This window comes from Haemorhous mexicanus, chromosome 24, assembly GCF_027477595.1.
Source record: "Haemorhous mexicanus isolate bHaeMex1 chromosome 24, bHaeMex1.pri, whole genome shotgun sequence".
NCBI classification, from domain to species: domain Eukaryota; kingdom Metazoa; phylum Chordata; class Aves; order Passeriformes; family Fringillidae; genus Haemorhous; species Haemorhous mexicanus.
Genome location: NC_082364.1, coordinates 6,648,017 through 6,764,388, shown reverse-complemented (window position 1 = coordinate 6,764,388; position 116,372 = coordinate 6,648,017). Strand labels below are relative to the sequence as shown.

The following is a 116,372-nucleotide window of genomic DNA, read 5'->3' as shown; positions in this document are numbered from 1 at the left end:
CCCGCATCCCCCTTGCCCGGGCACACCCCACCTCCCGCATCCCCCGGCCCGGGCACACCCCACCTCCCGCATCCCCCCGGCCCGGGCGCACCCCACCTCCCGCATTCCCCGGGCCCGGGCACACCCCACCTCCCGCATCCCCCTGTCCCGGGCACACCCCACCTCCCGCATCCCCCCGGCCCGGGCACACCCCACCTCCCGCATCCCCCCTACCCGGGCACATCCCACCTCCCGCATCCCCCGGCCCGGGCGGACCCCACCTCCCGCCGGGCCCAGCTCCGTGCCCTCGGCCGCCCTCGCAGACAAATCCCCGGAGGAAGCGGTCATTAAAACAACAGGGCTACTTATCTGTCTGGAGCCGATTGGCACAAAGCACTTCCCACGCGTCCCAACTTAGCCTCGCAGCGCCTCTCGGAGCAGGGCCAGCCCGCTGTGACCCCTCAGTGGACACCCCGGCCCTCAGGGACAAAGAGCTGCGTCCTGCACAGCCCCTGTGCCAGTCCAGTCCCAGCAGTGACGGGTGGGCAGCGTGTGGGGTAATTGCAGGATGGGTTTCAGCTGGGCTCACCTGGTTTACTGGGTACACTTGTGTGGAAGAGCATGCCTGGGTAGGATTCCTTCCAGCCAAACCTGTCCTGGAACCCCGTGCCCCTCCTACCCTGCTGCCTCCAGCCCCAAGGCTGGCCCTATGTGGATGCTGAGGGGGGAAGGGTCCCACATGGCCTGTGGCTGCAGCCCCCAGTGCCTCTGTTTCCCCAGGGGCAGAGGGGAGCAGGCGGCTGCCACGTGGAGTGGCAGGAGGACAAACGCCCTGAAGGTGGCCAGGGGCTGGGCCTCAGTAAAAGGCTGCAAACCCCTGGACAAACAGGTGCCAGCAGGTCAGTGTACCCAAAAACGACATCCTGCTTGAGCCCTTTGGGAGTGCACTGCAGCAGCGGCTGCGTTTCCATAAGGAGCCCTGGCACTGGTGACTGTGAACAGACTGTCACACCAAAACGGGAAACAGTTTAAAACTTCCAGCCCAAGCCATCCTGCGGCTGTGTTCTCTGCGAAGGGCTCCGCGTTCCCCGTGCCCCGAATCCTGGCCGGGCAGCCGGGATGCTCGGCTTCCCTAGGAAAAGCTCTTTCCCGGCAAGAAGCTGGGATTTGGTTCCCTCTAGTGTCGCCGCGCTCCGCGGCTGAGCGGGGACCGGGGCAGCGGGGACAGGGCCAGGGGGCTTCGAGGGGAGCCCGTGCGGGGAGGAGAGCGGGGTCCCTGTCCTCGCCAGCCCCAGGGGCTTTGCACAGTTTTAGCAAGCTCCAGGGACTAAACAGGCTGCCCAGAACAGCCGTGGAGGGATTTAAAGCAGGGATTTAAAAGACAGATGTGTACAGATGTGACCTCTGGGGACCACTAAACCCCTGGCTTAGTGCTGGCCTTGGCAGCGTTGGTTAATGGACTTGGATGGTCTTAGAGGGGTTTTCCAACCTCTGTGATTCCAAAGCACTGTCCTGAGGCATGGGCTGGGTTCATGGGGACCCTCCTTTGCTTCCAGCCACGTCCTGCTGTGCATCCCCCTGTAATTCCCACCAGGAACAGCCAGCCTGGCCATCCTGGGCTGCACTCCCACAGCACCGCTGCCTTGAGCAGTTACTCCCAATCATCTCCTCTTTGGGACCCGTGTGACAGGGAAATGGGGGCTGCAGTGCCATTGCCTGGGGCTGCAGTGCCATTTCCTGGGGCTGCAGTGCCATTGCCTGGGGCTGCAGTGTAATTCCAGCCCGTGCAGCGCTGCTGTTCCTGCAGATGTGCTGCTGCTGGATGCGCTGCCTTTTCGGGAGCAGAGCAGAGCAGAGGGAGGCTGAGGCACGTGGCTGGCTCCCTGCCAGCCCGGCCCATCTCTCCTCTCTCCAGTGCTCCTCTCTGGCTCCCTGAGTCACCATTTGCTGCTCTCCTCTTTAAACTAACGAGGAGACATTTTGCATTCGCGTTTCCTCATGGGCGAAATGCGTCCCTGGCACCACGGGCAGGGCTGGCAGCTCCTCCCTGGCTGCTGCTGCTGCTCCAGGTCTGGCCCTGCTGCCTCATCTCCTCGCTTCCAGCCAGGGATGAGCACAGGCACAGGCCAAGCCACAGCCAGCCAGAGCCCCTGTCCCTCCTTCCTGTCCACCCAGAGCCCAGCGAAGCAAACAGGGAATAACCAGCTCCAAGGGGAAGCTGTCTGGCTCTGGAAGCCTTCCCAGAGGAAAAGGGCACTCCAGTTGTCCGCTGTATTATTTACCCAATCCCCTTTGTGCCGCAGAAAAGATTTACTCTGAGAAGATTAATGGCTCAAGGGGCTGTGAGAGAAATCCCCTGAGATTGCCTGGTTCAGGGGAGAAGGCCAACACCTCCTCGCCGAGGCCAGGGAGCACAGGGAAAGGCTGAGGGGCTGGCCTTGCCCGTGGGACACCCTCTGATGGGGACAATGGCTCGCCCTGGGGAGAGCAGGACCCTCTCACTGGGCCAGTGGCAGGAGGAAGGAGACACAGTTTCCTTTTCCTGGTGTGCCCCCAGCTTCCCTCTGCCAAAGCTCCAGGGCTCAGCACCCCAATTAACATCTGTGGAGGCTCAGAGGGCTGCTGGCAGCCCCTCTACCCCAGCTCAGAGTGGGCTCATCTCCTGGGCATCCTGCCACTGGTTTGTGCCTGTCCCCTGCTCCTGGCTCCTGCCTGGAGGAGCACCGGGCTGGGCTGAGCTCTGAGGAGACCCTGCCCGCCAAAAGTCACACCCAGTGCCAGGTTTGGGTGCTGGGCGAGCCCTGCCCTGCCCCTGTCCCCTGTCGGTGTCCCCAGCTGGGCTGTGGGGCCGTGCAGGTGCGGGCACACGTGGCTGTCCCCAAGCCGTGCAGAATTATGCCATTAATGCCATCTGGTGCCGAGACAGAGCTCCAGACACGGCTTTCCCCTCCCCTAATCCCGGCCCCAGAGCCACGGGGGTTCTGTCTGCAGGCTCCCGGGGAGGGAAGGGCACGGCTGCAGCCCTGGCACGCTCGGGAGCCTGGCAGGAGGGGAGCCCTGGGGCTCAGGGCTGTGGGAGCTGCCTGAGGACGGGCTGGCTTCACACCCTGCTGCCTTCCTGCCTGCTGGGACCTTCAGCTGCTGCCTCCGGGGCCTCACACTCAGTGAGGCATGGGCAGGGCAGTTCTGGTGTGGCCAAAGCCTTCTGTGCTGTTAAACAGGCACTTTGCATAGACTCTCAGGATCCTTTAGTTGGACAAACACCTCTAAGACCGATCGAGCTTAACCATTAACCATTTCCTTCCTTGGTCGAAGGACTCCTGCTCAGCTTGAGCTGTACAAAGCTGCAATGAGTCTTTATTAGTGGGTCACTGTCAAGTCAAAATTATATTCCAAAATAATCTCCTTACTGTGTTAAATAAGCACCTCAGATTAGACAAATTGCACGGATTTTGCCTGATAACCTTCCCCCAGCTAATCCTATTTTTCTGTCAATGTCTGACCTCCATTGAAGCCCACACCAACCTGGGGAGTTGGTTTCACCATCCTGGTGGTGCTGGGATGGCCGGGGTCACTGGAGGCAGCCCTTTGCACACCTGAAAGACCACAGTGGCTTCAGGTGAGGGGAGGAAACCCCTGAGCTGGGTTTTCTTATCCAAACCATTCCCCGGCCAAGCAACCCCCAGACTGACGAGGCTGGGAGTGAGCTCCCTGCTGCATCCCCCCTGAACCCCTCCTTCTCTGCTCGTTCGGGGTGCCCGAGGTGCCCCTTGGCGCCAGGCCCGCAGGGGTGGGGGACACGCAGCCCTGTGCCCTCCCGTCACTAGGTGTCTGTGTCGGGCCAGCTCTCGGCACTCACAGCGAACCTCCCTCCTCCTCACTCGCAGCCCAATTGCAGGAGAGTTTCGCTCTTTTTTTATTTTTCCCTTTTTTTTTTTTTTTAAAGAGGCGTTTCTGGCCGGATCCGAAGCTGAGAGAGGCTGAGAGCTCCCACAGAGCTCCGTGCTTCATCCGAGCCCCGTTCCTGACCCAGAAGGAAGCCTGGATCCCGCTCTGTGGAGCTGGGCTGGGCTGACCTTGGCTGGACACCAGTCGCCCACTGAGCTGTTCCACCACTCCCCTCCCCAGCAGGGCAGGCAGGGATTAAAAACAGGGAAAATCCCCCAAACGCGTGGGTCAAGATAAAGGCAGTTTATAAAGTGAAAGCAGAGGGAGTGTGAGTGCAAGAAAAGGGAAAAAGAGGGAACGCAGAAGGCTGAAATTGTCTGCTTGCCATCTGCAGGTGACGCCCAGCCCTTCCCGGGAAGTGGGATTGTTCTGTAAGGCAAATGTTGTAACTCACGAGCACCCCTCTTTCTCCTCCTTTCCCTTTTCTTCTCTACCTGAGCAGGTGTCACCGGCTCTGCAATGTCCCTTTGGTCACTTTGGGGCTGTCCTGGCCACATCCCCTGCCAGGATCCTGCCCACCCCAGGGACAGCGCTGCTGCTGTGGGAGCAGCAGGAACCAGAGCTGGAGAGCTCCCAGCCCCTTCCCAGCTCCCTACACACAGCCCAGCACCGCCAGGGCTGCCAGGGAGAGAATTAACCCCATCCCAGCCAGACACGAGCACACAAAGAGCCCCGCGGCGCTGCCAGCTGCTGCCTGGGCATCCCGAGGGGAAGGCAAGTGCCGCAGGATCCAGAACCCGCAGCTGGGAGAAGAAACATCCGGAGCAAAGCCAGGGCGGAGGCGGCTGCCCCGTGCCTCGGGCTGCGGGAACCTTTCCTGGGTCTGCGGGGCAGAAAAGTGATTGGCGCCGGGCCAGGAGAGTGGGCGATTCGAACGCCTCGGGCAAGCAGTTTAACCTCTCGGAGCTTGAACTTTATTAGCCACGAAACTCTCGCTGGGTCTGAGAGAGGGGGAAGCACGAGGGTAATTTGCCTTCTGGCCTTGCGGGGTAATGGATCCACTGGAGCGGGGTGAGGGGTGGCCGCTGGCCAGGACTCCGGGGCTTCGGCTGGAGCTCTGCTTCCATGGGGGCATGGCAGCTCTGGAACTGGAGAGAGGGAAGGTGACATGGCCAGCGTGCCCCAGCCCCTCTCCTCCGGGACAGACCCTCCAGGAGTACTTCCCTGAAGCACGAGTACCCCAGAGCACCGCTGCCCAGCGCAGGGAGCCTGGCTGCCACTGCAGCCTCCTACCTGCACCTACAGCTCGTCCTCGTTCCCTTGTCTGTGGAGCAAAAAGCAAAGGGAGAAGTGTTACACTGGGCAACGTGGCTGAGAGAGGGGGGAGCAGGAGCTGAACCCCGGCCCTGTCAGCTGGCAGGACTGGGACAGGCAGCAGAGATGAAAAGCAATACCCACCTCCTCTTCTTCCTCCCTCCGCAGTGGAACCGCTGGCCTGGGGGCGAGAGGAGCGACTGAGGCTGAGCCTCCCCCCACCCCACCACAGCCACCCCTGCAGCCCTGGCACTGCCCACAGGCTCCTGCTCAAGCTGCCCCATGACTGCAAGTGCTGCTGGTTTCCATGGTTTTCTCCCTAAAATTAGTGAGCACCATCCTTGCAGCAGCTGTGAGTGCGGCCACCCTGCACAAAGCGGTGCCAGAACACCCTGGCAGGGCCACAGTGCTGACACTTAGTGTGGGGTCAGTCTGGGAGCTGCCGAGGTTGGAGGGCTCTGGGAACGCTGGCTCCCCTCTCTGGAAATGTCAGAGTTTTCTCTGCTATTTTTAATGAGTGACCTTCCCTCTGAAGCCCGGGGCTGGCAGGGAAACACAAAATATTTACGTGGTCTCCCTCCCAACTCGGCCTGTGCTGGGAGCGTGCCTGGATGGAAAGTTCCCGGGCAGCCCCGGGGGCAGGCTGTGCCCACCCCTGCTGCTGTGGGGGCAGCGTTGGTGACCCCCAGCCCCCTCCCGGCCACAGGAGGGGCTGAGTGGAGCAGGAGCAGAGCCGGGGTGTGTCCGGCCCACCCAGGCACTTACTGAGGATGATGAGGAGCCCGATCACAAAAGCCACGACGGCGAAGATCAGCCCCCCGTTGCGGATGGTGTCATAGTCTGGGGAGGAGCACAGCCAGGAGGTGTCAGGCCAGCCCGAGCCTCTCCCAGAGCCCACGGCAGAGGCAGGAGCTGCCTGTCCCCCTGCCTGCAGCCCCAGCCTGCCTGGGCACACACTCACCATAGCTGAATCTGTCCTGGCCCTGCTCAGGCACTTGCTCTGAAAAGAGGAGAAACTCCAGTGAGAGCCACGTCCTCACGGTGTGGAGGTGGGAGAGACCAGGACTGCAAGTGACAGTGCTGTGACCTCCTTGGCACGCAGCTGAGCCAGGAATCTCCTGGGTCTCACCCCAGGAGCTTTAACGTCCTGGGCAAATTCACGGGATGCACCTGCAGGCGGCACTTGCAGGATGCTCCAGGGGCAGCTGCAGGCAGGGACCCAGCCCCACTGCCCTCGGGAAGTGCCACTGCCTGCAGGACTCCAGCAACGGCTCTGTCCCCTCAGAGCTCAGACTAAACAACCCCTGGGGCTCACATCTCGCACCAGAGGCACCCCAACACCCACTCCATGTCACCGAGCTCGTCACCACTCCAGCCACCTTACCTGAGTGCTCAGCCCTCTGCCGGGAGCAGCTTGGAAGGAGAAATCTCCCCCAGGAGAAGCCAAACACCAGCTGGCACCGATGTGCCACGGGGCTGTGGAGCTCTGAGGATCCAACCCCACGTCTGCCCACCCCAAATCCTCATCGAGAGCTTCCCCCGCGGTGGGAGGGACGGGCGCTGCTCCTGCAGGGAGGTGTCCCCGTGGAGGTGGCTGTCCTTACCGTCAGCCATGGCCTCGGCGTGTCGTCGCTCCAGCGGGCGCCTCACTCTGCGAGTGGGCACCCACGGGAAGGCGCATTAATTGGGAGACAAACCTCATTAAACATTAATGGCCTCGGTGTAATGTTTATCGCAGTCACGAGGGGAGGCACAGGGCTCCCGCCCGCCTTTGGGAAAGAGGGAGGGGAGGGAAGGGCAGGGGCAGCACCCACCGTGCCAGCCGCTGGGGAGGGCTGGGCACCCCGAGCTGCGCGTCCTTGTCCCGGCCCTCCCTCCCGTTCCCATTGTCCGCCCTGCTGGGCATCACCTCCTGCCGTGGTGACGAGCCGAGGGATGGGCTCAAATACAGGCTGCGACCGCCTTTTGCTGGAGGGGAGCGGGCAGCATGGCCCGTCCTCCCAGCCTGGCACCGAGAGTGTCCCCCCTCGGCCGGGTCAGCACCTCCGTGCCAGCTCCGAGCCCTCCGGGGGCCCGGCCGCACCGCGATGGCCGTGGCGCATCCCCGCCGGCGGTGGGCACCGGGATGCCGTGCCCCTCCCCGGGCGGTGCCAGCCCCGGGCCCGGCGTGGCCAGCTGCCAGGAGGGCTGTGCAATCCAGTTTGCTCTAATCTCGCCATCAGCGAGCGGGAGTCACGCGCACAAGCCGATTAACGCGGCCGGGGGGGAGCCGGCCCCGAGGGACGCTCCCCTCGGCAGGGCTGGCAGACCCCCGGACCCCCCGCAGCCCGGCCCCAGTGCCACGGGCGCAGCCAAGCCCCAGGAGGGGGCTGCCGCAGGTGGGGCCGTCACAGCGGCTCTGCTGTCACCGCTGTCACCGTGCCCTGGCAGCGCTCAGCATCCGCCGGAGCGGCGCGCCAGCAGCGCGACACGGCCGCTCCCAAAAAGCCGAGGGACAAAAGTGTCCGCGGCCGCGCCCCCGCGCTCCCTTCCCACGGGCTCCGGCTCTTGCTGAGCTGCAGAGGGGAGCAGGAGGGGGCTCGGCCGGCACAAAGCCCGGCTGTGCTGCCCAGGACGCTGCCCCTGCTCCCCTGGCCCAGCCCGGCCACAATGGGATGGCGTGGGAAGCTGCCAGGCTGCCCTGGGAACGCCACGGCCCTCGAGACAAGGCAGGCAGGCACAGATAGAAACGATATTTTATTCCTTTCCCCTTAGGTCACAGCACAGAGCACACCAGCCCTCCAGCACAGCAGCACACTCGCCTATTTAAAAGGAGACACAATAGCTCAGTTTATTTTACAACAGTCAGGGTTTGGCCATTTCACACACCACAGGGAGCTCTTTGTTTCGTGGTAACACCGACGGCACACTAGGGACAGCACCGGGACACACACCGTGACACTGGGGGGCCGGGCCGGGGTCTGCTCTGCCCGGGAGCTCTCTGCAACAGCCAGGACGGAGGGAAGGGACACAACACGAGAGACACGGTCCCTCTGCCTGGCACAGATGGGACAGAGCTTCCCGGAGCCACCAAGTGATGCCAAGCATGCAGGGACACAGAGCACGCTGGAGGCAGGGCCACCACAGTGGGAAGGACACAGCACAAACTCCTCTCAAAACTCTCCTGGGGGACAGGACCCCCTTCCCAGCCTGGGATGGCACCCTGGGGGGTTTCAGTGAAGCCCTGGGGACCCCCCACTGCTGCCCCACCCAAGCTGGCAGTCCCCAGCCCCAGTCGAGGTTTTACCTGCCCATGGACGTGGGAAAGAGCCAAAAATCACAGGTTTGCCTCTGACCCATGAGAGGACAGAGGGTGACAATGACCTCTGGGCTCAGCACGTTGCCACAGTGCAGCCTCAGGTGTGCAAAAGCCCCAAGAATCACTCAGTGCCACTCGCTGCTGCTCCACGGGGAGAGGGGACAGCTGGCACAGGGGGTGACACGGAACCACCACGGGACAACACACAGCACAGACACAGGTGGCACAGGGAGTGACAAGGCACCAGCAGGGGCAGGGAGCACCAGGAGGAGATGCCACCGCCCCTTCTGTGCCAGAGACAAGCACAGACAGGATCTCTGGTTCTCTTTAGCCCTCAGACTGTGCCACCCACCCAGCTCTGGCTCACGGGCAGGAGCTGGTTTGTGCTGGTCAGTGAGGTCACTGCTGTGCTGCTGCCCTCACCCACTGTGTCACCGTGCTGGGGACCTCACGGGCTTCTCTGCCACCACGGCCTTGCCTCACACTTAAAGCAGCGTGCCCCAGGTCTAACCAGGAACAGAAACAACTCCCTGACAGGGAGTGCCCCGCAGGAGAGGCAGGAGAGCCCCCTTCAGCCTTGAATCCAGCACCCCAGTGACCCCAGCGAGGGGGGCTGAGCCATGGGAGGTCCCTGCCTGGCCCACCCCCCACCATGGCTGTTTTTAGGCTGGGGGCATGCAGGGGGTTATTGCTGAAATGGGGACGGGTTGCCCTGAAATGGCTGGGCAGGTCCCCAGGGCACTGCAGGTCCCCAAGCCCTGCCCAAAGCCAGGGGGGCTGTGCTGCTGGCCCTGGGCAGGGAAGGGGGGTCCCTGACCCACAGGCACGCTCCCTGTCCCCAGGCGTGGAGGGCACCCCAAAGGGCAGCCAGTCCTACAGAGCCCGAGCCACACGCACTGCACGAGGAGGGTGAGGAGAAAGTCACGACTACAACACCAGCAACAACTAGCCCTAGAGGTAAGGATCATCTCACAGCAACGTTGCACACCACGGGAGGCAGAGGACGGTGAGCGGAGTTTAGTCGGGTTAGGGACAGAGAACCGGTGCTGGAGCACAGGGGGGGACACGGACACGGCAGCCCCGCGTCTCCTGGGAGGTTCCTGCTGCTGGGATCTCAGTCTCCTCACAGGCCGCGGGCATCTGCGCTCCGGGTGTCCCTCCTGGGGTCTCTGGCTCTGCGTGGGGAGCAGAGCAGGGGTCAGACTTTCCCCACGCTGCTCCCAGCACGGCTCCAGCCTTCCCCCTCTCCACAGCAGGGCACAGCCCAGGAGGTTGGGGAGCTCAGAGTGAGGAGTTCACACCCAGCTTTCTGAACACCCTAAAACCAAAACCACTCGGGGGTGGAGGAGCAGCAGAAAAGGAAGTGTAACACAAGGGAAAATCCGGACAGATGCTTCCTTTTCTTGCCTGTGGACACCCAGGACCTCACCAGCATTGAGTTTCCCTGCTGTGGACCCCACCAGTTCTCACCCCCACCCCATCCCAGGGAGGCAGAGCTGCCCAGTCCCACTGGTCTGCTCAGAGCCCTGCAGTCGCCCCCACAGGCAGTCCCAGCTGTCCCTCCCATCCTGATTCCCCCACCCTGGACTCACAGCATTGGCTCCTGCTCAGTTCTCTGCCTTCTGTGCCGCCGTTGCTGCAAAGGGAAGAGCAGAGGGGTTTGTGGTGCCTGCCCAGCAGAGAGGGGGCTGTGACAGGGGGAGGTGTCACAGTGACCCCAGGACAGTGACCTTACCATTCGAGGTGATCAGGTTCTCTGCCTGAGCCTCCTCGTCCCCTGGAGCCCTGCAAGGAGAGGAGCACGGTGAGAGCAGCTGGGATCTGAGCCCCATCAGGGGCTGGGGTGGCCAGGAAGGTGCACGGGGAGCTGGCAGAGCTGCTCCCCCAAAGGGACACCCAGAGAGTGCAGGAGGATGGAGCAGAGGGGCTTTCCAAGGGAGGTGTTCCCCACCAGGCTGCCCTCACTCACCTGGGCTTCTGCTTGAAACTGCACCTGCACCTCCTGCCTGCAAGGGGAGAGAAGCAAGGTGAGCATGGCCCAAGGCAGAACGGGATGAGGCCTTTCCCACCCCAGGAACAGCCCCTGCTGCCCCACCTGCCAGCCCAGCACCCAGCACATCCCTGACTTACTGAGGATGAGGAGAATGCCCACGGTGAACAGGACCACGGCGAACACCAGCCCCCCGATCCTCAGGCTCTGGTAGTCTGGGAGAGGGACACACAGGGCTCATTCCTGCTGGCTTCAGGGAGGGGACAGCTCTTTGCTGCCCATGGCACACCCACGGCCACCCCCACGCTCAGCCATGCTCACTCACCATAGTTAAAGGGATCCTCCTCCTCCTTCTCCTGGGTGGCCACTGGAAACGAGCAGACAAGGGGGGGTGAGGTGAGCGAGCCCCTGCCTGAGCCCTGCCAGCTCCCCACAAACCCTGCAGCTCTGGGCTCTCATGGCTGCTGCCCCACGCCCCACTCCAGCCCCCTTGGATCGGTGTGGAGGCTGTTCCTGGCCCTCCCCAGCCTGTTCCTGAGGTGTGTGGGGGCAGCACGGGCACCTACCGTCTGCCAGGGCTGCTGGCACCAGCAGGGAGCACAGGAAGATGAGCGCTGCCTCCATGGCTGCTGGGAGAGAGGGGAGAAGAGGGTGTCAGCACCAGATACCTCAGGAGGCCACTGGGACAAGGCCAGGGAGCATGGGGGAGCTACAGACAGCCCATGGGCCAGCCCATGCCATGGGGAGAGCCAGGCTGGTCCTAGGAAACACCCAGGGTACCTGGTGCCATCGCTGTGCCCAGCCCAGCAGTTCAATGGCAGGAAGGGAAGGGCTTGAGCAGCCAGACAGATTTTTTTTGGATGCATTTTCGACCATCTCCACTTGGCATAAATCTCAGAGCAGTCTCAAGTTTGCTCTGCAGGCAATGGGGCCAACACCCCAACACTCCCACCCCGGGCACCTCTGGCAGTGCTGCCCAAACCCTCCTGGAGCTCTGGCAGCCTCAGGGCTGTGCCCATTCCCTGGGGAGCCTGGGCAGTGCCAGCACCCTCTGGGGGAAGAACCTTTTCCTAATATTCAACCTACACCTCCACAGAGACAAAATTAATAAAAAAAGAGGCTGGATTTACAGTTACCCTAGATTGCTAAAACACTCAAGCCTAAATCCCGCTGTCTTTGGGAGAAGTTGGCATCACTTAACCAGTTTGCTGAATATTTCCAGCCTCTAAACTGGGACAGACTCCATTCGCACTTGGGATTATTTTTTTAATGTGGTTTTCATTTCAATTAAAAACTTTCTCAAGAAGATTTAAGAGACACCGCGGAAGAAGAGGCAAGAAGAACAATTTGAGTTTGCTCTTTCTTCATCTGCTCTTAAAACTTCATTGGTTTTGAGCATCCCAGGGCTCCTCTCAGCACGGCACGGCACGGCACGGCACCCGGCCACCAGCCCCCGACCCGGCCCCTGGTGATGATTTGTCCCAATTAGCACAGCAATTACACTCCCGCAACGAGGCCAGTGGCCCTGGTGGGACTGAGCTCAAAGACACGCTTGCCCTCCGGGCTCCCTGCAGCAGCAAGGAGGCCATAAATAATCTCGGTGTCCCCTCCTGTCCCTGTCCCTTCACTGGGGACACCCGGCCGGAGCTCGGACCTTTCTCCCCGGCTGTGAGGACGCTGTGGCCGGGCTGTGATGCTCCGTGCCAGCTCGGGCAGGGGGACAAGTCCCCAGTTGCCCTTGGGATGGGCACCTTCGCTGCCGGGACCGACCGGGCAGCGCTGCTCTGCCGAGGGAGGACATTGCTACCCAGAGCCTGCTGCCAGCATCCCTCCTGCAGCCCGCAGGGGACAGCCAGGGGACAGCAGGGAGTTGCTCCCCGTCCTGCCCGCTGGCACGGGGCGCTGCAGACCCGCTCGTCTGCGGGCTAGTGCGGGGGACACCTCGCAGGCTGATGCAGCCCCTCGGAGCGGGGTGGTGCCAGGCTGGCCGCTGCCAGCGTCCCCGCAGCTGCCCGGGGCTCCGCCTGCTGCTGTCAGCGGTGCCAGGCGGTCACCCCGTGCCCCGGCGCCGGGCTGGGTGCCCATACATGGTCGGGAGCACGGAGAGGGCTCGCTGCTGGCTCGGCTGCGCAAGGGAGGTTATCGGGAGCCCTGCGCGGCCCCGAGAGCGCCGAGTGCTACGGAGCGGCTGCAGCTGCTGCGCTGGATTAGTGCCGATAAGGAAGGGGCCCTCGACACGGCAGGAATTCAGCTCGCTGACGACGCAGAGCCCGGCGGAGTGCCGCTCTTCAGCCCCTGCGGAGCCTGACCTGATTCCGCTGCAGCCTCCAGCCCAGCCCAGCCCAGCCCAGCCCAGCCCAGCCCAGCCCAGCCCCGCTGCCCCGGGGTCCCCCAGACCCTGCCACGGCCCCTTCTCGCTCCTGGACTGGCACGGAGCAGGCTCAGCAGTGCCACCAGAGCTGGCCCCAGCAGTTCCCAGTGCACCCACTGAGGCAGCCCCGGCCCCACCGACCCTCCCAGAGCCCGCCTTGCTCACCACAGCCAGCGGCATCCCAGGGTGACTGCCGTCCCTCCCTCCCCTCCCACGGCTTGCCATTCCGAAGGGAAGTGTTTACCCGAACACTGGAGGGTTTCATCCCCCTCTGCTGCAGCTGCTGGGCCATTGTGAGCGTGGGGCTGCACCGGAGCACTCCCAGACAAACCCCCTCGCTTGCTGAGATGCAGATTTCGGGGTAATTACCAGCTCTTAGAAACACACACAAAGAACCCACAGCTGGTGACAGTCACCTCGAGCTGCACATGCCCAGTCTCTCACGCTGGAAGCTGCAAAATCAGTCACTTTACCCTGCGAGGGCTCTGTGTGTGCTCAAGGGCCGTGACCCAGCTCTCGCGCTGTGATCAATATTAATTGGCTCCCATCTTTCTCAAACAAATCATTCATCAGTTTTTTACTGCTTTGCTGCTGTTTGCCTGCTACTGGCTCATTTCCTGAAGAACACACTCAGGGAATTTTGTGTTATTTCCTGCCCTGAGCCCCTCCACGTGGCACTGGGCCCTGCCCAGCCACACACACCCCCTCCAACCCTTTGCTCAGCGTTTGGCTCCTCGCACGCAGCGCGGCAGAGTTCACTGCTGGGCCGAGCCAAGCACGCAGCACACATATGCTCTTTGTTTTTCCATCTCAGTTCCTAGAATTCACACACTTGCCTGTGCTCAGCCTTATCTCTGCACGAGTGAGCCGCCAGGATTGGCAGTGTCCCTGCTCCAAAGGCAAACACGGCGCTCCGCAGCGCAAACGAGCCCAGCTCTCCTCCAAGGGAGCATATGCCTTGCAAAAAGCCACAGGTTTTTTGGGTTGCTCCAAGCTGGCCCACCCACCTCTTCCTGAAGCTGAAATAAAGTGAGAAGAGCGAGCACTGCCGAGGGTTTTCCGCTCTCCTCGCTCCTGCCTTGCCTCATGGTGACTCCAGCTGTGCCTTGGCACAGGAAAGGAGAGGAAAACAGCAGCTGCCACGTCCCACAGCCCAAATCTTTCCCTGTTTTCTCCCCATCGGTGACACAAAGTTTGGAGTCACCACGGGCAGTGGCAATGCCTGTGACTCAACCAAAACAAGGGGGTTTCCTGTTAAAGCTGCGAGATCCGGTGAAACACGAGAGAGGCGGAGCAGCACCAGGGCGAGCAGCAGCGTCCAGAGCTCGCCTTCCCTCTCATCCCAGCTCAGCCTGCTGCTTTCTGAGGGACACCAGATATCTTCCCACCATCCCTATCCCCACAGAGGAGCCGGTGGTAGGAGGAGGCATCAGGAACTTGTGAGAGGCTCAGGGGGCAGGAAGCAGCCACACAGAGTGAGGAAGCACACGGAGTTTGCTGTTCTCTGGGAGGATGTGGATGAGAGAGGGTTGGGGGATTAACCCAGTTCTGCCAGAGCTGGACCTGCCCCATGGTGAGGGTCAGTTCTCCCTGCCCAGCACAGCCAGCAGTGACACCAAGGCCGAGTGACAGGGCAGGGTGACACCCTGGCACCAGGAGCCGCCCGCACCCACGCGAGCTGGCCGATGATTCACAGCCCTGCCACGCGCACAGCCACCACTCCCTCCATGCAGAGCACAGCCACGGCTCCTCCTCAGCCTCGTCCTCCTGCATGATCCCTCCTTGCCCGTTCCCACTGGCTTGGTGTGTGTGCGTGCACAGAGCCCGGGCCAGGGAGAGGAGCAGGCAAATCCGGGCAGACAGACCCAGTCTCTCCTGCCTGGCTCAGCTCTCTGCATGCAGCAAATCCTGCCAGAGCGAGGCAGGTGAATTTGTAACGCCGTTGGATCTCCAAGCCCCCTTTTCCTTTTCATTGTTTTGCATAGCTCTGCCCTGTCAAGTCTCAGCCATCACAGCACAGCCTCCGCCTTCCGTCAGGAGTCCTCAGGGCATCTCCCGAAGATCAGAGCTAGTTAAAATCTCTGGTTTCTGTGCAAAGCCCCCAGACCGTGACAGCAGCGCTCCGTTGCCCGGGGCGTTTAAGAGCGTGCATGTGTGAATGGACATTTCCAGCTCTGCATAGATGGGCTCTTCTGCCATTTCACGTCAGCATCAATCTGGCTATTAATGTGCCTGTTGTTGTGCCTCGTGCTTCTAAATGAGAGAGGAGAGGAGATCGCCAGCCCTCGCCATTCTGGTGTGGATGGCCCTTCCCAAATCCGGTGCTGATTCAGAGGCTGCCTGGCTGGGTGACACACTTTACTGCAGTCCAACTGTCTCTTTTGCTGGATTGGGGTGTCTCAGCACAACATCCCTCACCTGCACCCCAGAACTCCACTTGCCTGTTGCAGGGCTTCTTCCAGCCTCATGGAACTGGCCCTAAACCATTGAGGAGCCTCAGCCAAGGCTGCCTGGCCATGTGTGGCTCAGCAGAGTCCCCAGCCCCCCGATGACACCCCAATGAAGCAGCGAGGCCAATCCTTCACTGGGGAAACCTCCATTGCAAACCCTGCTGAGCTTAAGGCTGCCTGGCCAGGGAACCCAGCCTGGGCTCCAGCAGGTACAAAACATCACCTCCCACAGGAGTCTGCTGCTCCCGATCCCTCCTTATTTGATTAACAGATAACCAAGGGCTGTAAACCTGACCGTGCACCTGCCTGGACCCACCACACCCTTGTTTGGCCACACACCAGCTGAATGAGCCCAGCTCTGCAGGGGCATCAGCCACAAGAATCCCACAGGTGAGACAAGGAGGGGCTCCCTGGAGGATCCTGGTGATGAGAGTACCCCAGACCATCAGAACAGCCTGGCAGAGCAGCGTGCAAGGAGCTGTCTGAGGCTCCTGAGTGTGCTGGGTACCACAGCAGGGCCACGCTCTGCAGCACATCAGAGCAGACATTTTCTCCCTTCTCTCCTCTGCTGTCACCATCAGCCACGACCACCGTGAGCACAAGGCAGACAGCAGAGCCCAGCAGCATGGCTGCTGTCCCCAGCAACACTGCGCCAGCACAGAGTGATGGGCAGGTGGCACAGCCCCTGGCTGGGACAGGACAGGACAGGACACCTCCATGCTGCCAGTGCCAATGGTGCTCTCTCCATGCTCGGGGACACAACAGCTGCAGAGCTCAGCAGCCTTGTTACACCTTGCAAACACACAAACAGCCTGAAAGGCAAACACGGGGGAGCAGCTGGACTCAGAGCTGCTGGTTTGCTGTGCCAGGGAGTGCCCTCCACACCCGGCACGGACGTGGCTCCCCACCATGTTTTACCTGAATGGGCATGTTGAGACAAAGCAGATAAAATTTCCAGGTGAGTTTGAGCCATGGGGGTGATGGGGGGAAGGTGCAGGCAGACTCACACCTTGCAGGCACAGGATATCCTCCAGCAGGTTCCACAGGTGGCCTGGCTTGGCAGCCATGGCACTTCATGCTGGCAGCTCTCCACTTCACTCTGCCTTGGAACTGCCGTCCAGTTGTGCACGAGCAGGGATTCTCCAGACTTGTCTCCGTTTCAAACTGGGAGCAGAACCACCCAGAGGGACTGAAAATCCCAGCGGGACCCTGCAGCATCTTGGAGCGCTGCGGGTGTGCCAAAATGGGTGCTCCATTCTAATCCACACACGGCTTTCCCCGAGAGGCTGCTCCTTCACGCTGCTTATTCACATCCACACAAACCACCTGTCACTCTCCCTCCCACAGAAATATCCCTGCAAGATCCAAGTTCCACCACATGGACTCCAAAATCCGTTTCTTTGGAAGCATTAATTACACACCCTGAGAGACACGCTCTTCCCTTCCTCCGTACGCCTTCCCGGGCTGAGGCGCTCGGCTGTTTACGCACGGTGTTACTACAACATGGAACAACAGGAGCCAGGGCGCTGCCAAGGGCTGCGAGAGCGGGATCCCCCGGCTCCCCCGGCTCCCCGGGATCCCCCCGCTCTCCGGGATCTCCCCGCTCCGCGCAGCCCTGCCAGCCTGCGGAGCACCGCCCGCGCTCCGGCTCTCCCCGCGGTGGTCTCGGGTGGGGTCCGCCGGGGCATCCTCCCCAGCACGGGGGGCTGGTAACCAGGCAACGGTGGGATGAGGGAAACCGCGGTACCCGGCGTTGCCATGGCAGCCGCCGGGGCCGGGATGCGGGCGGGCAGGGGCGAGGGGCGATGCCCCGGGGCAGCGGGGCGCGGTCCCGGTCGCCTCCCCCGCTGGGAGCGGGCTGGGGCTCGGTACCGCACCCCGGTACCGGGGCGCGCACCCCGGAGTGGGCACCCCGAGCCGCGCTGCCGGGCGCACCCCGACCCCCCGAGCCCACCGTTCCCTCCCTTCCTCCCCAGCGCCCCCCGAGAGCCCTCGGCGGCCGGACCCACCTGAGCTGGCCGGGCGGAGCCGGGCAGAGCCGGGCTGGCCCCGCGGCTCCGGGCGGTGCCGGGGAGCGGAGCGGAGCGCGGACCGGGGCTGCCGCACAAAGGGGAGCGGGCGGGCGGGGCGGGGGCGGCGCCTGCGGGGCGGGGGGCGCGGGCAGCGGCGGGGGCGCGGCCAGCACGGCCCGGCCCCCGGCGGCTCCCAGATCCCCCCAGAGGAAGGCACGGGGATGCTCAGGGGGATGGAATCCCTCTGCTCCGGACACTGCTGGGAGTGTCCAGCCTGCAGAAGAGAAGCTCCAGGGAGAGCTCGAGCCCCTTCCAGCGCCTAAAGGGGCTCCAGGAGAGCAGGAGAGGGACTGGGGACAAGGATTGGGCAGACAAGAGGGAATGGCTTCCACTGCCAGAGGACGGGGTTAAATGGGATATGGGGAAGAAATTCTTCCCTATGTGGGCGGTGAGGCTTTGGCACAGGGTCCCCAGAGGAGCTGGAGGTGTCCAAGGCCAAGTTGGATGGGGCTTGGAGCAACTTGGGATAGTAGGAGGTGTGTCAGGGATTTGGAACTTGATGGCCTTGAAGATCCCTTCCAACCCAAACCATTCAGTGGTTCTACAGAAGTCAGGGTGCCTGCAGGGTGCAGGTGTGGAGGGAAACGCTCACCTGGCTGTGAAACATCCCTTCCCACAGCCCAGCAGGCCTGGACTCTGCCCTGAGCTGTGCTCCTGGCGTGGGGGGAGCCTGGAACAGCCTGGGAGCTCAGAAAACACACACAGATGAATTGCAAACACGGCACAGAGCCCCCACTGCCCTGCTGCATCCTGAGAGCTGGGAAAGGGGCTGCCAGGCTGCCAGGCTGCCAGGCTGCCAGGCCAGGTGGCCCAGCTCACAGGGCTCCAGTCACATCACTCAGCCAACCTCAGGGCCCACCCAGGTCAGGGTGGGCAGCAGAGCCACTTTTCCAGCCTGGCCTGGCTCAGTTTCAGGCACACCCAGGACCTGGCACCTGCACTGCCTGCCCTGAATCCAGCAGCATCTGGCAGAAAACCAGACCTGGAGCAGCCCAGGGCAGGTCAGGAACCAGGGCATGCTTCAGCCAGCCAGGACAAAACACTGTGGGACAGAAGGGCTGGCCAAAAAGCCCCGTGCAGAGCTCTGAAAGCCCTGCCACAGAGCTTTGTGGCAGGCCCCAGCTCTTCCCATCACACAGCCAGGCCTGTTGGGAGGAGCAAGATGGGCAGGAGATCCTTGTTCCATCAGGTGGGCAGGGTGCTGGGGGCACTGCCAGGCAGAAGCTGAGAGCTGTGGGCACCACCCCGTCCCAGGCCAGACTGGCACATCTCTGTCTGCCTGGAGAGCCATTTCTTCTTGGAAAAACACCTCAGCAATGCTGTCAGCACCGAGCTGGCTCATCCCCTGCTCACTCCAACGCAGCTGAGATAGAGATCAGGCAGTGATGGCACTGCTCCACAGCCATCTCCCTGCTTCCAGTAAAACAGAAAAAGAAAATAAGCCAGCACTGGCATCTCAAGGCAATTATTCAAAGGGTCAAGAGATACAGACCAGCACTGAGGAGCTGGAAAACATCAAGTCCCTCTAATGCATAAGGATAATAGGATAAGGCTGTCAGTTACCCTGCAGAGAGGCAGGCAGGGATCAAACCTCTATAATCAAGTTTTGGCCTTCTCTGACCTTATCTGCCTCTCAGCTGTCATTATCCACAGCACACAGTAAAACATGCAGGTGTGACCATGCCCTGGGGGCTGCAGTGAGCACAGTGGAGCTCTGAGCACAGATGCCCCATGCAGCAGCAGCCAGGACACAGCTGGATGTGGCTGGATGTGCTCTGTGCTCTCCCTCCCTTGGTTCTTTACAAATTCCCAAGGTGAGTACAATCAAAAAAATCAGCAACAATTGTCTTTCTCCTGTACAAACTCAGGTAAAATAGAGATCCCAATGTGAATGTGGGGAGGGAAGAGGAAAAGCAGCTCCAGCAGTTACTTGTGGTGAACGTCTGCTCCCCAGAGCTGGGCTGCTGGAGAGGCTGTACCGAGCTCCAGCTTCTCTTCTGGAGAAACTGGGCCAAAAGTAATGCAGAGGCCAGGCAGGAGATGCTGATTTATGTTAACAAGGGGGCTGGGCTGGCTGCTCAGCTGTCCGAGAGAGCAGGAGCACAGCCACCAGCTCCAGCAGGGCACGATTTCCTCTGAGCCTGTGTCCCTCACCCTGGAGCAGGCGTCTCCTCCCCAGGGGCCTGGGGCAGGGACGGAGCCACCTGCTCTCCAGAACTTTCCAGTCCCATTTTAAGGTCTCTCCCTGTAATGCCAAGCTTGGAAATTGCCTGTTCTGCCCTGGGCCCCATCAGGGAGATGGGAGAGGGGAGCAGTGACAAAGCTGTGTGCAGCCATAAGGCTGTGTTTACCCCAATAACATCATTTTCCATCAGGCCCAGCCATTCCTGGTGCCCTGGATCGCTGCAGGATCAGGGATTGAGCATTCCTGGTGCCCTGGATCCCTTCAGAAGCAGGGATTGAGCATTCCTGGTGCCCTGGATCCCTGCAGGATCAGGGATTGAGCATTCCTGGTGCCCTGGATCCCTGCAGGATCAGGGATTGAGCATTCCTGGTGCCCTGGATCCCTGCAGGATCAGGGATTGAGCATTCCTGGTGCTCTGGATCCCTGCAGGATCAGGGATTGAGCATTCCTGGTGCCCTAGATCCCTGCAGGAGCAGGGATTGAGCATTCCTGCTGCCCTGGATCCCTGCAGGATCAGGGATTGAGCATTCCTGGTGCCCTGGATCCCTGCAGGATCAGGGATTGAGCATTCCTGGTGCCCTGGATCCCTGCAGGAGCATTCCTGCTGCCCTGGATCCCCTCAGGAGCATGGATTGAGCATTCCTGGTGCTCTGGATCCCTGCAGGAGCAGGGATTGAGCATTCCTGGTGCCCTGGATCCCTGCAGGAGCAGGGATTGAGCATTCCTGGTGCTCTGGATCCCTGCAGGAGCAGGGATTGAGCATTCCTGGTGCCCTGGATCCCTGCAGGGTCAGGGATTGAGCCCTGGCTGCTCCTGCACTGCCCCGCCAAGCACAGCTCCCGCTGAACTCCACCCGTGCCAAGTGATGATGTTACTGACCAGGGAAAGGAACCAATCCCCAACTGGAGGAAAAGCATTTTTGCAGGGAAACATCATCGCTGAAACCCTGTAAACAAATGTGTTTTGACACAGCAGAACAAAGAGCTATAAAAGGAGAGATCGGGAAAACCACGGCTAATGGGCAGTGACTCACGTGGTGCCTGCCAGGCTGTATTTTTGTAATTTGTGTCCCTTTGGGATGCTGGCCTACGATTTCCAGAACTGAGAGGAGCTTGGGAACAGATGTGGGGTGATGCTCAGCACCCCTTGTCTCGGAAGATGCTCTGGAGCAGGACATGGAGCAAGCAAAGGGCTTTGCAAGAGCCACAGGTGATGGCCTGTGCAGTCCCAGGAGCTCCTCGGGGCTGGGCTGGCACCCACCACAGCTCTGCTCCCCCAGGAGTGGAGGCAAAGCGGTGTGCAAGGCGTCTGCTCCATCTGCCCAGCGCCTGGGAGCAGCACGACAGCCCTGGCCAGGCTTCGGGGGGAAATAATCACTCCTAATCTGCTTAGAGAGCTTCATGCCTTGGGAAAGCACAGCATACCTGCCTGTGGGCTGGGGAACACACTGCTGGATGGCAGGTTTAGAAGAAATAAGTTAAATTTGTATTAGGGACTGAAAGCATTTCTCTGCTGAGAGACTTTCAGAAGAGCAATAACCCCTGAGAAGGAGAAATCCACAGCAGAGGAGAAGGTCCCACACGAGCTGAAATGTTACGTTACTGATCCCAGGAACACAGCTCCAGCAAGATCAGCTCTTATTTGGCTCCAATTTTTGGGTTATCCCTCCTCAAAAGATCAGTTTCTCCAGTAATGAACCACCAGGAGCTGCTGCTCCACTCTGATTTACCCACAGAAACCCCCAGACCCCCTCTGGACAAACCCAGGCTGGGTCTGTGCCTTGAGGTCTGTGCCAAAGGCCTCCCTTTTCTCCCAGCCATGAGCAGCACCTCGGGGGGTGATGGGCAGGAAGGATCACCCCATCACAAGCCCCACACTCCCCAGGGATCCTTGGCACCTTGGCTCGTTGCTGCTTCCTTTCCAGCCCATCCCAAAGAGCCATCTCCACGTGGGACACTACCAAAACATTTATTAGAAGAGTGCAGGGTGGCCAGGCTCCACAGGACCCCCCCCTGCAGCTGACCACAGGGCTGGGGAGGGGAGCAGGCAGGCTCTGCTCGCCCCGGGCATCTCCTTGTGCTCCCCAGCATCCACCAGGAGATGAAGGCACTGTTTCCCCGAGGGAAATGTCCCTGCTGGGGTACGGGCAGGCAGGACAGGCTGTGCCATCCCTGCAGGCAGGAGCCAGCACTCGGGCACCGCAGAGCTCCCAGCAGGGAGATCCAGGGCTGCTCCCTCTGGGCTCTGCCCACCAGGGTGATTGCTCTGAACCACACTCCAGCGTGGCCTTTGGCTGCCGCTGGTTCTGTCACAGCTGCCACGGCCACCCCCGGGGCTCGGAGCTCCCCAAACCCTGCCCGGAGCAGACTGAGAGCGGCTGCGGGGCTGGGAGGGAGCGCCGGCTCAGACCGGAGCCACGGCATGGAAAAATAAACAAGGCGGCCTTTCTCTGGCAGGCAGGGACATCCCATAAAAGGCACTTCCTAAATCCCTCCTCAAACACCAGGGCAGCGGCCGCCCCTCCCAGAGGGAGGAATATCCGCAGCTCGGGGCTCCCCCGGGAGCAGAGCCGCCAGCGGGGCCCGCAGGTGTGGCAGTGTGGACACAGCTGCCACATCCTGCACCCTGAGGTGGCACAACCTGGCTAAAGGAGAGAGGTCCCTCTCCACGGGCACTGCTGGCAGCCCCTCGCCCGCTGAGTGCGCCAGGGCCCCTCCAGGAAGCACTCGCACAGCCTGTCCAGACAGGTCTATTTACAGGAGAGCCACAGACAGGGGCAGGGAGGTGTCCCCCAGCCAGCACGGCCAGCTGCTGGCATGGGCTGTGTCCCCCAAGTCCTGGCTGGGTGCTGTGCCCAGCCACCACCGTGCCACCCCTGGCACCAGGCGAGGGCAGGGGCACTTTGCAGGTGCTGTTTCCAGGTTTCGGGGGCAGCCACGGGTCCCTGGCTGCAGGGACAGTCCAGAGAGGTGGGGGCTGGCTGGTGGCATCGTGCCCTGGCAGCAGCTTGGGGCAGTGGCCGTGCCAGCCGGAGTGGCACGGGGTCCATCCTGCCCTTAGTCATTTTCACTCTGCAAGGGACAGAGAGGAGAGCGGGCTGAGGTGCCAGGGCTGGGCTGGGGGCACAGCCCCTCTCCAGGGCTGCCCTGCCCAGGCACAGCCCTGCCACCTCACCTCCATTTTGCTGTATATCCAGCTGAGGAGCTTTGTCACACGTGTGTACACTCCGGGCTTGTTCTTCTGGCCACATCCTGTCCCCCAGCTCGTCACCCCGGCCACATACCAGCGACCATCGTCCTCGCACACCAGGGGCCCTCCGCTGTCACCCTGGCTCAGAGGGGCAGAGCAGTGAGGAGGGGAGACAGGAGATGCCCTCTGTGGGTACCCAAACAGGGCAGCTGTGCCCTGGTGCCCCCAGCTCACCTGGCAGGCGTCCTTGCCTCCCTGCAGGTACCCGGCGCACATCATGCGGGGGGTCAGGTAGCCCTCGTACACCTTGTCACTGTTGCAGATCTTGTAGTCGATCAGCTTCACCTCGGCCTCCCGCAACTTCGGGGAGGTGTTATCTGCAAGGCAGGAAGAGCTGTGGGGCAGGGGGGGCCTCGCCATCCCCCACCAACCCCGGCCCCTTGCCAGCGAGGGAGGAAGCGGCTGCTTCTCACAGGTCTCGTTTCTGCAAAGCCTCGCAGCTGGCAGGGCGCTCCCGGGAGTTATCCCTGCGGGAAAGCCCTCCAGGGCCCCGGCCGGGCTGTGCTCGGGGCAGGGGCTGCCTGCGGGGAGCCGCGGTCCTCCCTCACCTTCGTTCTCCCTGGTCTTGCCGAAGCCGGTGATGAAGCAGGACCGGCCGGTCTGGAATCGCTGGCCGTACATGGGCAGGCAGGCGGGGCGCACCTGGGCTGCAGGAGCCGGGATGGGAGCGAGGGATGAGTCACAGGGAGAGAAGCGGGCACGGCCCCGCAGCCAGGGAGGAGCGTGGGGCTCAGGAAAGGCTCCCCTCTGTGCCCATCCCACTGGCCCTGTGTGGGGCTGGGGGCACAGCTGAGCCCACGGCTGCGGGTGCCAGAGCCTTCCTGGCCATGGGAGAGGCAAGGTGGCCACAGCAGAGCTGGATGTGTTTAAGACTGGATGTGGCACTGGGTGCCATGGTTTAGTTGAGGAGTTAGGGCATGGGTTGGACTCGATGACCTTTAAGGTCTCTTCCAACCTGGTGATTCTGTGAATTCTGCGGATGCCCCAGCTGGCAGCAGCCCCACACACCCCATGGCTCCCAGGGCACACCTCTCAGTCCTGTCCATGTCCCTGTCCCCCAAACACCACCCAGCCAAGCCCAGGTAAGCTGGGTGACCTCACCTGAGAGTGTCAGTGGCCTGGAGAGCTTCATGAGGGCGATGTCGTAGTCGTCGTGGTCGTCGCTGTAGTTGGAGTTGATGATGACCTGGGACACAGGGATGCCCTCCATGGGCTGCTTCAGGTCCGACACCCCTCCGTACACCTTCCAGTCGTCCAGGATCTTCATGCTGTTCCTGGCAGGGCGAGAGGGGCAGGAGGGAGTGAGAGCCAGGCCCTGGGGCTGGGCTGGGTGCCCAGGCTGGCAGCAGCACTCACATGAAGAAGCAGTGGGCAGCGGTGAGCACCCACTGCGCGTCGATGATGGTGCCACCGCAGATGTGGATGGGCCCGTACTGCACGCTGACCTGCCAGGGCCATTTGTTCACAGAGGTCTCCTTCCCACCGATGATCCGGCCAGAAATCCTCTGCCCGCAGGCTGGAGGGGACAGCAGGGCTGGGAGAAAGGCTCGGGGGGAAGGGGAGCACAGGGGGGGACACACACACAGCACTCCCACCACCCACAGGTGCCAGACTTACTGCAGGGGATGCAATGTTGGTGCTTTTCTACCACCCAGAAAATTCACTGGAATATGTCCCATTTGCCCACCCCTGTGCTGAGAAGGGGGGAAAGGGCTCCCAAGCCTGTGAAAAGGGCACCCACCCTCGGCTGTGTCCTAGCCAGCTCCTTACTTGTGCATCGCAGGGAGACGTACTTTCCCGTGAGACACTGGGAGCTGCGGGAGAGAGGAGGGACACCAGCCTCAGCCCTGTCCCTCTGGCTCCAGGGCAGGGCCAGGGCAGCAGGTGACCCTGGTACCTGTTGAGGCTCTGCTGGATGGTCTCTCGCTCGTCAGTCACCGTGAGGCTCTTGCCAGGGACACGCAGGGGGATGTACTCGGTCTGGGACGCACTGGGAGGGGAGAGGACAGGCAGTGAGGGTCCCCCCATGCGGGCACTGCCCACCTGCTCCCTGCACTCTGCCTAGAGGGGGAAACAGCAGTGCTGACGCTGCACTCAGTCAGGGCAGCGGCTTGGCAGGGCCCCAGCACCTGAGCAGAACAACCCATCCTCCAGAAATTACTTCTGAAATCCCAGCTGCTGGCAGGTTTTCCTGGAGAGGGACTCGTCCCAGTCACTGCTGCACACCGGCAGCCACTGGCTCTCAGTGCTGGAGTAGACGTGGAGCAAGGACTCCTCAGATGAGAAGCGCACTGTGGGATGGAGCAGGAGGGTCAGGGGTGCTCCCGGGGCTCTCCCCATTCCCACCATCCCATCTCCTGTGCCTCACCACAGCCCAGCTCGTCGCTCCTCTGGGAGCAGTCGACGACGCCGTCGCAGCGCACGGCGCTGTCCTTGCAGCTCTCTGCTGGCTCCTTGTACAGGATGCCTGTCTGTGACCTCCAGAACATGACTGGAAGCAGGAGAACACCACGCTGAGGCCAGGCCTGGCCGTGGGTGAAGGGCTGTGCCCCACCTGGGTGGGCATCTGGAGCGCTCCCCATCACTGGGTGTGAGCATGAGGTGTGTTTGAGCAAGGGTGAGGAGCTCAGGGAGGACTGGCTGCCCTGAGCACCCCCTGTGCTGCCCAGCTGCTGCAAGCCCTGCTCCCTTCACCACAGGAAATGCATTCAGCCTGCGAGTGCTTTGAGCCCAGGGGCTGGAGAGTGGCAGCTGGGTGTCAGCTGGATTGAAGGGATTCCCCCTGTCTGTGCCTGTTCTGCCTACGGACCATGGTTTGCTTGGGGAGAGCAACTCTGGGTGCTGCTTGGTGCCCTGCTGCCCACCAGGGAAAGCCCAGCAGAAGGAAAGGACACTGCAGCCCCAACCCCCAAACACTGGCACCAGCCCAGGCAGAAGATCTCCTTTTCTCCTGCCCCAGCTCCTGTCTCTCCACCAGATGTCAGGAACACTCAGGGAATGGGAGGAGCACATCCCTGTCTCTGGGCCAGGGGTTTCCCTCTGGGAATTCCCAGTGTGGGCATCCCCAGACTCTGTTGACCCCCAGCTCCCCTGAGGACCCCTCCAGGAGCCCGGAGCCCCCCGGGCTGGGCCCCCACCCCACTCACACAGCAGGATGAGGGCGATGAGCAGCACGATGAGCACGGAGACGCAGAAGATGAGCGCGAGCCGCCGCTGGCTCATGCAGGGAGCTCTGAACATGGAGGATCCTGGCAGCAGGGCAGAGGCAGGGTCAGGGGGCAGCTGCCTCCTCGAGGCCGTGCTGCCTACCTCAGGGCTTTGGCAGAGCAGTGCCATGCACACCCCAGCCTGCCCTGTGGTCACTGTGCTCTCCTTGCCCCCCACACCCCTCACACCCCAGGGAAACTCCAGCCCGTGGCTGTCTGTGACCTCCCTGCCTCACTCCATCCCTCCCCAGCCTGGGAGGCACCAGGGCCATGGGTCACCCCTGTCCCCATGCTCACGTGTGCTGTCGCAGGCCGAGCAGGGGCTCGGGGCCGGGCCGGACTCGGGGCTGTAGGGTTTGAAGCTGATGCCCAGGACGTTCTCTCGAGGTGGCGAAGGTCGGGTGCCGAAGATGCTGCTGGCCGTGGAGACATGGAGCAGGCTGGGAGTGACACTGCTGGGCGAGGCAGTGGTCTGTGGGCAGAGGGGACTGTCACCAGCAGTGACTGCTGCCCACCAGAGTCCCCCAGCTGCCGCCCTGCCCGCCGTGAAGGTGAAAGCAACTCAGAGACAGAGCTGAGCCCCCCTGGCACCACAACGAGCTGTGAGCCTCAGGGAGAGTCACCAACCCAGTGCCTCTCTCTGTACCAGAACTTGAGCCACATCCCACCCAGGATGGCCCAAAACCTCCTTGTCACTGGGTTTTTCCCCTTCAGGCAGCTGAGCTTCCCAAAGGCATCGCTGGGAGTCGAGCAATCAGCTGGGTATTTGGCATCGTGACAGTCACGCTGTGGCCCAGTTCCACGGGGCCAGTGCCCCAATTTATGCATCTATCCTTAATTAGCCATTTGAAAAATACAGTGCAATTTCCAGCTGTCATTTAGTAATACTTAATAATCGGTGTTTTCCAAGCCCTGAAACATCCTGCACCCTGGAATGCTGCTCTGCAGTTGTGTCACTCCTGATCCATGAATTCACAAAAGAATATGTATCTGTTTCCTTTCCTCAAAATACACTCTCCCAAATGCTCCCTTGGTGACAGAAGCCAGAGCCTCTCATTTTCCTCCAGAGAGGACCTGAGAACAAATCCAAAAATAAATGCTGCTTCCTCGACCTTTTGTAGGATGGACGGGGCTTGGAGCACCCTGGTGCAGGGGGGGTGCCCCTGCCCGTGGAAGGGGGCTGGAACTGGGTGAGCCTTCAGTCGCCTTCCATCCAAACCATTCTGGGGAATGAGAGCTTCTGAGTCGGAGCCCAGGGAGAAGTGGAGCCACCGCCCTGCAGGGACCACTCACCACCCAGAGATGGGCTCTAACACATCTCTCTGGGAGCCTGTCTCTGGGTTTTGGCTCTGCACTGCTAGAGATCACCCTTGTCCAGGAGCTGAAACCATCCCTTTCCCTGCCAGGCTGGCGAGGAGCGCTCGGTGCTGGAGCTCTGGAGTGGGCAGGGCAGGGACACGGGCACAGGGGACACTGCTGGGAGCCCCCTCGCCCTTCCAGCTGGCTTTTCTCCCCCCTCGTGTTTGCTGCCGGGAGCCGGGAGCCGGGAGCCGTGATGAGCCGGCCGAGAGGCTGCTGGTGCTGTGTGAGCCCCGCGGTGCCCTCCCCGGCCATGCGCTGCTGTCACTTCCTGGGCTTTACCTGTGAGTCACGGCCCGGCGCGCGTCCGAGCCCAGCCACACACCGGGGGCACCTGCCCTGCACACCGGGGACACACCTGTGCCACACACCGGGGGCACACCTGTGCTGTACACCGGGGACACACCTGTGCTGTACACCGGGGACATCTGCCCTGCACACCGGGGACACACCTGTGCTGTACACCGGGGGCACACCTGTGCTGTACACCGGGGACATCTGCCCTGCACACCGGGGACACACCTGTGCCACACACCGGGGGCACCTGCCCTGCACACCGGGGACACACCTGTGCCACACACCGGGCACACACCTGCCCTGCACAGCGGGCACACACCTGCCCTGCTCAGGCCGTGCCTGCCGAGCCCATCCTTGCAGAGCCGGCGGCCACAGCACCCCGGGCTCGGGGCCACCCGCCCTGGCCAGCAGCGGCGTGTGCGGGGCCACCCCCGGCACAAACCTCCTCCCGCCCCCGCGGGCCCTTGGCACGGGCACCAATGATGTCCCCCGGCCATGGGGAGCCACCTCCCCACTCGTGTGGAGCTCCCCGGGCTCCTGTGCACGGGGAGGAGCAAGGGAGGCACTTTCTGTTTCACTGCATCAGCCCCACTCTCAGCCCTTCCCCACCAGCCTGGATCTGCTCCAGGTTTCCCTACACCCCAATTTCCCAGCACTGCTGCAGCCTTGCCGCCTCCCAAGGGTGCCAGGGAGCCCAGGAGAGCCCCTCAGTTTTCTCCTCGAGGCTGGGAGGGCTGGAGGGTGCCCTGCAGTGCCCTAATGAGCCTGAGCAGTCACAGCACTGATAGGATTTCAGTTCTCACGTGCCCACACCGTGGGGCATCCCCGGGTACCCTCAGTGCCCGCTGTGGGTGACAGCCAGAGCTGTGGCAGGTCCTGGGCAGAGCAATGTGGGGATGCCAGGAACCCTTCCTGGGAAAAGGATCTCTCCTGCCTCTGTTGAAATGAGATTTTTGTAAATACCCTTTTCCCCTGGCATTTGTGTGCTGTCTCCACGTCTGATGTGTCACATCTCACCCTGCAGCAGCTGTAACCCTTTGCTCATCAGACCAGCAGCGCTACAATCCTCCAAAGGACAAACCTCTCCACCACACAGGGAAAACACAGCCCAGCTCCCCCAGGGAGCCAGCAGGGCTGGATGGTGCAGCACTCCCACCTGCAGTGTGCAAATAGATCAAATTAACACCCAAACGTGCCACAGGTCACACTGCTCTGAGCGCTCCTCAGCAGGAAGCACATGCCCTTTCTTACACTCAGGTGAACTTCCAGCTGCTTATTTCCTTAAAAATTTGAAGCCTAAATAATTTTGTGGGCTGCCAGAAAGGGTGACAGAGCCCTCACCACGGGTGAGCAGTGTAGGGCCACTGCAGCAGAGAAAGCAGTGGTGGTTTAGAGAGATGTTCCTGCTGGGGAGAGTGCGTGACCCTGGCGAGCGAGCGCCGGCTCCTGCCCACAAAACCTTTACTCATCCTTCGCTGGCTTTGGAGTAAAAGTCAGAGGCAGAGCCCAGCCCGGATCACAGGCGCCGCTGCGGTTTGAGCCCTTTCCCCCACGGCCTCTGCAGGTGCTCCAGCAGCCACAGGAGTGATCCATGCCAAGGCAGCTGTGGAGAGGGGGCATGGGCAGCCCCTGCCTGGCACGGAGGGCTGGCATTCACAGGACAGCCAGGAGGGACTCTGGGGACACTCAGGGACTCCTGGCCAGCATTGCTCACCTTGCAGAGAGTGCATGCTGTCTGTCTGCAGCACGAGCCCTCTGCTAAACCTGTCAGGAGTGCAAACAGCACCTCACACCCCGTCCCAGAGCAGAGCTGGGCAAGGCCCCCAAACCAGAGCAGCAGCCCTGAGGTGCCTGTCCCCTTTGCACCGTGAGCTGTGCACTGACCTGCAGCTCCACACCCTGACGTGGAGGGAAGGCCCCCAAACCCACGGCAGCCAGGACAATCAGCAGGGGAAAGGTGATCCAGGCTGGGCTGGAGGCTCCAGGGAAACCAGCCAGCAGGCAGCCACAGTTTCAGAGTGGGAGGGAAAGCGGAAGCCAGGGAACACCTGGGTGTTGCAACCAGACCCAGGGCTCAGCCACGTCCTGGGGGAGCAGCAGGACACAGAGCTCCCAAAAACCCGGAGCATCAAGAGGGGAGAGAGGGAGGGAGGCAGCCTGGCTTCAATGAGCTGGAAGGAGCTGCCTCAGATCCTCCTCACCAGCTGAGCCCGCCCTCAGCATGGCTCCACTGCCCACAGCCCTGTGCCCAGTCTGGGAACTGCTTCCCCTGGTTGTGAAGCACACATTGTGTGTGCAGAGCAGCTCAGCCAGCACACAACAGAGACATTGTCCTCGCCAGGGACAGAGGTGTCCCCACCCTGTGAGAGCCCCAGTCCCTCTGGGTGACAACGTCCTGCTCAGTGCCACTGCTGAGTGGAGCCTGCCTGGGAGGGGACAGAGCCCAGCACCAGAACAAGGGGAGAGGCCACTGCCAAGATCCTGACATGCACAGCCCAGTGAAATCCCAAAGCCAGGCACTGTCACTCTGCGAGTGCAGGTGAGTGACTGTTTGTTGGGCCAGCCCAATGCGGCCAGGGACAGCTCATCCTGTGCCACTGTGGGCACCCTTTGGGCACAGACCCGAAGTGTTCCAGGGGCTGAGTAACCACTGCTCACCTCACTCCGCAGAGGGGCAAACAGAGGCCTGGAAAGACAAAGAGACACTGCTGCCATTGCAGAGCCAAGGGTGGCTCCTGGCACTCCTGATGGCCCATTTAACCCAGGTGACAATGACAACGTGGCCCAGTGGGGCTGTCCAGTATTGGGCAATTGTCTCTGCGTGTGGCCATGCCAGTTCCTGCCCCACCATCATCGAGATGCAGTGATGCCCCCCTGCTTTGGGGCCACCCAGAGCTGGGACCCTCTGCATCTCCTCAGAGCCAGCCAACACCCAGCACGAGCCCGCTGTGCCCCGCTCCTGGCCGGCCCCGAGCCAAGGGGCAGGAAGGGGACGGTGTCAGAGCTGGCTCTGCCTCCCCTGGAGCCCCACACACGCCGCCTTTGTCCCGGATGTCGCTGGCACCCGGCGCTGCTCAGCACGGTAATTACTTGCTGCCTCGCCCGGTGCCCGGCCGGGATGGATGTTTTCCTCATGACAGGATGCTCAGCAAAGCCCCACATCCAGGGCTGAGCAGGTCCCAGTCAGCCCAGCCCAAAAGGGCGCAGGGAAAACTGCCTGGAGAGCAGGCGAGGGGAGCAGCGGGGCTGTGCTCACCAGTGCAGTGCTGCCAGAAAGTGCCAGAGGGCTCAGGAACGTGCCAAGCAGCACCAGATCCCTCTGGCAGCATCAACGGGTCCCCTCAGCTCACAGCTCCAGTGTGGCAAAGTACCCGAGAGCCTCGACACCTCTGCCAGCACAGGGCAGGCACCAGGGATGCTGCTGGCTGCCCTCCCTCGGGTGCCGAGGGGTGCCGGAGGCAGCGGCTCCTCAGGCAGCTCCGCCGGCTCCTTCTCCCTCCGGCTGCTGTGAGGAACACCCGGAGAGCAGGAGGAGAGACCGGTCCCTCCACCAGGGCCCGAGGGGAGCGCGTCCCCCGAGCCCGGAGCCGCCCGCACTTACCGGGGAGGTTTTGCCGTCCATGGGCCGGGGTCGGGGCTGGGCTGGGCTCAGAGCCGCGGCACGGCCATGCCAGCAGCGCGGTGCCGAGCAGGGCCAGCTCGGCGGGGCCGGGGCAGGAGGTGTTTGGCGAGCGGGCTCGTACGTCAGTGCCAGCAGCAAACCTGTCGGACCTGCCGCCCGGCCCCGGCGCCGCCGGTTTCCCAACAGCTCCAGGCGCAGCCTGCAAAACACCTGCGCTGTGCCGGCCGGCCAGGGATGCGGGGCAGGGGCCCTGCGAGCAGGGGAGACCCGGCCCCAGGGAACAGCAGCACCCCGGGGCTCCCCGCTGCTCTCCTGGCTCACCCGAGCCCCCCTTCCTCCCCTCTGTGCCCCCCGCTCACTCACACACCCGCGGCTCTCCTGCCCGGCCCAGCGCAGGGGAGGGGATGCACAGCCATGCCCAGCCAGAACCTCGCTGCTGTGACCCAGAAGTCAGGAATTCCCGGTCCCAAAGGAAATGAAATGCCGTTTCCCTGCCGTTCCTCTAGAGGACTTTTAATCCCTTTGCTGATGGAGCGGTGCTTCTTCCAGGAGCCAGCACAGCCTCCTGCCTCCCCTGCAGGCACAGCCTGGGGATGCTCTGCTTAACCAAGAATTCAGGTAGAAAGAGGTGAAAATTCCCGGATTAAAGGAGAAAGGCCTAGCTTCATCCTTCATCATGGCAGCCAGACCCACGACCCTCAGTGCCGCAGGTTTCTCCTGGCATTATTCTTAGTGTAAGTCCTTCTTTCATCCAGCTCCCCACCCACACCTGCTCATCAGAAGGGCAGGAGACAAGAGGGGACGTCCAGGCTTGGAGGAGCCCTGTTGCAAAGCCCCTTCCTTTGGAGGCTGGAAAGTTTGGGCTGGATCCCTCTGACCCCTCCTGCTCCCAAGATCCCAGCTCACAGAGGGGCTCTGAGCCAGCCCTCACTCCACAGCCCACTCCTCTCGAGTTTTCACAGCCAGGAGTGGTTTTTGGGGTTTTTGTTTGCTTTTTGTGCCTCTGCAGGCTGTGCCTGCTGAGTGCTGGCGGGGGCCAAGCACTGAGCTGCACCCCCAGGCAGCCCTGAGCCAGCTGTGCCCTCCTGAGCTGCTGCATCCACTCCAGAAAGGGATTCTCAGAAAACAGCTCCAGGAATCGTTCATTGCCTGCTGCAAAGCCACCTACAGAGAGCAAGTTCCAGAGAACAGCGTGTGTGCCTTGACCCCAGCAGCCTGATGGTAAATGTCAGCATGCACACAGCTCCCGGCTGAAATCCTCACCTTTGCTGCTGCTGTGAGCCCTCCCTGCACCCTCCTGCCCTCCCAGCCATTGAAGAGGAGCTAAAACACACAGCCAGAGCTGGTTCCACTAGCCCAGGAGAGCTGCTCCAGCCTCTGGGCTCCAGGGAATTGGGATGAGGATCCCTCTGCCCCGCTCTGTCCTGCGGCAGGGCTGTGCAGAACCAGCCCTCTGGGCCCATCCCTGCCCTGCTTCGTGCAGCACCACCTGCCTGACCCTGCTGTCAGCCTGGGGAAGCTTCCTGAGGGACAGCAGGGAGGGAAATGCACAGCCCCAGGTGCTGCTGGGCTGGGTTTCTCCGTGGTGTGTCCACAGGGAGGCATTTCAGGGTCAGCCACATCAGCCCAGCTCCCAGTGTCCCCTCAGCAGCCTCTCCTGTGGCACCTGGATAGCTGTGCCCTCCCTGCAGAGCTCAGGCTCCAGCCCGAGTCCCCCTCTGCAGCCACATTTCTCAGAGGAAAGCAAGGCACAATTCTTCCCAAGAATATTTCTGGGTTTCACATTCTCTGAACCTCAGAGAAAGAAACCACAGCTCTTGTCTCATTTGCTCTGCCTGTGTTGTGCCAAAGCAGGATGCAATGTGGAGGTTGTTCACCCACAGTGATGGGGTTTGGTTTCCTTGGCCTGGCAGGGCAGGTGTGTGTGTGTGTGTGTGTCAGGACTGTCAGGACAGTCACGAGATTGTGTGCAGAGTTGGGTGCTTGGCAGGTTCAGTTTAGATGTAATATAGTGTAATATAGTATAAAATAATATAGTACAATAAAGTAATGAATTACCCTTCTGTTAAGATGGAGTAAGATGCATTTTCTCTCCCCTGCATCGGGAGTGAAAACATCATCCACACCCCAGCCAAGCATTCTGCAGAACTCTCGTTCCTCCTCAGCCTCTTTCACTTTCCTCTAAATTGCCAACCACTTCTCCCAGTTCTCTGAACTGCCTCACCCACAGGGCCAGCCCCAGTGGCTTTCCCACAGAACTCCCAATTTCCTGCCTTTTGGTCCCGTTGTTTTTCATTCCATGGCTTACACAAAGCACAGTCTGTGGCTCTGTGTGGCACTGGCTGTGCCTCATCTCAGGGCTCCTCAGTGGCCACCAGCTGTGACTCGGGGGCCAGGGCTGGAGTGGCAGGACATCAGTGGTCTGCCCTGGAAGGGGATAAACCAGGGCAGGGAGGGGATCTGCTGCTGGTGCTCCTGCCAGGCTGCGAGTTTGTGGCAGCTCTTGGCCTTTGTCAGGAAGGATAGGTCAGGGAAAACAGGAGACATCTCCCACTTCAGGTCTTTAGGATGGTTCTTCCAAGAGGAGCCTGCATGTCTGTGTCCACCATGATGCTCTCTGACTCTGTCCACAGCACTTTTGGTTTCTCTTGCTCTTTCTGTCTCCCCTCGAATTCCCCAGTGGGAAGTTCCTCTTGCTGAGGAAAATCACTCTCCATCACATGAGGGCCCCAGGAAAGCCCTCAAGCAAGCTCTGAGGCAAAGCAGAGCACTCACACTCAGTCTGCTGGGTGGTGATTCAGGTCCCAGCACCAGCAGACAGGCAGGACACCACTGTGGGCAGACCCCACAGCCATGGGATCACAGACGTACCTGGGGGACTACCAGAGCCCTGGGGACAGTGGCAGCCCCTGTGTCACCGGATTTCCAATGTCACCCCTGAGTGAGGGTGGTTGCAGGACACAGGAGAGCCCAGAGGGTCTCACTTGGCCCCAGAAATGGAGAAAGGGGAATTGCAGGGTGAGCCCAAAGGAAGGAAAATCCAGAACCCCCTCCTGGGGCTCCAGGGCTGCTGGAACCTGGCTGGATTCAGGACAGGGCACGGTGCTGTGCTCAGGAAAACCCCTGTGCCAGGTCACCCTCGGTGCTAACACTCACCTGGGCTGTGCTTTTAACATCTCATTTCACAACAAAGCAGCAAAGGCAGGGACATCCCTTACTCGTACTCTCCTTTCTCAGCACAGCCCAGCTTTGCCCAGAAAAGCCCCAGAACTGTTCCTCTCCAGCTCTGTCGGAAAGCCCAGCCCAGGCTGAGGCTTTGGCTGGGGGTGAGTGGGTGGACAGCGAAGAGAAGTGGAAGTGGCTGCTCAGTGACTTTCCTGACGCCTCGGAGACGTCACTGAGCCGGCCCCTGGGGGAAAAACGAGCGCTCGGCTCCCGCCGGGGCACAGCCCGGCCCCGCGCTCACCCTGCTGCCACGGAGGATGCTGAGCAGCCATGGTCCCCTCTGCCACCGCCCTGGCGCTCAGCCTGGCGCTGCTCCTTGCCTGCCCCGCGCACGGTGAGTCTCTCCTGCCGGTTTTCATCGCCCTGCTGGCCGGGGCTGAGCCTCACAGCTCCGGGTGGGATCTGTGGGATGGGGGATGAGATTGGAGGCACAGCCCGGACACCTTTGCTGGGTGCTCAGCCCTCAGATCAGCGCTGGGGAGCAGGGCATGGCCAGGACTCCCTGTTCACTGCTTGCCTTTCGCTGCTGGTTGGGAGCCCCAGGGCTCAGCGAGGGGCACCAGCCTGGCTTGTCCCCACTGGTGCCACCGTGAGGGGCCACAGTCACTGGGGACACAGCGCTGGGCTGGGGGTTTGCCAGCAGGCAGCAGCTGCCAGGGACGCCTGCAAGGGAAAAGTGGCAGATGTCATCAGCGGGGCTTTTCTGCCAGGTGACAACAAGGAGATCAGGGAGGAGGTGTGAAAAATCTGGTTTCACCCAGGCAGCAGATGAGCAAAACAGGAAAGCCGAGTCCAAACAGAGCTGGTGGCGAAGGGCAGGGGATGGGGGATGCAAATACAGATCCTTTCCTGGGGCTGAAAAGCACCAAGAAACCCCAGCTGGGCTGTCCCAAAAAAAGAAAGAGGAAGGAGAAGAGGGGGCTGAGCAAATCCTGGAGGCTGGAAAGAGAAATCTTTTGGCTGGTCAGCGCTGTCACGTCACCCGTCACGGGGGATGCTGCAGGAGGCTGACCCAAGGCTCCTGGGGGCTGAGGTGGGGCAGGGCTGTGCAGCCCCACCTGAGCCCAGGTGTGCCCCACAGGTGAGGAGCTGGCCAGGCCCCGCTCCGTGCGCATCACCACAGAGAAGGGCTGGCCCCTGCTGAGGTGGGAGCCGGGGCTCGGCTGCCCCAGCGACGCCCGCTACGACGTGGAGTACATAGTGTGAGTAACAGCGACGGGGAGCACGGGGTCCTGCCCTGCCCAGCGCCTGCTCCAGCTCTCTGCTCACCTCTGGTGCTGCTCCCCACAGCTACGGCACCGGCATCCCCTGGAGAGCCATCCCAGAGTGCAGCAACACCTCGGAGCGCTCCTGTGACCTCACCCGCTACACCCCGGAGCCGGAGCAGCGCTACCACGCGCGGGTCAGGGCCGTGACCAAAAACCTCACATCCTCCTGGGAAAGGACCGGCGGCTTCTCCCCACAGCAAGGTGCCTTGGGCTCTGTCTCCAGCCTGTGCTGGAGCTTGGGGGGGGTCAGGGTGCTGAGGGATGAATGGGAGCTGGGATATTTCCCTCCACACCTTCCTGGAGGGCAGGCAGGCCGAGCAGGGGGATGGGGCAGCCCGAGGGCGGGTGGGACGGTCACAGCTCGGTGTGGTGCTGCAGGGGCTGAGCTGTGAACAGGAAACAGCCCTGACCTGCTGTTGTGACTGCTCTGCTTCCAGCTGGCCCGCGCCTGGTGGGCCAGAGCCTCTCCGTGATGGGCAACTCCATCCAGGTGCGGCTGCAGCTGCTGCTCCAGCCCGGGAACGTCAGCCTGGAGTACAGCGACTTCCAGAGGGCAATGACCCGCTACCACGTGCACCTCAGGAGGACACGGGACAACCACACGGTGAGAGGAGTGGCTGTTCCCATGCTGTCCCCATCTGTCCCGCACGGTGCTGCTCAAGTGGAAAAACAGATTGTTAAAGCAGGGTTGTCTGTAGGAGTAAATGCTGAGCTTTCTCACAGCCTCAGCAGCACGGAGAGGCTTCTCTGCATGTTTTATGGCAGAGTTTTCCAGCTCTTGGGGGAATTTTGGATCTAGCTGCAGTCATCATTATCACAACACCCTGGGGACTTCCCCGGGGGACAGAGGAGGAGGAGGGAGGGAAGCAGGAGCTGGGGGCTCCCGGGTTCCAGCCTGTGCTGTTTGTTGCAGATCACGGTGGTGAAGAACAGCAGCGAGTTCACCATCAGGGAGCTGTTCTGGCTCACAGAGTACTGCCTGAGCGTGGAGCCCAGCCTGGCCAACAGGGCCGTGCCCACCACGCGCTCTGCTGAGCAGTGTGTCACCACCGGCCACAGGGACAGTAAGTGACACCCAGGGAGGGGGGGAACCACGGGATGCTGACCCCCCCCAGCCTGCTGGCCCTGGGAGTGTGGGGGTCCACGCCAGGGCAGCCTCTGGGTGCTGTGTGCACTGAGGAATCCCCTCTCCCCCCTCACCTGGTCGTGTCCTCTCTTGCAGGGAGTGCAGAGATCCTCCCGACCATCCTCAGCTCTTCCTTCATCATCCTCTCCTTGCTGGGCCTCCTGGGGGCTCTGCTGCTGGCACGGACCTACATCAGGAAACCTGTGAGGACACCGTCCGCCCTGGTAAGGCAGGGACAGTGCCCTTGGGGCCAGAGCAGGGCTGCAGGCTCAGGGAGGGCTGGGAGAGGCAGGCACCAACCAGGGATGAAGCACAGCTCACTCTTCTCTTCCTCTCCCTCCCAGAAGTCCTTCATGAAGCAGAGCTCGCTCTGGGTGGAGCACGAGCCCCCATCCTCGGGCAGCCTGGATGCAGACCCCATCCAGCAGCTCTTCCTGGGCCAGAAGGAGCCCCAGCCGGACAGCAGCCCTGGCAGCAGCCCCAGCGCAGCCCAGCTGCCCCTGGAGCAGGGCTGGAAGCTCCCAGCATGGCCCAAGGACCAGCTGGGCCCACTGGGGCCCACGGGGAGCAGAGACAGCAGCGGCACCAGCACCGACAGCGGCATCTGCCTGCACATCCCCTCCTCCTCCTCCTCCTCCCTGAGCTGCTCCACGGGCCCCGAGCCCCAGGGCTACAGACAGCAGCTGCCCAAGGCTGAGGACAGCGGGGTGGGCTTGGAGAGCCCCTGCCCTGCTGCTGGCTGCTCCTCTGGCAGTGGGAGCACCAGCCCAGGGCTGTGCCCTGCCCCTGGCCAGGCAGAAGTGGAGTTCCGGGGGTACCTGCAGCAGTCCAAGGGCACCGTGGAGCCAGAGCGGGCCCCGGAGCAGGGAGAGCCCCTCCCGGGCTGTGCAGGGTCCATGCAGGGCCGGGGCAGCACCGAGGTCGTGCTGGACATGGAGTGCTCCGAGCTGGCTGTGGCCAAGGGGTATTTGAAGCAGTCCTCCCCCGAGCATCCCCTCACACAGCACCTCGCTCCCTGGGGAGACCCTGCCTGCCACTTCTCCAGCCAGGTGGGGCCCCAAGCGCCCACCCTGCTGAGCTGGGCAGCCCCAGGTGCTCCACTGACCTCCAAAGCCAGCCCTGATCTGAAAACTCCCTTCGACCTGAACATCTTCAGCAACACTGCCTTCCCAGGGCCACTGGACCTCATGTCCAGCCTCGGCTCCAGCTGGATCCCACTGCCCACCCAGCCCCTGGGCCAGCTCGGGGGGGACAGCAAGGACAGCCGCCTGTGACCCGTCCCCTGGGGCCACCAGCCCTGCGCTCTGACCCAACTACCTCATCTGCCACTGGATAAGCTACTCCTGACCCCTGAATGTCCACGGTGCCAGCCCAGCCATGGCCCAGCAGCACCAGCTCAGCCACTGGTGGGGCTGCTTTGTCCCAGTCCTGCTGTGGGCAGCCCCCAGGGCACCCCTCCAGCCCCCCCAGCTAACGGGACACAGGGATGGGCTGTGCTGGAGGGGCTCACACCGACCTGCTTGGGCCACCAAGGATACACTCCAGGGCACTTCTGCCTTGCCCAGCACGGGCTGCAGGGCCACCCTCGGGGCCTGGGCTAGTCCTGTGCTTCCACTTCCCCCTCTCCTGGGCCAGCTGGGCTCCTCCTGCTGACGTCCCCACTCCTGGTGCCATCCCAGCCTTTCGCAACACAGAGACTGAGGGCAGAGGTCAGGCTGGCATCAGTGCCCTGCTGCTGGCAGCATGGGCTCCTGCCCTGCCTGACCCCACCTGGATGGACCAGGAGCCTTTCCTGACCCTACAGAGACCCTTCAGCCTCCAGCCCCTCTGGGGGAGCCCCAGGGCAGGATCTGGGGTGCACCTACAGGCCCAGGGTGAGCCAGGGCAGTCCTACCCACACTATGGTCTGTGTTCTGCCACTCTCAGATACAGACGTTATTTATTGCATTTCATTTGTAAATACAGAAAGGATGTGTTATTTATTTGGTCCATTTGTCTGTTTGTCCTCTCCTAAGGCCAAGCTGAGCTTTCTGTTCCCAGATCTGGACATTCCCCATCAGCAAGAGGCAATGTGCCTTTGCCTCACGTGGGGAGGAGCATTTCCACATCACAGCTGGGACAAAGGAGAACCAAGCCAGCTCTCCAGGAGCTCCTCACACACCTCGGCTCCTGGGGAATTTGTGGGAGCAATCACCTGAGGAGCAGCAGGGAAGAGGAGCTGGGCTGCTCAGAGTGATCCCACAGGGATGGACACCCCATGGGACACCCCCAGGGAAGGACAGGAGGACAATCAAACCCAGGGGTGGAGGAAAGACAAGAGTCAGGGCTCTGCTCAGCAACGTGCTGCTTGGTCATAGGTTGGGCTCCATGACCTCAGAGATCTTTTCCAAACAAATTGATTCTGTGATGCTGTGAACACTCATCAGAATGGAAACAGGATGAGCCCCAGCAGCTCCCCCTGGGCCACCCTCCAGGTCTCAGGGAAGTTTTTCCAAGAGTCACTCCATTTCCAGGAACCTTCAGGGTGGGAGGTAAAACTGCTGGTGGAAACCCTCCTTGGGGAATGTGGTTTTCAGGTGAAGGGTTTTTGGGTTTCTTTTCAGCTTTTGCAGTGCAGGCAGGAGGAGGGGGCTGATCCTTGCTGTGTTTCCTTCTCTTACATCTCACAGGGCACCGCTCACACGTGAGATCCACCCCTGCATCCCACAGGGATGTGGAGGGCACTGGGAGCCTCCTCCTGCCCCTCCACTGGCCCCATCTCTTCTGCCTCTGTGTAGTTTGGGCGTTAGAGCTTTTTGCTTTCTTTTTATTTTTTTTTTCAGCTTCCTCTGGAAAACACACTCATCAAAAGCGTGGCTTTTTTTTGTTTTTCTTCTGAACGCTGCTGACGTCGGGCCCCACGGCCGGATCCTGCGTCATGCAGGGCTCTGCTGGGTCCTGCTCACCACGGAGAGCTCCCAGCCCCCAGGAGGTGGCATTTCCCCCTCCCCTGAGCTGTCAGAGGTCTCCTTTCAGCCAGGAGAAAGCCGCAGACCACAGGGTTTAGTTTCAATAGCTGAGAGCACAGCCGGTCCCTCTGACTCCCTGGAAATCCCACTCTGTCCTCACTGGTTTCCCTACACACACCCACATGGCTCTCATGAGTTTTTCTTTGTTTTTCTTCTGAGAGAACCTTGCAAAGAAATGGTCCCAAGGCCCCTCTCTGTGGCCACAGAATCTCCCCAGGGCTGTTCCTGTGCTCCAGGCATTTCCACAGCCGCTTGTTCTGCTGACACCGAAAGCAAATGGCACAAAAAATCCAGGAGGAACTTCCACAGGGGCTTTCTGAGGTGTTTCCTTGCACTGGGAGTGTGAAGAACCAGCTTCCATCTTGGTGCAGGTACTGGATGGAGGAGGAGGAGGAGGTCGGAGACAGATTTCCCATTTCCTCACGGTGTTTTCTGCAGTTGCACCAATGCCATCACCCAGTTCTGGGGCTCCTCCTCAGCTGGTTCTCTAGGGACAGCCTGGTGCCAGGTCCCTGGGTGTGCAGGAGCCTGGGAGGTCTCTGAGCCATGGGGAACGTGGCTCTTTTCTCCAGCATGTTGAGGAATCCTGGATAAAGCTGCATCCTTTCCTCCTTCCCAAGCACCAGCGCTGGCCCAGGCACCTCCTGTGGCTGCAGAGGCCCTGGGAGAGAACTGCAGGTGGAAGAGATGCCCAGGGAATTCGTGGAGTTTCCTTCTCTGGAGAAGTTCCAAACCCACCTGGGTGTGTTCCCGTGTCACCTGCTCCAGGTGACCTTGGCACAGGGGGTTGGACCCGGTGGTCTCCAGAGGTCCCTTCCAGCCCCAAGGATTCTGTGATCTTGGGAAGTTTTTTATCAACAGAAACTGCACCACTGCCATTTCAGTTGAAATCCAACAAAGTCAGGAGCTGTTTTTTACAGAAGTGAAAATGGAGGAATTCCCCTGGGCAGTTTTGGTTGCTCTTTCTGTTGGTGCTGGGCTGTGAGTAAGAGGCAGTGAGAGGAAGCTCTGCAGGAGCACCTGGGCTCCAGCCCCATCCCTCTGTGCCTGGCCACACATCCCATGCCAGGGACAGCAGGAAAGGAAACAAACCAAAGCCTGTGTGGGGAGAAACCAAACCCCGAGCTCAGGGAAAGCCTCTGAACCCCAGAGCCAGAGGCAGGAGTTTTGCTGGGAAAACCTGGGGACTGTCCTGAGGAAAGCCGTGATGGGAGCAAGGCAGCACAGAGGCTTTGGGGCACAGCACTGGGGGGCAGGGGGGGACAAGGGGATGTCCTTCCTACCTGCTCAGCAGCCCAGCTCTCACCTCACAGCCTCTGGTTGTGGAAGGGCTCGTAGCCACTGCCCGAGGTGCCCAGCGAGCCGCTGATGCTGAAGGGTGGCACCAGCTCCAGTGCCACCGACCCCAACCCGCTGCAGGGAGAGCAGCAGGGTCACCGAGCTGCCCGTCCTCCTGCAGCCCCTGCCAGCAGCAGAACTGGCTGGGGAGGGGGTGTGACACCTTGGCACTGACAAGGGGAGCTGCCAGCCTGCCCCTGGTCCCCCCACGGTGTCACTCACCGCGAGTGGTAGAGGTTGAAGACAAAGTCAGGCCCTGGGGAGGCACGAGGAAGAGGAGGGAGAGGTGTCAGAGCCATGTGTTGCTATGAACCCACCTTTGCTTTGCCGTGAGTGGCAGGGTGGGGACAGGCAGGACAAGCAGCAGGACAGCACCAGGACATCACTGTGCATCCCCCTCCTCACCTCAGAGTGCCCCCAGCTTGGCCCTGAGCCCACTGCACCAGGGGTTCCCATCTCCCGTGGTCCCCACACCCCAGGCCCTGCAGCCCCGTGCTCTGAGCACCCCTGCCCTGTCCCCTGCCCTGTCCCCCTGCCCTGTCCCCCTGTCCTGTCCCCCTGCCCCCTGCCCTGTCTCCCCATCCCCCTGTCCCCTGTCCTGTCCCCCTGCCCCCTGCCCTGTCCCCCCATCCCCCTGTCCCCTGCCCTGTCCCCCTGTCCTGTCCCCCTGTCCCCTGCCCTGTCCCCCCATCCCCCTGTCCCCTGCCCTGTCCCCCTGTCCCCTGCCCTGTCCCCTGTCCCCTGCCGTACTCACGGCGCTGGCGGTGGCCCTGCCGGTACCAGCGGATGAAGGTGTAGCCAAAACTGGCCAGGATCAGCAGGGCCAGCCCGATGCCCAAGACAACCCCAATCACCTTGATGGGCTCTTGTCCTGGAGAGCAGAGGGAGGAGGGGCTCTGCAGACAGAGCTCTGGGAGGCTGGGGGTCCCGATTGTCCCCTGCAGGGCACGGGACAGCCGGGAGTGGGGGTACAACTCTCCAGCATGTGCTGTCCCCACGGCGGGGAGGGACTGCAGGGCTGCCAGGACCGTGGCACAGCGATTTCTGCTGTCCCCAAAGCCCCATGACCGAGACCAGCCCTGTCCCCAGGTGAGCTGGCAGGTGGGACGGTCACTGGGAGGGGAGGCGGCCACCCTGAGCAAGCTGTATCCCCACTGCTGGTCCCGCTCACGCCCTCGTGGGGTGATGCTCCTTTCCAGGTGGCGCTGGAGCCATTCCTGGGCTGGCAGTTCCCTCTAGAGGATGCTTTTGTCAGGACGAGCAGAGTCTGCCGCCAGCGCCAGGCGGGGACGGGACACGGCCGGGGCTGTGCGGGACCTGTGCGGGCTCTGCGCCGCCCCATCCCTGCCCTCCGACAGCGGGGTCCGGCAAAATCCAGCACCGATCAACGCTCCCGGAGCTGTCAGGGCACCGAGGTGCCCGGCACAGCCACTGAGCATCGATTCCTGCGCGGACAGCTCTGCTGGGGCTGTGCCAGGAGGGCACCGGGGGTTTGGGCACTGCCCCGCAGCTCGGCCGGCGGAGGGCACAGGGACGGGATTCCATGCGGCACCGGGAGCGAGGAGACAGCGGAAAGGGATGACCTAAGAGCGGCTAAATTTAGGCAGATGCCAGCGGAGTGAGAACATTTCCCCTGTGGTCGCCGTGTTTACACAGCGAGCGCGGTCCCAGCGCGTCCTGCAGCCCGCAGCACCCGCTCCACCTGGCGGGACGGACAAACAGCCGGGGGCCGCAGAGCGCCGGCCACAGCTGCCAGGGCTCGCGGGGGAGGAGCAGGACCTGCCGTGCCCTTCCTTTGCTTTCCCTTCCAGCCCTCCTGGCAGGGCTCAGGATACGTGCGTGGCCAATGTTTCCGCTGGGGCAGGGGCGAGCGGCAGCCCCGGGACCCCCGGAGAGGGCGAGGTCAGGGAGCCGCGGCAGCCGTGACTCACGGCAGGAGCCGCGGGGCCGGAGGAACGTGGTGCAACAGCCTCCCTGAATCAGCCGGCTGCCGAAACTGCCCCGTCCCCACGCCCACTGCCCGTGGGAGGGTGACGGCGGCGTGCCCGGGCCCTGCCGTGCCCTGTGTGGGAGGCGTCCCTGCCCTGGCACCCTGGGGAGCAGAGGTGCCCACATCCCAGGGGATGGCTCTGAGCAACACAGCCACCCAGCAGTGAGCCCCAGCCCACGGGGAGCAGGGAGGAAGGTCACCAAAGCGCTGCCCGTGCCATGAACACCCCACCTCTGTCCCCTGAGGGGGGCAAAAGCCCCCCACTCACCTGTGCAGGGGTCCATGTCCTGTGCCACAGGAGCTGCTCTCAGTTATCCCGGCCTGGAGCTCCTGCTGAGCCCTGTCTGTGCTGGAGCCTGGCACGTCCTCCTGTCCCTGGTCTCCTCCCTGCAGCGAGGCTGGGCACCAGTCCTGGCCCACTGGTCCAACTGGTTCAGAGGGAGAAAGCAGAGGAGCTGCAGCAGACACGACCGAGGGCACATTGCCGTGCCCAGCCCGCCTGCGTGGGAAGCTCTGCCCTCCCGCTGCTGCAAGAGGCTGAACTGGGAGTACTGGGAGCCCAGGGGGCAGGGACTGCCTGGACGCAGGTGTGCCCAGCTCTGGCAAGGTGCCCGAGTGGCCGTGTCCTCTGATTGCCACTTCCCAGCAGCCAGGAAGGGGCAGAGACCCACGGAGAACCTGGGCTGGGGGACTCAGGCAGCACCCCAGGGGACAGGGAAGGACTGGGGTGACCCTCAGCAGCTGCCCCCAGTCAGACACATCCCAGAATGAGGCACTTACAGCTTTACTTGATCATCTCCTCAAAGTCCCAAACCAGGGCGTCACTTGGGAATCAGCTCCTGTTTGTAGAAAGAGGGAAAACCTGTGGCTGCAGGGGAAAGTGACAAACAGCTGTGACCCTTAACTGGGCAGAACTCCTCCCTGCTTGGTGCTGCTGTGCCTCTGACCCTGCGTGCCCCACATCAGTGGCACTGGGTGGCCAGAGCAGGAGCCAAGCCCTGAGCAGCCCTGCCCAGGTGAGCACTCGGGGATGCCCGGGGGATGCAGATCACGGAGGGGACAGCGGGAACTGCAGCCCCCAGACTGGGATCACTCCTTGCCTTGGAGAGGACAGGGATGGGGTGGGGGTGTGTCCGTGCGGCTCAGGGGCGGTCACTCAGCCCGGCCTGAGCTCTGCCCGGCCCCAGCGGAGCCAGAGGCCCGGGAGCCTGTGCCATGCCCGGCTCCGGGAGCAGGGAAGTGTGACAGTGGCACTCCAGGAAGCAAAGCCCCGAGGCTTTGGGGCTGTGACACAACAGCTGCAAACCTGAGCTGCGTCCTCAGAGCCTGCGGGTCCCCAAGGGAGGACTGGCTGTTCCCGCCGTGCCGCGGCTCCCGGGCTGCTCTCCCTTCCACGGCAGCAGTGCTGGCGCCGGGATGCTCTGGGGAGGCTGCCAGGACCTGCCAGGTGCACCAGGGAGCCAAGGCCTGCCCAGCTCCCACTGCTGCAGCCCGTGAAGCATTTTTCAAGCTGAAATCTGCCACAGCAGCACAGGACCCTGCATCCCACATCCTCTGGGCATCGCAGGGACCACGAGGGCTGAGGTGCCCACAGCCCCAAGGGGGCTGGATCCTCAGTGTGAGTGTGGGGAGGGTGCCCCTTACCTGCAGAGCCAGAGCTGCATCCCTGGCCAGGCTGTGGGAGCAGGCAGGATCCCAGCTGGCAGGGCTGAGCTGGCACAGCTCCCTGAGGAGCTGCAGGTCGTGGGTGCTCTGCAGTGTCCCGCTGGCAGCGGGAGGGCCGTTGGGAAAGCAGCATTTCCACAGGAGAAGGGGATAATTAGCTGCATTTCCACGGGAGAAGGGGGTAATTAGCTGCTCGGTGCATCCTGCACACCTGGCACCTCCAGCATGAGCGTGCAGAGGGCAGCCAGCAGCCTCCCCGACCCCAGCCCGCCCCCTGGGCCACCCTCATCCCCTCGGACACTGCCTCCTGCACTCCTCAACCTCCCTCCCATCCTGCCAGGCTAAGGCAAACGGCTCCATCCCAGAGGGATTGGTTATTCCTGGATAATCGCAGACCCACGACCCTCAGCCATCCGAGATCACCCCATGGGGCCCCCCTTGCAGCCTGGGGTGACCTCCCATGGGCACCCCCCTGCCTTCCCTTTAACTTCCCCCAGCCCTGCCAGCCGTGACCCGGCCCTGGCGGGGACACACAGCCCGGGTGACCCAGAGCACAAACTCTCCTCCTTTCCTCCTCCACCTACTCGAACCTCGCTTTGACAACAACCCAGCGCAACGCGGAAGAGGCTGACAAAGAGCGGGATGGCCGTGCATCCTCTTATCATCAGGAGGAGCAGGAAAAATCAGTCCGTTCCCCTCTGATAAGGTATTTGGTGACAGCAGCCCCGCAGGTGAGTCACCTGCGGTGCAGATGCTCGGGAGATTACCGCAGGTGATGGTGCTGCTGATAGACCGGTGTTGTATTACAATACAAACCAGAATTCCTGTTTCACAACTCCCCTTGTGGGTTTTAAGGAGGGCCGGGGCGGTCCTGCCCCAGTGAGAGCGCGGCGTGGGCACGGAGCGCAGGGCACGGGCTGCGGGAGCATCGCGGGCCGCTCCAGGGCAGCCGCAGCCGCCCCGTGCCCCTCACCAGGGACTTCTGCCGGGTTTCGCGGGCGGCAGGACCCCGCCGGAGCCGGATGGACATGGTGAGTCTCTGGCAGCGCTGCCCCCAGCCCCGGGATGGGCACCAGCCCCCGCACACCCCGCGCCCGGCCGCTCTCCCAGCCCGGAGCGGTGCTGAGAGGACGGGGCAGCCCGGAGCCAAGGAGCTGCTGCTCCCCAGCAGCCAAGGAAGGGTTCCTCCTGCTCCTCACACCCCTCCGTGGCTGGGCACCGTGCTTGTGTGCCCCCCTCCGCTCTCGCTCCCACATTTCTGGGGCTGCCTTTCCCTCTCCGGGCCCGGGCAGTAGACAGGCAAGGCAGTGTCCCCCATGCCGAGGGGAACAGGACTTCCTGAAGGGTCTTATCCCACTCCTGGGCACCACCTGGGGGAGAGCCAGGCCCTCCCAGCCCCCAGCACAGCTGCCGGTGCCTCTGCTCAGCACGGGGGACACACCTGCAGCGCCCTGGGCAGGAAGAGCCACGGCCACCGAACCCCGGGCTGGCACGCCGTCCCTCCCTGGGAGGGAGACACTTCCCCAGGAGGGCACACGCGTGTGACCAGGCTGGCCGGGCACTGCAAAGCCTCCAGCAGCAGCAGCACAGCGGGACATCAGCCCTGCAGGGTGGGGAGCTGGCTCTGCAGTGTCTGCACACACCCACGGGGTAAATCCCCCAGCCAAGGAGTCACCCTCGGAGTTGGATCGCCCTGCAGAGCTCAGTCGGGTGAGGGAACACCCCAGCTGCTCCCGAGGGAGGGACAGAGCCCTCAGCACACCCTGCACCCCCAGCACGGATCCTGGCTCAAAGGGGGGAAGAGGCTCTGCAGAACTCCACAGCTCTTGGGCTGGCACTGGCACAGCTGGAGCCTGGGATGGCCACGGTGCCGTGGAGAGCTCCAGGAGAACGCAGCAAGGGAGCTTAATTGGTCACGGTAGCATGGAGCTCTGCAGGAAATCATGTGCCTCCACTCCTGCCCTGGCTTTGGATTTAACCAGTGCAGCTCCTGCTCGTGGTGGGGCTTGAGAGGAGTCGTGGAGAGGCAGCCCCAAGCTCTGAATCCCTTTGAAACAGAAGAGGTTCATGGACTGAAGAAAATGCAAAAAAACCCCAAAAGCCCAGTAGTCACCCATCTCATCTGCATCCATACCAGACCTGGTGTCTTGGAAAGGATCCCAGCAGTGGATGACGTGATGGGGACAGCTCTGGGCAGTGGGTGACATGATGGAGACAGCTCTGGGCAACGTGGGGACAGAGGGGCAGCCGTGCTGCTGCAGTGGGGCCTGCAGGATCCATCCTGACCCGGGCCCGTTCCCACAGGGAACCGTTAGGATCCCATTATCCAGGAGGTGCCCGGCCCAGGCCCAGGTGACACAGGAGGTCAGCATGAGGCAGGACCAGCCCCACGTGCCCTGGGCTGGCAGATGTTGGGGCAGCATTACAAAACTCCCTGGCCTCCAGGAGCTCTCCCCTTCTCCACAGAGGAGTGGCTCAGGAAGGGCAGCGAGGTGGGAGATGCAGGACCCAGGTTCCTCTTCCCACGCTGCCCTCCTGCTCCCAGCAGCTCCCAGCCACCAGGAAACAGGTTCTGCACCCCAGGAGCTGAGCAGAGCCTGTCCAGGGCTGGGGAATTCGGCATGGGTGCCAGCTGAGCCTGGTTCTGGGAGGAAGGCTGCTGGCATTTCCTCAAGGAGCCAGACTCCAGCGTGCAGGGACACGGCCACACGGCACCAGGCAGGACCCAGTCCTCCCCTGCACAGGTCACTGCTTGTTCCCAAAGCCAGCAGCCCCAGCCACGCTGAGGGACACGACAGGGAGGCAACAGCTCCTGGCTCACAAAGCCAGCCTGCCTTTGTGAGGCAGCCCAGGGATAATGCCTTGGCACTCGCTGTAAAATCCTGCTGGAAGGGTGTGTGTGCACGGCTGAGCATGCCCTGGCACAGTGACCTGGGCAGGGAGGGCTCCTCTCTCCTCTGAACTTGGCACACAGCCCCCCTCAGCTGTGCCACATCCCCAGTGTCCCCACACTGCTCTGCCAAGCCTCTGAGCCCGGGATGGCACAGGGACCTCTGCCCTCCTCTGGTGTGACAAACACCATCATCCCCAGACCGTGCTGCTCTTGGAGCTCAGCACTTGGAGCAAAGGCTCCCAAACCCTGCTGGATCGTGCACCTGGATCTGTGGGTTTATCACGGCGGGTTGAACCCTCCTTACCTCTGCCCATGCAAAACCTTCTCTTACCTGTGGTGGCTGAGTCCAGGAGCAGCAGCAGAAGAGAAGGGCTCACTGGGGCTGGTGGGGAGCAGGCTCAGTGCAGCAGGAACACCTTTCCAGACGGCTGCTCTGTGGCACGGCACAACCACGGCTGGAAAACACGGAACAGACAGCGACAATGTCCCCCTGAACCTCCCGAGGGGGCTCTGGGCTCCAGCCCGCCCACCCCCACCGGGCACGGGCTCACAGCACCTGCCCGCCCATGGTCCGGGGTTTCTTGTACAAGGAGCTGTTACAGGAGGACAATTCTGAGATAACTCTGAGCAGCTCAAGCGGATCGATGCCTGAGTCATCCCCACTCCAGCCCCGGCTGTGTTTACCCCGTCTCTTAGCAGCGGCACAGCCCTGGCTCCCTCCCCGCCCTGGGAGCGCAGGTTCCCCGGGCTCGGGCTGGTTCCTCCGGTGCTCCTGCAGCCCGGCAGGGGGCACCGGGCTGTGCCACCCCGCTGCTGACCCTGCTGGAGCCACAATCCCCCGTCGTGACATGCCCAGTGCCACAGCCCCGCAGGCGTGTTTATTTTGACTCAGGGTGTCTCTGCACACCACAAAGAGCCTCTTGCGCAACAACTGTGACTTTTTAAGCCCCAGGTGTGTTAATGACAGTAACTCTATGCCACTGAGAGCCAGTTACTGGAACTGCACTGGTGGGAACAAGGCAGCAGGTGACCCTGGGTGACCCAGAGCTGGGCGTTGTCACCACAGCACAAGCCACCCCATTCCCAGCAGCTCTAAAGTCACCTCAGGTGAAGGTTGGGGCAGTGTCCCTGCTCATCCCTGCTGCCTTCCCTGGGCTGTGAGCTCACCACAGGGCCAACCACCCTGGCTCCAGCTGCCCCTCCTACCTTCCAGCTGCTTTCTGGTTTCAGCTCATGGCTGGTTTCCTCTCTGGTTTGCAGGACTCGGCCTCGGAGCGGCTCAATGGCAGAGGTAACACCGCTGGGAGCTGGGGGAGATGAGAGGTGCCAGGCTGAGCCCGGCCATGCAGGGCCACGCTCCTCTGTGTTGCAGGTCCCTACACGAGACCCAAATCCTCCAGGTCATCAGAGTCCTTCAAGCGGGTTGGGATCCTCGTCCTGGCCGTGGTGCTCACCCTGGCCTGCCTGGTCGCCATCGGGTTCCTGGGTACAGCTCCTGATCTCTGCCCCTCCTTCCCCATGGCCACGGCTCAGCCAGCACAGATCCAGCTCCCTGCTGGGCCCCCCGAGCCTGCCCAGGAGCTGGAGCTCGGCACTGAGCCCCCCTCTCATTCCAGTGAAGATTTACCTGGACCACCACTACCTGTTCTGCAAGCAGCCCCTGAAGCTGGTGCTGCTGAAGCAGGTGTGTGACGGGCATGTGGACTGTCTGCAGGGCGAGGACGAGGCCAACTGTCCCCAGTGGGTCCCCGAGGGGCCACCAGCCGGGGGTGAGTGCAGGACACCCTGCCACAACTCGGGGGGCTGGGCTGCTGCAGCCACCCCGTGCCAAAGCTGGCTTTGTGTCTGCCTCCAGCCCGCGTTTCCAAAGACAGATCCATCCTGCAGGTGCTCCAGAGCCACACGGGGACCTGGTCCTGTGTGTGCCACGACCGCTTCACCCCGGCGCTGGCCAGAGCTGCCTGTGAGCAGATGGGCTACAGCAGGTACCTGGCTGCTTGCCCTGCTTCACCTCCCTTCTTCCTTAAAAGCTCCTCTGGAGTGGGGCTCTGCTGGTCTGTGAAGCACTCAGAGCTCTGCACTAATGGTTTCAGTCCATCCCCAGCACGCAGAGCACTCTGTGGGTACCCAGGAGCTGGCTGGGAGCCCTGGCAGCCTCCCGGGAGAGCAGAGTGCTGTGCCCAGCTCTGCCACAGCCCACGGGCACCCTGCCTTGTGCCTGCTTTGCCTCCATGCCCCCTACCTGCAGCCCTGCCCTCCCCACAACAGCCCAGGCTGCCAACACAGCTCACCTGGGGAGAGAGGCTCAGGGCCCTGCACTTCCCTTTTAAGATGGGTTCTGGTGTTTGAGCCACTGTAGGAGCCCGGACTGAGTCAAATCTCAGGTCCCAAATGCAACAGCAAGGAGCCCCCAGAGTTCTCCCACAGCCACCTGCTCACTCCTCTGCATAGCAGGGAATTCTCTCCCCTCCCTGTTCCTGGGCCCTCCAGGGCTGTGACATCCCCACTCTGGCACCCCTGTCCCACAGAAGCCCCTTTTTCCTATGGGATCCAGTGCCTGTGCTCCCCCACAGCTGAAGCCCTGTCCCCCCCTGTCTTCCAGCACCCCAACTTTCCAGGGCGTGGAGGTGAGCGCGGGGCAGCCTCTGCCTCCCCGCGAGGTCGTGCTGAGCAACGGGAGCCTCCAGGTGCTTGAGCCAGGCAGGTGAGTGGGGACGGTGTGGACCCCGAGCAGGAGCCTCTGGTGCCTGGCAGAGGAGCCAAATGCAGCTCTCTTCCTTCCTGCTGCAGGAAATGCCTCTCGGGGTTGGTTGTGTCACTCTTTTGTTCCAGTAAGTACCACGGTGGTGTCTGGGCCTTGTGGGCACTGGGGCCTCTCTCCTGGCATGGCCCCGTGGGAGCGTGGCTCCATCCCAAGCCCATTCCACAAAGTTTGCACGAGGAAAGATGGATTTAATTACTGCTCACCTCCTTAAGCCAGCACAAACCTCCCAGCAATGAAACACCTAAGGGAGGCTTACCCAGCTGCCTGCATGAGCTTACCTTTACCGGCAAATTACCCCGATTAAACTAATTATCCTGGGGGGGCTGGAGCAGGCAGGGGGTGGCTGGACCCCTTCCAGCAAGCCTGGGGATGAGGGGTGGCAGCAGCACTGCGGGGATGAGGCACCCTGGCCACGCTGCCGTCCCTGGGAACCTCGGCTTGCCGTGTCCCCGTGTCCCCCGACAGACTGCGGGCAGAGCGTGCGGACCCCGCGGGTGCTGGGGGGCAGCCCGGCCGCCATCGAGGCGTGGCCCTGGCAGGTCAGCCTGCAGTACAGGAAGGAGCACATCTGCGGGGGCAGCATCATCGGGCCCGGCTGGGTGCTGACGGCCGCGCACTGCTTCAAGTGAGTGGGCACCGCCCGCCGGCTCTGAGCGGCTCTGCGGAACCTCCTGTCATTAACAGCTCCGGGGCTGTCCCCGCGGGGGGACAGGCTGTGACAGCGCTGTCTGTGCGCAGGAACAACCCCATCATCCAGAGCTGGCGTGTGAAGGCCGGCTCCGACCTGCTGTCGGGCGCTGCCACCATCGCCGTGGAGAAAGTGTTCCTGGCGGAGGTGACACCCGCGTCCCCCAAGGACAATGACATCGCCCTGGTGAAGCTGAGCTCCCCCGTGCACTTCTCAGGTGGGCCTGGCAAAGCCCTGCCTGGGGCAGGGGTCACAAGTGTCCCCTGCTGGCACTGAGCATGGGGCTGGGGTGGGGATGCCCGGCGTGGCAGCGTTCCATGGCACCGAGCGCTGGAGCAGGGAGTGGGGTGACCAGCTGGTGGCTGTCCCCAGGCAGTCTGGGCCCCTTCCCTGTGAGCCCCCCTCACATCTCCTTTCCAGACAGCACCAAGCCCATCTGCCTGCCCTACTTCGATGAGGAGCTGGTGCCGGGCACCCCCCTGTGGGTGATCGGCTGGGGCTACACGGAGGAGCACGGTGAGTGGCACAGCCTGGGGGTGGCAGGGACAAGGCAGAGCCTCCAGCACTGCCGGCAGCAGCAGAAGGGCCGGAGGGTCCCTCTGAGAGGCCGTGTGTCACCCAGGGAAGCTGTCGGAGCGCCTGCAGCAGGCCGAGGTGGAGCTCATCGACGGGCGGAGCTGTAACCTGGCCGCCTACCACGGCGATGTCACCGACAGGATGCTGTGTGCCGGCCTGCCCCAGGGCGGCGTGGACACCTGCCAGGTGTGGGGCTGGGCTGGGCACGGGGCTGGGCAGCTCTGTACCCATCCGTGCCGCGGCTCCTGAGAGGGAAGAGCTGCTCTGGGCACGGCTGCCGCTCTATGGGGCCATCCTGAGGGTCTGTCCTTGCCAGGGGGACAGCGGCGGGCCCCTCCTGTACTCGGGAGGGCACTGGCAGGTCGTGGGCATCGTCAGCTGGGGCCAGGGCTGCGGCACCCCCAGCACACCCGGCGTCTACACCAGCGTCCGCGCCTACCTGGACTGGATCTACGCCGTGCGCAGGGTCAGTGCCGTCCTGCAGCTCCCTTCGGCCGAGCTGCCCCCCGAAGGACACTTTCTGCTGCTTTCCTCTTGCTTCTGGCCGCCCTTTCAGAGCTTTCAATGCCTTCTGTGCCTCTCTCTCCTCGCAGTCAGAGCTCTGAGACCTGCCGGAACAGGTCGCTCCTCGCCCCGAGCCTCCCTTCCCATCCCTCTGCCCTTGCTCTGGCAGCAACAGGGCCGTGGATCCCCAGCCACGGAAGGTGAGCAGAGGCTCCCAAAGCCTCGCTGGCAGCTGTGATTTAGGGTGCCAGAGCCCAGCCAAGGAGGCAAAGGGTGACTCGGAGTGGCAGCCCCTGATCCCGTGGAAGGAATCTCGCTGGCCCAAGCTCCCTTCCGGAGGAAGATTAATTTATTGCCCTGTGCTGACCCCGCTGTGGCAGGATGGCTCCTGGGGGGCCAAGCTGCTGTCAGCTCACTCCTGTTGTACAGAGAGAAATGACGTTTGTGCTCTACAGCCTCCCCCTATTCCCATTAAAGGAAAGAATTTGTTTTTTCACTCAGCCTCCCGAGCCTTCGTCCTGCTTCCTCACAGGGTTATTTTCACTCAGCCACCTCCCAGACCTAAACAAACACCCACAGCAACCCCAAACACCGGCGAGTTTCTCTAGTAAACGTAAACTTTATTTCATTCAAGGCAAAGCTAACTAAACCTCTACAGTGCAAAGATGTGCTGTAAGTCATCACACAGCCCGGCGCACACCCCCCTGTGCTTACCCGCAGCTTCCTCCCACGCAGCTTTACCTGTGCTTGGACACACACCTGTCTGTGGCAGCACACACCCCCGGGGTGCCTCTGCAGCCCCCCCAGGGCCCCGGTGACAGCAGAGACCCCGCTGGTGCTGGCACAACCCCCCGGGGCAGCCCGCTCCCCCGGAGCACCCGTGGCTTGGGTTACACGGGGTTACATTCCCAAAAGTGCTTTTGTGGCCGTTTCCCACCGAGCCAGAGGAGATATCCATGCATAGTGCAGCATTGCATATCCGGCGGGGAGTGGAGCTGCGTCCACGCGCCGGCTATAAAAGGCCAACAGGTTAGGACAGCTAAAAATAGTCTTTAAAAAACTCCCTTCCTCGCCTCGCTGTTCTCCCCCGCGGGAGGGCTCCTCCAAGGGCGGGCCGGGGTCTCTCGGGGTGACTGGGAGGTCTCGGGCTCCTCCCGGGCTCGCACAGGTGGCGCTGGCGTGTCACAACACCTGGCACAGGGCACCTCCCACCGCGGGCTGTGGCAGAGCCGGGCAGGGCGCCCCACCCCTCCTCAGAGGTGGCTCAGACTGTCCCCAGCGTACAGGTGGGGACACCGAAGCACAGATTGGCCTCTCTGAGGGTGCCACAGACCCTCAGAGAGAAGATCAGGACCCTGACTCCCACTTGCCTGTCTTATCAACAGCCAAGGGACCTGCCTGGGGCCAGGTGCCAGTACCTGTCCCCTGTCCCGAGCACACGGTCCTGCTCCAGTGGCTGCCCCGAGGCCCAGCCTGGGGTGACCAGCCCCCTGTGAACCAGCATCTCCAGAGAAAGTAGCACCCAGCCTTTCCTTGTCACCTTGGCCACCAAATCCTCACCTACTCCCACTCCAGCACCTCTGCCAGAGCACAAGCCCCCACAGCAAGCCATGGCTCAGCTGTGAATCCCAATTTACTGTGGGGACAGGGGAGCTGCCTGTCCTGCAGTGTCACTGTCAGACACCCACAAATTGGAGAGACAGGGAAAAAATCACTTTTTAAAGGAAATGGTCAACCTCAGATGTAGCTCTCTCTCTTTGTGTCTCACATCCTGTGAGTCCACTCACCCCTCACCCCAGAGCACTTCACCATCATAGCCAAGGAAACCTCACACCCACCCCGTGAGGTAGAGCAGTATTTTTGTCCCCATTTTACAGATGGGGAAACTGAGGCATGGAGAGGCAGAGCAACTTGCCCAGGGTTGCCCAGTGGGCCAGTGGCACAGCCCTGGCCCGGCTCCCCTGGCCCGGGCTCGGCTGTGCTCCCTCCCCGCCCTGGCGAAAGGGAAAGGCAATTGGCTGCTTTCCCCTGGAATCTCACACAAAAACATCCACGTAACGAGCTCAGCCTTGGCACCAGCATCAAAAGCGTCGCTGCTCCGAGTGCCGAGCTCCAGAGAGAGGGGAGGGGGCAGCACCAAGCCGGGGAGCTCTCCCCGGATGGCTGCCTGGGGAGAAGCCCCCCTGTCCCCAGGGATGGCCCTGGGACACGGCCACCTCCCCAGCCCTGCTGTGGGAGGCACCGAGGCACAGCCAGGGCCTGTGGCTGATTTGGTTCCCCAGTGTGCTTATCACAGTCCTGCTTCCTGCCGTCCTGCCGCGCCACGCCACCTGCACGGCCAGCTCTGAGCATCCTTGCCCTGCTCCAGAAACCTCCTGGATGCAGCAGCAGCTCCCAGCCACCTCAGCTCAGCACCGCCAGCACCCAGCGGATCCCCAGTGCCCAGCACCGGGCCCCGGGCACGGCACCCACCCGGCCCCTGCCCCTGCCCTGCCCGGCACCCTCTTGCCTGTGCTCAGAGCGGAGCCGGCGGCTCCCTCCGCCCCAGCAGCCTCCCAGTCCGAGTCCGCGAGAAGCTCCCAGTCCCCCCGGCAGCCGCAGCCTTGTCGGAGAAGCAGTGCAGGTTGCAGGCACGTGTGTAATAGAAACATGTCTCAAGCGCTGGCAGTTCGGAAAGAAAACAAAAGGGGGAGGCTCGTCCCGTGCCGGGGCTCCCGCGGCGGGGCGAGGCGGGCGCGGGGCGCCGCTGCTTCGTTCATGCCTTTGGTGGGGCTTTTTGTTCCGCCTTGGAGCCGGCCAGGCCGTTCTCGGTGTTGTCGTTCCCTGACGAGCTCACCAGACACTCCTTCCTGCACGGGGAGAGGGCACGGGCAGCTGAGAGCCCCCCGAGCCCGGCCCCGAGAGCCCCCCGAGCCCAGCCCCGAAAGCCCCCCGAGCCCGGCCCCGAGAGCCCCCCGAGCCCGGCCCCGAGAGCCCCCCGAGCCCGGCCCCGAGAGCCCCCCGAGCCCGGCCCCAGAGCCCCAACCCCACGCAGAGCCCCCGCACTCACTTCCCGTCCTGCGTCTTCTTGATGATGAACAGCACCACCCTCTTGATGAGCATGAAGAGGATGAGGAGGCCGATGAGCCCCCCCACCACGCCCACGATGATGAGAGTCACAGTGTTGTCTGTCTCCACCACTGTGGGAGAGAAGGTGCTGAGGGGTCTTGGGAGGGGAGCGGGGAGCTCCCAGCTGCACACCCCATGCCAAAAACCCACAACCTCCTCCCCACAAGGCTTCCAGGGGTGCCACCCACCTCTGTGCACCACCTCAACAGCAAACCAAGGGGCCTGTCACCATGTGTGGGCATTTCCACCTGCCCAGGGCCACCCCCGGCCAGCACTCACTCTTATGGACCACGGAGAGGAAGATGGTGGCGTTGTGCTGGGCGTTCCTCTCCTTGGGGTTCTTGACGTGGCAGGTGTACTTGCCAGCATCGCTGAACTCCACGCCGTTCAGCACGATGGAGATGTTGTTCTCCTTCTTGGTGGTGGAGCCAACGAACTCCACCCGCGGGTTGTGCCAGACCAGGGTGGGCTCCGTGGCCTTGGTCTTTATCTTGCCGTGGTAGATCTGCAGGGGCAGGGGGGCAGGATCAGCTGCGTGAGGGAAAGGCTCACGCTCTCCTGATGGTGCCCAGACTCAGCTCTGCCCACACACACCCCCACCAAATGTCCCATTACACCCCGTTAAAGCAGCAATGGCTGTGGAGAGGAACCTGATGCACATCCTGCTGGGGAGCAGCAGATCCCACCTGCCCTGAAGAAATGGAACAGACCATGCAAAAAATGGGAGATCCCCAGAGAAAGTGAGCTCCTTTGCTGGCCAGAGCTGCTCCAAACCAGTCCTTCTGCTGAGGAATTGAGGAGCCAAATATTCCCAGCAGAAAGCAAATCTATACAGAACCTCTCATATTTCAAAGCAAGCGAAGGAGGAGGAAATGAACCATATTTTGCCCTAAGTGCAGATTTGCACCTGAACAGCCAGTTTATGAAAACAAATGAGCCTGTGGGCAGCAGCGAATCTAGAACAGCTTTGTGCCAAAAGCACAATGTTCTGGGGTATTTCAGTCACCCCTTGGCACAGCCTTGTCCCCCCCAGAGCTGGTGACACGGAGAGAAGGACATCCTGCAGGAGGAGAAAGGGAACTGTGAGAGCTGCGGTGCCGAGCTGCGCTGGGGAAGCACAACAGGAGCTGCCAGGAAAGCAGAGGCAGAGCCCAGAGAGCCACCCACCAGCTCTGTCGTGTTGAAATACCATTTGAAGACCAGGTCCTGGAAGCCTATGCAGGTGGTGAAGGTGCAGGGCAGCAGGACATTGGAGTTATTCAGAGCCGTCACCGTGTTGGCCTTCCCCACCGACACCTCCAGGGCGAAGGCGATGGCCAAGATGTGCAAACCTGGCAGGGAGAGGGGAGCAGAGAGTGAGGCCAAGGCTTTGTCACCCCTTGCCCCCTTTGGCACCCCAGGCTGCCGTGGCAGGAGCACAGCACCTGTCCCCAGCCCTAGAAGGGCTCGGTGACAGAGGGGACCCGCAGGGACTGGGGCTGGGTCACCCGCAGAGACAGCGCGGGTTCAAAGGGAGCCAGAATATCCCCACGAAGAAAGCGTGCAAATGACAGCCCTGATTTGCATGTTATCCACAGGCCTCCAGCTGGACCTTAAAGGGGGAGAAAAAAGCCAAGGCGAAGCAGAGCTCTGTTCTTCAGGCGGGAGCTGGAGCAGCAATTAGCGTGGCTGTCCTGGCCGCCTGCCACCCGCTGCCCTCCCGCTGCCCTGCCCTGCCCTCGGGAGCAGCCCCCTCACGCCCAGCAGAGAGAGCCCCGGCTCCCTCCGGAGCGGCCAGATGACCTTCAAACTGCAGGAGGCAGCTCTCCTGCTCCTCCTCAGCTCCCCCGAGCAGGGAGAGAGGAGCAGGGAGAGAGGAGTAGGTAGGAGCCCAGCTGCAGCTGAGCGCTCCTGGGGTGCAGGGACTGGCAGTGCACTGGGCTGGGCCACCACTGTCCTCACAGATTCTTTCTGGGAGCACAGGGATGCTCTGGTCCTGATCAGAGGAGCAGCCCTGCTCCCCATCCCCATCCCAGCACTGCCCCGTTCTGTTTGTGTGGCACAGCTAAGGTGTCACACGGCCCTGCAAAGCACTGTCCTCCCCTTCCCCAGACCTCAGCCAGCCCTGCAGAGTCTTCCTGGGCACAACATCCAGGGGACACAGCTTTTCCCAGGGCTGCAAGGCGATCCCCAGCTGCCCCAACACCTTAACTCGGACACGCTGCCCTCTGTCAGGATTCGCCTCTCTCTGCAGCCGCCTCAGCTGCTGATTTATTCTCCCACACAAGCCGGTGCTAACAACTCCCCAGGCACGTCGCAGCCAGAGCCAAGCCCGAGAGCCCTGCATCCTGGGCTCCGGGCCCTGCTGCAGTGCTGCATTGCAAGCACTGCAGGCAGGAGTTATTTAACTTTACACAGAAGCACTCCTCATTCTGCTCGAGAGGCCGGAGCTACCGGCAGGGAGTGGTTCCCAGCAGATGGAATCTCCTGCAGCTGTCAGGCTCCTAGAGCAGCTCTGGGGTGCTACAGAGGGGACTTCACAGGCAGGAGTATCCCAGGGGACAGGAGTTGTCCCGCTGGAGCAGGAGTTGGCAGAGGGATGCCTGGCTCTGCAGGTCCCTCTGAGCCTGCAGCGTGCTGCAAGCGGACACTAGCAGGAAAGATGATTCCTTGCAGCTTGCAACACTTTAAAACCTGTCTGCCACCCTTAGAATGTAATCTGAATTGAATGTGTGGGGTAAATCGAGGCTGACCTTGTTCCTGTCATCCTGTGCTCTCAGGAAGACAAAACCGATATGTTACCACTAAATAAAGCACCGAGGAAAACATGCTGGGGGAGCACTGACCGACCCTGCCACGCACCAGCTCTCAGTGCTGCTTTTCCAAACCTTCCCAAAGCTGCTGCACCACCAGATCCCCAACCTTCAGGGCCACTCCCCTGGGGGCTCCAGGCTTCCTCCCATGCCTGCAGGCACCAGCGTTTCCCAGGGAAGCAGGGAGCAGCCATTCCTGCTGCCGCCAGAGCCTTGGCTGCCTGCGCTTTGCTCCTGCAGAGGGAGAGCCCCCCACAGCGAGGGGGCTCTGTGCCCATCCCGGACTGCCATCTGTGGGGAAGCTGCTCGAGAAAAACTTTCACTGCCCATAAAAGTCAGCGTGACATCCTGGCGCAGGCAGCAAGCCATGCCTGGCAGGCTGGCCGGGCTCCTCTCCAGCGGGCTTCAAAGAGAGGAGCTCCCTGCCCAGCCCGAGCCAGGTGCGGTGTGCTCGGGGACAGGACACACGGCCCTCACCTCTCCACCGGGAGGGGCTGTGCCCTGGCTCCGTGCTGCAGCCAGGAGCCCGCTGCCACTCCCTGCGGAGCACGGCAGCCCCGAAACCTGCAGGAGACCCGCCCTGCACTCCCCTGCCCACCGCCCTCTCCAGCTCCCAGCCCACCTGAGCGACTCGTGGGACCCTGTTCCCACCTCCACGCCCTGTACCCCAGACCCCTGAGTTGTCTCATCTCCGAGTCTCTCCTACCACCCCAGTGCCAGCTCAGGTGCTGGCACCCAAAGCTTGCAGGGGGTCAGGTACTTACATGCTTTTTTGCGTCTCCAGCATCCTTTAACTTAAGAACTTTGCCCTCTAAAACGCCTCCCACGGGAGTGCCCCAGCAGCAAACGCTGCACAGCCAGCCCTCGGTTCCAGGCTGACGCGAGGATGACCCGCGGGAGCAGGAGTGCAGCGGGGGCGTGAGGCTGATGCAGGTGGCTGGAGCCTGCCCCAGGTGTGCAGCGGGGAGGGAACGGCTGCCAGCCCCTCCCTGCACCCTGTGGCGGGGGATCTCTGGCATCCCCGGCCACAGGGCCGGCATCATGCTCCAAGCAGCGGCCCTGCAGCGCGGGTCGGTCCCCGCGCCGGGGACAAGCACATGCGGATGGTCGTTGTACCGAACGAACCGTAAGACCATGACCTGTCGGCGGGCGTGCTGGCGCTGAAGCAGTGCACGGCCTCCCCACGGCCATCCCCCGGTCCCGGGCAGGCAGGCAGCGCGGTCCCCGCTGGCTGGGGGGTCAGGAGCGGGGCAAAGCGGGGTGCAGCCGCAGTGCTCGCAGGAGAAGCGCTGGCCGCGGGAGCGCCGGTGCGGGCAGGGCAGGGGCTGGAGCCGGGACTTCGGAGCTGGGGCTCGGCTGCGAAGTCACCTTGGCCAAGTGACTTATCCCCGGCGCTCCGGACCGTCCGTCTGCAGAGCGGAGAGCGGCGTTAGCGCCCGCGGGCGGCATCCCCGGGAGCGGCGGGCGGGGCGCAGGGCATGGGTGCGGAGCGGGGACCCCCGCCTCGGGCTGCCGCGGCTCCCCGGGGCAGGGTCCCCGCCGGGGAGCCGGGGTGGGGGGACACAGGACGCGGGCGGTACCCGGAGGGGTCCCCGCAGCCCTCGGCGCCCCTTACCCAGGAGCGCGGCCAGCAGGCGCGGCGCGGCGCGGTGGCGAGCGGCGGGGGAGCCCGGGGCCATGGCTGCGGCGCGGAGGGGAGCGGAGCGGTCCCTGCTGCCCGCAGCGCCCGGCTCTGGCCGCCCCCGCCGAGGGCGAGCGGCGCCGGGCGGGGCCGCGCCGGGCGGGGCGGGGCTGCGCTGAGCCCTCCTCCGCGCTCCTCCGCGCTCCTCCGCATCCCCCAGCATCCCCCCGCATCCCCCAGCATCCCCCCGCATCCCCCCGCGTATCCCCGCGCATCCCCCCGCGCACCCGCCCGCCCGGGAGTCGGGGAGCGCTCCCTGGACCCGGGCAGTGACGGTCCCCCTGGGCTCGGCACTGATGAAGCCGCATCCCGAATCCTGGGAGCCGTTTTGGGCCCCTCGAAAGAAGGACATTGAGGGGCTGGAGTGTGTCCAGAGAAGGGGCTGGAGAACCAGCGGGATGAGGAGAGGCCGGGGGAGCTGGAGAGTTTAAACTGGAGATAAGGAGGCTCGAGGGGACCTTCTCGCTCTCGTCAACTCCCCGACAGGAGGGTGGAGCCAGGTGGGGGTCGGGCTTTTCTCCCAGGTAACAAATGACAGGACAAAAGGAAACGGCCTCAAGCTGTGCCAGGGGAGGTTTAGGTTGGATTTTAGGGAAGATTTCTCCACTGAAACGGTTGTCCAGCCCTGGCACAGGCTGCCAAGGGCAGTGGTGGAGTCACCAACCCTGGAAGAGTTCAAAAACCATCCGGCTGTGCCACCTGGGGACATGGTTTAGTGATGGCCTTGGCAGTTCTGGGTTAATAGTTGGGCTTGATCTTAGAGGTTTTTTTCCAGTCTCAGTGATTCTGTGGTAGCCCGGAAACACTGGGCTGGTGTTGCCCTGGGCCACCTTGGGAAGAGGCTGAAGTGCCACTAAGGCCGGTGGCTTCCCAGGACAACAAAACAGGACAAGGCTGGGGTTCAGCTGTCCTTCGGGGCACCTCGGCAGGGTGGCACCAGGTGTCCCTGCCCTGCATCCCCGAGACAGACAGCAGACACAGGTGGGATGCAAAGCCAGAGCCCGATGGCTGCAGAGGGACCCGCCCGGCGCCAAAGGGAACACTCAGAACTCATTTTTCTCACAGTAATCTTGTTCCGGGATAATTGGCTGCACAAAAGTTCCCGTCTCAGCCACCTTTTCTCGCATCCTTTAGGCCGCGGGGCTCTCCTAATGGAAGCCCCGGGGCGTGGTGCGGGCAGGCAGAGCCTCACCTCCGTGCCCTGGTCCATTAGCCAGCGAGCCCCACGGCGAGAGCAGCGTTTGCGGGAGGTGGCGCGTCCCAAAACAGCCACGGCGGGAAGGGGAGGAGGCGCTGCCGCCCTCCTGGAGCAGGAACGGCGCTGAATTTTCCCTGGGCTGCGGTGACACAGGGCACGCGTCCTGGCAAAGCTCACCCCAGGGACCAGGCAAGGCCTCCCCGACCTGGACTGATTGGGTTTTGGGTGTGAGAGCAGCTCACCCGCAGGGATGCTGCCTGCACGTCTCAGGTGCCACAGCCTGTCACCTTCAGGGCACCTTAAGGCTCCCCGTCCCCATCCAGCCCCCTCTGCAGCAGGAAGCGGCAGAGAGGAGGGAAAGCAGGAGGCTTTGCAGGGCACGGGGACATCCCAGGGGAGCCTGAGAGGATGCCAGCAGTGCCTGTGGGTTGAGGCGTTAGGGCTGCAGAGCTGGCAAGAGAGGCAGGAAAAATACCGGCGGAGCGGGCAGGGCAGCGCTGGCAGCCGGCGCTGCAGGAGCGGCGAGCACGGCTCTGCTGATGCAGCAGAAGGTGCCTCGGCGGGCGCGGGGATGGATTCAGGGAGGGGAGGGATTCAGGGAGGGGAGGGATTCAGGGAAAGGATGGATTCAGGGAGGGGAGGGATTCAGGGAAAGGATGGATTCAGGGAGGGGATGCACTCAGCGAGGGGATGGATTCAGGAAGGGGATGCACTCAGGGAGCTAATGGAAACAGGGAGGTGATGGATACAGCGAGGTGATGGACACAGCGAGGTGATGGATATAGGGAGGTGATGGATATAGGGAGGTGATGGATACAGCGAGGGGAGCGGAGCTGCAGGCGCGGTGTGGGGACGGGAGGAGGAGTGCAGCGTTTGCTGGAGAATCACTAATTGTGAGAGGGCAGGCAGAGAGGTCCTCGGGGTGCAGGGACGCCTGTCACCCCGGCAGGGTGCCTGGTGGCTGCTGGGGCCAGAGGCACAGGTGAGTTTGAGGCCAGCATGCAGCAAACAGGACCTGCAGCAGCGGGGACCTGGAAGAGCAGCCCTACACCGGTGCAGGGGCAGGTGTGGAGGAGCCCCTCCCGGGATGCTCAGGTGCCTGCCGAGTTTGCTTGCTTTTGGGATGCAAGTTGGGGTGCATTTGCCTAAACTGCCACTGAGAGCCGTGCCAGCAGAGTCCCGAATCCTTCTGGAGGCAGGAAGATTGGGAAACCTGGCTGCAAGGGTTGGCCAGTAAATACCACAGAGCTGCTGTGGGCGCTGGCACAAACGGGGTGCAGCGGGCAGGTGGGCACCCAGCTAATTCCGTGCTGACAAGGTCCTGCAGCCACGTCTCCCTGCTGAGCAGGGTCTCAGCCCGGCACCCCCTGCCCGCTCCCCCGCACGCCCGGGGCAGCTGTGCCCACGCAGCCCCGGGGCTGGCAGCGGGACGCTGGCTGTCACCAGCGCCTGATGGAGCTGTCACACTCGGCAGCTCCGGCCGGTCTCCTCGGCCGATTGATCCCGTGAGACAGCTGCCACCGCCGCGGGCCGGGGCAGGGCTCTGCTGTCCCCAGCCCGGCCGTGCCCGGGAAGGGCGCTGGCAGCAGCTGGCCCTGGCATTTCGGCAGGACACAGATGTCCAGCCTGAGACCCGCGGCTCCTGCGGCTCAGCGGAAACTTGTTCTGCTGAGCCCAGCACCAGGCTGCCGCGTCTGGTTTCAGGGAAGGCGAGCACGCTGTGCTCGGACACTGTCACCTCCCCGGGGACAGGAAGGAGGGCTCAGGGTGCTGCCACCTGGCTCACGGCCTGCCGGGGGCACAGCGGCCGCCTGTGTACCCTCAGTCCTTCTCGCCTTGCACTGGTGGAGCTGGGAGGGTTAACATGCCAGGCTGCTGCTCTCCGAGGAGGGCTCCTGCCTCCCTCCACGTGGCTACCGACCAGGTAGGGCTGAGCAGAGCGCTTGGGCTGCAGCTCCAGCGCAGCAGGCACAGCGCCGGCCCCGGCTGCCCTGGAGCATCCTGCCAGGGGCTGCTCCCCGAGGACAGCCCCAGCCTCCTCCCAGAGCTGCCCGAGCCAGACGATGCTGTGCTCCCGGACCCGGAGCACGCAGAGCCCTCCTGCCGATGGAGGGGGAGGAGGAGGTGGCAGCGCTGGAACAGAGCTTCCCATCAGCACCTTATGTTTACTGCAAGGTCCTCTGGCTGTGACCTTTAAAAGACAAGGTGGCCTGGCATCCCGGCAGCTGGCAGTGGGCAGGAGGCACCGCAGGGATCAGGCTCTGCAGGACTGTCCTGGCTGGGCTGGAAGCTGAGCGAGAGCTCCCGGGCACAGACTGCGGGTGAGTACCTGGCTGCTTTTGTCACCCCAGCTCTCGGCTGCCTGCTGCTCTGCCTCGGAGCGGTGCTTTCCCCTCTCCCTGCGCTGCCGCTGCCTGCTCGCCCCCGCAGCGGGGCTGCCTGCCCTCTGGAGCACACAGGTTCCTCACCCCTTCCCTTCCACCGGCCCTTTAAACACGCAGGGGAAGAGCGGCCGTGTCCCCCGGCAGCCACTGCAGAGCATCCGCAAGAATCGCTGAGGCAGCCCTGCCGTATCCCAGGAGAAACTTTGATCCTGACCCGGCACAGCCCGAGGCCACCCCCACCGGGGCCTCCCTGTTGTGTCCCCCCAGAGCTGCCCTTCACACCCCTCACTGGCCCGGACCGCTCTGCCCCAGGCTGTTCCCTTCCCAGGAGCCCCTCTTTGCTCACCAGCCCCGGGAGCAGGGCAGCATTGCTGGGACTGTGGCTCTGGACTCTCCCCGAGACACCCCAGCATCCCCTGTGACTGCACAGGAACAGGCTGAGGTCCCTGCCACCTCTCAGCCCCTCTCTTGCTCTTTAACACTTGCAATCCCACCTGCCCCAGGAAATTCCAGTGTTCTGTTACAAGGAATGCCCACGGTTCTGGAGAACCCGTGAAGCCCCAGTGCTGGGGGGGTTCTGTCACTGCCCTCAGTCCCTGCAGTGAGGAGAACTCACCCTTGTTGTGTCCCACGGGGTCTCCTCTCTGATCCCGCTGCTCTCCTCAAGTTTTCTGCCAGCAACATTCTAACGAGCATCCTAAAGGTGCCGAGGGTCTCCCACCCCCTTTGCCCATGGCTGTATTGACCCCTGAAGCTGGGTGGGGATAACCCCACGTCCTCCTCCGGGGAGCTGCTCCTCCCTGCACAGCAAAGTTGTTCCAGGGATCGATTTGCTGCACTCCCCAGAGCTGCAGGACTGTGTCAGCAGGACAGTGGAGGTGATTTGGGTGCCCTTCCTCGGGGAGGGAGAGGTGCCACGGGAAGCTGGAAGTTTCCCGCAGCGCTGACCCCACGCTGAGGTGCCCAGGGCACAGTGCCCAGCAGGGACAGGGACACCCAGAGAGCTCATCCCACTGGCACTGCTGCTGGGAATGCTGGGGGGCTGAGGAGGGGGCCAGGCAGGGCTGGAGGGTGGAAAGAGGGGTGGCAGTGCCTCGGGGCAGACTCTGCCCGTGTGAGGAGTTGGGATGCACTGGCGCTTGGCAGCCCGAGTGAAGGGCACAGGGAGAGGCAGGGTGGAGGGTGCTGTCAGAGCTTCCCTCGTGTCTCCACGGTGGCTGAGCTGATGGATGTGCCCATCACCTGTGCCCCAGTTGTGTCGTGCTGCTCTGGAGCATCCCCACGGCGTTGCTGGACCGGGAGAACAGCCGGTTGCGGGTGTCCATCACCCAGTGTGTGCCCTGGGCTCTGCTGGAGCCTGCTGAGCCTTACCTGCCACGAGCAGCCATCAATCCCAGCTCTCTGAGGAGCACCGTGGAGAGGCTGACAGGGCACAGGTCCAGGAGGCCCCACAGTGGGTGTGGAGCCCCCCTGGAATTTCCCCGTGGGGAGGCTGGGGCAGCGCTGGCCACGCTCCCACCCCCAGCTCTGCCCTGGCTCTGTGCCACCTCCCAGGACAGAGCTGTGGACACACAGGGTGCCCTGGGCTCCCTCAGCACCCAGAGCCCCTCAGCAGGACCAAGGAACGGCCTCATCCCCCCAGGCAGAGCAGGCGAGGGGCCCGTCCCGCCCCTCCGGGCTGCGGCACAAAAGCATCGAGGGCAAAGTCGGTGTTTTGTTGTTCTTTTGTTTGTTTGACTGTACAAAGAGCAATAAAAACATCCCACACTCGGCAGAGCGCTTGGCAAGGGAAGCCCAGGGGAGGCGCAGGCCCGAGGCAGAGCAGCCCCTCCCGTGTGTACGGATCTGTCTTTGTCACTCTGCTGGGCACGGCCAGGTACAGACAGGTGCATCGGCGAGTAGCAATCCAAGGGTAGTGCACGAGCAGAAATGAAAGGCAGAGGCAAGACTGGTCGTGTGCAACACTCGGAGGCCTCAGCGCCCCCGAGGAGCCGGCTCAGTCCCGCCAGGAGCCGGGGACAGCCCGGCTCTGGCAGAAAGCGGTGCGGGAGCCCTGCGGCACCGCTGGCACTGTGCGGGGCGGGGACTGCCCGGCCCTCCCGGGCAGCAGGGCCCGGGGAAGGGGGCCAGGCGTGGGACACGGCACATTCCTGCTGCGGAGGGGAGGGGAGCAGCGTGGAGCCCAGCGGGGTCGAGTGGGATGGACGGTGCACGTGGGGCCGGGGTGGGAAGCGATGGGGCAGAGCGGGGAGGGCACAGCTGTCCCCCATCCCTGGGGCCTGATGGCATTGCCGGGATGGCACCTACACAGGGACGTGGCAAAGGTGCCCCTTCTCTGCATGGGGATGCTGCAAAGATGTCCCTTCTCCCCTGGCAGTGCTGCTCATGGGTGACAGGACCTCCATCCCCTACCCCTGGCCAGTGTCCCCTGTGGCTCCGGGCACTGTCCCCCTCCTGGCAGCCACGGGAGGAGAAAAGCTCAGGTCTGGTGCCACAGGGGACACTGCCCTGGGTCACTCCCTGCCTGAACCCCCAGTGCTGAGGCCAGCACAGCTCACCTGCCAGGTGAGGCAGGTGGCACACGGGGCTGGGCATGCTGGCAGTGCATTGCCATGGCAGTTACAGTGTGCAGTGCTCTGCAGGGAGGCTGGAGGAGGCAGTCTCAGCATCGCAGGGCTGCTCCAGGGTGACAGAGCTGTCCTAACTCTGGGCCTGCTGTTGTGCCCAGTCCTTCCCAGCAAGTGCCCAAAAGCTCCTCTCCCTTTCAGCAGCTCCTTGTCCTGAGCAGCCTCACCCCAGCACTCCCCACCACCCCAGTCTGACACATCAGCAGGACATTTTCCACCACAACCACCCTCCCCAAGAAGGAAACAAGCACAAGAAAGGCAGCCCAGCACCTCGGGCTGAGATGCTCAGACCCAAAACCAGCCCGAGAGGCAGAAGGGTCCATCCCTCGCTCACCAAGAGCTGTTAATGGTTCCAAAACACTGCAAAGCTCCAGGACACTGGGTGGGCTCACGGCCTTGGCCTCTGATTTCTGAGCAGCCTGGGACAGTCCCTGAGGAGCATGAGCTTGCAAGGAGGAGACTGGCAGCTATCGGCATCCCTCGGGATGGAAACACCAGTGCCAGTGGCCCAGGCTCAGCAGGAGCACCTGGGGATGAGCCCTGACCCCAAAGGCTCTGCTGGCCCCCGTTCACATTTTCTACTGGGACAGAGAGCAGACACTGGGGCACGGGGCTGCCCAGACCCCTCTGTCCCTCTTGGCATCCCCTGCTCCAGCCCCTCCGTGTGTGGGGGCTGCACAGATCCCCCCTCACCCACCCCAGCCTCTCCCCAGCACCTCCTCACTACACTGGCACAACTCAGAGCAGGGGACAGGCTGGTCCCAGCTCAGCCTCAGGGGCCTCAGCCCCTCTCCCCAGCCCTGCCCAGCGCAGCCAGGCTCCAGGGACCTCCTCTCTGCGCCCTGCTCCAGGCTGGGTTGGGTGTTTGCATGGAAGGAGGGATGCTCTGGGGAGACAGAAATCCTTGCTCTGGGAAGCACATCAAGAGGGTCACACTGTACAGGGGGCAGGAGGGAGGGGCGGGCAGGGGGCCTTTACTTGGTGCCCTCATCCGGGTTGCCTTCGCCGTCCGTCTTCCCTTCCTCCTCCGTCTTCTGGTCGTCCGTGTTGAGCCTCTGCTGCTTTTTCCGGCGCACGCATTTCACCACCATCAGCACCAGGATCACCACGGCCAGGAAGCCGCCCACGGAGGCGCCCACGATCACGGCCACCGTCGAGTCGTGCTTCGGGGGCTCTGGGGACACAGGGCACGGGCTCAGTGGCCGCGGGGACAGGCAGGGCTCTGCGAGAGAACCCTGCCCCCGTGGGCGCCCCCGGCGCGGGGCACCACTGACCTTTGGTGAGCACCTTCAGGCTGATCTTGCCGTGGCCCCGGTGCCGGTCCGGGGGGTTCAGCACGTAGCAGTTGTAGGTGCCCTCGTCCTCCAGCTGCACGTTTTTGAGGGTGAAGGACACGTCGTACTTGGCGGGGTTGCCGGTGAACTCCACGCGGTTCCCGAAGCGATCCAGCTGCTTGTTCATGATCTTGGTGCGGAACTGCAGGAACTGGGCAGCCGTGGGGACAGCAGGTGAGGCAGCGTGTGGCACCCCACAGGTCATTTCCCAGCCAGGCTCCCCCTCCCTGCATGTGCTGCCCTGTAAGAAGCCCCCAGGAACACCCTTCGAGCCAGTCCCAGGCCCCCAGATATCCCCAGAGAGACTCACCAGCTCCTCCGAGCAGTTACTGCACTCCTGGTACGTCCAGTTGAGGGAAAACTGCTTGTTCTCCACCTTGTAGCAGGAGTTGAAGGTGCAGGAGAGCTTCACAGAGGAGCCATTCAAGGCATTGATGATGGCAGGGGCCATGACCTCCATGCCCAGTGTCGGGGGCGCTGCCAATGCAGATGGATTTGGGGGGTGTCACAGGCAGCCACCCTGGCAGCTGAGCCCATGTCCCCATGCTGCCCTGCCTGCACAGAGCTCTTCCTGGGGCCTGGCATTGCCTTCCAGGCACATCCACACACTCTGCATCCAGCCAGGACTGGAATTTCCCTGCCCAGCAGGAACGAGGGGAGCAGCCCTGGCGCCGTCCCTGGGCTGGACAGGCCGAGCATGGTCCCTGCTCTGCCAGGGCTGCTGACCCTCCTGTGCCATCCCGGGGCTCCCTGCAGGCCAGCCCTGCTCCCGGCCGTCCCCCGGGGCTGTGCTGCTGCGGGATCGATGGCGCTGGGCGAGGCTGCAGCGTCAGCACGCGGGGCCGGCGCCACAGCCACACGCAAATTACGGCTGAGCTCATCCCATCGCATTCCCAGCGGGACACGGCTCCGGCAGCAGGGCTGGCATCTGCCAGGGCCGGCCCCGGGGCTCCCGGGGAATGCAGATGCTTTCCCCTGCCAGCAGAGCCCACGGGAGGATTCTCCAGCTGGGAATGACCAGAGCAGGACCCAGGTCTCTGCTGGGGGAACAAGGCCAGTCCCTGATCCCTGGCCTTGCTGAGAAAGAGGGGCAGTACCTGGTGCAGCTCGCAGGGCAGGACGCACCTGGGGAGGGGCAGGGATGGGGTGTCTGTGCCCTGCTCCCTCCTCCAGTCCTTCCCTGCAGCTCCCCTGAGCAGCACCCAAACCCAGCACCTGCATCTGTGCCCAGGCTGGGCAGGGGGAGCAGGCTCCTGTGCAGCCAAGCTGGCTGCCAACACCAGGCCAGGCCCTGAGAAGCACAGGGACACGGGGACAGTGAGCCCTGCGAGGGACCAGAGTGTCCTGGGGGGCCGTGACACCCTGCAGGGCAGGCACGGGGACACTGCCACCAGGTGCTTTAATGATCACCTCACCTCTCCCCTCGGGCTGCTGCTCTTTGCTCTCAAACCTTCTTGCCGAGGCCAAGCTGGGCGCATGTCAGGGCTGCTCCGTGCTGCGCTCCGCCTGCAAGCAGGGCAGGAAAGGGCCAGGCTCTGCAGCCAGGGACAGGAGCCGTGCCCGAGCTGCAGGCACAGCTGTGCTGAGCAGCTCCCACTGCCAGCTGGGCACCAGCTGCACCCCGCAGCTCCTGGGGGCAGAGCGGCGCCCTCGGGTATGGCCAAGCCCTGGGACAGCTCCTGGCTGTGCTGGCAGCCATGGGGAACACCCCATGGGGAGACAACCTCCATCGACCCCCAGAGCAGGGAGGGCTCCCACAGGGCTTGGGGACACAGGGATGGGCACAGCTGGTGCATGGGGATGGGTCACAGAACCCAAGGCAGGACGAAGTGTCCCAGTGTCACCGCCTTGCTGCCCCGTGGCAGCCACCACCTTTGATGCCTCCAAGAAAACCTTGCAGGGATCGGAGAGAAGAGCCAGGAGCTGGCCTGTCCCAGCAGGAGTGGTTGGAGGGGATCCCTGCATGGAATCATTCCCTGGGTGCCCCTCACAGGGTGCCCCGTGTGCCTGCAGGTGGGTGACCTGGCCTTGTCCCTTGTCCTCAGGGCTCCCCAGGGCTCTACAGAGATATGAGGTTCCACCACCAGCAAACCTGTCATCACCCAAGCAGGGACACCACGGCCTGGCAGGACCTAGAGGCACCCAAGTGGGTCCAAACTTTGCCACTGGCCTGGCACTCAGCCCTGGGGGACAACAGAGGTGGGGGAAGAAACCCCCAAAACCCCCGGGACCCTCCAGGCCGTGTCCTGCGGCGCTGTGCTGGCTCCCAGTGCGCCGTCATGCTGCACCCGGGCTGGGGGGACGAACAGCAGCCTCTGCAGCAGCCCTGACCGGCTGTTGTACCCTCCTTTCCCAGGCTCTCTCCTCGGGGACAAGCAGCCCGCCGGGAGCTCCGGGACAGCGCTTTGGAGGAGCGGAGCGTTCCCGGCCGCCCGCGATCGATGCGGCCGCGGGGCTGCTGACACAGCGCCGCTGCTGCTGCTGCTGCTGCTGCTGCTGCTGCTGCCGCGGGGCATGCACGGAGCCGGCCCCAGCACGGCCACCGGGCCGGGGACAGCCACAGCCACCGCCACAGCATCCTTGGCAGTGCCCGCAGGACAGCCACAAGGCAGCACAGCCCACCTGGCAGCACCCGAAGGACAGCACAGCCCACCGGGCAGCACCCAAAGGACAGCACAGCCCACCTGGCAGCACCCAAAGGACAGCACAGCCCACCTGGCAGCACCCAAAGGACAGCACAGCCCACCTGGCAGCACCCAAAGGACAGCACAAGGCAGCACAGCCCACCTGGCAGCACCCAAAGGACAGCACAAGGCAGCACAGCCCACCTGGCAGCACCCAAAGGACAGCACAGCCCACCTGGCAGCGCAGCCCTGTCCCCACGGCAGCCCGCTCCCCTGCCCGCCATGCCAAGGGCTCTGTTCTCCACAGCCGGGATGCAGGGCGTTTTTAGGAGATGCAGTGGCACCATAGCCCCCACCCCGCCCAAAAGCAGGTCACCCAGGCTGGTGGCTCTCTGCAGGGCGCACGCCAGACCACCTCTGTGCCAGCCCCTGCGACACGGCGCTGCCCGGGCTGGCACACGGGCAGGGGCTCCTGGCCAGGGGCACGGGTGTCTCCCCCCTGGGCACATGCAAGGGGGCTCAAGCCGACACTTACCCAGCGAGAGGAGCAAGGTGAGGCCAGTGAGGAGCAAGGTGGGCTGCGGGAGCCAGCCTTCCGGGCTCATTTTGACGGACTTTTGTGTGTGGAGAGGACGTGGTGTTGGTGTGGATTGTGGAGGTGGTGGAGGTGCTTTTTCGAACGCCCGGGTTATTTGCAGGTGACATAGAACATTAGAGCCGCTTTCTCCCCACAGCCCAATATGGCTGGAGCGGTGCTGGGGCGAAAAAAAGCAGTAAATGCTGTGGTTGGTGGATTGCAGCCGCCGGAGTGGGAGGGCGGAAAAATTTTCCCCTGAACTGCAGGCGACAGCTCCTGGCACTGCCGGCTCCGTGCTCTGTGCAAGGGCTGTGGCACACGGTGGGTTCCTGAGCCCCCGGGGGCGGTGGGGACACGCAGGTGTATCCCCTGTGCCCCGCTGGAGGCTGGCGGCCAGCCATGCTCACACCACCCACGGCAGCAGTTCCTGTTCTGGAGAGCCCAGCGGGGCCCAGGAGGGTCGGAACTGCCCTCCTGGAGGCAGGCAGAGAGCAGAGGGGCTGCTCCGGGCTGGCAGCAGCAGAGGGGCCCGAGCAGCCCAGCCAGGATGCCCCAGGTGGGCTGCGGCAGGTAGAGGTGCTCCTGCTCACCTGCCTGCTCCTGGACAGCTCCATCACTTCCCAGGGCTGCCAAACTGCTGGGGCTCCTTCCCCTTCTCCAGCAGCAGCTTCTCCCAGGATAACAGCTCTGCTCTCCCAGCCCCGGGACAGGGAGGCTCTGCCCAGCAGCAACAGGGCAGCAGAAACTCTTTGGTCCCCTTTGCACCTCCAAGGGAGCCTTGGGGCCCTGCGCCCACACCTGGGCTCCAGCTGCAGGGATGGGGGCAGGAAGACAAGGAGTGACCTCCTGCAGCCCGGAGGGGCAGTGACAGCGCTGCTCGGGCCCCGGGACACGGGGGTGCTGGGACAGCATCCCTGGGGACAGAGGGGAGGGATGCCCCAGAGCCAGGGCACGCCGCAGTGCCTGTGCAGCAGGGCCGGGGAGGCAGGAGGGATGCAGAGGGGAGGGATGCAGAGGGGAGGGATGCAGAGGGGAGGGATGGAGAGGGGAGGGATGCAGAGGGGAGGGATGCAGAGGGGCTTTGCTGCCTGACCACACCCAGGAGGGGAAGCAGGACAGCCAGGAGGGGAGGCACAGCAGCGTCCCAGCAGCTCTGCTCAGCAGACACTGCACACACAGCACTTTGCCACCCGTCCTGGGCAGGCAAAGCCAGCTGTGCTCTGCTGCTACTGCTGACACGACCCTACAAGGGCGCTGTGCCATCCCCCGACCCCCCAGACCCAGCTCCGGGGCTGGTCGCTCCCAAATCCCGTCCCGAGGCCGCCTGCAGGAAAAGAGAGCCGGGTGTCAACGAGAACCAAGGAGCGCAGCGCGGCGCTGCAGTGAGCCGGCAGCGGTGGGAGGTGGAGGGTCCCGGCTCCCTCCGCACCTGGAGGTGTCAAACATCTATAGATAGCGCCCGGCACCAGAGATAGCGCCCAGCACCCAGAGATAGAGCGGGAGCAGCGCCAGCGCCCGCCCAGGCGCTGCCCCGGGGCCCCGGGAGGGGCGGCCGGGCTCCCCCCGGCCAGCGCTGCCCATCACCGGCTGCTCGCCCGTGGCCAGGGGACACGCGGGGGTACCCCACTGCCCGCGGGCTCTGTCCTGCTCCCCTCAGTCCCCATCCTGCTGCCACGGACCCCTTTTCTGCCCCGTTTGGCTTTGCTCCCCCAGGAGCCAGCGGGGCTGGCGGGTGCCCCGTGCCAGGCTGCACATGGGTTCAGGGGCTGCCAGGCCCTGGGCCAGGCAGATTTTGGCACACTTGGACATCACATGCTTAGGCTGGAGGTAAAACGAAGACAGCATCAGGGAAGATTCCCTGAGTTTTATTATCTGCAGAAAAATACTGTGACAGCTCCTGCTGCATCTCCCCCCTTGGGGATCCTCATCCTGGGCCAGGATCAGAGCTGGAGCGTGAGGCTGTGCCCACTCTCTCGAGTCCAGGGGGCAAGAGCTGCAGGGACAGGTGTCCCCTGGTCCCCTGCAGACAGCTGGGGTGGGCTGTGCCCCAGCACTGCCCTGGCATGGGGCACACAGCGACGTGTCACCAGTTCTCAGTCCTCAGAGGGACAAAGGTATCTCGGACACACCTGGGAAGGGGCTGCCACCCCCAGCACAGCTACTTCTGCCGCTCTGTGGGATGGGGAGGTGCCTCCTCTGGCCTGCTGAGGGGCTCCTGGCTCTGTCCATGCCCCTGGGTCCCCTCTGCCATCCACTCTGACGGGATGGCCCTCTTGGCCAGCTCCACGTAGACGCCGTTGTCCCGGCAGTGAGATGGGTGCTGCAGGGAGCAAGGGACAAGGTGTGAGCCTCACCACGGGTACCAGGGTGGGTTTGGGGCCATGGGATGCTGGGGTATGGCACAGGGAGTGAGGCCCTGGGTGCCATGGCCCTGGCAAGGGGGGCAGTGGTGTGGGGGTCCCACCACGCCTGCTGAGCTCCTCACCATGGTTATGTATGTGTCCTCAGCTCTCCTCTTCTTCTTTGCTTCCTGCTCAGCCTTGGGCACCTCGGCTCCAGGGATTGAGGAGTAAATTGCTTCCTGCGAGGGGCAGATCAGGCTGTTCAGGACTGAGCAGCCCCCCCACACACAGGGGCTGCCTGAGCCCAGCCACGGCTGGAGCTGGCCAGCAAAGGGCCCCTGGTGCCCGGGCAGGGTGGGAGCCCCTCCCTGGCCTCCCCAGCCCCGAGCCCACACACCGAGCCCCTGTGACCCCCCCAGCCTCACTCACCTCTGCTTTGCCCTTGCTGCTGCTCTTCCCCATCCTCTCCAGGGCCGTGACGGTTGCAAACCTCGAGGGAAGGCAGCAGCAGTGTCACCTCCGGCCAGAAGCATCACCCGCTCCTCCCGTCCCTCCCTCCCTCTCCCGGGACACTGACATCCCTCCTCACACGCTCTGGCCAGGCTATCCGTGCTGCTGGCACAGCCCAGGAGGTTTGGGAGCCGAGGGGACGCACACGGTGACACTAGATGGCAGCAGGAGGCTGGCACCCCACACCTGGGCAGCTGAACCCTCGCACCTGCGAGCACCAGGGCGAAGCCCGGCCAGGGAGAGCAGCGCGGGAGGGCTGCAGGGAGCTGCCTTCTCACCCCCTAAACCCAGAGCAGCGGTTTTACCTCTTCCTCACGCAGAGCCCGGCCAGGAACGCCACCACCACGGCCACGCAGCCACAGCCCACCACGGCCGGCCAGAACCCGGAGTCTCTCGGGGGCGCCGCATCCTCGGCACCTGCGGGGAGACACCGAGGCGGGGGTGGCACCGCGGGGACCCCCCGAGCGGGGGCAGCCCCGGGAGGCGGCGGGCGGGGAGCATCGCGCACCTCTGGGCACCGCGGGGCTGACGAGCAGCACCGTGCGGCTCCTGAAGACGCTGCTGGTCTCCAGCAGCCGCAGCTCGCACTCGTAGGTGCCGCTGTCGTTGAGACTCAGGTCCCGCAGCAGGATGGAGCCGTCCCAGCGGGAGATGTTCCCCCGCCACTGCACCCGGTTCTTGAAGCGGCCCGCGGGGACGCCGTGGTTGCTGTAGTAAAAAAACACCATCTCCTCCTGCCAGGGCAGGTGCAGGATGTCAGGTGCCCGTCCCTCCTCAAGAGCTCTCAGTTCACACTTTCTCCCTGTCCCCTGGGCTGTTCTGCTCGCACAGAGCCCGGCGCTCCCAGGGAAAGCCCCAGGATGCTGCTCCCCCTCTGCTGTGGGAACTGCCCCCACCGGGGACCCTTCTTCCTCTCATGGAAACTTCCTCTCCTCATGGCCTGGTGGCAGGATGATGGGCTTCCCCACAGCCTGTCCAGGGCTGCTTCCCCATGGCTGAATCCTCACGGCTGCATCCCCACAGCCTCCCCAGGGCTGCCTCACCCTCCCTCCCCTGTCACCACCCCCGTGTCCCCTGTCCTGCCAGCCCTGTCCCGACCCACCTGCGTGCCAGCTCCTGCCTTGTGCAGCCAGTCCACTTTGTGCAGGGTCCACCCCTTGCTGTCGGGGTCCAGGAAGAGGCACTGCAGCAGCACGGAGTCGCCAGCCCTAGCTCGGAGCTGAGGCTCCGTGAACGCCTCGGCAGCCCCCGTGCATGGCCCTGCCGGGGACAAGGACAGCAGCATGAGCCCAGAGAGGAGGGCCAGCTGCAGCCTGCCTGTCCCCATCGCTGTCTCCTCCGCAGGGAAGCCTGGGGCTCGCGGCCCTGAGCAGCCCAGAGGCCCAGCCCGTGCCTGAGCCCTGCTCCTGGGATGTGGGGCAGCGCATCCTCCCGCCGCCACACCACGGGCTGCTGCCGCTGATGCAGCCGAAGGGGAGCTGGGAGCACAGCCCCTGCCCTCCTCGCCTCGGAGCCAAAGCCTGCAGCTCCTGCAGGGCTGTGCCTGTGACTCACTGCCTGGGAGAACCTGTGCTGCTCTCATCTCTACCAGGCCAGGGGCGATTCCAGCGCTTCACACGAATTTCAGTTCCTCCCTCACTGCCCATTTGGCTTCCTTCCCCTTTGCTCACAGGCTCCAGACCTGGGCTTGTGCTTGTCTGGCCACGTAACCACAGCTTGGGGTTTCTAGAGCGACTGGACAGTGGGAAAAAAGCAAAGCAGGGGAACATCAAAGAGCACAGAGCTGACAGCCCGCACGAGGCAGCTGCGGCTGCAGAGCGGCAGCAGGAAGGGGATTAAAGGTCTCCTCTGAGCCAAAAGATTCTGTGAAACGTGTGGGGCAGAAAACGTCACTGGAGCTCGTCAACCCCTCCTGCCCCAGCCTGCAGTGGCCCTGCAAGGGGAGGCTGAGGCTCTGCTGCTGTTTGCTGAGAGCTGATTCAGCCCAGGGGAGCTGCTCAGACAGGTAGGCTCGTCCTCGTGGCTGAGCCACTGCACCCAGCCTGTCCACAACCGCCGAGGGCTGGGCCCTGGCCAAGCACCAAGTGTCTGTCTGAAAGCCTGTAAATAATGAATGCAAAGTGCTGCAGCTTCCCAAACAAGTTCTGTTGGTCTTGACCAGCTGAGGAGCTGAAAATGACAAATATTTGCCAGCGGAGAAGACCAAGGGAGCTGCCTGCCTCGAGCAGAGCCAAAATCAATACCTTGGAAACCTCCCCCTGTATTTAGAGTTGGTGAAGCAGTTCTGCTTCTTTCAAAGCCTTGGAGCCTCAGTGGAGGGCAGATCCGGGGATGGCAGCGCAGTTTGCAGCCTGTTTACAGGGGAGGTCGGCAGGAGGGGCAGATGCAGGGCCAGAGAGGGACTGGCACCCAGGAGAGGAGCAGCTCCACGGGGCTCCCACCACAGGAAGAGCGACACTGATGGGTCGGAGAGCAAAGGCAGAGGGGAAAGCAGAGGGGAATAAAACTTAGAGCTTACCCAGCCATGTCAGCAGCAGGGCCAGGCTCAGCAACACCTTCATCTCCCTCTGAAAAGAACAGCACAGGTGACACATGCTCCAGGGTCCCCTGGGGCATGACACCAAGGACTGGCAGCCAGCTCAAGGTCAGAGGAAGACTCTGGTGTGCAGCCTCTGAGGCTGGGAGGCTGGAAATCAGCACAGCACAGAGGGCAGAGGCAGGGCTCTGGTTTGTGAGACCACACTGAGCCTGGAAAGGAGGAGCAAGCGTGGGGAGAGGGCTCAGCCCCCTCATCTTTTCTCCTGTCACGATTCTTTCCGGTGGTTTGGGGGTCGAGCCTCTGACATCTGAGCTGAGATGTTCACAGGTGTTGACTCTGCTCGTCAGAGAAGTTGGGTCCTAAACCAAGACCTCCTGCTCCAGATCTAACCCTTGCCCCTGCGTGCTGCACGCCGTGAGAGGCTCTGCTGGAGCAGTGCCACATCTCATCTCTGCCTTCAGCTCCACCTGCTCCACATCTCAGGACAAAGCTGACTTCTCCTTTCTGTAGATTTATCCTGCAGCCCAGGGAAGGACTGGCTGCCACCCCCAGAAGGTGCCAGGCAGTGTCCCAAGGGAGGCAGGGGTCAGCCCCCTGCTGCCCTGCCCCTGCTCCAGTCCCACCTGGGGCCCTTCCTTTGGGGGTGAGTGGTTCCTGAGAGCAGCTCTCCTGCCCGAGAGCCCTCACGTGAAGCTGCAGTTGAGGCTGCCATTACCAGCAGGTATTTTCCAATACTGCAGAAATGAAATGGAACTAAAAAGACAAGAGCTGAATCATCTCTGGCATTTTGGTGGCTTCTCTCATTTTGCTCCACTGTGCAAGGGAGAGGCTCTCCAGGGCAGCCTCAGGCAGGGATTCCAGACCCAGAATCAGCTGCTGGGGACCCTTGGATCAGTTCTAGGCTGAGAAAATCACTACAGCTTTGTACCTTCACCACCCTGCCCCTTTCACAAACAAAAACTCCTGAGAAGTGGCAGCAAGCCTTCTGGAATTCTCTGCCATCTGCCTCTCCAAACACAGGACCCCTCTGGGGCTGGTTTTTGCGTGGTTTGCTGTGCTCTGTGCAGCTCTGCCGTGACACACTTGGCTGCACAGCCGACCTACAAACACAGCTCCTGCTCAGCCCCAGGCCCTCAGCACAGCTCAGGGCAGCAGGCACAGACACGGTGCCCAAACCTGCAGAGCTGCACCTCCCAGGACCACCCCCCTTTGGCAGCCAGCTCAACCCCAGTCCTGTCTGACTGCAGAAAACTGAGATTTCTGTACCCAGAACCCCCCAAAGCTCCAGGGGCTCGGGGCTGTGTTTGCCACCAGGTCCTTGCTGGGTTCATTGCCCTGGTTTCAGGGAGGATTTCTGGTCCTGGCTGGGAACACATTTTTGCAGGGTCTCCCCTGTGACACACAGCAGAGAGAGGGTGCTGGGAGGCACCAGCTGGAGCCAGCACCCACTCACCAGGCTGCTCCGTGGGTGCCAGTGCTGACACATCCAAACTGCCTCTCCCAAACAGACTGGGGGAAAGGGGCACAGCCACCACATGGCCTTCACTCCCCCTGCCTTTGCTCATGGCAACTGAGCCAACAGCACTTCTGCTCCCCTGGTTCTCTTCTCGGGAAAAACAAACGAAAAAAACCCATCCAGAAATAAATATTACAGCAAAAATTACTCACCTAGAGTGGCCTGGAAAGGTCAGCTTGTCTTGCACGTTCTTCAGCTGCTGATTCAGTGTCTGAACCTGGAGTATCTGAATCAGTTGCTAAATCATCGAGGTTGCACATGCAAGGTCTTTCTTGGCTGGTTGGGTCTGATGGTCACTTTTACACAACAGAAAGCAGAACATGAAATCAGGATGTGCAACAGAGAGGGGAAACCAACTGCAGATGCATCTGCCTGAGAGGGGCGATGGGGCAGCTCCAGGAGGCACCTGACAGGAGAGCTGGGGCTCAGGCCGAGGTGAGGGACCGGCCTGACCAGTCCCAATGACCAGTCCAGCACACAGAGGCTCCTGGCACACCCCCTGTGCTCCCTCCTGTGTTGTTTTGGGGACCAGAGCTGCCCAGAGAACTGTCCCTGCTGCACTGATCCTGTCCCAGTGAGGCAGCAGCAGCAGCACTGGGTGACGTGGCTGTGCCTTCCTCCTGGGGCTGCCAGGGCCCTGAACCTGCCTGGCACAGCTCGGGCAGCTGCCTCCTTCTGAAACACACACCAGGCACTGGTTTGCTTCTGCTACAACCCCCCTGGCCACTTTGAAAGAGAATTCTCACCCTTCCTCTTTCCTTGAAACACCAGAGCAGCTCCTGTTCCCCATTCCAGCATCCCTGTTCTCCATTCCAGCATCCCCTCTCCCCATTCCAGCATCCCCTCTCCCCATCCCAGTGTCCCCTCTCCCCATCCCAGTATCCCCTCTCCCCATCCCAGTATCCCACTGCTCCCCATCCCAGTATCCCCTCTCCCCATCCCAGTATCCCACTGCTCCCCATTCCAGTGTCCCCTTTCCCCATCCCAGTATCCCACTGCTCCCCATCCCAGTGTCCCCTCTCCCCATCCCAGTATCCCACTGCTCCCCATCCCAGTATCCCCTCTCCCCATCCCAGTGTCCCACTGCTCCCCATCCCAGTGTCCCCTCCCCCCATCCCAGTGTCCCCTCTCCCCATCCCAGTATCCCCTCTCCCCATCCCAGTGTCCCACTGCTCCCCATCCCAGTGTCCCCTCTCCCCATCCCAGTGTCCCCTCTCCCCATCCCAGTGTCCCCTCTCCCCATCCCAGTATCCCCTCTCCCCATCCCAGTGTCCCCTCTCCCCATCCCAGTGTCAGTGCCTTCCCTGGCACACTGTTGCAGTAAAGCAGACAGCACTCTGTTTTTCATGCAGAAAAGCTCCTCCTTTACTCACAGAAGTTATTTCTCACAGACCCTGTGCTCAGCTCCACTTGCCCAGCAGTTTCCTTGCTGCTCTCATTGGTTAGTAAGTGGCATTTTACCTTTCCATCAAATCTCCCTATTCTTGGATTGTTTACACATTTTGTTCACTGATTCCCATAGGACAAATTTCTTGTTATTACAAGTGCAGCCTGTTTTCCTTACTGGAATAGATTTTTTTTGTTAACTTCTAAAATTTACCAGCTAGCTGCACTGAGGAGTCCCAGGCCAGCTGGTAATTTAGCCTGATTTTAGGTAATTTAGCTGGTAATTTAGGCTTGATTTTCTAAGGCCTTTCTTTTATAATATCTCCACTTGTCTGCACCACCACACCAAGAAATTCCCATATGGGGCAGAGGAAGGGAAAGCTCAGCACCATCCACAGCTCCAGGGTGGCAGCTCAGTTTTGCAGCAGGAACATTGGCCCAGGATCAGCACAGTCCTGGCCAAGGAGGCACAGCTGAAATGCAGCATTTTGCAGCAAAAAAGAGCTTTGGTTCCCCAGGGGAAGTCGTGAGTGCTGAGAAGGGAACAGCAAAGCCACTTCCCCAGGGCTCTGGGATCCCAGCAGCCTTTCCCAGGAAGGTTTTGGCTGACTGAGATGTTGTGTCACCAGGGAGCACAAACACTTGAAATATTGCTTTATAGTAGAGAGGGGAAAATGTTTTTATCTGGAGGCAGAGATCTAGAGCTGACCTACTTCTCAGGGAGAGCCTCACCACACCTGAAAGCTGCAGCCACAGAGATGCTGAAGCTGAAGGGGGTCTGGTACTTGTCCTCTTTAGGGTTAAATCTGCTCCCTAAAAACCTTTACCCATCATCAAATGCCAATTTTTACACCTCAGGATGGCAGTTTTATGAGTTCAGCTCTATTTAGCCAAATAAACAGACCCACAGCCCAGAATGGAATAATGCAATTTATTGGTAATTGCACAGCAAAATCAGCAGTAAACCTGGAGCACGCCTGTAAAAGGAGAATATTGGACAGATACAGAAAGAAAGCAGCTTTTTAGGGATTGAGTGAATGAATTCCACTGCTGTCTGCTGTTCATTGGTGGGTAAGGCTGGTGAAAGAGGAAATGCCCTTCACCGAGGGGAAGTAATGCTTCACAATTAACCATTTCCCTAAAACAGGTCCTAGGAGGGAGGAAGAAAACAACTACTGCAAACAGAACATTCCTTTGGCAGTGCTTGAGTCCATGGCTGAGGTAGATGGGGTTGTGTGTCCCCAGAAACAGAGTCCCCATTGGCATTTCTGATTTCAAAAAAGAAAAAAAAAAATTGGTTTTTTATGAATTGTGCTTCGCTTCTACAAGCAGAAGGAGCAGTACCCAGTGGTGCAGCTGAATAAAAAATACTTCAAAAGCAGTAGGTTCTCTTCACTCCAGCACAGAGGATGCCAGATATCACTTCATCAAACTGGTGTGAGTCTGTACGTTCCAAAACACCTGAGAATAAACCTTGGCAGTGCCCAGAGCAGCCTTTTCTTCAAAAGTTGGATTTCCAGGGCTCAGGAAAAGAGGGATGTCACCAAAAATCAAACCAACGAACCAAAGCACCTTGCAGGAAAACCAAGGCTCATTGGCACTGCAGGCACTGAGGCTTCTCTGGGCCCCACAGATCTGAGGGCAAGAGGTTTTCTTTTCCCCAGTAAATGAGAAGGATTTTTAGAAAATCATTCTTTTGTGTTTAAATAGAAGAGAATTGTCCCATCAGCATTATTCTTCCAATCCACTGAGAGCAGAGCACGTCCTTCAATCTGCTCTGGTTACCCAGCAGCCTCTGGAAGGGTCTAACCATGATTTTCAGGGCTGTAATTCTGGTCTTTTTCCACAGCTTCAGTCAGTAGGGATCTTCCTCATCCGTGTCCTGAATGGGGAACAAGGAGGGAAACTGAGGTTATGTGTGAAGAAATGAACCAAGCCACGAGTTCAGCCAAAGGCTGAGCCTGGCTGGGCTTCTGGCAAGAGCCTAAATGCTTCCCAAAAATCCTGCTGTGCTTCAGCAGGCCAGAGGACTTGCAAAACCACTGCTAGAAATCAAAATCGAAATCTAAATCTAAATATTTAGAAATATAAATATAGATAAGTATAAATATAAGTATAAATATAAGTAAGTATAAATATAAGTATAAGTATAAGCATAAATATAAGTATAAGTATAAGCATAAATATAAATATAAGTATAAGCATAAATATAAATATAAGTATAAGCATAAATATAAATATAAATATAAATATAAATATAAATATAAATATAAATATAAATAAAAATAAATATAAATATGCAGCACAGCCCTGCAGAGACAGCCCTGAGCAGCACCAATTATTGGTTTTCAGCCACTTTTAGGAGCCCCTGGTTGCTGCAACCACAGCAGGATTTGATGATGTCCCCACAGGCAGCTCTGCAGCTCTGAGCTGGGAGCTCACCAAACACCTCAGCTCTGCAAGGCCAATCTCACTGACACCCAGACAGTGCAGTCTAAAGAGATTTTCCATTGGCTTTGCAATTTTAATTGCTTGGTCACAGAGGAAGCATGAAAAAGCACATTAGAGAAACCTCAAACACGCAGAATTGTCAAAGTGGGAGGGCAGCATTCTCAGAGGCCTGATCAGATAAATATTTCAGCATCAGACAGCAAAGGGTCAGGCCTGGCAAAGCTCTGCCATAAAAGCAGCAGGATTTTATCATTCCAGTTGGACTCCTCCCAAGGGATGAGAGCACAGTTTTCAACTTCCAAGATCTCACATGTCCTGACAGCATTTCCTCACCGAGCCGGGGCTCCATCCTTCCCCATCTCTGCTCCTGGCACCTCCCTGACTGCAGAACATCACCGGGAACAGCCCTCCCGCCTCCCAGGGCAGCCCAGCCTCTGGCAGAAGGCGTTTCCTGCTTCCCCCGCCTCTCCAAACCCTCGTTCCCACCGCCGCAGCTCCCTGCCTGCCGTGTCTAATGCAGAACTGTAAATATTTTATGTACAACTTACATAATTGCCTGTTTTTCATCCTGGGTCTAATAGAAACCCTCAGCACACGCCTGTCTGAAGGCTTGGGCATTTAGGGCCTTTAAAATCACTGGCATTAGGAGAGTGGATCAAACAACACATATTTAAACCCTGCCTAACTCGCATCCTGAGCGTGTGCAGGAGAGGCACAGGTGCCCCAGAGGGAAATGTGCTCTGCAGGACACAGAAAGAATGAAAGCCCTCTCGAATCGGGCATTACTCTGGAATGTGGCTGCCATTCCAGCCAGCAGGACTCACACAGAACAAGGGCAGCAGGTGGCAAAACCACTCCGGGGCGGGAGCACAGGCTCCTGATTAGCAGGAGCTGCTGCCGCAGAATTAGAAGGGAGCCGCCGCTTGAGAGAGCACGACGAACAAAAAGCAGAAACAAACAAACAAACCGCGAGGGTTTGGCAATGTTTTGCTGGAGTGAAAATGAGGTAAAAGGAGGAAGATCTCCAGCAGCCCTGCAGAAACCCAGCGGGCTGAGGGGTCACTGCCTGCCTCCCCCAGCACAGCACTGCCAACCCCAAACTGCTGGTGCAGAGCCCCCAAAGAACCCCCACAGCAGCTGGCACTTCAGCCCTGATTTGTCATCTCCAAACCACAGCTTTGATTCTATCAAGTCCAGAAAAATCAGTTTGATGGAACCCAGCTCAGCTTCCCCAGCAGCACAACCAGCAGCTCTCACTCCCTGAGCTGGGAAGCTCCGAGGAGCCTTTGGGACAGCCTGGGACACCCAGAGGTGCTGGGACACTCTACCTGCTGCTCTCAGCACCTCCTTGGAGCACCCAAGTTGGCAAAACCGCTGTGAAAACAGCGACTTTCACTTACCACGCAGTTCAGGCACCACTCCTTGAGCTTCCCCCCGCAGCCAGCTGTGTCTGAGTGCTCAGGCCTGCAGGAAAAGCACAGCATCAGGCTGGACTTTCCCCCCAGACAGCCCAGGGCCTCCCCTGGACTGTGAATTCTGGTGGTACCACGTGGAACTGAAGGTTTTTCACGGTGAGGAAAAGCCTTCAAGCCAGCACAGCAAAGCCAAAAGGACTGCAAGCTGCCAGATGCCTCATTTTGAAGGTGGCACTTCAGTGCCTCAAAAATGAAAACAAAAGTTGCTTTTTGACTGGCAAATCTTATACCCCCCCAATCAAAACACTAAAGGACTGCAGTAAAAAAATAATTTTGAAGGAGTTGAGCAGAAAGGAGTTCGGTCTCCAAGGCTCATTCAGCACCTGGCATCCTGCTCAGCCCACCACAGGGAGCATTATTTGCTTTTTTTTGCTGTTATGGGGACTTCACCTCAAAATGCAGCACACAAAGCTCACACATGCAAAGCACCCTGATGAGTCAGGCTCCAATAAACCTCATTACAGAAGTGAAATATGTCTGAGCCCAAAGTGCCTCAGCTCCATGGCACTCCTCACACGAATGGCAGCACAAAAGGGGGTGTGCAGCACTTGGTCTGTGCTCCAGCTCGGGGATTTCCCAAGGCTTTCTGCCTGTGGGTGAGCAGCAGAGCCCAGTGACTGAGCTGCACTGGTTTGTGCTGAAGGACAGTGGGGAAATCATCCCTCGTGCCTGAGCCAACACCCCAAAGTGGAAATACAGGCTCCAGCTTGCAGCCAGCACTTACTCATCAGACACTTCAATGGAAGATTTCTTGTAGCCACATTTTCCTTTCTCCTTCAGCACCCGGAATTTCCTCCCCATCCTCACCAGCAGCAGAACCACCACGAGGGCAGACGGGAGGAACACCAGGATGGAGAGCAGAGCTGCTGAGCTCAGCTGGAATTCCAGGCCTGAAACACAGCGAGGCACGGCTTGGCTGAGCCTGTGGGACAAACTCCAGCCAGGGCACAGCTTGGTGGCCCTTCCATGTGAGACACAGGGCTGGCAGGCTGGAAACAGCCTGTCCCACATCTGCAGGGCTCCTGTCCCCACACCTGTGGTCCCCAAACCTGTGGGTCTCCTGTCTACACACCCGTGGGGCTCCTGACCCCAAACCTGTGGTCCCCAAACCCGTGGGGCTCCTGACCCCAAATCTGTGAGGCTCCTGACCCCAAACTCGCAGGGCTCCTGTCCCCAGACCCACGGGGCTCCTGACCCCAAATCTCTGAGGCTCCTGACCCCAGACCCACGGGGCTCCTGCCCCCAGACCCACGGGGCTCCTGCCCCAAAACTGTGGGGCTCCTGCCCCCAAACCCACGGGGCTCCTGTCCCCAGACCCGTGGGGCTCCTGTCCCCAGACCTGTGGTCCCCAAACCCATGGGGCTCCTGTCCCCAGACCCGTGGGGCTCCTGTCCCCAAGCCCATGGGGCTCCTGTCCCCAGACCCGTGGTCCCCAAACCCACGGGGCTCCTGTCCCCAGACCCGTGGGGCTCCTGTCCCCAAGCCCAGCCCAGGCTCAGGTGGAGGGAGCTGCAGAGGAAGGCACGACACAGTTCTATCAGCATGCTGAGCTGGGAATTTGGGGCAGGGCTGGCACGCAGGGCAGATGAGGAAATTGGTGCTGACAATCAGCGCTTGTGATGTGGGGATTATTTTTAGGCCAGCGTTTCCTCAATGTTTAACTTGTTCTGCCGCAATTTGCGGAGGCTGAAACTTCTGAACAAAGGGACACTTTTGATTTCTGCTGTCACCACGGCTCCCCCCGTCCCTTCCTGCCCCAAATCAGTTCAGCAGCTCTCAAAGTACTGAGCTCAGAGAGCAGGGCTGAGGCAGCCCCTGCTGAAACTCCAGCGTGGAAGTCCAGGGAGCGTTTCCCACGCCATGCTGGGAATTCCAGGATCCCACAAAGCAGCTCTTGTCACAGGGGTGAGGCCAAGCCCAGGGCAGGGAGCCTTACCCCGCTCTGTAACCAGCAGCACGGTCTGGGGAATGTTGTGATAGACATCTGGAGGGTTCTTCACGCTGCAGAAGAATGTCCCGTTGTCACTGAGCACTGGGCTCTGGATGGCGATGGAGGCATCACCGTTAGCAACGTTCCCAACCCAGACTATCCTGTCCTTGAACCTCCCCGCTGGTGTGGGGTGTGGGACAGACTGATAGTGAAAAACCTGCAGGGAGGGAAAGGCAGTGACTGAGGAAATAAAACACTCGTCCAAGAAAGCAGAACAAACTGCTTTTGCATTGCAAAAATAGAGGAATAATGTCACAAATAGAAGTCAGGAAGAATATTCCCTATATAAGAGAAATAAAGGCACCAACTGAGTCTTTACAGTCATTCTGTGCAGTGCACAATGCAGCACTTGTGACAGCCCCCTAAATTTATCTACTTTATCACTATTATGCCATTTTGTATTTACCTGGAATATTTTTTTTCCCCCAGAGAACACCAAAGGGGTTTTACAGGGGGAAGAAGGCAACAGCGAGAGTCCCAAACCACAAAGTGAGGCAGCAGCCCAGCAAAACAAACAGAAAATTCTGATTTTGGCCTGTTCCACCTACTGTCTCCATCTGGCCCCCAGTGAGGGGCCGGTAGGTCCAGTCCACCAGCAGGCTCTCTGTGATGGGGGAGCTGGATCTGAAGGAGCATTTCAGCAGCGCTTGCTCACCCACAAAAGCTCGGACTTTAGGACTGACTTTAATTTCCAGGGAAAGAGCATTGCAGACACCTGATGGAATGGGCACAAAAGGCAGGGATTCATTTCTTGCTACCTGCGAGGTGCTAAATTGTCCCAAAAACACCGACTTGTGTTCAGGTCAGCCAGAATCCAGGGATTAAGCACTGAAATTTGCAGGAAAGCAGAAAACTTCCCTGCCCCATTCTCCGTGGGACAGGAACCGGCTCCAAATGAGGCACCGGGGCAGCACCACCAGGGGTGTTCAGATCTGGGGACAAGGAGCTGAGAAATGGAATCAGCGGGGTCTCTGACGAGTTACCAAGTACCAGCTTTAGGGACTTAAAGCAATTCTGCCCTGCGTTTGTGGCCACGGCGCCTGAATTTCACACGCACCGGGTCAAAAGTCTCCCCACAGCACCAAATGTTTTCAGTTCTCGTTTCCAGGGCGTGCAGCCGCCTCTGCCCCGTTCAACCCCGGCCGTTCCCGAGTCTCCCTCCGCCCCGGGACATCCGCCGCCCCGGGCAGACCTCTGCCCGAGCCTCCCACCGCTCCGGGACGGCTCTTCCCGAGCTTCCCCGCTCCCCCAGAGTACCGGACCACCCTTCCCGAGCCTCCCCCTGCCCCCGGAGCCGCATCCCGAGCGCTCCCGGCCCGGTTCCAGCGCGGGACCCCCCGGGCACCGCCGCTCCCGTCCCGTCCACTCCATCCAGTCCCGTCCGTCCCGTCCCATCCCAGCCCGGAGCCCCCCGGTACCGAGCAGCAGCAGAGCCCCCCGCGGGAGGAGGAGGAGGAGGAGGCGGCCGCCGGGCCCCGCCGCCCCTGGGCGCCGCATCCCGGCCGGGCTCAGCCCCGGAACATGGCGCTCACCTGGCGCAGGTGAGGGCGGGGCAGCCCCGAAATGGCCGCGGCGCCTGGGTAGCTCTGGGTACACCTGGGAGGGAACACCTGGCCACACCTGGGAACACCATAGCACACCTGGGCACACCTGGGAGGGAACACTAGGCACACCTGGGCACATCTGGGTGGCACTGCTGGGAGAGGTCCGGCGGCGCCACCGTGTTTGTCCCCAAGTCCCTGAGCAGCTCCTGTCACCGCCAGCCCGCTCGCTGCTCTTTGGTTTTTTTGGGTGCCGCTAGATGAGAAATGTGTCAGGATTACATTATGAAGTCGGGTTGCTCCTCACTGTGAGATCTTTGTAGATTTTCAGCACAATCAATTGGCAAAACCAGAGACCTAATCAGGGGAACAGAGAGCAGCTGCATCCCTCAGCCAAGGCCACCCTGGAACTGACAAGTTTTAGGGATGTAATAAATCAAGATGTTGATGTGTGTCTATGTGTACATTGCTAACTGAGCCAAGCACCCGAGGTTTATATATCCCAGAGTGAACTATCTTGGTTATAATACCAAAAATCACACCTGCAGGTCAAAAAGAGCCCAGCCAGGTGAAGAGCCTGCCCCTGAGCAGGGGCAGAAGTTGGCTGGGGTGACATAACTTGTATGGGAATTAATAACCCATTGTAAGAGAGGGGCTGGACTTGGAGAGTTACTAACTCTGAATTCTGTGCACAAAGAATGGTGGTAAAAGTCCAGTGGGATGTGCTGGATTTGTGGAACACCACCAAGAACCCCAGCTTGGGCTCCTCTGAAATCAATAATCAAAGTCTCCCTGAAGTATTTCATTATTGGATTGTTGCACACGGGGTAACAAATCCAATTTTGGGGACAAACAGTGCAAATCTGCTCATTTGAGGTGTTGGGGCCCCCAGGTCACAGCCCCACTCCACACCAGCACAGCTCTCAGCAAGGTGCCTTTATTTACAACACAGGTGAGTGCAAATGAAAACAGCCAGGGAAGAGCCAGGGAAGGCTGGCACTTCACAGGTTATAAAGCCATAAAGACACTCTACAAACAAACAGAGCAATGCTGTGATTTGGGGCTGGGTAAATACTGTAACAGGATCCCTTTGGGGCTGGTCAGACACCCTCAGAACTCCGTGGGTTCCAGTTTTGGGGAACGGGGGGGAGCACTGGGATGGTGACAGTGGGAATGGGAACAGAGGGAGCACTGGGATGGTGACAGTGGGACTGGGAACTGGGGGAGCACTGGGATAGTGACAGTGGGACTGGGAACTGGGGGAGCACTGGGATAGTGACAGTGGGGAGCACTGGGATGGTGACAGTGGGAATGGGAACAGAGGGAGCACTGGGATGGTGACAGTGGGAATGGGAACAGAGGGAGCACTGGGATAGTGACAGTGGGAATGGGAACAGGGGGAGCACTGGGATGGTGACAGTGGGACTGGGAACAGGGGGAGCACTGGGATAGTGACAGTGGGAATGGGAACAGGGGGAGCACTGGGATGATGACAGTGGGACTGGGAACTGGGGGAGCACTGGGATGATGACAGTGGGAATGGGAACTGGGGGAGCACTGGGATGGTGACAGTGGGAATGGGAACAGGGGGAGCACTGGAATACTGACAGTGGGAATGGGAACAGGGAGAGCACTGGGATAGTGACAGTGGGACTGGGAACAGGGGGAGCACTGGGATAGTGACAGTGGGAATGGGAACAGGGGGAGCACTGGGATAGTGACAGTGGGACTGGGAACAGGGGGAGCACTGGGATAGTGACAGTGGGACTGGGAACAGGGGGAGCACTGGGATGGTGACAGTGGGAATGGGAACAGGGAGGAGCTGCTGAACCCAGGCAGAAAACTCTCCTCAACTCCCAGATTCTCCCAAAGCTGCCAGAGAAGGATGTGCTAAGCACCCTGGCTGGTGAACGTCCCTGATAACAACCAGCAGACCTTGCCCAGCTCCAACTCTGTCCATCTAATGCAGAAAAGGAATTCCAGGGACCTTTGTTGTACCAGCTGAGACCTCAGTGCTCAGTCTCCCTTCTCAGGATGCCAGGGAGGAGTCCCAGGGAATGAAACCAGGGCAGCACAAAGGCACGGTGTGGTTTCTAAGGGGCAGGAGTGCATCAAACACCTCCCAGCCCTCTGTTCAGTCAGTCTTGGCACTTCCAGAGAAGCTCCCATTCCACAGGTGAAGGGATGAAGAGAAGTTCTTTGTTCATGGGGCAAGATCCTCCTGCTTTTCTTCACTGAAGGGAATTCACAGCTCAGGTAAAGTCACCCTCTTTCCATGCCAGACTTTCAGGTTGAGCAGAGCCCCACACTGGCAGCGTGGGGCGTCTGTAATCCAGCTTTGTTCTAACACCCCAAATTACAAGCTTTCACCAGCTGCTTTGGAAGCACCTGAGAAAAAAGATTGTAAGAAAAACAAACATCCATTACTCAGGGTTACTGTCAAAAGCCAAAATAATAGAGGCAACTGCTGACCTCAGAACCTGTGGGTAAAATTTGTGCTGACACACTTAAGCAAAGACAATGAATATGGAAACAGTGCCAGACTTCCCGTTGCAATTTTAAGACAATAAAGGTTAAAGTAATCAAAAAGCAGATTCCAAACTGACAAAAGGGAGGTAATTCATTCCTCTTCATCTACAAAGCAAGAATGCCATGGAAAGCAGCAACAATGGCTTTCCTACAAATGCTCCTCAGCACCAGGGTGGAGGAATCTCTTGTACATTAAAGAGGCTGTGATTGTTCAGGGATTGTTCAGCTGTCTCTGAAGGATCCTCAACAGCAAAGTCTGGCTGTGGCCTCAGTTCTGACTGTGAACAGCAGGGAAATACCCGAGGGATGTCTTGGAGAGTCCACAGGAGCACTGAGACGTTAATTAGAGAGGGTTTGGATGGGTACCTGCATTGTGCACACCAGCAAAGACCTTTAATCTTCCAGTGGAATGGGTTCCTTTTCTTCCCCCATCTTCAGGCTCTCCTTTTCTTTACTGTTACAAAAATGGGAGGAAAAAAAAAGAGAAAAAAAGCCCAAATCAGAGTCAGGCAGAGCAGCAGGATGTCCTGAGTCACACACAGCACACCTGAGGTGACATGGTGAGTGTGACACACGCGTGGTGACCACAGCTCAGGGGACAGGGTGGTCATCTGCCCTCCACCACCACAGCAGCTGTGTCCTTCTGAGTGAGGAGCCACTGAGAGGGACAAGAGCCAGATGAGGACTCCAGAGCTGCTCCATCCTGGGGCTCTGTTCTGCCTGCACGCAGCCAATTATCACTAATTGCGTTGGCAGTTTTGCATTGGGGGTGCCCCGTGCAGGGTCCAAGCCAAGAATTCAGGAAGGCCATGGAGATAAACTGGCCAAGAATTCGGGAAGGCTGTGGAAATAAAGGCCAAGAATTCAGGAAGGCCATGGAGATAGAGGCCAAGAATTCAGGAAGGCCATGGAGATAAAGGCCAAGAATTCAGGAAGGCCATGGAGATAAAGGCCAAGAATTCAGGAAGGCTGTGGAAATAAAGGCCAAGAATTCAGGGTGGTCATGGAGATAAACTGGCCAAGAATTCGGGAAGGCTGTGGAAATAAAGGCCAAGAATTCAGGAAAGCCATGGAGATAAAGGCCAAGAATTCAAGAAGGCTGTGGAAATAAAGGCCAAGAATTCAGGAAGGCCATGGTGATAAAGTGGCCGAGCTGTCCCAGGAGCTGCCCCAGGAGCCTCCCCCTGCCCTGGCTCACCGCTCGGTGTCCGCCGCCTCCAGCCTCCTGTCTCGCGCCTTCCTGCGGCGCTGCCGGCAGATGATCACGGCTGTCACCACGATGATCATCAGCCCAGAGGCAGAGCCGATGGCCACGGCCAGGAAATGGATTTCTGAGAAGCTCACTGCGTGGGGAGAGACAGAGAGACAGAGGAGTGAAGCAGAGGGATGCACAGGAGGAACGAGGCTGGGATCCTGTGTCTGTGAGTAAAACCTTTCCTCAGGCTCCTCTTTTCCCCTCATGCTTTCTACTTGGGAAAAAGGCCAGTCACTTGTTTTTAAAATTTTAAAAGTTTAAGAGTAATAAAATGGTTATAAAAATAGCAAGATAATTAGAGTAATAAAAATTTGGACAATTAGGACAATATGAGGCAACAAAAACAAAGAGTTACAGACAGTCCAGGTACCTTTTCTGGGCAAAACAAGCCCAAAAAGGCCCCAGGTTAACAGAGGATTAACCCCTAAAAGCCACAGTCTGTTGCACATTCCTACACCTCATCCATGGTGCATCAATTCCATTCCCACACAGGATTCTGTCTGGGCAGGGCCAGCTCCTTCCTCTCAATCCTGACAGCTCTGCAGGGCTGAGGGGCAGGAAGAAGTTCATTTCTTCTGAGAAGGGAGCAATCAATTCTCTTTCTCTGAAAGATTCAGGTGTCCTGTGGCTGCTGTCTCAGTGTGAGTACCTCATTCCTCTCTTTAGAAAAAGTATCTTACACAGCACAGTTTCCATTTTAACATTATAACTAAAACTATTTATAACCTAAAACTTATAACCTAATCATGCCTGATAACCTTCCAACCTTCTAACATTAACTTATAACCTGAAACTACATTTACCACACTGCTTGAGGGAATTAACACAGCATCACTCTCTAACACAACACATATCATGTTCATTTGGATATTTGTGAAAAGCCAATCATAAAATGTGCATTTTTTACAATGTACAAGTCCTTTTCTCCCACGATTTTCCCTGGTCACTCTGCTTAAACCCACACAGCCTCTGGGGGGTTTCTTGGCCTCTCACCTTTCTGCACAACCCGGAGCCGCACCTCCCCGATGGTGCCATACACATCTGGCCAGTTTGTCACCTGGCAGGTGAAGGTCCCGTTGTCACTGGGCTTCAGGTTCCAGACCATGATGGAAACATCCTGGCGCTCGATGTTGCCATCCCAGGTGACTCGGTCCTTAAACCTTCCCGAGGGGGGCTGGTAGGGCTCCTTCAGGAAGTAAAACACCTGCAAAAGTCACAGGCAGTAAAACACCTGCAAAAGTCACAGGAACATCCAATGGCCTGGGCTGGAAGGGACCTGGGACATTCCTGGAGTCTCATCAGGTGCAGGACGTCACCTAAGACAGGGTCAACTGTGGTTGAGCAGGTCCAGCTTTGTAAAGCCACAAATATTTGAACCTGACCACCCAAAACTAAACATGAGAGTGGTTTTTAGGCAGGGTCTATAAACAGGACTCGGATTAATCACTGCAAGTGACGAAGGCCCAGATGTACTTGTGGGTTTGGGGTGTGTCTGTACCCATTCACTGCTCACCCAGCGCTGGGTTTGGGGGTGAGGGGAGCCCCTAGAAGGGAGCAGAGATCTCACTCACTGCCCACCCAGCCCCTGGAAGGGAGCACAGGGGTCTCACTCACTGCCCACCCAGCCCCAGGAGGGGAGCACAGGGGTCTCACTCACTGCCCACCCAGCCCCTGGAAGGGAGCACAGGGGTCTCACTCACTGCTCACCCAGCCCCTGGAAGGGAGCACAGGGGTCTCACTCACTGCTCACCCAGCCCCTGGAAGGGAGCAGAGATCTCACTCACTGCTCACCCAGCCCCTGGAAGGGAGCACAGGGGTCTCACTCACTGCCCACCCAGCCCCTGGAAGGGAGCACAGGGGTCTCACTCACTGCTCACCCAGCCCCTGGAAGGGAGCAGAGATCTCACTCACTGCCCACCCAGCCCCTGGAAGGGAGCACAGGGGTCTCACTCACTGCTCACCCAGCCCCTGGAAGGGGGCAGAGATCTAACTCACTGCCCACCCAGCCCCGGGAAGGGGGCAGAGATCTAACTCACTGCCCACCCAGCCCCGGGAAGGGAGCAGAGATCTCACTCACTGCCCACCCAGCCCCGGGAGGGGAGCACAGGGGTCTCACCCACCGGCTCGTGGGCGCTCAGGTCCTCGGGCTGGAAGTTCCAGCTCACTGACAGCTGCTGGCTCACGGGGCTGCTGCTGGAGAAGGTGCATTTCAGGCGCTGGTTGGTGCCGTTCACGGCCACCACCTCCTTGGCAGTGTGAACTTCCACTGCTGCCGCCAGCCACAGCGCTGCAGGGCAAACACAGGGAAATCACAGTCGGAGTGAGCTCATGCTGCTCTTATCGGCTTTAGATCCCCGGGAGCCTTATCTGGCTGGCAAGGGATCACCTGAGTGTCTCAGGCATTCCACGGGGGGTGATCCTGCACATTTATTCAGAAAAACCCTTTCAAACTGGACTGAACCCACCCAATAATTGCTATTTCCCATGCCAGAATTTCCCTTTCTACACTTTCTGCTCAGCCCCGTGCACACCACGGTGAAACTGCTCCTACTGGTATATCCAGAGCCAGTTTTAGAGGCTTTTTAGCCCTGCTGGGCAACTGCAGGTAAATTCAGTCAGGCTGAACAGTTCTAGAGGAAATCCTGAAGGTAAACGTGGGTTTGTTTTCCCAAGAAACATCCCACAACCACCACGGCTGCTGCTTTAAAAATAAGTGAGCATTGCTCACTCGATGCTCTCCTGGAAGAGGGACAGCCAGCAGGAGGGAGAGCAAGGAAAGGAGAAAAGGAGAGTGAAAAATAAGAAAAATTAATGGTTTGCTGGCGAAGGAAATAGAAAATATCAATATTCTGTCACATTAGGAAGATAATTCACCCTAGTGTGATTCAAGCAAAAAAAAAAAAAAAAAAAAAAAAAGCTTTTTCTGGGTTTTAAAATATAGCTTCAAAATAAAGATGTATTTGGAACTAATTTATGACTAAATACTTCCTTCCAAACAATTCCTTATCTCAAAGGGAGAAAGACTTGGAATGCCAAAGCATTGAGAGTGTTCACACGTGAAAAACCTCACTGGCAGAGATCACGTTGCTCATACATGGATTCGGTGCCAAATCTTTTCATTTTAAACTCCTTGAAAAGAACTAAACGAGAAATAAGAGTAAAATATTTATTCAAGGCAGATTACATCCGTGTGCTGATGCATTTGGGGAATGAAGATGTGTTATTATTAAAATCCAGGTGTTTTGATATAAAGCACTGAAAATTCAGGTGAGTTTCGTGTCAGTCTGGAACCTTTGCTGTGTAAAGGATCTGAAGCCGGAGCTCCTGGACAGTCCTCAATTGTTTAGGAACAAAGGCAGCAAAAAAAAAAAAAAAAAAAAAGGAAGAAAGGCTGGGAGTAAAGTTCAGATTCCTGGCAGGAGAGAAAACGACGTTGAAAGCGGAGCTGAGGAGGAAATCAGTGGAGGAGATCGGTGCGCTTCCACCCGAATACGCCCAAACCTGTTGGGGAAGAAACTCAACCGCTTCGTGCCACTTCCAGAGAACCCCGCGCAGGAAGAATGGCAGCAAGGACGGGGGAAAGCTTCAGCCCTGGGGATAATTTCAGGGATCGGAAGAGGGGAGTGCGGGCAGCTCACCGGGGACAGGTTTCCTTACCTCGGAGCTGCGCCCCAAGGACGAGCGCAGCGCCCAGCCAGCTGCGCATCGGGGAGACAAATCCGGGCTGCCAAGGCAAATCCGCTTCGGCTTCTCCGCCAGCGGGTAAAAGATGAGTTTCTCGAAGTCTTCCCAGCACAACGGGGCAGATTCCTTGCCCCCAGCTCGGCCTGCCCGGTGGGGAAGGTGAGCGCTCCCCAGCCCGAGTCAGGCGCGCTCCTTGCCAAGGTGTGCCCGGCCCCTCCTCGCTCACTCCTGCCGTACACCAGCGATTCCCAAGGTAAGCTTAATTTCTTCTCCCTCCCATATTCCCCTGCTCTTTGGTGTTGCAATCATTCCTCCTCCCAGCCTCCACTCGAAACCACTCCCCTCTTGTGGGAGGTAAAAGAACATTTGCCTGGAGGTGTTCATAGGTGGCTCGAAGGAATGAGGGCCATTGTTCGGCAAAAAGCCTGCAAACGATCCTAAAAAGAGCAGCCCAAACCTGACAGTCCATGGCTGCAGTGTGGGCCCTCACCTAGAGGATGGAACCGTCCCACCAAAGACAGACACCTACCCCAAAGTGATTTGAATGTCTCTTGGTTGCAGCCAACTTCTCAAGCTTGGGAAGTTCTGGGAAAAATCAGATGGGAAATGGGTCCAGCCCGGCCATATTCCAGCTAGGGAGAAATTCCGTGGGACACAAAACATTCCGCAGTGGCACGTGGTGGTTGTGAGAGTGTGAAACCTCTCAGAGCCCGTGTGTTGGCAAAGCGAGGATGTTTGCACTCGAGGGCCATAAATCACTGCAGCGGCAGTGTTTGTTCCCGTCCCAGGAGTCATCCCAGGTCACCGATTCCAGTGGTGCCTGGTGCCGATTTCCTTTGCAGGCAACCTCTGCGTGGTTGGGGGGTTCCCTTCAGCGATTTGGCCATGGAAGAACAGCGCTGAGGCCGTCATCTCCCTGGATTGCCCCCAGAGCAGAGCAGGGAAATCTGTGTGTGCAAACACACCCCTGCTAACGCCTCCGGGACACCAGGGATCTCCATTTTCCTGGAATTATTCGGTCCCGCGTTAGCCCTTCATCACTTCACGTCCCCAGATTTCCACTCAGTTACAATTCCAGCATATCGCCTCCTTTTGTTTTCTCCCACCCTGAATATTTATCACTCTGGGGCTTTGTTCAGGTTGTGTTTAATGCTTAGCAGCCAATTTGCTGCCACTTCCTAATCCTGTTCCTGCACAGGGCTGGGAACAGCCCCTTTGCTTGCAGACTTTAACTAATATTCATCATTTTACGGAACGCGTGGACTCCACCTTTTATGAGAAGACCCTGGCACACTCACCAGTAACTTAAATTCTCTGATGTTCCGCTTGGAAACATAAATAAGGAAAAGAAAGCCCCGAAGGCCGAAGAGAGCACCGCGATGAAGGAAATGGGGCACCAAGCATCCCCTCCATCCGGCTGGGAGGGACCGTCCCCGGGTGCGGCGCTGGCCGGGCCAGGAGCCCCCTCTAGCGGGGCCAGCCACTGCCAGGGCAGCGCCCGAGCGGGAGAGCATCCCAAAAACGCTGCTGGGGTAGGGCCTGAGTGCAGGGGATGTGTTACAGACACGTGTTATGAAAAATCCTTTCTTTAGGATTTTTTCTCTTGAGAAAGCCTCAAGAACAAAATGTAAAGTATAACTCTCTGTTGCTGTAGAATGCAACAAGTGTATCTTTGATTAATTTCATGTAGTTGTTTTTAATTAATAGCTAATCACAGTCTAGCTGTGTCTCTCTCTAGTTAGACACAAGATTTTGTAATCATTCTATTTTTCTCTTTTGCTTTCAAGCTTTCTAATAAAATCTTTTCTTCTATCCTTTTAGTATAGTCTTAATATAATATATAAAATAAAATGATAAATCAAGCTTTTTAAAACATAGAGTCAAGATTCTCATTTCTGCCCTCGTCCTGGGACCCCTGTGGGCACCACCACGGGGGATGGGCAGGGAGCCACGGCCTCGGCTCTGTGCCCAAGCAGGGCTCTGCGTGCTCAGCTCTGGGGGCAGCTCCTGCTCCCTTCGTTCCAGCCTGCCATGCCCGAAGGGACCTGCAGGGAGGATGGAGAGGGGCTCTTGTCAGGGGGGTAGAACAAGGGGGAATGTCCACACTGCCAGAGGACAGGGCTGGATGGGATATTGGGAATTAGGAATTGTTCCCTGGGAGGGTGGGCAGGCCCTGGCACAGGGTGCCCAGAGCAGCTGGGGCTGCCCCTGGACCCCTGGCAGTGGCCAAGGCCAGGCTGGGAGCAGCCTGGGACAGTGAAGGTGTCCCTCATGGCAGGGGTGGGGTGAGATGGGATGGGATGGGATAGATGGGATGGGATGGGATGGGATGGGATGGGATGGGATGGGATGGGATGGGATGGGATGGGATGGGATGGGATGGGATGGGATGGGCTTTATGGTCCCTTCCCATCCAAACCACGCTGGGATTCCACGTGAACTCTTTTGACATGGTTGGAGCCTCTCAGACTCTCACTTTGAGCAGCTGTTGGGAAGGTCCTGATGGTAAATCTGATTCCAGCTCGTTTCTCTCTCCTCGGCTCCCAGGGCAGCTCCAGGAGCTGTCCCGAGCCCTGCAGAGCTGGGGCAGAGCAGAGCAGCCACCCCTGGCTGCCAGTGACGTCCCATGAAGACATTTTGAGCCTCTGCACTTCCTGACCTGGGCTTCTTCACGTGTCTGGCTCTGCCTTGGCTGCTCTGGAAAGAGTGAGTGCCCCAGCCCTGCTCGGGTGGGTAACAATTCTGGGAAAAACAATCCTGGGCTTCTTTCTAGAAAAGCCACCGTGTTCTTTCCTGCCACAGCCATGCCAGTCTGATGTGGTGGAGAGGAGCAGCAGCAGGAAGAGCACGAGGATGAGGCTGGAGCAGTGCCTGCCCCTCCTGGGGCTCCTGCTGTGTGCAGGTGAGTCCCCAAACTTCAGGCAGCTGGGCCGGAGCTGGGTGCAGTGTGAGCTGTAAGGCTCCACACTCCTGATTTTGGGGTTTTATCCTTTTTCTGTGCACTTTTCTAAAAGCGTTTGGTGATCCTGGGTGAGTGATTCAGGCTTGGTGGGATGTCAGGGGTGGGGTGGCAGCTCCCACCTGGGCAGCTGGGATGCCCGGTGGTTTAGGATGAAGTGCAGAGTAGCTGGAAAGGCTCTAAAGATGACAGTAATGAGGAGAGATGAATATGCAAGGTCATCCATTAGGAGTTGTTACAAGACCCCAACTACTCTGCCAAAGTGCTGCAAGTACCAGCCTTTGTGAAGATAGAAAACGTGGTCGGTTTATCAGTGGCCTGTACTTTTTTCAGATTTAAATGTATCTATAAAATAAAAACCGTCAGGTCACCTCTCCGGGGAAGTCCGCTGTGGAATTCAAATCTGCAGTCACTTATTCAAATCTGCAGTCACTTATTCACGTTACTTTTTGCAAAAGGACAAATGTCTTTAAAGGAAATCACAAATGTGATTCACACCTCCTAAAAACTCTTTCTTTAACATTCCAGCTCCAGAGCCTCTCCTGGAGCAAGTTGTTTCCTACAAGGCAGAAAAACCACACAGATAAACAGTTTTACAGCGATAAATCAACATCAGGCTCCCGCTCTTGCAGAGGACAGAGGTTCTTACCAGGATTTTCCAGCAGTGTTTGCTCCACGATAATAAAGCAGAATTTTGGGGGTTGCATCTTGCAATAACAACCCTTTTTCTGAGCCGAGTTGGAAAATGATTCAAGTTTCCATTCTGCATTAGGCTGTGTTGCAAATGGCTTCCAAGTTCAGAACAACATCCTGTCTCACTAGCAGAGTATTTCTGAGCCTTCAGCATGAGTGTGGGATTACAAACATCTCTTTCAAGCTGAGCTCAGAAAGGAGGTCCTGGCAGTAGGAAAGGTGTGTGATATCTGAAGCTCAGTTATTTAACATTTCTTATTTTTTTTAATTTTTTTCCAGTTGGCACCACAGCTCAGCAGGGTAAGTGTATTTTACTGCCATCCTTATCTATTTATCATGCTAAAAACCCCAAATATGCCTCAAAAGTGAGGACTAAGAGTCAAATAGAAAGATTTTAGTTTTGTAAATACTGCAGGATAGGAAAAATTCACTGTTCATTAACTGACAGTGGTCTTACTGATAGGAGAAACTGGTCCCTGATTATTACCAGTGCTGGGCATTTCCAGCACTGTGAGGCAATGTGAGATGATTTTTAACACTCCTTGTTTTCTGTTTTGCAGATGAAGAACCAGAGGGTAAGTGAACTTCACCAGCATTCTTTAGTATTTAGCAGGATATAAAGACTGCAGCTGACTAAAAATCAGGTAGAAATATTTGACTTTTGCCCTTGGTTTCCTTTCTCATTGGTGTGTCCTCCCAAGGGGAATTCCTGGTGGAGATTTCTGGCACCACGGTGACCATCACGTGTCCCTTGGAGGACGAGGACATCCGGTGGGACCTGCCTGGGAAAACCCAGACCACCAAGGAGAGGAAGTTGGTTATAAAGGACCATGACAGCACCCCTGCCAACCTCAGCTGCTCCTCGGGTAAAAAGAAGCATGAGCTGTACCTGAATGCCAAAGGTGAGCGCTGCCCCCTCCCCTGCACGTTGCCCTGGCAGATTTTGGGGCTGATTGTGTATCCAGTGCTGGGGTGGGTGAGCGTGGTGCTGCTGAGGCCAGTCCCAGAGCCCATTTTTGGCAAATCTTCCCTCCCAGTTTGCCCTTTTCCCCTTCCCAGCTGCCCACAGCCCTGTGCCAGGCCTGGGCTCTGCTGGCTCTGAGCCTCCCCTGCCCTCATCCCTGCAGTTTGTGCCACCTGTGAGGAGCTGGATGCCCTGACCGTGGCAGGGATCATCACTGCAGACCTCCTCATCACCCTGGGCGTGCTGATCCTGGTTTATTACTTCAGCAAACGCAGGAGGGGACGAGCCAGCTCTGCTGGGGACAGCCGGCCACGAGGTGAGAGCCATTGCAGGTACCCCTGCTGCCCAGTCAACCTCTGAGCACCCAGGTGTGGTATTTTTGGGGATCCTGGACAGAGGAGGAAGGAAATGATGACTCTGACTCCATGTTCTTAGAGGCTGATTTATCAGCATATTATATTACATTACATTACATTATATTATGCGATACTAAAACTTTACTAAAGAATAGAGAAAGGATGCAGACAGAAGGCTACAAAAAATAATAATGAAAACTCCTGACTCTCTCTTTGAGTCCGACACAGCCTGACCCTGACTGGCCAATAAGTAAAAACAATTCACATGTTGGATAAGCAATGTCCAACCACATTCCAAAGCAGCAAACACAGGAGAAGCAAATGAGATAATTCTTGTTTTTCTTTTTCCCTGGGGCTTCTCAGATTCCCAGGAGAGAAATCCTGGGCAAGGGGATTTTTCAGAAAATATGACAGTGACACCCAGGGAAACCCTCACTGCATCCTCTGCTCCCCACGAGCTTCCAGGCAATGCTCCTGCATCCCAGGGTGTTCTCCAGGTGTTCCCTCTGCAGGGATGGGCTGGCTGCTGCAGTGGAGCCCATTTCCCAGCTGCTGTGCTGGAGCCAGCCCTGCAGCTCCTGGCAGCAGCTGGCTCTTCAGGAGCTCAGAATGAATCCCTGGGAGTTGATCCGTGGTGTGCCTGGCCCTGGGATCAGCCTGGAGGTCCCTGGTGGCAGGAATCCCCAGGGACTCACCCTCTCTGTGTCCTTGTTCCAGGTCAGAAGATGCAGCGGCCACCCCCTGTCCCCAACCCGGACTATGAGGTGAGGACAGTCCCTTTCCATCCTGCTGCTGGGGAGGGACAGCTGGGGCTGGGGCTCTTTCAGCTCCTCCATCCTTGGAGGGGCATCCAGCCAAGCTCCCAGATTTCCTGGCAGTGCAGGAAAAGGGTGCTGGGGGTGCAGCCCCTTTCCCTGGGGCTGCCACGGGGATTTACCTGGGGGCAGAGCTGCAGCTCCCTGGGCACGGCCCCTGCTCTGCTGTGCCTCTCTCCATGCCCTGAGTGGGCTCGGGTGAGGACTCCTTAGAGCTGGTGCTGAGGGAGGAGTGATGAGGAGGACTCCATCTCATCAGAAGGCTAATTAATTACTTTATTATACTATATTATTCTATACATCTAAAACTGAACCTGCCAAGCACCCAACTCTGCACACACTGCCCAGAATCTCGTGACTGTCCTGACAGTCCCAACACACACACACACACCTGGCCCTGACAGGCCAAGGAAACAAAACCCCATCACTGTGGGTGAACAATCTCCACACAACACAGGCACAGCAAATGATAAGAATTGTGGTTCCTTTCTCCGAGGAATGTGAAATTCTCCTTTCAGAGAATTTGAAACCTATAAATATTCTTGGGAAGAATTGTGCCTTGCTTTTCTCTCTGAAGGTGAATTTCTCTGTGAGTGATGAGGAGGGCTGTATTGGTATCAGAAGGCTAATTAATTACTTTATGATACCTTATAATTCTATACTCTATTACACTATATCACATTGCATCTAAACTGAACCTGCCAAGCACCCAACTCTGCACACAATCTCGTGACTGTCCTGACAGTCCTGACACACACACACACACACACCTGGCCCTGCCAGGCCAAGGAAACCAAACCCCATCACCGTGGGTGAACAACCTCTACATTGCATCCTGCTTTGGCACAACACAGGCACAGCAAACGAGATAAGAATTGTTTTGGGAAGAACTGTGCCTTGCTTTTCTCTGCGAGGAGAAATGTGGGGCTGCAGCTGCTGACCCAGCCCTCACGTCTCCCCGCAGCCCATCCGGAAGGGCCAGCGGGAGGTGTACGCAGGCCTGGCCCCCAGGGCCATCTGAAACTCCTGCTGATGGCAGCCTGCAGCCAGCAGCTCTGGGGAAACGCTTCTGCCCACCTTGTCCCAGCTCTCTGCAGCTCTGCTGAGCCTCCCGGTGGCCACAGGACAGGGACGTGCTGTCCCACCCTGGGTTAGCCAGCCTGGAGCAGAAATGAGCACACTGGCAAGAGATTTCCCTCTCATTAAAGGACTGCAGCCTCACTGGGCCTTCCTGGTCTCCTTTTCCCCTCACACTTCCCTCTGCTCCTGCTGCTTTTCCCTCAGGTTTGATTTCCACCCTGAGTGCCCCCACTTGGTTCTGGTGGTCCCTGGGCTGAGGACAGACCCTTTTCAGGATTTGCTCCTGCTGCTTTTCCCTCAGGTTTAATGTCTGCCCTGAGTTCCCCCACTTGGTTCTGGTGGTCCCTGGGCTGAGAACAGACCCTTTTCAGGATTTGCTCCTGCTGCTTTTCCCTCAGGTTTGATTTCCACCCTGAGTTCCCCCACTTGGTTCTGGTGTTTCCTGGGCTGAGAGCAGATCCTTTTCAGGGGGATTTGCCTCTGCCCTGGTCCCGCTCTCCCCTTCCCAGCCTCCATTTGCAGCAGTGCTGGCTGACAGAGGTGGGAGCGTGGCCCTGTGTGGGTTTGGAGCTCTGGGGCTGGCTGGTGCTGGCTGTATCTCGCCATCTCCCCGCTGGGGTGTGGGGCCTGCTGTGGTGAAGGAGCCCAGCTGTGCTCTAAACCGCATCCTGAACGCCCCCAGCCCTGCTCTGCTGCTGCTTCCTCTGCTCAGGGCTGCCTCAGCCAGCCTTTGAGCTCAAACAGGCACCAAAACAACCCACGGGCCCCTCTTCACCTGTGCCACTGCTGCACCCCCACTTCGGGGCTTTACTGCCTGCAGGGCTGCAAATGTCCTCGTCCTTCCAGGGTGAGGTGATGCTGGCTGGCCCTGTTGGTGTCTGTGTCCCTTTTTTGGGGGCTCAGACCACGTGAGCTGCTTCTGCTTGGGGCTGGGGGATGGAGACCTGGCATTGCCATCCTAAATCCCATCCTGTGCACCTTCCCAGTGACCAGATCCCATCCCTGTGCACATTCTGGTGACCAGACCCCATCCCTGTGCCCTTCCCAGTGACCAGACCCCATCCCTGTGCCCTTCCCAGTGACCAGACCCCATCCCTGTGCCCTTCCCAGTGACCAGATCCCATCCTGTGCACCTTCCCAGTGACCAGACCCCATCCCTGTGCCCCTTCCCCGTGACCAGATCCCATCCCTGTGCCCTTCCCAGTGACCAGACCCCATCCCTGTGCCCTTCCCAGTCACCAGACCCCATCCCTGTGCCCTTCCCAGTAGCTGCACACAGCAGATGGAGCAGGGAGCCTGTGGGACAGGCTCATCTTTAATGGCATGAATAGAGAAGTGCAAGAGGTGTGGAATGAGCACAGGGCTGCAAGCAGCCCACCCTGGAGGGACCCCCAGGCAAAGCCAGCACGCTGATGAAGGCAGTCCCAGAGTCTTCCTCCTCACTTGCGGGCACGGGCGGGAGCCAGCCGGCTGTACTGCTCCTCCTCCCTCTCTCCCAGGGGCTGCCAGGGGGAAAAAGGGGACATGAACCCAAACTGTACCTGCCCAGCCCTGGGAGGGTGAGCTGGGTCAGCCTTGGGCAAGATTCTTTCCACACTGTGGGGCTGAAGGTGTCCCCACACTCACACAGGGGGGCTGAAGGTGTCCCCACACTCACACAGGGGGGCTGAAGGTGTCCCCACACTCACAGAGGGCCTGAAGGTGTCCCCAAACACAGAGGGGTGCTGAAGGTGTCCCCACACTCACACAGTGGTGCTGAAGGTGTCCCCACACTCACACAGGGGGGCTGAAGGTGTCCCCACACACACACAGGGGGGCTGAAGGTGTCCCCACACTCACACAGGGGGGCTGAAGGTGTCCCCACACTCACACAGGGGGGCTGAAGGTGGCCCCACACACACACAGGGGGGCTGAAGGTGGCCCCACACACACACAGGGGGGCTGAAGGTGTCCCCACACTCACACAGGGGGGCTGAAGGTGTCCCCCCACACAGGGGTGCCCCCACACTCACCTGGTAGAGCTCGTTGGAGATCAGGTTCTGCTTGTCAGAGGCTGAAGGAAGAAAGAGGGACAAGCTCAGGGACCAGGGAGCCGTGGGCAATGTGGGGAACATTTCCAAACAAACCCAAGAGCTGGCTGCAGCCCCCAGGGGCGGCAGGCACGGCCCTGGGGTTGCTGCCATCCCTCACCTCGCGAGGTGTGTCCCCTGTCATGGCCAGTGACGCAGTACACGGCCACTGCCAGGAACAGCGTGGCCACCACGTCGGCGACGAGGATGCCCGAGATGGTGGGAGCGTCCACCTCGATGCAGTTCTGGCACACTGCAAGCCCAAAAGGACACGGACACTGAGGGCAGGGGCACATCCAGAGGGCTCAGCCAGCTCTGCCAGCCCAACAGAGCCCAGCTGGCTTTGCTGTGTGCCCGACGTGGGGCCAGAGGAGCAGGTCGTGGCACTGAACAGGGCTGCAGGGCTCTCACAGTGACACCACAGCAGAGGAACCCGCTGGAGACACTCCCAGATGAGGGGATATTCCCTGGGGGAAAACTCCCAGCAGTTCTGGCTCTGGCAAAGCAGGAGGGCAGCACTTACTGCGATAGTGCACCTGGAGGCTGCTCCTTTTGTCTCCTGTCTCACACACGTAGAGGCCCCTGGGGTCGTCGTAAACGCTGCTCAGGTCCAGCTGTGCCTCGTGCCCGACAGCGCTCCCATCTCTCCACCACGTGATGTTCTTGCCTTGGCTTCTCACACACTCCAGGAACACCTTCCCACTGAATTCCTTCACGAATATCTGCCCTGTGCAAGGAGAAGGGAGCAGAGCCTCACCTCTGAGTGATGAGCAGCAGTGCAGAGCTCGGAGCTCCTTCCTGGGCAGGAAGCATCACATCAGGCTGTCCCAAAAGAACTCTGGGCAAACTCCCCCATCCTCCTGCACTGATTCCTTTTTCCCCACGGATATTCCAAACCCTCCCTGCTGGAAAACCTCACCAAGCCCTGGGGCTCCTTCCCAGCATGTCCAAGGACCACGGCGAGTGTCTGGCCGCTGGCCCCACACCTCTGGACTCACCTCGGACCCCCCAGCTGGCCACGGCCAGGCTGGCCAGCAGCCCCCAGGCACTCAGGGCCTTTCCCCCCGGCATGGCACGGCGGTGGTGGCTCTGTCCCCGCTCCAGGACGTGGGGACAGCTGTCACCACGAGGCACCTCCCGCCCGGGCTGCGTCAGGCACCGGATGCTGGGGCTGTTCCTCCCTCCCCCGGCATGGATGGATGGGGGCTCGGTGCCTGCCTCCTCACCCCAGCACCCACAGAACCCTGCAGGAGCCTCTGAGCCCCGCATCTCCCTGTCCCCATGCAGCCAGGGACCCCTGGCATCCACTGATGGTCCCCCAGACAGGAAACACCACAGAGCTGGGGAGTCCCCAGAATTTCCACATCCCCTGCAGCCACTGGTCCCCCATAGCCACAGTCCATCAACATCCAGGGGTGCCCCCTGCTAGCCATAGACCCTCAGCATCTACTGGTGTCCTCCAGCAGCCACAGGTCACTCACAAAGTCCTGCAGCAGCCACAGAGCCCCCCACCACCTCCGTGTCCCCATAACCGCCGTCTCCCCCATCTCCGGGTGTCCCCGCTGAGTCTCGAACCCGCGACCTCCCGATCGAGCTCCGCGCCGCGGTCCCATGTCCCTCGCGGCCGCCGTAGGGCGCGCAGCCATGGCGGCACGGGCGGGCTCGCTGGTGGCGGCTGTGCTGGCGCACTCGGGCCGGCTGGACAAGGAGCACCTGGGGGCCCGCGTTGGGCGCCTCTCCCGCCGCGTCGAGGAGCTCAAGGCAAGGGACGGGGAACGGAAGGGGCGCGGGGAAAGACAGGGAACCGGCGCTGCGGCCGTGCCGGTCAGGACTGGGTGTCCAGCCGTGGGTCAGCTCGGGTGTCCTGCCCTGGTTTGGGCCGGGTGTCCAGCCCTGGGTCAGCTGAATTGGGGTGCCCAGCCTTGGGTCAGCCCTGGGTGTCCAGTCCTGGTTCGTCCTGGGGTGCCCAGCCCTGCTCAGGGGTGCCCAGCCCTGCTCAGGGGTGCCCAGCCCTGGCAGGGGTGCCCAGCCCTGCTCAGGGGTGCCCGGCCCTCTCCATCCCGGGGTGCCCAGCCCTGCTCAGGGGTGCCCAGCCCTGCCAGAGGTGCCTGGCCCTCTCCATCCCGCGGTGCCCCGGCCCTGCTCAGGGGTGCCCAGCCCTGCTCAGGGATGCCGAGCCCTGGCAGGGGTGCCCGGCCCTCTCCATCCCGCGGTGCCCCGGCCCTGCCCCGCTCTCTCACCCTGTGCTGGCTGTCCTGTCCCTCTGCCGCCGAGGTGACGCTGTCCTGCTCCTCACTTCCTCAGGGAGAGGTGTGCACCATGATCAACAAGAAGTACAGCGAGTTCCTGCCCAGCATGCAGAGTGCAGAGGACCTGGTGGCACAGGTGGAGGGGCTCTCCAACAACATCGACCTGCTCAAGGCGGGCATCGAGAACGAGGTGACTCCCGGGGACATTCTGCTCCATTTCAGCCCAAATCTGGAGCCCCCCACCCCATCATGGGGTGTTTGGTCACAACCCCAAACCTGCCAGAGCTCAAGGAGTGTCTGGGCCACACTTTCATGATGGGATTTTGGGGTTTGTGGCAGGACTCGATGATCCCTTCCAGCTTGGGGAATTCTGTGATTCTGTGGCTGGGATCCCTGGGTGATATCAGCCCTGAAGAATGCCTTGAGGTGACACCACGGTGCACATTAAGAGCTGTCATTAAGGGGTTGTCACTCTTGTAAAGGTGGAAAAGTGTGTCACAGTGTCCTTCAGAGAGAAGGACCAGCCTTGGCTGTGGCAGGGGGTGGGACACACGAATTAAAAGGATGGAGTTTTTCTCCTCCTCACCAAATCATTCTATGAACAGAAATAAATGATAAATGAAATTTAGGAGGAAAATGTGTGCTAACCAATGCTGTCAATGAACTGAAAACTGCTGTTGTTCTAGGTCCAGCGAGATCTAAACGTGGCTGTTGTAAAGGTGGAAAAGTGTGTCACAGTGTCCTTCAGAGAGAAGGACCAGCCTTGGCTGTGGCAGGGGGTGGGACACACGAATTAAAAGGATGGAGTTTTTCTCCTCCTCACCAAATCATTCTATGAACAGAAATAAATGATAAATGAAATTTAGGAGGAAAATGTGTGCTAACCAATGCTGTCAATGAACTGAAAACTGCTGTTGTTCTAGGTCCAGCGAGATCTAAACGTGGCTGTTGCTGAGTTCACAGAGCTGAAGCAGCAGCTGGAGAGGGACACCCTGGTGCTGAGTGTCCTGAAAAAGCTGCAGGAGGTGAGGAGGGGGAGCAAAATAATCCTGCTCCTCAGTGGGAGCATTGTTCTGGGCTTCTGTTTTGGGTGAGTGTGGCTCACAGATTTGAGTGTCTGTAGCTCACAGGGTCGGGTGGGTGTTTGTACCTCACAGATTTGAGTGTCTGTAGCTCACAGGGTCTGGGTGAGTGTTTGTACCTCACAGATTTGAGTGTCTGTAGCTCACAGGGTCGGGTGAGTGTTTGTACCTCACAGGTTTGTGTGTCTGTAGCTCACAGGGTCAGGTGAGTGTTTGTATCTCACAGGTTTGTGTGTCTGTAGCTCACAGGATCGGGTGGGTGTTTGTACCTCACAGGTTTGTGTGTCTGTAGCTCACAGGGTCGGGTGGGTGTTTGTATCTCACAGGTTTGTGTGTCTGTAGCTCAGAGGTCTGGGTGAGTGTTTGTACCTCACAGGTTTGTGTGTCTGTAGCTCACAGGATCGGGTGGGTGTTTGTACCTCACAGGTTTGTGTGTCTGTAGCTCACAGGGTCAGGTAGGTGTTTGTATCTCACAGGTTTGTGTGTCTGTAGCTCACAGGTCTGGGTGAGTGTTTGTACCTCACAGGTTTGTGTGTCTGTAGCTCACAGGTCTGGATGAGTGTTTGTTCCTCACAGGTTTGTGTGTCTGTAGCTCACAGGGTCGGGTGAGTGTTTGTACCTCACAGGTTTGTGTGTCTGTAGCTCACAGGTCTGGATGAGTGTTTGTTCCTCACAGGTTTGTGTGTCTGTAGCTCACAGGTCTGGGTGAGTGTTTGTACCTCACAGGTTTGTGTGTCTGTAGCTCACAGGGTCGGGTGGGTGTTTGTACCTCACAGGTTTGTGTGTCTGTAGCTCACAGGTCTGGGTGAGTGTTTGTTCCTCACAGGTTTGTGTGTCTGTAGCTCACAGGTCTGGGTGAGTGTCTGCATGTCAGAGCAGAGCTGCAGTGACACCCACTGTGTGTGTTTGGCCTTTGCAGTTTGACACAACTATCAAGGAGTGCAACTCTGCCCTGCAGGAAAAGCAGTACGTGGCAGCAGCTCAGCAGCTGGAGAAGGTAGCAGAGCCCCTTCAGGGTGCTGGATGCACGGGGTGGGTTCCAGAGGATGCTTTCCCTGGCAGGGGCAGTGCCTGCCTGAGCTGTGTCTGCTCTCCCCAGGCACGGAGCAGCCTCAGGAGCCTGGAGTCCCGCAGGGGCTTTGAGCTGAAGATCCTGAAGGCCCTGGGCACAGAGCTCACGGTGCAGACACAGAACCTGATCTACCACCTCGGGGAGGAGTGGCAGAAGCTCATTGTCTGGAAGCTTCCCCCTTCCAAAGGTGCTCGTAGGGGTTTTTTTCACTCTTTGTGCCCCACTGAAGTTCTCACCTGCAGGGTGGGACCTGCAGTGAAGCTGTTGGGCTCAGGGGTTGAAGGAGCTGGTGTATTGTAATTTAACAGTGACTCTGACAGAGGGGAGAGGGAATGATGCACCTGACTCCATCACCAGAAGGCCAATGAATTACTTTATTATACTGAACTATGTACATTCCATCTAAACTGAATCTGCCAGGCTCTCACTCTTGCTCACAGCTGCACAGAGCTGCACTCATCTCTGACTCTCCCGGGACAGTCCCACACACCCTTCTTGGCCCTGATAGGCCAAGGGAACAAAACATCCTCACTTTATGTAAACAATCTCCATATTGCATTCTGCTTTAGCACAACACAGGCACAGCCAGCGAGATAAGAATTGTGTTTTCCTTCTCTGCTTGTCTCACAGTTTCTCTCTGTTCAGAGGGCGTGTGAATACCACACTGCTCTGGGGAGGGGTGGACCTTTGCTTCTGCTGTGCCCTGTGACAGCCCTGGGTGTGCTTTGTGTGCAGGGAGCAGCAGCCTGGAGGCCGTGGTGCTCTCGGAGCTGCACTTGTACATGGTGCCACCCCAGGACAAGGACACTGCTGTCCCCCCCGTGGCTGCTGTGCTGCAGGCCCTGGCTGTCCTGGGAGAGCTGCACTCCAAGCTCAAAGATTTTGGTAAGGCAGACCCCAGAAATAGCCCCAGTAGCTCGAGGGGATACTTTTAACATGGATAGTGAGACCCACTTCACTCCAGCAGGACACTGGGAAACTTCTTCCTCTCCTGGCTTGTGTTTCCCACTGAGGGGAATGCTGGAGCTCTTACTAATAGGAAAATATTTACTCCCATTACCTACCTGGAATTATTTCTCCTTTCCTGACAGTTCAGTGTATTTCTGAGCTGTGACTGTGGTTTCATAGCCTGGTGCTTGAAGAGTTTTACCTCATTGGTAATTCCCTGATGGAGCTGATCAAGGGATTGTTCCTCCCACTTCTTGCAGTCTCTAAATCCAGAACAGTCAGGGCTGGACCTCACTGGAGCAATCTGCTGTTGGAAAACCTCTGTTTTTCCCTTTCCTCAGGCCACTTGTTGCTGCAGTACATCCTGAAGCCTCTGATCTCACACCCACCTCTGGAGCCAGTCCCAGAGGAACAGCCAGATGTGTTCATCCTGAGGTTCAGGTCCCAGGAGCTCGCTCTGGATGAGTCCTCTCCTATGGAGGTGTTTGAGAAGATCAAGCTGGTGTTTGAAGTTCTGCACAAATACCTGCTAAGTATGCAGTTCCTCTCTTCTGGAGTTAGTTATGATCAGAACCTTGTTCATTTAATGGGAGTTTTCTAGAATATCTGATTGTCAATCAGCATTATGGGAAAGGTAAATGGAGGAAAGGCTTTTGATCTAATGGAGGGTCTGGCCCAGGAAGCAGCTGTGTTAAAATCCATTTTTCTTCTCCGGGATGCAGATGTGCCTCTGGAGCAGCCTGGGGAAGGCAGAGTCACCCTGGCAGAGCTGCTGGGGGAGCTCATCTGGGAGGAGCTCTCAGACTGCCTCATCCACAACTGCCTGGTGAACTCCATCCCAACCAACAGCAGCAAACTGGAGCAGTACAAAGAGGTGGGTCCCAAAAACCCTCCCAGGTTTGAACACAGAGCCAGGCACTCCAGTGGGATGGCATTCCAGCAGTTAATGCCCTCCAAAACCTCCTTCATCCTTTGCTTTCAGCCTTTATACCCAACGTAACTTTGTTCCCTGATTTTTGGGGGCTGTGCTAACATCTGCTCTCCTCAGGTGATCGAGTCCACAGAGGAGTTTGAGAAGGCCCTGAAGAAGATGCAGTTTTTGAAGGAAGACTCGACTGCCTTGCTGAAATACGCCTGCAATGTGGATTCCCACTTTGCCAACAAGAAGTGCCAGGATGTGATCATGGCAGCCAGGAACCTGATGACCTCAGAAATACACAACACTATGAAGGTGACTGGGGATGCCTGCGCAGTTGTTCCATCTGGAAAACAATCTCTAAATATTTTTTAATAGTGCTGCAGTGTTGTGTTTATCTTGAGTCTTAAACCTCTGCCACTGAGTGCTTTTTAATCTTGCAGATTCTCCTTTCAGAGCTCCAAATTCTGTTTGGAGAAAACCGTCCTGTTCTCTCTCTCGCTTTCCCTTAGATCACACCTGACTCCAGCACAGCCCTCCCAGAGCTCCCTGATCCTGGCTCAGGAGACCACGTGAAGCTGCCCAGAGGCTCCAGCCTGGTGCCCAGTGGCACAGTGAGTGTGGGCACTGAGAGCAGGCTGAGCCCCCTGACGCTGTGCCTGCCCTCCTGCCGCATCAGCTGCTCCGTGCAGCAGCTGGTGGAGCTGGCTTACCACACCCTGCTGGAGGCCACAGCCAGCACTGACCTCTGGTAGGGACTGCTTGGCATTCCTCAGGTAGCATCAGTGATCAAAGCAGTATTTATTCATTTAGTAGCTTGTGTGTCAGGCTCTAGCAACACCCAGCATCTGGTAATAGATTTAAAGGACTTTAAAAACTCGGCTCAGGCATTGCTCTTGTTTTGGCTGGAGGATGTATCCCTGGGTTTGGGCAGAGACTGACACTGCTGCAGGCTGTTCCTTCATGTTTTTAGAGAAATCAGTTGTTTAGAAAAATCAAACCATCTCTTTTTGCCAAAACCAAGCACTGGCCTCAGTGTGAGCAGAGTTCTTTGTGCTGGTGAAAACAAAGGACTCCAGCCTGCAGCTGGCAGGGCTCTTGGGGAAAAACAGACAGGATCCACACAAACTCAGCTTTAACCACAGCCCCGAGGCAGGAGAGTTGCCCAGGTAACAGCTGCCCTCAAGGGGCAGAGAGAGGGCTGAGTGTTCCTGCTCACCTGGAGGGGCAGGGACAGTGTCCCCTTTGTTCTGGGCTTTCACACATCTCCCTCCCACACTGACCCTCAAGGTCAGCCCAGCCTTTGAGAGTTTTCCAGAGTGTTGACAGTGCTGTCATTGATCCTGACAATCCCCTCTTTGTGCCAGTGCTTCACTGCTCATAAACCCTTGTTGTGGGGCAGGCTGAGGGTCAGCTGTGAGCAGGACATCAGTGCCAGGCTGACATGAGCCCCCTTTCCTTGTAGCTGTGTGCAGCTCTTTGACTGCGTCAGGAACATCTTCCAGCTCTTCTATGAGGTAGTGCCCACATACCACAGGTGAGTGTGTCCACATTTCCTGTTCTGAGGGGGAGTGCTGCTGTTGGAGCAGTCCCACTTGCCCACTACAGCTCCATCAGCAAAAATCAACTACTCCATCTCTAAACCATACCTGTGCAAAGCAGGTGCTTGAGAGTTTCTGTGTTGTCAGTCTGTGATCAAGGGTGTGGGTGAAGTTCTCACACAGCTGTAGTTGTTTCCAGCCACGTAACTTTGACCTCAGATCTGATGCACAGATTTTTCAGGATGTTTCTCCCGTGAAGAAAAGAGCAACAATGAAGATGGAAAGTTCACAATTCTGTCAGAGACCTTCTCTCCCTTTTCCTCACTGTGACTTTGCTCTAACAAAATATATTCCTGTTTGAAAGGCCATGGCTGGAAACAGTGTGGGATAGCACAGGGTTCAGATGCCTCAGTGCCATTTCAGACTTTTCCTGCCAGTTCCTGTGGGGATGTGAGAGGTTAAATGTTTTTACTCTGATGTCAGTCAGGCCTTGCCAGCACCATCTGCTGACAGACCATGCGTTTCTCTAGGATAGACACGAGCATTTTTTTAACAGAACCAGCTCTAAATAAACCCATTTCTCCTTTTCCCTTCTTGCTGGGCCAGGGAGAACCTGCAGAAGCTGCCCCAGCTGGCTGCCATCCACCACAACAACTGCATGTACATCGCCCACCACCTGCTCACCCTGGGCCACCAGTTCCGCTACCGCAGCACCAGCGTGCTCAGCAACGGGGCTGCCACCTTCGTGGACCTGGTGCCTGGCTTCAGGAGGCTGGGTAACTTCCCTCCCCCTTCCCCTCTCCAGATGTGCTTGTGGGTCAGCTGGCAGTTCACCCCTGCCGTGGCTGCTGAGTGCTCTCCTGGAGGTGTGGCTGCTCCCTCCGTGCCAGCAGTGGGTTGGTGGTGTTGGACAAGTGGCAGGAACATTTTCTGAGTGAGGAGGTTTTGGCTCTTTGAAAGCTGTATCTTCTTGTGGGCTTAGTCCCAGGAACAGCTTGGTATCCAGCAAGATGTGTCTGGGATCTGCTGCTCAGTCCTTTGTTATTTTCCTTAGTTACTCCACAGAAATAAATTCAGAGGTAAGTTTGTGAGCTAACAGGAGTCGTGCACAATTCTGCTGCTCTGCTTCTTTTCCAGCAGTGTTGTGGCAATGCAGGCTGCACTGGTTAAACTGGCTCTGGGAGACTGTTTGGGGACTGGAAAGTGATTAAAAATAAAACGTTATAGCAAGTTCATTATTCAGCACTTGCAGTCATAAATAGGCAGAGCAAATTTAGTAATTGTTTAATTGCTTCTCTCTGCTTGTTTTGCTCCTAAAGGGATGGAGTGTTTTCTGGCCCAGATGCGAGTGCAGAAGGGAGAAATCCTGGAGAGGCTCTCGAGTGCCAGGAACTTTTCCAACATGGATGATGAGGAGAATTACTGTGCAGCAAATAAAGCCATAAAGCAGGTGAGGAAGGCAGGGAAGGAGCATCCCAGTGCCTGCAGGTATCCTGGGGAGGGTGCAGTGTGGAATCTCAGCCCTCACAGCTGTGCAGCTGCTAAAAAACCTATTTTCTGTTGTGATGGTTTGGGTTTTTTTGTCCTGGGCTGTCTTTAGCAGGATTGCTCTGCTGTTTCTCCCCCCTTGTACTCTCCTGATGCCCTGGTGTCTTGCCCAGGGCTCTGTCTGGTGTCACACTCAGCTCTTGCCTTGCAGGTGCTGCACCAGCTGAGGAGGCTGGGCATGGTGTGGCAGGATGTGCTCCCTGTGAATGTGTACTGCAAGGCCATGGGGGCCCTGCTGAACACAGCCCTGGCAGAGATTGTCACCAGGATTGCTGCCCTGGAGGTAACAGCCATGGGGGGTGCTGGGGACAGCATTTGTCACCTCCAGAAACTCTCCCCAAAATCACATTTCAGGGGAGCAGTTCATTGACCCGGAAATTATAATCATGTATCCACAGGAATTGTTCACAATCCCAATTTTTCATTTCACTTGGCACTCCAAAAATAAGCCTCACTTCAGCTCTCTCTGTGTTCTCCCCATTCCAGGATATCTCTGCAGAGGATGCAGACAGGCTCTACTCACTCTGCAGGATCATGGTGGAGGAGGGACCCCAGGTTTTCACCCCTCTGCTTGAGGAGGACAAAAACAAGAAGTACCAGGAGGAAGTTCCAGTCTACGTGCAGAAGTGGATGACATTCAAGGAGCTGATGATCATCCTGCAGGCCAACCTCCAAGAAATTGTGGATCAGTAGGTGTTTTCCTTTCCAGCTGCTTCTCCAGGCCTGGGCCAGCGAGCTGCAGTTCTGAGGAAGAGCAGGAACTGAACTTTTCCTTTTCCTTTTCCTTTTCCTTTTCCTTTTCCTTTTCCTTTTCCTTTTCCTTTTCCTTTTCCTTTTCCTTTTCCTTTTCCTTTTCCTTTTCCTTTTCCTTTTCCTTTTCCTTTTCCTTTTCCTTTTCCTTTTCCTTTTCCTTTTCCTTTTCCTTTCCCTTTCCCTTTCCCTTTCCCTTTCCCTTTCCCTTTCCCTTTCCCTTTCCCTTTCCCTTTTCCTTTTCCTTTTCCTTTTCCTTTTCCTTTTCCTTTTCCTTTTCCTTTTCCTTTTCCTTTTCCTTTCCCTTTCCCTTTCCCTTTCCCTTTCCCTTTCCCTTTCCCTTTTCCTTTTCCTTTCTTTTTCCTGAAGAAAGGGTCAGGTTCAGCTGCTGGCACGGGTCCTTGGAGGCTTGTTGGAGGTGCCATTTCTGGACAGGTTATGCCATGAAGCTCTCCCTGTCTCCCTTCCAGGTGGGCAGATGGCAAGGGGCCTCTGGCAGAGGAATTTTCAGCAGCTGAGGTGAAGAGTCTGATCCGAGCCTTGTTCCAGAACACAGAGAGGAGAGCAGCAGCACTGGCCAAGATCAAGTGACTCCAGTTTACACCTGCACCTTGTGGCACAGCAAGAGCAAACTGACACTTCCAAATACTTTTTTGATTTCACCTTTCTTATTTCTGCTGGTCTGGGAAACGTTGGGATTGGGGAGGTGCTTCCTGGGGCTTGCCTGGGGGAAGGAGCATTTCCTGCTCAGTGTTCCTGTCACCTCATCTCAGGCTGGGCCCTTTCAGTGCTCAGCTGGGACTCTTCTATGCACTGCTCATCTGGGACCTGCAGCCCCTGTGTGCCCTCTGCTGTCCCCAAAGCACACATGGAACCTGGAGACTTGGAGAGCTTCTGCTCTCCCTCCAGAGTTTCCCACCTCAGCCTCCCCTGAGACCTCAAGGGAGAGACACTTCAGAGGGAGTGGGGAGTGGACCATTGGTCAGGCCACAGGATTTCTCACAAGTGGGAAAATTCTCTTCTTGTGGAAAATATCCTCACACTGATTTAGAGCTTTTCAATGTCACCTTCCCAAATGTAGAAGCCAGTTCAGCTCCTTCCTTTGTGTTTGTGTTGGGTTGCACTGCACACCTCTGTGTCTTTCTGGTGGTGTATTTTCTGTCCTTCAGGAGTTTTGAGAGAAATGTAAACCAATACACAAAGGGAATGAAAGGTGCACTCCCAGCATGAAGCCACAAAAGGATCTGTTTGACACCTGGATTGTTGTACATTTCTTTTAATTGAAAAACTCACTGAGAGCATTCACTGAGCTCAGCCCAGAGACCAAGGTGCTGCAAAGTCCTTCCTGCCCTGTCGTGCTTAGAAGAGTTTTGGTCACAGTTTAATGTTTTAATCTGTTGTCTCCTGTTGTCTCCTTGTCATTGGCACTTCTGTCCCACTCCTGTTGCCATTTCCAGGCATTTGTGCAGGGGCTGAGGCTTTCCTGTCACCCCAGTCCTTGCAGAACCTTTGTGGTTTTGTTTTCCCAGAACATCTCCTGGGATCCCCTGTCCCTTCTCACACAGCAATCCAAATTGGTCTATTTTGAAAAACACTTCTCCCCTGTTGATTGTTCACAGAATTGGAATTTGCTATTTTCTTTAATAAACTATTTATACTGAGCAGGTCTGGGAGTCTGTTTGGGTAAGAGTGAGGCAGGAGGAGCCAGGCCTGGGCTGTTCTTCCCTTGTGGGAAGGGCAGGGTGTTGCCATGTGCAGTCTGTCCTTTCCTGATTTCTAGTGCATCTAAGAAAATCAATAACAAAGGAAACAAAAAAAGCAATCAGTACCAAAAAAAAGGGTCTAAAGTCTTGTACATCCAGGGATGGAGTTCAGCAGGATCCTGGGATTTGTCTGAGGAGCAGCTCCTCCCCACCCTGAGCCCCCCCAGGGATCAGCCCCACCTGCCAGAGCTGGCTCTGCCTGCCTGGAGCCCACAGGGAGCAGCGGGGCTCAGGCAGCAGCTCCCAGCTGGCTCCTGACTCTCCAGGAAATCCCTTGTTGCTGAAAGAGGAGTTTCCAGCCAGTGGCTGGGCCGTGTTGGGGCAGGAGATGATTTTCCATCCTGGTGGAACAGAAATCCCTGGGGCTGCTGCAGCCCCTCGTCCTCCTGTGCCCCAGTCCCCCAACCCAAGGGCAGCTGAGCAGACTGGAAGAGCTGTCCCATGCAATAAAGGTTCTTTTTTCCCTCCTCCTCCATCCCTGACAGGCACAGCTGCTGGCTCGGGGCTCCAGTGAAGCACTGATGAATTTTTAATGCTGTTTAACCAAAGGAACTCCCCTGAATGTTTCACGTCCTGTCCTGCAGGTTCAGGGGGGGTTTCTCCTCCCTCTGAGCTGCACCAGGTGTGTTGTGGCACTAACTCACCCTGTGCTGGGCAGCTGCTCTGAAAATGGGGGGGCTTGGGCTTGGTTTGGGTGTTTTTTCTCCAAGCCCCCTGTCTCATTTAGAGTTCAGGCCAGAAAAGCTGCAAATATCCCCCAGATCACACCTGGCTCAGCTCCTGATCCTTTCCTGGGTCTGTGCTGCACCCTGAGCCTCTGGAGCACCCTGGCAGGACTGTAGATGGTGCTGGAGCACCAGTGGGAAAGGAGGGAACAGCCCGGGCACAGGATCCAGCCCCAGCACCCTTGGCCAGCTCTTCTGGGCACACAGGGGCTCTCCAGGCTGCTCCTCCCGCCCGGGGCCGCTGCTCGACCACTTCAGGGCACCTCCCCTCCCAGAACCTGCCAGAAACGGAACCTTTTCAGGGTGACACGAAGATGAAAAGGGGTGTGAGTGCCAGGCCAGGGACAGCTCCCAGCACAGCTCCTGGAGGATTTTCCTGCTCATCCCCCGCTGCAGAGCAGCCCCCACCCCTGCCCTGCTCCAGCCTCTCTCCCGGGGCAATTTCCCGGGTAATGATTATGGAGCTGAGAAGGCAATTTCAGGAAAACTGGTTTCTGCCTGGAAGGAATTGAACGGAGGCACTGCTGTAACCTGCTGCAATAATCTGTTTAAAAGCAGCTGGCACGGCGTGAGGCAGAGGCAATTTCCAGGCAATTCCCTGCAGGGATGGTGCCAACCTCCCCAGGGGCAGGGAATGGGCATGCTGCTCCTCAGAGGGCACAGCAGAAATGTCCTGAGCCCTCTGATGCTGTGGCTGTGGTGGGGACACCTCAGTGCTCGCCCTGAGCAGGCACTGTCACCTTCCACCTGGCACAGGGGAGGGGCAGGGATCTGGTGTCCCTCTGTTGTGTTTCTGCAGAGCAAGGACAGCCAGGAGAGGGCTGGGCCCTGGGCTCTCATCCATCAGCCAATCAAGAGAGAATTTAGGGATGTCAGGGATGAAGTGTTTTCATTCTCTGCACCGTGTTCCAGCACAAAGATATCCCGAGGGATTTATTTGCGGAGATGAGTCAAAGAAGAAGAAGAATTGCTAC

General features: G+C 59.6%; 14 protein-coding genes and 1 long non-coding RNA gene across 43 annotated transcripts; 4 read left to right on the top strand and 11 right to left on the bottom strand.

Moving 5' to 3' along the window:
• Positions 1-4,818: 4,818 nt before the first annotated feature.
• On the bottom strand, positions 4,819-7,035 carry FXYD2 (FXYD domain containing ion transport regulator 2). Its single transcript, XM_059867134.1, has 6 exons — positions 6,786-7,035; positions 6,143-6,181; positions 5,947-6,021; positions 5,326-5,362; positions 5,161-5,191; positions 4,819-5,015 (listed from the first exon to the last, which is right to left on the bottom strand). The coding sequence occupies exons 1-5, from the start codon at positions 6,793-6,795 to the stop codon at positions 5,167-5,169; spliced, it is 186 nt and encodes a 61-aa protein (XP_059723117.1). The 5' UTR covers positions 6,796-7,035; the 3' UTR covers positions 4,819-5,015; positions 5,161-5,166.
• An 869-nt stretch (positions 7,036-7,904) lies between these two features.
• FXYD6 (FXYD domain containing ion transport regulator 6) lies at positions 7,905-17,412 on the bottom strand. 6 transcript variants are annotated; one of them, XM_059867128.1, is made up of 8 exons: positions 17,300-17,412; positions 11,036-11,095; positions 10,795-10,836; positions 10,610-10,684; positions 10,449-10,485; positions 10,215-10,264; positions 10,072-10,115; positions 7,905-9,654 (listed from the first exon to the last, which is right to left on the bottom strand). In XM_059867128.1, the coding sequence occupies exons 2-7, from the start codon at positions 11,091-11,093 to the stop codon at positions 10,087-10,089; spliced, it is 291 nt and encodes a 96-aa protein (XP_059723111.1). In that variant the 5' UTR covers positions 11,094-11,095; positions 17,300-17,412; the 3' UTR covers positions 7,905-9,654; positions 10,072-10,086. The 6 variants fall into 6 exon arrangements, with proteins under 6 accessions (XP_059723111.1, XP_059723112.1, XP_059723115.1 ...); XM_059867129.1 differs by having other exon boundaries at positions 11,036-11,098; positions 17,300-17,405; XM_059867132.1 differs by lacking the exon at positions 17,300-17,412 and adding an exon at positions 13,848-14,419 and having other exon boundaries at positions 11,036-11,098.
• A 4,087-nt stretch (positions 17,413-21,499) lies between these two features.
• TMPRSS13 (transmembrane serine protease 13) lies at positions 21,500-31,417 on the bottom strand. 3 transcript variants are annotated; one of them, XM_059867252.1, is made up of 13 exons: positions 31,260-31,417; positions 26,300-26,474; positions 25,943-26,044; positions 25,165-25,380; positions 24,958-25,087; positions 24,694-24,786; positions 24,567-24,610; positions 24,153-24,312; positions 23,898-24,070; positions 23,345-23,443; positions 22,971-23,113; positions 22,722-22,874; positions 21,500-22,644 (listed from the first exon to the last, which is right to left on the bottom strand). In XM_059867252.1, the coding sequence occupies exons 1-13, from the start codon at positions 31,278-31,280 to the stop codon at positions 22,297-22,299; spliced, it is 1,857 nt and encodes a 618-aa protein (XP_059723235.1). In that variant the 5' UTR covers positions 31,281-31,417; the 3' UTR covers positions 21,500-22,296. The 3 variants fall into 3 exon arrangements, with proteins under 3 accessions (XP_059723235.1, XP_059723236.1, XP_059723237.1); XM_059867253.1 differs by having other exon boundaries at positions 25,165-25,287; XM_059867254.1 differs by having other exon boundaries at positions 22,467-22,618.
• Positions 31,418-34,719: 3,302 nt separating this feature from the next.
• IL10RA (interleukin 10 receptor subunit alpha) lies at positions 34,720-38,881 on the top strand. Its single transcript, XM_059867256.1, has 7 exons — positions 34,720-34,839; positions 35,587-35,707; positions 35,796-35,974; positions 36,211-36,377; positions 36,687-36,837; positions 36,996-37,123; positions 37,244-38,881. Exons 1-7 carry the CDS (start codon positions 34,776-34,778, stop codon positions 38,171-38,173), a joined length of 1,740 nt encoding a protein of 579 aa, XP_059723239.1. The 5' UTR covers positions 34,720-34,775; the 3' UTR covers positions 38,174-38,881.
• On the bottom strand, positions 36,310-37,316 carry LOC132338092 (uncharacterized). Its single transcript, XR_009489358.1, has 3 exons — positions 37,200-37,316; positions 36,974-37,100; positions 36,310-36,426 (listed from the first exon to the last, which is right to left on the bottom strand). It is a non-coding gene; the product is annotated as an uncharacterized LOC132338092 (long non-coding RNA).
• SMIM35 (small integral membrane protein 35) lies at positions 38,822-49,170 on the bottom strand. Of its 12 annotated transcripts, none has more exons than XM_059867263.1 (8): positions 49,000-49,017; positions 48,125-48,248; positions 44,016-44,074; positions 43,504-43,663; positions 42,000-42,116; positions 41,468-41,501; positions 41,191-41,320; positions 38,822-41,005 (listed from the first exon to the last, which is right to left on the bottom strand). In XM_059867263.1, exons 4-7 carry the CDS (start codon positions 43,517-43,519, stop codon positions 41,215-41,217), a joined length of 273 nt encoding a protein of 90 aa, XP_059723246.1. In that variant the 5' UTR covers positions 43,520-43,663; positions 44,016-44,074; positions 48,125-48,248; positions 49,000-49,017; the 3' UTR covers positions 38,822-41,005; positions 41,191-41,214. The 12 variants fall into 12 exon arrangements, with proteins under 12 accessions (XP_059723246.1, XP_059723252.1, XP_059723247.1 ...); XM_059867269.1 differs by lacking the exon at positions 49,000-49,017 and adding an exon at positions 48,350-48,641 and having other exon boundaries at positions 38,822-40,568; positions 41,214-41,320; XM_059867264.1 differs by lacking the exon at positions 49,000-49,017 and adding an exon at positions 48,350-48,640 and having other exon boundaries at positions 38,822-40,886.
• TMPRSS4 (transmembrane serine protease 4) lies at positions 45,763-52,821 on the top strand. The gene is made up of 13 exons (XM_059867257.1): positions 45,763-45,931; positions 49,054-49,084; positions 49,166-49,279; positions 49,410-49,562; positions 49,649-49,778; positions 50,396-50,497; positions 50,584-50,624; positions 51,023-51,182; positions 51,296-51,462; positions 51,666-51,761; positions 51,868-52,007; positions 52,138-52,287; positions 52,415-52,821. Exons 1-13 carry the CDS (start codon positions 45,923-45,925, stop codon positions 52,424-52,426), a joined length of 1,305 nt encoding a protein of 434 aa, XP_059723240.1. The 5' UTR covers positions 45,763-45,922; the 3' UTR covers positions 52,427-52,821.
• Positions 52,822-52,924: 103 nt separating this feature from the next.
• On the bottom strand, positions 52,925-59,976 carry SCN4B (sodium voltage-gated channel beta subunit 4). 5 transcript variants are annotated; one of them, XM_059867271.1, is made up of 5 exons: positions 59,841-59,976; positions 56,601-56,764; positions 55,713-55,938; positions 55,375-55,504; positions 52,925-55,174 (listed from the first exon to the last, which is right to left on the bottom strand). In XM_059867271.1, exons 1-5 carry the CDS (start codon positions 59,902-59,904, stop codon positions 55,081-55,083), a joined length of 678 nt encoding a protein of 225 aa, XP_059723254.1. In that variant the 5' UTR covers positions 59,905-59,976; the 3' UTR covers positions 52,925-55,080. The 5 variants fall into 5 exon arrangements, with proteins under 5 accessions (XP_059723254.1, XP_059723255.1, XP_059723258.1 ...); XM_059867272.1 differs by lacking the exon at positions 59,841-59,976 and adding an exon at positions 59,365-59,626; XM_059867275.1 differs by lacking the exon at positions 59,841-59,976 and adding an exon at positions 58,990-59,334 and having other exon boundaries at positions 56,623-56,764.
• A 5,221-nt stretch (positions 59,977-65,197) lies between these two features.
• Positions 65,198-70,858, bottom strand: SCN2B (sodium voltage-gated channel beta subunit 2). Of its 2 annotated transcripts, XM_059867224.1 has the most exons (5): positions 70,609-70,856; positions 68,865-68,955; positions 67,760-67,926; positions 67,390-67,600; positions 65,198-67,289 (listed from the first exon to the last, which is right to left on the bottom strand). In XM_059867224.1, exons 3-5 carry the CDS (start codon positions 67,907-67,909, stop codon positions 67,090-67,092), a joined length of 561 nt encoding a protein of 186 aa, XP_059723207.1. In that variant the 5' UTR covers positions 67,910-67,926; positions 68,865-68,955; positions 70,609-70,856; the 3' UTR covers positions 65,198-67,089. The 2 variants fall into 2 exon arrangements, with proteins under 2 accessions (XP_059723207.1, XP_059723205.1); XM_059867222.1 differs by lacking the exon at positions 68,865-68,955 and having other exon boundaries at positions 70,609-70,858.
• A 1,620-nt stretch (positions 70,859-72,478) lies between these two features.
• On the bottom strand, positions 72,479-78,212 carry JAML (junction adhesion molecule like). Of its 4 annotated transcripts, XM_059867227.1 has the most exons (9): positions 77,964-78,212; positions 77,710-77,853; positions 76,021-76,069; positions 74,605-74,762; positions 74,011-74,236; positions 73,808-73,919; positions 73,422-73,482; positions 73,136-73,231; positions 72,479-72,970 (listed from the first exon to the last, which is right to left on the bottom strand). In XM_059867227.1, the coding sequence occupies exons 3-9, from the start codon at positions 76,061-76,063 to the stop codon at positions 72,809-72,811; spliced, it is 858 nt and encodes a 285-aa protein (XP_059723210.1). In that variant the 5' UTR covers positions 76,064-76,069; positions 77,710-77,853; positions 77,964-78,212; the 3' UTR covers positions 72,479-72,808. The 4 variants fall into 4 exon arrangements, with proteins under 4 accessions (XP_059723210.1, XP_059723211.1, XP_059723209.1 ...); XM_059867228.1 differs by having other exon boundaries at positions 77,710-78,212; XM_059867226.1 differs by lacking the exons at positions 77,710-77,853; positions 77,964-78,212 and having other exon boundaries at positions 76,021-76,437.
• Positions 78,213-79,860: 1,648 nt separating this feature from the next.
• MPZL3 (myelin protein zero like 3) lies at positions 79,861-86,431 on the bottom strand. 2 transcript variants are annotated; one of them, XM_059867146.1, is made up of 6 exons: positions 86,278-86,430; positions 85,408-85,574; positions 84,806-85,016; positions 83,594-83,759; positions 82,795-82,858; positions 79,861-80,825 (listed from the first exon to the last, which is right to left on the bottom strand). In XM_059867146.1, the coding sequence occupies exons 1-6, from the start codon at positions 86,354-86,356 to the stop codon at positions 80,799-80,801; spliced, it is 714 nt and encodes a 237-aa protein (XP_059723129.1). In that variant the 5' UTR covers positions 86,357-86,430; the 3' UTR covers positions 79,861-80,798. The 2 variants fall into 2 exon arrangements, with proteins under 2 accessions (XP_059723129.1, XP_059723130.1); XM_059867147.1 differs by lacking the exon at positions 82,795-82,858 and having other exon boundaries at positions 86,278-86,431.
• Positions 86,432-87,321: 890 nt separating this feature from the next.
• On the bottom strand, positions 87,322-93,978 carry MPZL2 (myelin protein zero like 2). The gene is made up of 6 exons (XM_059867010.1): positions 93,842-93,978; positions 92,305-92,471; positions 91,178-91,388; positions 90,128-90,272; positions 89,296-89,383; positions 87,322-88,788 (listed from the first exon to the last, which is right to left on the bottom strand). The coding sequence occupies exons 1-5, from the start codon at positions 93,888-93,890 to the stop codon at positions 89,323-89,325; spliced, it is 633 nt and encodes a 210-aa protein (XP_059722993.1). The 5' UTR covers positions 93,891-93,978; the 3' UTR covers positions 87,322-88,788; positions 89,296-89,322.
• A 1-nt stretch (position 93,979) lies between these two features.
• On the top strand, positions 93,980-100,876 carry LOC132337952 (T-cell surface glycoprotein CD3 epsilon chain). Of its 2 annotated transcripts, XM_059867011.1 has the most exons (9): positions 93,980-94,121; positions 96,416-96,574; positions 96,671-96,770; positions 97,800-97,820; positions 98,081-98,095; positions 98,222-98,422; positions 98,648-98,800; positions 99,558-99,604; positions 100,620-100,876. In XM_059867011.1, exons 3-9 carry the CDS (start codon positions 96,722-96,724, stop codon positions 100,674-100,676), a joined length of 543 nt encoding a protein of 180 aa, XP_059722994.1. In that variant the 5' UTR covers positions 93,980-94,121; positions 96,416-96,574; positions 96,671-96,721; the 3' UTR covers positions 100,677-100,876. The 2 variants fall into 2 exon arrangements, with proteins under 2 accessions (XP_059722994.1, XP_059722995.1); XM_059867012.1 differs by lacking the exons at positions 93,980-94,121; positions 96,416-96,574 and adding an exon at positions 96,579-96,597.
• Positions 100,877-102,018: 1,142 nt separating this feature from the next.
• Positions 102,019-103,960, bottom strand: LOC132337992 (T-cell surface glycoprotein CD3 gamma chain-like). Its single transcript, XM_059867089.1, has 5 exons — positions 103,803-103,960; positions 103,328-103,531; positions 102,926-103,057; positions 102,748-102,788; positions 102,019-102,237 (listed from the first exon to the last, which is right to left on the bottom strand). The coding sequence occupies exons 1-5, from the start codon at positions 103,873-103,875 to the stop codon at positions 102,175-102,177; spliced, it is 513 nt and encodes a 170-aa protein (XP_059723072.1). The 5' UTR covers positions 103,876-103,960; the 3' UTR covers positions 102,019-102,174.
• Positions 103,961-104,410: 450 nt separating this feature from the next.
• ZW10 (zw10 kinetochore protein) lies at positions 104,411-114,571 on the top strand. Its single transcript, XM_059867088.1, has 16 exons — positions 104,411-104,565; positions 105,109-105,243; positions 105,977-106,078; positions 107,055-107,132; positions 107,235-107,394; positions 107,943-108,092; positions 108,497-108,688; positions 108,878-109,029; positions 109,204-109,386; positions 109,584-109,822; positions 110,537-110,608; positions 111,219-111,388; positions 111,932-112,062; positions 112,312-112,443; positions 112,647-112,849; positions 113,381-114,571. Exons 1-16 carry the CDS (start codon positions 104,416-104,418, stop codon positions 113,499-113,501), a joined length of 2,370 nt encoding a protein of 789 aa, XP_059723071.1. The 5' UTR covers positions 104,411-104,415; the 3' UTR covers positions 113,502-114,571.
• Positions 114,572-116,372: the final 1,801 nt, after the last annotated feature.

Bases quoted from the DNA above. Each gene is read 5' to 3' on its own strand.
- SCN2B (XM_059867222.1), bottom strand. From the start codon at position 70,678: ATGAGCCCGGAAGGCTGGCTCCCGCAGCCCACCTTGCTCCTCACTGGC. The intron at 67,927-70,608 runs GTAAGTGTCGGC...CTGCATTGGCAG, and splicing joins CACCTTGCTCCTCTCGCTGG to CGCCCCCGACACTGGGCATG. The intron at 67,601-67,759 runs GTGAGTCTCTCT...ACGGCTGCCCAG, and splicing joins GTAACTGCTCGGAGGAGCTG to TTCCTGCAGTTCCGCACCAA.
- IL10RA (XM_059867256.1), top strand. From the start codon at position 34,776: ATGGTCCCCTCTGCCACCGCCCTGGCGCTCAGCCTGGCGCTGCTCCTT. The intron at 34,840-35,586 runs GTGAGTCTCTCC...TGTGCCCCACAG, and splicing joins CCTTGCCTGCCCCGCGCACG to GTGAGGAGCTGGCCAGGCCC. The intron at 37,124-37,243 runs GTAAGGCAGGGA...TCTCCCTCCCAG, and splicing joins TGAGGACACCGTCCGCCCTG to AAGTCCTTCATGAAGCAGAG.
- LOC132337992 (XM_059867089.1), bottom strand. From the start codon at position 103,875: ATGCCGGGGGGAAAGGCCCTGAGTGCCTGGGGGCTGCTGGCCAGCCTG. The intron at 103,058-103,327 runs GTAAGTGCTGCC...TTGGGCTTGCAG, and splicing joins CCTCCAGGTGCACTATCGCA to TGTGCCAGAACTGCATCGAG. The intron at 102,238-102,747 runs GTGAGTGTGGGG...TCCCCCTGGCAG, and splicing joins TCTCCAACGAGCTCTACCAG to CCCCTGGGAGAGAGGGAGGA.
- TMPRSS4 (XM_059867257.1), top strand. The intron at 51,463-51,665 runs GTGGGCCTGGCA...TCTCCTTTCCAG, and splicing joins CTCCCCCGTGCACTTCTCAG to ACAGCACCAAGCCCATCTGC. The intron at 51,762-51,867 runs GTGAGTGGCACA...TGTGTCACCCAG, and splicing joins GGGCTACACGGAGGAGCACG to GGAAGCTGTCGGAGCGCCTG.
- TMPRSS13 (XM_059867252.1), bottom strand. From the start codon at position 31,280: ATGGACGGCAAAACCTCCCCG. The intron at 25,381-25,942 runs GTGAGTGGGGTG...GCTCACACCCAG, and splicing joins CATCGCCCTCATCCTGCTGT to TGATGGGGAGCGCTCCAGAT. The intron at 22,875-22,970 runs GTGAGCTGGGGG...CCTCTGAGCCAG, and splicing joins GAGGCAAGGACGCCTGCCAG to GGTGACAGCGGAGGGCCCCT.
- JAML (XM_059867226.1), bottom strand. From the start codon at position 76,096: ATGTGTCACCTGTGCTGTTCTTTTCAGAGGGAGATGAAGGTGTTGCTG. The intron at 74,763-76,020 runs GTAAGCTCTAAG...TGTCCCCGGCAG, and splicing joins CCTGCTGCTGACATGGCTGG to GGCCATGCACGGGGGCTGCC. The intron at 73,232-73,421 runs GTGAGTGAGGCT...TGCCCCTCGCAG, and splicing joins GCAGCAAGGGCAAAGCAGAG to GAAGCAATTTACTCCTCAAT.
- LOC132337952 (XM_059867011.1), top strand. From the start codon at position 96,722: ATGAGGCTGGAGCAGTGCCTGCCCCTCCTGGGGCTCCTGCTGTGTGCA. The intron at 98,423-98,647 runs GTGAGCGCTGCC...TCATCCCTGCAG, and splicing joins GCTGTACCTGAATGCCAAAG to TTTGTGCCACCTGTGAGGAG. The intron at 98,801-99,557 runs GTGAGAGCCATT...TCCTTGTTCCAG, and splicing joins TGGGGACAGCCGGCCACGAG to GTCAGAAGATGCAGCGGCCA.
- SMIM35 (XM_059867260.1), bottom strand. From the start codon at position 47,815: ATGCTCAGCCGTGCACACACACCCTTCCAGCAGGATTTTACAGCGAGT.
- FXYD6 (XM_059867128.1), bottom strand. From the start codon at position 11,093: ATGGAGGCAGCGCTCATCTTCCTGTGCTCCCTGCTGGTGCCAGCAGCC. The intron at 10,685-10,794 runs GTGAGTGAGCAT...TCCCTCTCCCAG, and splicing joins GGAGGATCCCTTTAACTATG to ACTACCAGAGCCTGAGGATC. The intron at 10,265-10,448 runs GTGAGTGAGGGC...CTCTCCTTGCAG, and splicing joins AGTTTCAAGCAGAAGCCCAG to GGCTCCAGGGGACGAGGAGG.
- ZW10 (XM_059867088.1), top strand. From the start codon at position 104,416: ATGTCCCTCGCGGCCGCCGTAGGGCGCGCAGCCATGGCGGCACGGGCG. The intron at 106,079-107,054 runs GTGAGGAGGGGG...TGGCCTTTGCAG, and splicing joins TCCTGAAAAAGCTGCAGGAG to TTTGACACAACTATCAAGGA. The intron at 111,389-111,931 runs GTAACTTCCCTC...TTGCTCCTAAAG, and splicing joins GCCTGGCTTCAGGAGGCTGG to GGATGGAGTGTTTTCTGGCC.
- MPZL3 (XM_059867146.1), bottom strand. From the start codon at position 86,356: ATGCGGCGCCCAGGGGCGGCGGGGCCCGGCGGCCGCCTCCTCCTCCTC. The intron at 85,575-86,277 runs GTACCGGGGGGC...CCATTCCATCAG, and splicing joins GGGGGCTCTGCTGCTGCTCG to GTGTCTGCAATGCTCTTTCC. The intron at 82,859-83,593 runs GTAAGTGCTGGC...CTTTTCCTGCAG, and splicing joins TCCATTGAAGTGTCTGATGA to GCCTGAGCACTCAGACACAG.
- MPZL2 (XM_059867010.1), bottom strand. From the start codon at position 93,890: ATGCGCAGCTGGCTGGGCGCTGCGCTCGTCCTTGGGGCGCAGCTCCGA. The intron at 91,389-92,304 runs GTGGGTGAGACC...TGACTTTTGCAG, and splicing joins ACCTGAGCGCCCACGAGCCG to GTGTTTTACTTCCTGAAGGA. The intron at 89,384-90,127 runs GTGAGCCAGGGC...TTTTTGTAACAG, and splicing joins GAGGCGGCGGACACCGAGCG to TAAAGAAAAGGAGAGCCTGA.
- FXYD2 (XM_059867134.1), bottom strand. The intron at 6,022-6,142 runs GTGAGTGTGTGC...GCTCCTCCCCAG, and splicing joins CCAGGACAGATTCAGCTATG to ACTATGACACCATCCGCAAC. The intron at 5,363-5,946 runs GTAAGTGCCTGG...TCTCGCCCCCAG, and splicing joins CGGGCTCCTCATCATCCTCA to GCCAGCGGTTCCACTGCGGA.
- SCN4B (XM_059867271.1), bottom strand. From the start codon at position 59,904: ATGGCCCCGGGCTCCCCCGCCGCTCGCCACCGCGCCGCGCCGCGCCTG. The intron at 55,939-56,600 runs GTGGGTGGCTCT...CTGCCCCTGCAG, and splicing joins ATTTCAACACGACAGAGCTG to ATCTACCACGGCAAGATAAA. The intron at 55,505-55,712 runs GTGAGTGCTGGC...TCTCTCCCACAG, and splicing joins CCTCTCCGTGGTCCATAAGA to TGGTGGAGACAGACAACACT.